The following is a 113,811-nucleotide window of genomic DNA, read 5'->3' on the forward strand; positions in this document are numbered from 1 at the left end:
GATGTACTTCAGCTCTTATCTTGGTTCTGGCATGAACCAGCTCTGTGACTTGGAGCAGAAAATACCTTTGCAGTGGAGATACAGTTGTCAAACTTATTTTAGAGCCCAGCTACCTCATCAGAAACACCAAAGTCAAACTAGGAGCATATGACACCTGCTTATTATACAAGGATGGTGGGAAACCTTCTGAGGGCCTGTTAGAACTCCCCCAAAGTTCCTCCCCAACATGTGCAGACAATAGGTTAGCTAATTATAGTGTTAGATAAAATTGCCTAGATATGGCAGGTTATGAATGCAGAATTGGGGGCAAACTGGGCAACAGGTGGTGTGGTCCTCAAGTGGGGAGCAAAGGTTCTGCTCTTTCTTGTACATCTCTGGGACCAGGCCCAAGGATGTAACCTCCCTGAGTCTGTTAGGTCATTGTCAAAATGAAACTTGTCATACATTTTCTGCCTATAATCTAGGGCCAATGAATCAAGTCAAATGACTTTTGTAAAAGCCTCCTTAGGAACTAAACCTTCAAATGTGACATGAAAGCCATCCAGTAGAGAGCTCTGTGGACAGCAACACATAAAGTACCGCTTCCAACAGGGCAGCGAAGAGCGACATCCCAGGAAACATGCTACATGACTGTTGTCACACCTTCAAAACGCACTTCACTTATGACTGCGGGGAGAAAGCACTCAATAGCATCATGATGTTCACCCGATGAGGACTTTGAGTGACAAAAAGATTCCAATGCTGCTGGAGAAATCAGAGAAATCATGCTCAAACCAGCCTCATCTGACCAGAAGCCTTTTCTTAACACACACATCATGGTGGGACCAGAGAAAAGGCTATGTGATTGGGGTTAGATAGAGGAGGCTGATGGTCATGTGCTTCCTGCATCCCGCGTGAGCACTCTTGGGAGCACTCTGGACTAGGTTGTGTCAGCAGTTGCAACAGTTCTGGGGCTCATCCAATGGAGGAGACAAAGACTGGGGTTTCTTTTAGCAAATTCTCTCAGTGGTGACATTGTCCAACACAGTTTCCTTGATAAAGGGCTCATTATCTATCTGTGTGACTTTGCTCTTGGTTTTTATGCTGGCAGTGCCAATGAGAGCAGATTTAAGCAAATCCTTTGCCCTGGCAGCTGTAGCAGCGCCCTGACAATGTGTGCCAGCGCTCCAGGCTTGGGTGTGGAATATAATCAACCCTGGGCTAAATTTCCAATTAGCTGAATCACCAAGGAACGTAATTTATTAGCTGCCTCTTCGCTGTGTTCGCCCTCCCTGTTTCTTTCTAATGCAAGCTCATTTTCAGATTAAAAAGAGGAGAGAATGCCTTGGAGTTGCTTCTGGAATTCAGCTGACATGCTTCCTGTGATCTCAGACTGTTGCTTGGGTCAAAATAAGGCCACTCTAGAACACTGGGGAAAAAATGACCTCAAAGAAAAGAAATCAATATAGTAATTGATACTTAAATGAATCATTCTGGGAGACTGCCTGTGAATGGTAGTGGGGGAAAATCTTATATCATCAAGTCTGAAATAAGTAATTAAGTTTGCGTCTCTAAGAGGTAACACGGAAATCCAATACTAAGTCAAGAAGCCCAAAGTCTAGGAGAATTGTACTTTTTGTGGAAAAGGCTTTAATTAAAAGTGTGGTAACTGTGTGCCATCCAAAAAATAGGAAGAGAGAGAACAGGCACATGTTCCTCTTCATGAGACAATCCACAGAATATGGATCCACTTCTATCAGGAGCCTGGGAGATTTTAACAGGGGGTTATAGTAAGGAGGAAATATACTACAAGAGTCTCTACCACATCTACCCGTAAACAGCAACCTTTCAATCCAGTCATGTCAGGGCCCACCTTTAATTCCATCCCTTGGGAGTCTGAGGCAGGAGGATAGCCAGTTTCAGGCAAGCCTGAGCTACATAGTAAGGCTCTTTCCAAAGCAGCAGCTGCAGAAACAGCAATCTTTCACTGAATCATTCTGCTTCTCAGTTGCCTTAGAATCAGGAAGGAATTAAGGTGAGCAAGGAGGTTTTCAGGTTCCTATACAGGCTGTGTACTAGACAAGAACATCACATCAAAGAGAACATCAGTAATGGCATGTACTTTGTAGACCTGAATATTTATTACAGCAACTTTATGGAAGACATTAGGAAACTCCCTTTATTTTAAACAAAATCAATTAATCATTGCAACTTCTGGCTGAAGGTAGAATGATTTGGGGAAAGATATCCCTTTATTTTTTTCTTATATTGGCATAACAGACTGCACATATTTGAAGGGTAAAATTTAGTGAATTTCGACAAACACCTGAGGCCAAGAATTCAGCAGCATAATATATACAATGAACAGTCATCATGCCCCAAAATGTCTGCATGCCTTTGCTTGGACTATCCATCTCTCTACACTACATCATCCAGGCAGACCAAATTGTTAGTCACGGGTTAGTGTTAGTCACGGGTTAGCTTGTTTTCTCTAACATTTTAAGTACATTTAACCATGTCCCATGTAGACCATTTATTTTGGGCCATTTTTTTTTCTCTAGGTATCATAATTTGAAATTGATCAGGTTGTGTGTATCAACAGTTTATTCCTTTCTTGTTTCATCTTCTTCCTCCTCTTTTTACTCTTCCTCCTCCTCTTTTTCCTCCCTCTGACAAGCAGAATTCCACTATGAGAGGATACCAAAGTTCGTTTACTTGCTCACCTGTTTGTTGCTGCTAGAACTGCAAATAAAACTTGTATGGACACTTACAGATCTTCTTGTGGGCCTGTGCTTTCATATCTCTTAGCCATATACCCAGGAGGGTGTAGTGAGTAGTTTGGGCTACTCTGCTTTGAGCTCCCAGTGATTCACAGGTGTGCAGCTGCCCAGGAACTTTCTTGGATCCACAGATGAAATACACACACATATTAGTTCATTTTTAACTTTCCTTATTGGCTCTGTGGCTGGGCTCTTCTAAGCCTTCCACATCTAGTGTGCCCTTATCTTTACTTCTAGCTCAACACCTCTAAATCTTTCCTCAGTTTAGTTGCCCAGTTACCTTCTGTGAAGCTCATTGGTCTTGCTGCCCAAGATGCTTTCCGGCTGCCATCCCATGGACTACTTTCCTTTTCTGTCTACAATTCCGAAGTTCTCCCCTATAGCTCTGGGTCTGTTCCATTCCATCTCTCTCCCCCAAGTATCTCCATTCTCTTCCCCAGCCCCCTCCTCTTTCCTAGAAACCTGGAAATCCAGCCTCTTTCTCCCCCCCACCTCCAGCCATTGGCCGGTGGCATCTTTATTTATTGATCAATTAGGAATGAGGACCTTTAACATTCATACTCACAGATTCCCAATTAAATCAAATCATTAGAACCACTGCTCTACAGGAGGGAAACACCTTGATATTATTGTGGATACACATTTAATTTAACTACTTAACTGTTTTCTTGTCTGTCCCATTCCATATCATCTCTGCCAGTTTCATGGGATTACACACACACACACACACACACACACACACACACACACAGCCTTCTATTTTAATATGCCTTAAACAGCACAATGGCTGAGCATTCCCTCTCCTAGGCTAACACACTCTCCACTCTGATATTTCTGAATTGTTACTTACTCTCCTGGCCATGGAGATTCTCCTCTTCCCTCACATTCCTTGCTGGAGATCCTCAAAGTCCGGCCTCTGTCTCCCTGCCCAACCATTGGCTGCCCCAGCAACTTTATTTACCGATTAGAACCAGCTGGAGGCAGGGACCTTAAGCATCTCACACACAGACAGGGAGCCCAATTAACATAAGCAATAAAGTAAATCTACAGCATGGTCAACCTTTAGAATTTTCCATCATTCTATTAAGCACATAGATGATTCCCTTTTCCATCCAACCACCATCTATTGAGAACTTGGAAAATGCAAAATAACATAACAAAATAACAAAATTACAATAAGATTAAGCATCTTTTCTACTGTAAGGGTGCAGTAGTAGCATTTATTATACCTACAGCATCACACACTCATGGCCACTGATTGCTTCAAATGAAAACATATGCACCCACCAAGCCCTTCTGCCCCCCTTCTCTAAAAACTCTCTTTCTCTCTACAAATTTTCCTAGTCGAGATATCTCATGCCGATGGAACGGTGTGCTTGTGTCTTTTTTCTCTCAGTAGGCATGATGTTTTTTAAAAGTTCATCTGTGTTTAGCAAGTTCACTGAAAAGTATTCCGACACACACACACGCACACGCACACGCACACACACGCACACGCGCACACACACGCACACGCGCACACACGTATGTGCTCTCAGTGTTACGTGGCCGTACTTATTACTCATGTGGTGATAAACATTTGGATGGTTCCCAGCTTTGAGCTATTGCTTAATGCAGCTCGTGTGGACATGATGTATATTGTCTGATGGACATCTGTGGTTCTAATTTGCACTTCCATATGGATTTTTATATGAAAGTTAGTCTTCCACCCACATATTTTCTTTGTTGAAATTTTGTTCAAAAACATTTTGACCATTTTTTTTTCAAAACTACAATTTTTATTATTCAATTGTAAAATTTTCCAATGTATTCTTATCAAGTTTGGGGTTTTAATTTTATATCATTTGGGGAGAATTTTTTTTTTAATTTTGTTAAAGTCCAACATATTTCTTTTCCTTTCCTGCAATGCAAGGTTTGTGTGTGTGTGTCCTAATATTTTAGAAAACTTTTCCAAGCCTTCCCAAAACTTTGAGAAGTTCTATTGCTTTAGCTGTTGAATGTAAGTTGATCCATTTCAAGTTTATTTTTATATGGTGAGAGGTAAGATTAAGGGTCTTTTTTCCTTGGACATACCTTCTCACAGATCCTATGACCAGTGATGGGTTACACCAGCTATAGATTAGTGGTATGTTGTCCTCATTGATCTGGCTCTGGTTTATCTGCCCCCCCAGATGTGCTTACACTGTAATATTTTAACAGTCACAGATATAGTAATCCAGCAGTCAGTCTGAAATCCCACCCTTCTGACCCTTCTCCTTTACTGAGTGCTTACAAGGTACCAAATACTCTACCATCTAATAAAGCTATAAAAATGAGAAAACATACCTGATTTTCAAGAAAAATGCCTAAAATTTGCTTGTTTTATATTTTATTTACCTAACCAATCATATAGCTTTAAAGTCTACCTTTTTATTTGAAGATGGTTTTAAGAGAAGATATTGAAAGACTTTAGTTTAAATGGCCACTGAATACTTGCTTCTGCCTCATACCTATATGGAGGCAGTCACAAGGCATGACAGCACTTGACTATGAAGCCCTGGATTTAGTTACCACTATCTTATATGTACCCATGCATGCTTGCTCATACTCACATGCACTCACAAAAGTCAAGGGCCTCTAGAGCGTGTGCCATCATCAGAGATCTGTAAGCATGGAATTATGCGCTAATTCACTCTCTAGAATACAGTGGAGAGGTTCGCTCTTTCAGAATTCACATGCAATAAGCTTTGAATAAGTTTGTATACTCTTATTACAACTAAATGGGAAATCATAGGAATGCTAGCTTTTTAAATCCAGGATGCATTAAGCATCCTGGTCAATAATTTTTCCCCCAGAATTCTGTACAATATGCATTTCACCTAGATACTCATAATAGTTGAAGATATTGAGGTAACACACAGCTTGGATTCACCCCAAGTACTTCTCAACTATTAGGCAGAGAAAAAAGGAGGAAAGAAAAGCATTGAGCAAAAGACTACGTGATCCTCAGCAGTCACTAACTCTGAGGCATCAAGTGTCAACAATGTTCCTGAAGAGCAGATGTTGAACAATCACATATTCGTATTAGCACCGGGATTCAGCACTGGGATAACCCGAACACCCTCTTATTTTAAATAAATTTAAATTTTAACTTACTTATTTTAAATTCACAAAGGTGACCATCATACTCTTGGCCTAACCCACATTTTAAAAAGACAAAATAAAAACTCTGATTTAGTTGCTACCATGTAATAATCAGGACTTTTCCTAGAAACATAGATTTCCAGTATCTTTCTGAAAGCCTGAAGGTATGAAAAACCCGGACTTACAGTCTAGGTGGCAACCATCAGTTAGCCCAGCATCAGCTGCTCTTCCTGAGATCAGATGTTTTGACTTCTGTCTACATTGCTAACGATATCTTTCCCACTTGGGTTATCCAAGGCAGTAGTTTTTAAAAGCTGTATTCACGTTGGTGTCATGTAAAGAGACTTAGAAATAATTGATGCTCATGGCTCACCTCTAGACATTGTATAGAATCAATCCACCGGTGGGATACAGAGCAGAGCTGGGATTTTGGTAAACTCTTCAGGCAATATTGTTTTATGATTAAGATTGAGGGCCACTTAGACACATCATTTAACCTGTATATGCATCGCCTGGCAATCTTGTTTAACTATAGCTTGTGATCCAGACCTGGATGGGATAGGACCTGGAATTCTGCATCTGTAACACATTCTTAATTCTGCTGGTGCAGCTGGTCTGGGGGATCTGCTATTGAGGAAGACTCCAGGACACTAGTACTCATTCGATTTGTGTTTGAAACCCTAAAATACACACTCAGGTTTCAAGCCCAGTGGAAGCACATTCTAACATCACTGTTACTACAGGTGGCTAATGGACCCAGACTACTTGTTTTCATTGTTGAGGCTATTGTCTTAATTTGTTTTGGTTACTCAAAATCTTTCTCTGTAGTGCAGGTCCTTGATTGACTTTGATTTCCAAGCCATCTCTGCCTCTCTGCAATATAAGCAATAACACTCATGTATCCCTGTTGGAAATTTCAGATCTTAGGACATTTTTTAGGCCATAACCAAAGCCAACAGTTTGACAAGTATTGGTAGAATTGTATGTGCTGTTTGTTTGTTTGCTTGTCAATTTGACATAAGGTAGAGTCTTCTGGGAAGAGGGCTTCTCAATTGATAAATAGTTTTGATTATATTGGCTGATAGGCAAAACTGTGGGATATTTATTTATTTATTTATTTATTAATAATTTATGTGGAAAGGTGCAGCCCACTGTGGGTGATGTCACCCCTGGAGAGGTGATCCTGGATTGTACAGGAAAGAAAGCTGAGGAGTCTATGCAGAGTAAGACAAGCGATGCCTCCATGACCTCTGCTTCAGTTCCTGCCTCTACTTTCCTCCATGACAGATTGTGGGTTTCCCTTGCCTCTTAAAGCTGCTTTTAGTGATGGTCTTTCTCCCATCAATAGAAAGCAAACTAGAAGACACTGTGTCTATATGACATACAAACATTTATTGGGGTTGGTTCCAGTATGTCCCAGGAGGCCCAGGGCAATCATTCTCAAGCCCCGGCATACAGCAAATGGCTTGGAGAGTTTCCTAAAACAGCTTCCTCCCCCCCCCCCCCCACTTCCCACTCCAATCTGACATTTTTGGTTTAGGGAAGACAGATAATTTATATTTCCAGTAAATTGCAAGGAGATGCTCGTAGTACTGACTATCTGGAGGTTTTGTAGAAATGAAAGGAAGGCTCGTGGCACAGGGCCCCCTTTGCCTTATCATACCAGCTTCTTGCTTTAAAACAGTTACATTTTGTGTTTGAGATAAGATTTTACTCAAGAAAAGGTTACTAAAAACCACAAGTTTAAAGCTAAGAACGTGTCATGCAAGGGTAAGTACCGGAGTTCAGATCCCTAGCGCCCAAGTAAATGCTAGGTGGGCATAGGGGCTGGACTGAAATCCCAATGTACAGGAGGCAGAGGCAGGACATTCTGGTGCAAACTGGCTGGCTGTACTATCTGATGGGGTGCTTCAGGCTCAAGTGGGAGACCATGCCTCAATCCATAAGGTGGAGAGTGAGGAAGACTCCATTGTTAAGTATACACACGCACTCACACATGCATATACATGTGAATATGTATAGATATGTCCACAGGCACCCACACATGCATACGTGTGTGAATAGGTGTAGATATGCACACTGGCCCACATACACACATACACATGTGAATATGTATACACATGCACACAGGCACCCACACACGCATACACATATGTATACATATGCCCCACACACTCCAAGTATGAATATCCACATTGTCTTGTTATTGCTTTTAATTTATAAAATCTATGGGAAATGAAAATAGAATACTATACCAGTGATGTGTGGGAAGATAATCAATTTAATACAAATGAAACAGATCATTTGTTGCCTGTGTATGGAAAAATTATTTTTCTTTCATGTGACCCCCTGACATAAGCTGTGCGTTGTGCTCAGTTATAATGAAGTATAAGCACATAATCAATTGCTGAAGACTTTTTATGAGGCGTGCGGTTGGGAATTATGCACTGTTTTACAGCTGAATAGGATCCTATGTTGAAGTCTCTTTCCAGAACTCCAGTGAGCACAAAGCGAGGACAGAGCTAGAAAAGTTTGTATTTTCAGCTTCTTCAGAGGAGAGGGAAACATTTGTGAATGTTTTATTTCTTGAGTTGTCTTAGTTTGGATTAGAGCCAAGGGCTTCTACCACAGGAAACACGGCATTGCTATCCACCAGGAGGTTCTTCGTCTCACAGACTACAAAGAATATACCCTGGTATCTCGGTTTCTAATTGCCATGGTTAAATACTCTGACTGAAGCAACTTACGGGAGAAAGCTTTTAACTCACAGTTCAGGGTAGTCTATCATCGTAAGTCAAGGCCATAGGAACTTGAATTAGTTGGTCACCTTACGCCCTCAATCAGAAAAGAGCCACCGATAATGCATGCGTGCACAGTGCCAATTTTGCTTTCTCCGTTTCTACAGTACAGAATTTCCTGCCCAGGGAGTAATTCAACTCATAATTAAGATGGATCTCCCTATACAAATTAACATAATCAATATTTATAGAGATTCTATAAAGACTAGGCTGGCTTCAACTTGAGACTATGGCCTCAGCTTCAAAGTGCTGGCATTACAGGTGTTTGTCACCACATATTGAATGGTAGGTGAATTCTTAAACGTGACATGGGCAGCAGCCTGCTTTTGTCTTTAAAAGATACCCGGAGTAACAGAACTATTAGTACCTGAATAGTGTACTGAGATCTCTGTTCTGTTAGAATGGGAGTCACCTTTAAACGTGATTACATTTGTTAAGCATAAACTGTGAATTTCATTTTTCCCCTCTGCTTCCAAAACTCAGTAATACACTACCACATTTAGAATTTGACAATAGACTAAGTACTTGGTTAAGAAAAAGTAGTATTGTTGCCGGAATAGATGCAAAAGGGAACTTTAGGGCAAAAAGGGTGGGTGGCTACAGGTCCCTGAACTACAAAATGATGACATATCTTGGGAGCAAATTTTTAAAAGTTCATGAATTCTTGAACGTTTTTATAAAGACAAAACGCGGGCTGTCATCTTTTCTTATCATGGGAAGATTGAGCCAGTATCATTTTTTTTTTTTTTCTTGAGCAGCTTCTGTAGTGCTTTCTACTCCAAAGATCTACATTTTTACATTTAAGAAACCATAGACTTCATTTGAGCTTCTCCAGCCTATCAGAAGCGTTAGAAGGTGGACTGGCTGAATGACCTACATAGGCTCTGCTTTGCAAGGACTGCCAGAGATCATCACAGAACTCTCCTTTTCCTCTAGGTCCCGCCTTGGTTCCTGGAGGCAGCCGTGCCAGGGTTTTGCAGGCGGCCGCAGGCTGCGGGCACTCGTTGCTCCAGCTCACCCTTTCACCCCTCCTTCACCCGGGAGTGCCACGCCGGGTGGCGCGGTTTTTCTGACCACTAAGGAAGCTGGGCAGGCGAGGCCAGAAATTACAGGGCCTCCCCGCTTTGGCGAGCCCTCGCATCTGCATCTTCCTGAACTCAGCCACTGTCCTGAAGCTCTTAGTGGATTCAAAAGAGGCAAGGTCTCGCAGGCATCAAGCCGGGCTCCAGGGAGGCCTGAACTTATTTCCCACCTCCCCCGACCGATCCCCATTTGAACTCCCAGCTTCGGGCCTGGGAGACGCCCCGCAGCCGAGCCAGTCCCAAGCACGCAGAGTTAGAGCGCTCCGTAGCGGAGGGCCCGCGACGTCCAGACGCCCGGGGCATCCCCGTGCGGGAGGCGGGGGCGAGGGCAAGGTCGGCAGCACGGAGTACAGCGCTTGGACCCTGGTAGCCCGCCCGGAGACTGGCAGAGGCGGAGGGCGGGGCTCGGGCACTGGGGGCGGGGTCACGGGCGCTGATTGGTGTGTATCTGGGGGCGGGGCCCAGGGGCGGGCCCGGGGTGGGGCTGTCGCCAGGCGCTGGCGCTGTGGGCTCTGGGCGAGGAGTAGCTAGCAGCTGGAGCCGAGTTGGAGGAAGCAGCGGTAGCGGCAGCAGCGAGGACGGCTGTGCAGCCACGGAACTGGGACAGCGAAGCGCCGGCAGGTCGCAGCTGGATCACAGGAGCCTGGGAGCTGTAAGCTTGAGAAGCTGCTGAAGCCCAGGCCCGGCAGAGGAAGGAAGCGAGCCGACCCGGAGGTAGGCGGCGGCGGCGGGTCTCGGTGTGCCCGGGAGGGGGAAGCGGTGCGAACGCGCACGGCCGCTGCTCTTCCTGTCACCGGCAGCCACTTCTGCTGCCGAGCCACTCAAGGGGAAGCGAGCTGGCTGCCAGCCCCTCGTCGCTAGCATCTCCCGGCTGCTGGGAAGCCTTCTTGGGCTAGTGACCAGTCTGTGTGGTCGCAGCCACCGCCTGCTTTCATTTCCTCCGTGCTATCCCGGGCCGGCTCTGCTCGTCGCCGGGCGCGTTCGGTCCCGGAGTTGCCAGCGGTCACCGGCTACCCCCCCCTCCTCCGTCACCTCAGGCTTCCGAGGGTCCCCAATCGCCCTGTAGCTTTCTGAAGCCGGGAGCGCGCGAGAAGAGCGCCTGGATCGCTGCCTTTGCGTATGCGCGCCGTACCCTCCAGGCCCGGCAGCCGCAGCCGGTGTCTCCGGCGGTGCTGGGCCATGGTGGTCCCCAGAGCTCGCCCCCAGCCCCCGCCCTCCGAAGTTTGCCTCCCTCCTCTTCCGGGGTGGGGGAAGTGCGCCTCGGGGCGGTCGGTGGCTGGGGCTCTAGCTCGGCGTCTGGCGCCCGCCGGGCTTGGGCAGGTTGCTGGAGGCATAATGAGTGGGATCCTGGCACCGCCCGGAAATCCAGCTTTTCCTAACGCGGGGCGACCCTGGAGAGACCTGCCCAGCAATAAGCTGCGGGCCAGGGAGAACCGGCCCGCGTGCAAGCCAGAGCTAAAATATCTAGGGGAATTGTCTGCAAGCCACTTCCTTCCCAAAGGCAGAAACTGCCCGGCAGATCACGAGACAAAGAGAATAGAAACGCTCTGGCCAGACACGCATGTACAGAAATGCATTTTGGTAACCAGCTTTCGCGCACAATAACGCAAGGGTGTGAGCGGAGTGCCTGTGACATGTTGAATGCTGTGTGCCGGCACTGAATTCAGGGGAATTCTGCTCCGGGCGCTAGTAATACCGGAAAGGTCTCACTTCCACCGTTAATTCTTGAAGGAGCTGCAGGCTTTATTGCTGTACTGGTGTGAATTTATGCTTTATTTGAGAGTTTCATGATTTTAGGACTTATTTTTTCCCCATCTCTTTTCCTGTCTTTTTCCTCTTTGTCAGAACAGTGTGAAATAGGAAAGGATGAAGCAGTTCCGGGTTTTGAGTGTAGCATGAGATTGTCATTTCAGTGAGATCGAGTTTCAAGTTTTAGGTGGTAGGGTTACTCACAAAGCTGATTGACCTAAGCTCCTTGTGCAAGCCTATCTTAATATTTCACTAGCTTGTGTTCCGTGTTGGGCCCTTGAAAGATGGTAAATTATGAGCAATGAAAGCTAGTAGAAGGCAAATGGGTTTATTTCTGCCTCAGAGCACATTAGGAGATTTCTAAAATAGGTATCATTAGGACTTCTACACAGGTGAGACATCCATGCATCCTCGCCCTCTGTCACTGAGCAAGGGACTGGCACCTCAAGAGCTTTTTTTTTTTCTTTCTTTTTTGTTTTGTTTTCTTTTTTTCTTTCTTTCTTTTTTTTTTTTTGACAGTTGCACTCAAGCAGATTATTTTCTTAAGCACACAAGTTGCTTAAACTTTGGAAAACATGTGTTTTGCTTATTACAAAGAAAATGATCCTGGTTTTTCTTGCACCTCCTGTGGTTCAAAGGCAGGTTTAAATGGGGGAAGCTCCCTGCCTTGCAGAAGTTCTGTGCAACACCACTGCTGGCTGCCTTTCTCTAAGTGCCTGTTGCAGGCCATGCTACTTTTCCATAGCAGTCTGTCAGCTTTTATGATTTGAAGGAAGTTGGATGGAGCTGATACTGGCTCTCAGGCTGCTGTGGGAGTTTGCTTTTTAACTTTCATCTTGCACCAGGACCTGTTCCTAGTTGCATAACAGAATTCTTGCCGTGTGCACGTTGTTATCTTCTGTTTTATTTGCATTTTGATGATAACATTCTGCCTTTTCACTTCTGGGATGTGCTGTAGTCATGTAAAAAAAAAGTATTTCACTGCCCACTGACTCGATTTATTGTTTTCTTTAGCTGTGTGTGTGTGTCTTTGGTACATTTCTAGTATAAAGTTAGTTTGGGAAAACTGAACAATTGAACACATGACAGAAATATATACTTTGACTGCTGATGGTGGGGGTTGGGGGTGTATCTTTTGGAAATGTTAATTACACCTAACCTGATCAGTGCACCCCCTGTCCTTTCTTTTATTAAATATATATTAATTGCATACAACAATGGGTTTTTTGGGACATTTCTATAAATACAGTACCATATTTTGTTCATATTCATTTCCCCATTAGCCTTTTCTTGTCTCTTTCCCCCCTCAAACTAATCTCTCAAAAGGCTTTGAATCTCAAGTTCAAGTTTATTCAACTTACACAGACTTGTACCCTTGAAAGTATTGGCTATTCCTTTAAACTAAGTTTGTTGTTTGACTGAAATTTCTTTTCTGCCCCTCTTTCTCCTAAGAAGGTCAGTGAAGTGTTGTAAAAGGCATTCACTTTGAGAAAATTATCCACATACTTGCTTGTTAAAGTTGGAGCAGTTCTGGTCCAGGTTTTATTGTGTTTGCATTTTTGACTTGCAAAATGTGTTTATTGGCTAAAGAGATAGAGAATGAGTCAGCTGGGAAAATGGTTTTATGATCAGGTAGTCTGTAGCAAGTAGTCTGTAGCAAGCTGAGCTGATGTTTGCATGCGAGCTTTTACTTTTCATCTCTCATGAATATGGTGGACACATGCAGAAGGAATTAGCTCCTATCAGTCAGGCATATTAGACAGGTCAAGCACACACACACACACACACACACACACTCACACTCACACTCACACTCACACACACCTTGCATGATGGAGGGCTTTGCTAGCTAAGGCAGGAAATGAAGCATCCTGGTGAAGCTTTGGAAACTAGAAAGTCACCTGTCAGTTGAAGGAATTATTAGTTGTATGTGTGAGTATGTATGTACTCAGACTGGAGGCTGTGTCTCATGTAGTCCACCCTAGTCTTGAACTCTTAATGTAGCAGAACTTGACTTTGCACTCTTGAGCTGTTCACCTCTACCTCCCAAACCCTGGGATTACAAGCTTATGCCACCAAACTTTTTTTTTTCAAAGACAGTATAATTGTATTTTTTTTTAAATTTTAAACATCAGTTGTGATTAACTTTTAAAGCACTCATTATTTATAGCAATTTTTAAAGCCTTATTTGTCTCCTCTCTAATGGGATTGGGGGGGGCGGAGGGGCGGAGGGGTCATGGTTTTGCCAGTACTTTTATTGAAATCACAAATCCTGGCAATTAAGGTCATTTCTTGTACACTTAAGCCAAATGAACTGAAAGATGGAGTGTGTAAAAACTTGTCTGTTTGGCTCATGCTACCCCCCACCCCCCATTTTCTGGAGAAATGTGCAATGAGTGTAGTACAAGCTTACTGAAGAAAAAAACAAATAAGACCATAAAAACGTCATTTTGTTCTGCCTCCGTTGTATACCTTAAAAGTAAATCAAATATATAACCATAAGCACCTGTAGTCAAAATAGTTCTCAGGTTAATGATCACCTGGGGGAGAATTGAAGTCACAGGAGCCTGGCCAAAGGGTCAGGAGGCTACGCCAGTGGGTGTTGTGAGTAGTTACAGGCACGGTGTCTGGCCAGCGGTGCAGCCTTTGCCCCTTGCCTTCCTCCTGGAATGCCTCCGTGATCCTGACAACTGGGCTTGTCCCAGGAGAACCCAGCTGCCTTCATTCTCTGGAGGCGTTGCATGACTGTGTTCAGTTTTTCCTCTTTGAGGGCAGCTCAGGGAGCAGCCATGAAAACCAACTGGACGACAGCACCATGACTCCCACCTTGTGCCCTGCCACCAGGCATCACTTCTGTCTCCTTCCCACGTAACGCCACCCCCTGACCTCCCCTGAACCACCTTCCACCTTGGGTCTGGAGAGAGAATTACTTGGGCTAAGTCCACAGGCAGGCTCTATCTGACTCTATTTCCAGCAGAGTTTTATTTTAGGTAGCTTCAGGCTTCTTTTAGAACTGCTTACAGCATTGAACGGCAGTGCAAGAGAAAATTCCTGGCACCTGTCTGTTTCTGTTTTAAATCTGCATTGTGCAAACGGCAGTGACACTCAATGCCAATGTTGCTAGCAGTCCTATTGTGACAAGAGTGCCTTAACTGCAGTTGACTGTCATTTCAGACACATCTTTTAACTTTGCTTGTTTTCTCATCTGCAAAATGGGGCCGAGAATTACGCTAGAGCAGTTTGTAAGAGTTCACGTCAAATTCCAAGAACTGTGCCTGGCACACGGTGAGCACTGAGTCAGGGTTAATTGTATTAAGCTTGTACTGAGAAGCGTGGTGCTACGGTGCTGCATCCTTTTGTGAGTGTAATTGCCTTTAATCCTCATAATGTCCTGGTAAGATATAGGTCTGCTTCCATTGGCCTCTCATGATGACAGAGGGAGGTTTCAGCGACTTGACTTGCCCATAGTTACATATCTAGACGTGGATCAGGGCAGCCACTGTTAGCTGCAGCTCACAATTCACCCTTTCTGCCATGAATTTAAAGGACTACCATTGCTTTCTCACAAGAAGAAGCACTTTAGGGCATCTCCCTCAGTTCACACCTCCCATGGCTCCCTTTTCAATCCCTCTCTACTGTAGTCATGCAGGGAGCCAGCCACACTGGACTCAGAGCCTCTCCTGGGTGGTGGGGATCTCTTCCTTAGCTAATAACTAACATGGCTCTTAGTCCTTGCTCTCTCCATCATGACCCTCTCAGTCTAGGACTGCTGGGGGTATGGGCTGGGGTACCTCTCTCCACTCCTCTTCTTGGTGTGCTCAGGGACACCCAGTGTCGTAACTGTGTTGCAGTCCTGTCTCTTAACTGTTTCACCTGGGTGTGTACTTACCCTTATAGGGCTTGCAGGCAAGAATTACAGCCTCCACACCCTACTTACCCACATTGGCTACCCAGCCTGAAGTGTGGCAGCAGGCAGCACATTCAGCTTAGCCTGTCGGTTTGAGAATAAATTGAGATATTGGATGCCTGTAACAGTGGGCTTAGGTTGAGCCCATCTTTCTCATCCTCCTTTAACTGAGGTTACTCAGTGTCTTCACTCGATATACAAACACATGGTGTTCACTAGGATCAGGTTAATAGTTCATAACTTCTGGGCTTTTGAAAGGTAGACAGATTTTCAGGTAACGATTTTTGTTTTACAAAAGACTATATAGTCGGAGGTGGGACATTTGTGTGAGACTTTGAGCTAGCCCATTAACTGGGGGAGGATTACGCATGGTGGTGTGGGCTGCCCATCCAGAGTCCTCTTTGTCTTCACTGTAGACATTTGTTACTGCCACCCACTGCCACACCACTAATATCATCACAGGATGGCAGTGCATGAGCAGATAAATATTATCTTGATTTTTTAAAAATGCAATTTGAAGATAAACATTATTTCTGCTTCCCAATCAGGTTTTCCAAACCTTTTCCTTTGTAAAAGGTGAATCAAGTAAGTCGGCGGGACTGGAGGGCCTTTCACAGAGTCTGTTTGGCTCTTTTCCAACATGCTACAGGTTAGAAGGTTCAAAAAGGAAGAACCTGTCTTCCAGCCATTGCACAGTAAGCAGTTGTGGATTTCTATTTGCCAAGCATCAGAACCAATTTTATTTGAGTAAATGAGAATTTCTCAGTATGTTAACCAGAGAAAGAAAATTTACTTTCAGTGAGTGGGCTTGTAGACAGGTTAAAAAGACTGGAGCAAAATAATTCCTCTTAAGGAAAATAATTCCTCTTAAGGTTGCATATGATCTTGTATAGAAATAAGTTTTGTAATTTCTTCACAGAATTCCATTATGCTTTGGGGGCTGAGGGAGTGTACCATATTCTATTAGCTTAGAGCTTAAAGTTGCCTGGGTTATCTAAAAGTAATAGTATGTTGATGATGACATAGCTAATAACCTTTACTCAGTGAATCTGGGTGGAAATAGTTCACTGGTCAGGTGTTTGTATCTAAAGAGAAGGGGAGGTATAATTTAATGAAAGGGGAAACATCTGTTCTGTCAAAACTCCGAATTGACTTCAGGAGGGTCACACGGGCACTTCCACATGCTTCAGATTGCTGGTGTTCTGTAGTCCTGGGGACAATTTGAGGAAGTCCTCTAGATGTGACAGTCCTCCTTGTGACTCTGGATAGATGCTTCACTTATCTCCCCAGGGAGGAGCTAAGTTGTTGGGAAGTGAGCAATGGGGAGAGGCCAGGAGAGTGACAAGGGCAGAGAGGCCAAGAGGGTTACAGGTGGCAGGAGCTAAGTTTGTAGGACACAGAAGGGCAGGATTCCAGAGCGATTTGCTCAGGATCTTTTTATTCACTAATTTATGGACTTCTCAGGCAAGATTGCGTTTTAAGGAAGTGCTTGGTGCCCGGTCCTGTACTTGGCAAGCATGTTGCTCAGTTATAAAGGCTTCTTTTTGTGCAGGTGTGTGGGAGCCAGACCCACTCACCTGTGTGGCTGCTCTGAAGGCAGAGCCACAAAATTCTCATGGGGGACCAGCCAGAGTAGGCAGGACGCTGCATTGTTGATATTGCTGCTGTGGGTAAGCTACCCTTTGGACATCTAAGTTCAAGGAGTCCCGAAGTAAATTATGGTGGTGTTAAAAGTGGCTGGAACTGAGTTTAGACTCTATCTCGGGTGCTGAATGTAGTCATGCCGGAGATACTTGGCTTTGTCCTCTTGTCAAGTGAGAATATCTGTAGTACCCTGGTTATCTTGGGTTGATGGAGACACAGCTCCCAGTGAAGTGTCACGTGATTCCTGTTGATAACAGCCTCATTTAAATGGGTATGGCAGGCCAGAGAAAGTGGGCAGGGTGCAGCCAGAGAGGAGGGCTTGCCTTCTCTGCCCAGCTAAGGTCTCCCTGAGCCTTGTCACCACATGATCAAGTCCCCACCCAAATAAATGACTTGTCTAGGCTCTCTCAATTTTTACTGCACTTCACCAACACTGAGTCTTTGCTCACCTTGCTAACCTTAACCCGTCTGCATTGAATTTCCTGGTCATGTTTGGGGCAAGAAGACAGGCATGCTCTCTCTCTGTGCAATCCCTGAGTCATAAGAGATCTGGGCTTTCTTTATGAGACTAAGACCCAGAGTCCTGCAGAGGTCTTAAGATTCTTCTGATAGTAGCCGAGGCAGAGCATTTGCAGAAGCCTCAAGGCCTTCTAGGGCCAGGGATTGTTTTTCTAGAATCCAGTCTGCTACAGCTATCAGACTCCTCCCAAGTTTCACCCCCTGTAGAGACTTAGCCCCAGGCACACTCAGTGGTATCTCAGGTTTAGAAAGCCCTTAAAAGGCGGGGAGCAGGGTCTGTGTATCCTGTGTGTAACACGTCCAGCTATATTGTTGTGTTGTGTGCTGGGGTTTGTTACTTGGTTGCTGGGGGCTGGAGGCATTGCATTTCCTGTTCTATTGAGAATCCCACCAAACTGGTCCTCTGGGTGGCTGAGACTGAGGAAGTGCTAGGCACCAGCTGGCAGAAAGATATCTACCCGGGCTACTGATTTAGGACTTTTCCCCTCCCCAAAAGACACACATTGCCAGAAAAAGCTAACAAAAATTTCAGGGCAGATTTGAAGGAATTAAATTATTCTTAGGCATATTGCCTGGTTTCCAAGCATTTAGGGATATGTAAATTTTCATGTTCTTTGGAGTTCTGTGTCTCTTTTGTACAGAGCACATTAGTACAAAAAATGAGATTTGCTAGTTCTACATTTTTGTGCGAATTTATGCAATGAATATTTAATTTGATTCTGGATCTTTCAAAGGAGAGGCCTTCTTCAAACGTAATATAGCTTATTTTTCTCATATGCTCCACTGGCTGCATTAATTTTTTTCCTCTGATGCCTGAAATGCAAAGTAGAGTACTATCCCAGATTAATATTCTTGCTACACAAAGATTTCCAGTGTTTGTTTTTACTTCCTTTGAATATGCAGCCCTCTTTGGAGTGTTATTGTGTAACGGTGAGAGGCTTTAGTCATGTGAAGTTGAATACTTTACACTCCTGAACGCCAACACAACAATTAATCTGTGATTAGATTTTGCTTCTTAAGATGCCTGCCCTGAAGAGTGCCTGGAATTCTCAGCCTCTCAAGTGTTGCACGCTGTAGACTTAGAAAAGTCCCCTTGACGCGCCACCCTGAGACCGTGAGGCTGGTTTTGCTTTGCTTTACTGTACAGTTGGTGAACTGAAGCCTTTAGCTTGAATTTAGTCTCTGCAATAAAGGTAACGTTGAGAAGTGACGCGGGGTACAGTGTGGAGCTCCGCTGCACGCTGTCCGTTAGCCATCCACGATGACTTAGGCTCACCAACTGCTCTGCCCTCAGTTTGCTTTGGCAATAAAAAGAAAATAGTTCTCATTACCTTGTCCTCCACCAAACCTGTTTTACATAGTACTTCCGTAGCAGCCAGCATGGCTACTTCCTTTTGTTTCTTAATTCAAGAGATGAAGTCTAGTTACAGTCCTCACTACTGGCCTGCAAGTCTGGGATCTCAGAAGGACACTGAGGGCTCCTGGATGAGCCCAGGTCTGCATGATCAGGCCTTAATTCAGTCTCCTATGCGTGGGGTTTCTGCAGGGCCCCGACCTGGGGATCCTCTGTGTCTACCTGATCTTGCTTAGTCCTGTTTCTAGGGTTTACTTTGTATCTAAGCCTTGACTTTCCTTCTCAGATTGACTGAACTGCAGTGTTTTTGTATGTATAGATCTGTACCTTCCCCCTTCTGTCTCTCTCTCTCTGTGTATGTGTGTTTTCTCATCCAACTGTAATCATTCCAACTTTATTTGCAGCTAATTACAAAACCTCAGGTATACTCCTGATTTCAGCTGGAGTTTTTGGCCTGTCACTAGCACCCCTGCAGTGATGGGCCAAAAAATTACCTCCCAAGAGCCCGTCAGGCCTCTCCACTTTACTTTGCCTAATATTGGTATGGAATTCTCAGCAACACAGGATCAAGCACTTGCTGCTCTTCCTCCAGTGAGGGTTCTTCACTTTCCACACTTTCTTCCTTCATCTTGTACTACTTCCATATGTGCCTTGATGGACCTGCTCCTGCCTTTCTTGTCTCTGTCCTCACCTTTTTCAGGAGCCCACGCCCCCATTCTCTCCCTGTGCCTGTCCCTCCTGGGCACTGATGTACACTTTCTCCACAGCACCCAGGCCCCGTGCTCACTCACATGTGGGGACTTCCATTTCCTGTTAGTGTGCATTTCAGGTGGCCCTCTTGTCTTCCCCCTCCAGGTTCACTGTTCCCTCTTTGTCTTCTGACAGATGAGACTGCCTGTGCTTCTTTCTATAATATGACATTTGTCTGTACCCAGGATCACGCCACACATTCCATTCTGTCTGCAGATTCCTGCAATTTGATGTGGTCTCTGTCTCTCTCACTTGAACCTCATGGTAATTTGTGTCAGTGTCTGTTATGGCATCTACCTAATGTTTTGGTTCCTGGTGTACTAGTCTTATCTCCGGAACATTGCCACATGCTAGCACGTCTACCCCTGTCCCGCCCAGTGTTCTTAGAAGGCAGGGACTGTCTTACTAATTGTGGTTTTATATACTGTGTCAAGTGCTAGCACACTGGCCTGTGTATGTCCTCTGCCAAATTGATTAAGTACTTGTTGAATGGGGGTAGAAATTCAAATCCACACAGATGGCCAAGTGTGACATTCATTCATAAGCCTTGTTTTTGCTTTGCTAGGTGAAGCTGAGAGTGGAGCGTGGCAGTAAAATCAGACGACAGATGGACAGTGTGACAAGAACGTCAGAGAGGATTGGGCCTCGCTGCGAGAGTCAGCCTGGAGTAAAGGTGTTGACAAGTTGCTGAGAAGGACACGTGGGAGGACGGTGGTGGTGCGCAGAGGGAGAGGCCTGTCTTCAGTCACACCATTGATGGAGGACAGATGGACAGCCGGATGGCCAGTCACCTCTCTTAAACCTTTGGATAGTGGTCCTTTGTGCTCCGCTGGACACCTGTTAGGGATTTTAGCCCGTTCTCTGAACTCACTTTCTCTCAAAACGTAAATTCAGACGGCAGTGTGCAAGCCGGCTCCTCTGTGGCAGGGCACCAGAGCTGCAGACATGAGTGCAGAAGGGTACCAGTACCGAGCACTGTATGACTACAAGAAGGAGCGTGAGGAAGACATTGACCTACACTTAGGGGACATCCTGACTGTGAATAAAGGCTCCTTAGTGGCGCTTGGATTCAGTGATGGCCAGGAAGCCCGGCCTGAAGATATTGGCTGGTTAAACGGCTACAATGAAACCACTGGGGAGAGGGGAGACTTTCCAGGAACTTATGTTGAATACATTGGAAGGAAAAGAATTTCACCCCCCACTCCCAAGCCTCGGCCCCCTCGACCTCTTCCTGTTGCTCCGGGTTCTTCAAAAACTGAAGCAGACACGGAGCAGCAAGGTCAGTGTGATGAGTGGCTGGTTACTTAATGACCTTTTGATTTTTTTTTTTTAATTGGTGAGATCTTAATCATCTTTGAGCTAGGATGGCTAAGCTTTAGGCTGACGTCATCTTGGCCAGTTGACCTGAACTGGTATATAGTGGATAAAAGTTTGGTCAGTCATTTCATGGCTACAGGTTTGCTTGTGTGTACTTGGGAGATGGTGTCTGAGAGCCTGCTTTGTGAGTATCATTAAGCTCTCTTACTGCAGTGGCCATTGAATTAACACATACGGACAATTCTTATAATTGTTCTTGCTTTGGGAAAGCAAAGGGTAGGTCTAATCTAAGCATATGTAATGTCAATGTGGCTTGCATGGAAAAATGCAGAGTCTTAAAGTGACCACAGAACTCAACAGAGAAGAAACCATTGTTTTTTTTAACCTAGAATCGGCCCCTTGGTTTCCTCTCTAGGCTTGGAGTTAGCATAAAGGAAAGGGGTTTCTCTTCCCACACGGGTAGTGCAGTGCTATTGTGGCAGAGATGGCTGTAGTCTGCCTGGCCTTTGTGAGAAGAAACTCGGGTTCACTGGGTACTTCTCTGAAATGGAAACCACCTCCATTCAAAATCCTCCGGCTGGACATAGCCCACTCTTGGGCTTGGCCATAGCGGTTTCTTGGTAGATTTCTTCTATACATTTTCTTATTTCAGAGAGCTTTGTGTTCAGTTTTGATGTCGTCTGGTCTGTGGGACACTGTTTCTCAGTAGTAAGTCTTGGGCTGCACAGGCGGTTTCTAGAAGGGATTCTGATAACACAGCATCAGGCTTTCCCAGATGAAGGAGCAACAAAGAATAAAGAGGCAGATTTCAAGGGTGAGAGCTCCCTTTTAGCACTAGGCAACAGACTGAGAACGTAATGTCTTGAGTCAAATAGCAGATCTACGATACCTGGAAAAGGATACTTGCAGAACTTTATACTATATCTAATCATAACAAATAATGTAGTTTAAAAACTATACTAAGATAAAAAGCATTTTTTTTTGCATGCAAATCAAAAAGTTTTAAATGTGTTCTGGCTCATACACTAAGTACTGTGTTTCTCCCATATTATGGTTTAGCGGACTGAAGAGAAGTCATTTTTTTTTCTCCATCAAATAACATGTTTTCTGACCTGAATTCTCATTTTTTTGTTGTTGTTTTGAAAGATATACTTACTTTTATTTTATGTTTATGTGTGTGTATCTGACTGTGTATATATGCATCATAGGCATGCAGGTGTCCATAGATGTCAGTAGGGGGCATCAAATCCCTGGAACCAGAATTACATGAAGTTATGAGTTACCATGTTGGTATTGGGTAGTGCACACAGGTCCTCTGGAAGAGCAGTAATTGTGGAATTCTTCTCCTTCTCTTCCTCCTCTTTTTCTTCCTCCTCTTCCTCTTCCTTCTTCTAACTTAGAAACAGTCAAATAGGTTCATTTAAGAAGAAAAATGACTTCATGGCACCCAAAATATAAAGGGTTGCAGAACCATAAAAAAATAGCTCAGTTAAATTAGAGATGATTCATAAGGTGGGGTTGTGGGTGCCAGGTCATAATTACTGACAAAAAAGACTTTGTGAAATAGCTTCTAAACAAAATTGCATGTGATAGCTGCCATCCGCTGTAAGTTTATTCAGCTGTCATACCCAGTCAAGGGACGGGACTAATAGGCACAGGACTTTCTTTTTGTAAGGTGCTACATGTTTATTGTGATTGCTTGCTTCTTCTTTTCAGCAGTGAGGTTTTTTAACAGGCTTTTCATTCTTCTTTTTGATATGTGGGAAAAGGGAAAAAACAAAAAAAAACAAAAAAATTCAGTAGGATTCAAGAAGAGACTCATGAAATATTGGGGGGAAAAGGGCCTGAATATAAATGAGAGATTTGAAATAGCTGAAAGGTTGGGCAAACAGTGGAGGGAGGGGGCCACCAGGATGACATTGTACTTGACATTCATTAGATACTCCAGAAACATTAGCCTCTTCCCCTCATTTAAATATGATTCATGTGACTTGTGAGGTCAGCAGCTCCGATGTAGGTACAGATGCAGCTTTCTTTTGCCCAAGTAAATATTCATTTCCAAAGCTTTTGTAGTGGAAAATCATGTGGTGGCAAGAAAAGGCCTCACCTTTTCCTCGCCTTTTTCCTCCTAGGTAATAATTTCCCCACTCTTGTCTTTTTTCCTTGGACTCCCTCCATCGAACGTGTATTCTTTTGAGTTCTTTGGTTTTCTTCTCATCCATAAGTCTACTCTTGAAGCTCTAAGAGCTGTGTGTGTTCTCTCTTCTGGGTCCCTGGACATCAGACACCCTGTTAATAGGCAGTGATGCAGGCAGAGGAACCTTGGACCAGTGTGCATGCTCACCGTGTTTCTTTTATCCTGTTGGAGATTTTCCTTAATCCCAAGCATCCCTTGTTTTCTTTCTCATGTTTGACAGGTGGTTTTAAACTCCTGGGCTCACATCATCCTCCCTCCTCTGCCTCCCAAGTACCTGTGACTATTTTTGGATACTATCGCTCCTGGAGACCACTCTGTATTTCAAAGGAAAGTTTTATTCAACTCTGGTCCAAAGTAGACTCTTATGAGTGGTTCCTCCCTGTGCAATAGAATCTACCTTTTTCTTTCTTTGTTCTGCATGCATTTCGAAAGAAGACTATGAAGTTTAGTTATGGGGTTGGAGAAACTAGCATTTGAACGGGGATGAAGCAGGCACTGTTACATAGCTAAGCCAGTGAGTGCCAAATACATAGTAAATGTCAAACAGCAGCCAAACGCAAGGCAACCTATGTGAACATCTGATGAAGCAACTCCTCCCCGGAATTGTCTTACCAATACATTTTGCATACAGTTGTCTAGAGCACCCTGGCCTGTGCATTGAATACGTTTATTTCTTGAATGATCTTGGACCGGGGTTATCACATTCATCCAGTAAACACTGACAGAGGTAGGGTGAGAGGGGTTGTCCCTATTTTGATCTAGAAAGCAAAACAGAAGATGAAATGAAGACATTTTTCTTTTCTTTTTTTCCTTCCCTCATGGCTGTGTTCTGTCCTCTCTGCTCCAGCCGTCCCTCCCTAGGCCCCTGTGTTGTGCATCCCCCTCCTTCTCCCACTGAAGCTGGCTCATGGTGAGCTATACTAGAGGAGGGTTCTCGGTTCCCTGTGAGCCAGCTGTGGAGCACAGCGGTGTAGTGTCCTGTCAAGCGAGTAAAGGCCTGTGCTCCTCCAGTGACAGCACATGTGGCTGAAATGAGCCACTTGCTCTTTGTGTCACATGCGGGTGCACAGGCTGAATGGCTCAGCCTGCTTCTGGCCACCATGCCTTATTTGCTCTTTGCTTCTTTCACCTGTGAGGCACCCCATAGCTTTGCCCGTCAGCACTGCTTGCTGGGCCTCCAGAGCGCTTATCTTCTGCCATAACCCTTGGGACAGATCGTTCTGCTGCCGAGAAAAGGGTGAAGCTGATAGGGAGTAGAAGGTGTGTCGTATCAGCAGGTGACCTGGGGCACAGATTTTATTATTTGTAGTGGCCTCCTCACCTCCTCACCCCCTTTTATGGCTTTCTCCTTGCATGAGGGCCACAGTGTTCAAAACGAGGCTTCCAGTTTTATTTCGAACCTAGTGCCCCCTTTGAGCATCTTTGGAGACAGCTTTTTCTTTGCTTTGTTCAACTGTGCAAGATGTATCTTCCACACTGAGACATACATCCATGATCTGGACCCTCTGCTTTAGCTGTTGGGTACAGACATTCTGTCTTACACACAACCTTCCTTTTTTTGGGGGGGGGGTCTCCTATCTCATCACCTATACAAGGAGATGAACTACTGTAAGCAAGGATTTAGGGCTGAGGGATACAGATGCATTCTTCTTGTGCAGAAGATGTCCGTGGAGCTGCGTTTGGCAGCTTGAACACATACTCTGTGACCCTCCAGCTGGCTATTTAATCTTGTGAGCTTCTGAGCAAGAGAGTTTGTGTAAAGCAGTTAAAAAAAAATCTGCCAACCTGAGGGGCCACTTGGGCACCCAAGTTTACATAAACCTCAGGCATGCCTCATGCACTCATGACCCCAAGCCTCCTGACAGCCTGTCACAGCTGGTTTTACATATAAAACAAAATGCAGACACTGGCCCAAACTGTTTTACATTTTGATCAAAATCCCTTCTAAACACAAGAAGAAAAGAGCCTGCGTTCTGTGTTTGTTTTCATGGTTTCCTCAGGCGTGTTATCTTTACATTTTTCACACTCGAGCTTTTGAGTGTCCCTCCATGCTTGTTACTCCTTGTCTAGAAAGTGAGGCTGCAATAAATCACATAAATTGGCTGCGCCACATGAGGTCACTGAAGCTAGAGAGAGACCTGATCCCAAATTACACACCTTGGTGGGGTGCCATGGTCTCAATACGTGACTCTCTGCAGGAGACAATAGACAGAAAGGCATTCCTGTTTGTGGGAATTATGTTTGTGAATATGCCTTTTCTTGCCTTTCTCCATCTCCTGTCCTTCTTTCAAGGGAAGCATTGACAGAAAGCTGGAGGACTGTCTCAGGCATCTGACTTTGGGTGGCGTTCACCTGGCCTGCGTTCTGTAACCTTGGTGCTCTGTGGAGAAAGCAGGACAAGGGGCAGGACCCTCGATGGGCGGGCTCTCTGCTCTCTGCTTCTAAATAGCCAGAAAAAGCTTGAGTGTTTGCCTTCTTTGTTTTCCTAGGAAAGAAAATGTGTTTCTGAAAGATGGTTAGTGTAATTGAGTAATCACAATTGTTGTTGTAGTAGTTGTTTTAGTGGTCATGGCGATAGTACTGTCCTGAGACTCAAACCTGGGACCTCAGTGTGTGTGAGGCAAGTACTATGCACCTAACACACATATGGAGCTCTTTTTCTGTTTGGGGTTTGAGATACAATTTCGCCATGTAACTGGCTGGCCTGGAACTCACTAAATAGACCAGGCCCGGCTGGCATTGAAGTCATATCTGCCTTCCTCTGCCATTGGACTGCCAGGATTAAAAGCGTCACCATGCCTGCATATAAATGTGATTCTTAATTTTGATAAAAGGAGATTAGCCTAACCATTTCTTTTGTGGTCATAGAATGTATTACTTTTAAATTATTACATATTGCCATATAGCCCTCCCTTCCACATATAAACATTTAATATTCTAATCGCCAAATGTTTGCAAGGAAGGAAAGGAATCCTGAGAACAATTTGCATATCCATACTCTTTTGTAAAAGGAACTCCAGAAGAAGAGAAAGGACTGCCTTTCCTTTACTCACTTTCAGCCCTCTTCTGAAGCAACTAGTTAGGAACTGACAGGTGAAGTCCTCAGGCAGCTGAGGCGGCTGCATGGGGCCTTCCTTTCCCTGCCCAGAGAGGAGACACACCTCCTTCTCCTGGGTATTACTCACAGGGAAAGACCAGAGCTGCTTTACGGAATCAATGGCCAAGGCGGACAGCTTGGGTTCCTTGCTTTTCTTTTTTTCTGGATTTATTTCTTTTTATTATAGATAAGAGTTCTGTGGGTAAGTGACAGTGACCTCGGCTTTCTCTGTAGGTGGCGTTACAGATGACTGCAAGCTGCCTGATGTGGGTCCTGGGAACTGAACTCTGGTCCTCTGAAAGAGCAGTCCATGCTCTTAATCGTTGAGTCATTTCTCTAGCCCCATATTTTATTTCCCTTAAGTGAAATGCAGTAATCCCTGGCTGGCACTTGGCTACCTGAGGTTAACTGCGATCCGAAAATATTACTGTGCAACAAGGCATTTGAGTGAGAGAGAGGCAGTGACCATATTTCCATGATTTTTTAAAACTACAGTATATTGTGATTATTGTAGTTTGTATTGTTTATACACTGCTCCTATCACAGATGTATATGTATAGGAAGAAAATGGTATACATAATGGTACCATTGGTATATTTAGGTGCCTACTAAGGGTCTTGGAACTACTGTATTCCTGCATATTCTATGTTAAATTTTTGGGCATTGCATTTTTTTAGGGGGAGGGTTGATGTGTGTGTGTGTGTGTGTGTGTGTGTGTGTGTGTGTTTGTAAAGTGTGTTAAGGACCACAGGCCTTACCTGTTCAGTGTGATTAAAGCCTTCCTACCTCCCTTCAAACAAGTTATTTAAGCCAAAGTCTCATGTTTTCTTCACTAATGATTGAATTAGTGTTATTTTTCTAGGTTTTCTTTGTCATAAAGATAAAACTCCATGGACTATAACTTTAGTTCTCACCAGAGTCTTTGATAAGCTTGATGTCTAGACTGGTTTCTAGGTGGATGTATGTATCTTTGTCCAAAAGATCGGATTAGTAAACATGTCTTCAGTACATTCACATTTGAGAAAATAAACATTAGAAAATTTGAAAGTCAACAACACATGGCGCCTTACATCTGCTAAGTTGTATCCCGAAAGGAGAAAATTTTGTACCTGTGGCAAATTTGCATGCCAAGTGTGTCATATCATTTGCATATTCATATTTTAGCTTGTAACGAACAAACAGAAAGTAAATGTTAGCTGTGCAGCTGGCTGTTGTTTATAGATGTATGTAATTTTCTGTTGCTAACAGATTGCCACAGGAAGAGATGTAAAATGAGTAGACGCCAGAGATGGGGTTGGCCTGGGGTCACTTGGTGTAAGAGCTGGACATAGGAACAGTGTTGCTTCATAGGCAGTACTGAATGTTTTCATGTCTTAGTTTAATTTATAGCATTTAATAGCAAAGCAGTCTTTAGGCTTTCAATAAAACAAATCTAACTAGAGACCAACAGGATGAAGTAAAATTTGCTTTTATTCCAGTAACTAGAATCCAATTGCCCCCAATTTAACAAAATAGTATCAGAATACTTTATAAAGGGTTTTTTTTTTTTTTCCTTTTTTTGGGGGCGGAGGGGGTTGGTTTGGTTTTGTTTTGGCTTTTGAGACAAAGTTTTTCTGTGTAACCCTGGCTGTCCTGGAACTCACTTTGTCAACTTGGAATTGGCTTTGTTGACTAGACAGGCCTTGAACTCAGAGATCCAGCTGTTTCTGCCTCCAGAGTGCGAGGATTATAGGAGTGAACTACCACTTATAAAGCCTTTTATTTATCATTATTAATCTATAAAGTCTTCTTACTTCTCCTTATTCTACTACTGTGGCAGTATAAACATTGTTAAGGAACAGTCTTGTAACTAAAAGTCAAATACTATGTATATTCTTAAAATGCAACTTTGTATTGGAAAGAGAAACAAGTGGCAGAACCTTTTACCTTGTGCCACTGCATAGCCTGGGCGTCATTTATAGGAATATTTTTCACTGTTTCTTGCTTAGAGATAGATGTTGGGAACCTCCTGTGTTCATCTGTCTTACCTGTTGTCAGCTATTGACATGCGTTACGCAAGGCTTAGATCATTCTGTCCTGTTACAGGTTGATGCATATTGTAGTTAGTATAGAAGACTATCTGTAATTTGTTGATCAACTCTGATATCCAGGACAGGAAGGAATATCAGCATGCTTGCAATATCAGTTCTTTCTGATAGGCTATTTAGGTCCGAAATTGCCTTGCCTCCCCAAATATTCTGTAACCATTGTAATACCAGTGCACACTAATTGTAAAACGAACAGTTCAATATTGGCTCTGTTTTTGTGTCAACCTTTAAATTTCGACTGTTAAGAACTGTTGGAGAACTAACTCCCATAACCCCCAAGGATAAGTTCTTTCCCCTCTAATAGCCCAGCAAGCAGTACTACCCTGAACTCCTGGATGTGGAGAAAAGAGAGTTTATGTGAAGGACTGACTTAGGATAACCGAGAAGAAATGCTCACAGAAGCTCAGCAGGAGATCTACTGGAAGCTTCTCCTGTGATTATAGGAGCTATTGCTAATGAAGTGTCCAGCTGACACTTTTTTGCCAATCTGTATGACACACGATCTTAAGACATAGCTCACGGTATAACAATTGCTGTGCATTTATTAGTGGGCACTTGGCAGTTACTAACCTCAGCACTGGCTCATGACTCTCCAAGGTTCATGCACTGTGTGATACAGAGTAAATGAAACGGTGTCTGTGGACTGCTGTCTCATCCTGTGCAGTCTCTGGATTCCCCTTTGTCCTCAGGGATTTCATAGATATTTGAATTACAGTCTCCAGGATCAGTAAAGGCTGATGGTTATAATGTGAAGTCAGACTTCACATCTGTAGAAGAGGTAACACATTTTCCTATTAGACAGGACTGTCCTGAAGCCAGTTCCTGTCTTTTATGGTCATTATCTTGGTCAAGCTCTCTGCTCAACAGGAAAACACCTAATACTGGTCCCAGCAAAAGGAAACTGTTTTACTTGTTTTGATAAAATGAAATTTTCAAAATTATTTAAAGCTGCAGAGAAGATACTATTTTGTGATATTAGGTATTGTCTTGAGATGTGAACTTTTAAACTATTGTGACTGCATTCAATGCTGCTGGCTTTAATTTTACCACAGTTTTTAAAAATGAGGTTTTCTTTGGTTTCCTGGTGCTGGGACTTGCACTGTGAGCCCTGTGGATGCTAAGCCAACACTCTAACACTGTACTCCACCCCAACCCTGTGTGTATATTTTAATTAAACATAAGAACATTGCTTCTTCACTCAACAATTCATTTGAACTTTTTCTATCTCTTGCTCATTTCTATCCTAACTGTAACCACATAGTTGGGTATTTGTGTCACTGTTAAACTTGATATGTATGGTTATTTATAATTTTAAAATATAACATTTAAAAACTTTATGTGTTTGTATATTAAGTACAATTTTAAAGCATTCTCTATCAATAACAAGCTTTACTAGGCTATTTTAAAGGTAGCACCAACATGAATATTTTTGAGAGAAAAATATTCATTTGAATTTTTGAATTCAAATATATTCATTTGAATTGGTATTTGAAGACCGCAGAACACTGATTTTATCAAATTTCAAGGAATGAGGTGGAACAAATGTGTTTAGAATAAATGATTACTGTTCTATACTTTCTCACAAATATATTTCCTGAAAATGATTTAGTTTTAAGTTGAATCTTAAAATTCTGTAGATATAAGTGTCTACCAGCCTCCTACTGGGCATTTTATAGCCATTTCTCATTAGCTGCTCACTCATCTTTATAAGGGTAGGTTCTTAGAACCATTTTGAGATACAGCATAAGCTAGTCTCTGACTCCATAGCCAAGGAGCCTTTGCTGAGTAGAGAGCCACATCAGGCATGGTGGCAGCCACAGCGTGGATCTTGACTTGCTGACCCCTCTGAAGTTCTGGGCAGCTGAAGTCTTCATATATATCTGTTATATCTAGCTTTGGTCATTCCATTCACCCAGCTGCCTTCATATTATATGTGATTCCGTTCTGACCAATACATCAAAGGGTTGACTTACAAAGAGAAGGATGGGGCTTCAAAAGGAAGACCATGTTTTGTGTATGTGCCTATGTATGCCCCACTCATCCCAGGACATACGTACCCGGGTCCAATAGTTCACAAGTTATATAGTCTTATAAAAATACACCACACCCACCTCTATTATTTTTGAAGACGCTAAATGCTGCTTCACATGCTTCTGAGTGTCAGTTTTTCGTATTTCAGGCTCATAGCCTTTTCATTAGAATGAAACACAGGCTGGGCCTGCCCTGCTTCAAAGCCAAAATTCTGAGGATATCCAGTCCAAGAGCTGTGTGTTTTGGCGTGAGAAGACCGGCTGCTTGGAGTCTGTACCTAGGAGAACTCTCACGTTGACTCAAATGAATCCGGAGCCTTGTTCCCTGAATTATGTCAAGGTTAGCGGCAAATGCTGCTTTAGAGGACTGAGTAAATTACTGAATTCCTGTGAATGTCAGACTCCATTTCTCAGCACAGTTGGCCACTGCCAAGTTTGTAATGTACACATTTGTGTTCTGATCCCTGACCTCCAAGGACAGGAGGGTGGATGGAAGGCTTGCATGCAGCACAGGTGAATTTTATTTCTAGGGACTTACCATGACAATGTGACACTACTGGTGAAGTCTCTGAAGCACTGGGCACCAGGAAGACTTCTTGAATACTTTGATTTTCACTTTTTTTCCCCCCTCCTTCAATTAAGTGAGAAACAAAATATTATGTCAGAAGTTCCTTGAGTTTATAAAGTCCTAACTGGTAACTGGCATAGGTTCTTGAGAGCCTCAAAGAGGACCTCTCTTCCCATCACAGTCAGAAGAGGCAAGAAAAACACACACACACTCACACACACATTCTTGACGATTCCAGGAGTCAGATCTAATTGTAAAGCCTGCCTCTTGTGAACTCAGTGAACTCAGTTTTAAAAACACAACAAGTAAGGTTTGACCTCTTAAAAGTTAGCCAGGTAGCCCCACGAGCTCCCTGTCTGTTTTGTCACTGGGGATGTTTCTCTCCTCCTCATCATCTCTCCAACCCTACCTTTCTTCAGTGAGAGGTCATATAATTCAGAAGATAACCAGTCCACGTGTGACTGCTCAAACCTATAATCCCAGTTCTCGGGACAGCGCTCGAGGATTCCAAGTTCAAGGCTAACCTGATGTGATCCTGCCTGAGAAACAAAGGAGCAAACAAAGAAATAAATTCTCTATATTAAGCTGGGAGGGGTGGCACAGTGGAGTCGGGTCTATAAAGAAGCAGAGTGCTAGAGGTGTCTGTGAAAGATACTAGCTAAGTGAAATTTCATGCATTCTAGACTATTGGTCGTTCAGAGCCTCAGTCAAACTAACATTTTTTTTATGAATTTTTTTTTTTATAGGAAAGGATTTTTTTTTTTCTTTTCAGATTAGCAAAACTATGCTGAAAGGAGAACCAGTTTGGGCATTGCCTGGGAACTGTTGGTTTCAGTCTGTCATCTGACTTTAGACTTGAACCCAGGGCCTAAGCCAGTAGAGAGGATGTCTGTGAGAGATCTTATTCATAAGTAACAGGAAAGCCCTCCCAAGCCTACAGAAAACTGTCACTTTGTACATCTAGGGGGTTGACAGGCAAGAGAGACTTCTAGAGGTGAGTGTTTCAAGCTTGCCCGCTCAGAGTGGACAGAAAACAGCTGGGTGATTCCGAGCTGAAGAGATGAGGACGGGGTAAGATGAACGGGAAGTTATTGAAAAAACTAAACATGTACCAGTCGATGCCAGCAAAAAGAAGAATGGTCAGTGTTAAAAATAAGATCTGTACTAAGCGGGATACAAGAGCAAAGAGCTTGTAGAATCCAGAGAAAAAGACTAAATGGACATGTGTGTGTGTGTGTGTGGGGGGGATAGTCAGTGATGTGGTGAGCACTTCAAATGTCTGTGAACAGGAACCCATGTCAAGTAACACACACTAACATGACTGGAACAGCTTCAGATCTGAACCCGTTCTCTGCCCTTTCCACATGATGTCACTGTAAAGCCACCTCGGGATATGTTTTAGAAAAAAAATTAGATTATAAGAATAATATTAAAGTTTTTTGCCAAAATACATAACAAGGTGTTTGTTACCAAGCAACAGACTCGCCCTCCATCTCTATCAGCCAGCGTCAGAAGCTGTTGAGTTTCAACCCAGTTTTGAGAAGCAATGGTGGGAAGCAGGGTGATGAGCTGCCTCCTTCGACTTTATGTTGGCTGCATTTACTCAGGCTCAACACAGTAGGCCTGTCATGTCACTTGGGGGTGGGGCTCAAAAGTTCCATTTTCATCCTTAAGTTCACACCCAGAGCATATGTTAAAAGTAATTTTGATTAATTTAAGAACTAATCATTAGATGTATACAGGGTGCATCTTCCAAATTTCTAGAACTACCATGGTATAACAAAAGAATATCAATGTGGATGGAAAATGCTTATGCTACATAAAAATGTTAAAGAAATATATATATGTGTGTGTATGTGTGTGTGTGTGTCTGTGTGTATATGCATCTGTGTGTACACACATACACCTGCCTCTGCACGTCGCACCCATTTCAGGTTCTCTGCTATCACCTATTTGTGTGTTAGCTACTTACTTTTCATGATAACTCTATGATGGTGACTTTATCCATACACCCATTGTAAAGCCAAAGTGTAGTTAAATATCCTAGTTACACAGCTAGTAGGGAAGTTGAGATTTGACCTCAACAGTGCTCTCAAACAGATATAGCATGCTAACAAGAGCCGGCAGATAATCATGTCATACCGTGTGACTCATCCACTCCTATTCAGCCAGGGTGTGTCCTGGAGCCGAAGACAGATGACCCCCCCCCAACCCCCGCCCCCTGCTTTCCAGTGACCTATGGTCTGCCAAGACAAAAGGAGCTAAACAAAATGGATGTTTCCTGTCTCAGGAAATAGACTCAAGAAATACTAATGTACGGAGCAGACTGAGTGTCATTTTTCCCTACATCAAAAGAATGCCAGGTCAGCAAGCTAGGAAGAGGTGGTTGATTTTAAAGACAGTTTATCCACCTTTGCATGTTGGAGCCTACTGTTGTTGTTGTTGGTGTGTGTGTGTCTATGTGTGTGTATAAGAGAGACAGAGACAGAGAGACAGAGAAATTTGAAGGCCAGAGGACAAGGTCTGGTGGCATCCTAGGAAGGCCATCTATCTCATCTATCTCCACTGAGACAGGGCCTCTCAGCGGCCCAGAGCGTAACATTTAGGCTGGCTGGCTGATGAGTAGGATCTTCCTCTCCCTTCCTCCCTAGGTCTGGGATTATGGGTGTGAGCCACCGTGACCAGCATTTTTATGTGGATTCTGGGATCAAACTCATATCTTTATCCTTAAAAGGATGGATAGCACGTTAGTGACTGAGCCTTTCCACCTCAGCCCAAACCTGTGCATCTTACAAGACTGATGAAAATATTAACTGTTAATTAACCTCTACTTGTTTCACGGCGCTCAGTGTTATATATCACATATATAAAACATAAACTTGTGTTTCTGTACAAATTGTTATGTACTTATACATAATACGTATGGAGTTATATTTACATAAATAGATCTGATAGTACAGCCTATAAGGTCATAGGAAAAGCTTTTTGGAGTTAATTGTACTAATTTGCCTTTCTAATGCAACTGCTTGCCGGTTCAAGCAGGCTGTAACTTGCTACTTCACTAGTCTGCATGTTAGGAGTTTTATGGACAGTTACATTGTAACTGTCACTTGTGGTCTAATCTTCCCCTTAAGGGAAACTTGAGAAACACTGTCAGCTTTTTCGAGTAGAGGAAGTTTAAACATATTGGCCCAGAGACTTCAAAATTGTTTAGCTTAAACTCCCATTCTTGTCAGCCCACATCTTTCCAGGCCCTCTGCGGCTGGAGTCAGCCAGCTTTGGCTCTCTTGAAGGAAAAGTTTTCACAGAATGCACCAAATGTTTACTCTTCCTTTCTTTGTCAGCTCTGGGGTCTGCTCAGCAGATCTGAGACCTGGTTGCTGATCACAACGGTTTGGTTAAATAACTGTCCTGTCATCGGTCTGTAGTTTTTAGTTGTATAATTGCTTTTGGCCAATTCCAACTTAATTCTACAACCTAGATAATACTTTTGGGTAAATTTTTGTTGTTGTTGTTTTCGAGACAGAGTTTCTCTAGGTAGCCTTGGCTGTCCCGGAACTCACTCTGTAGACTAGGCTGACTTCAAACTCATAGAGATCCCCCTGCCCCTGACTCTGCCTCCAGAGTGCTGGAATTTAAGATGTGCACTGCTATTGCCTAGCTATCACATATATATTATATATTACATATTATATATGTGCATTTATATATAATATTATATACATTTTTTTAAACTGGGAAAACAATCTTTCCCCTCTCCCTGGCCCTCTTTTTATGCTTCTCACCAGGCTCCTTCCTTCCCTCCCTTTCTTCTACTGTCCTGTGCATGGAGAGTCCACTGTGAGAGGCTGGTGTCTTTCACATACCTCACAAAAGGATAGGTAGGTTTCACAGCCATCTTTCACGACGTAGAACAATTGGTTCTACATGCCTCACCTCTCAGGCAGCCCTGCTTATCAATCTTCTGGCACATGCTGAGGCCCCGGCTCTGGTTTCCACTTAGATGATATCATGCCGTTGGATTCAGTAGTTCCTTGAGGAACCATCTTTTATCAACATTGGATACTGTGCTTAGTTCACATGTGGAAGTGTTGTGAATTTTACATCCTCCTACTTACAGTTAGTACTTTTTCCGAGTTCACTCTCACATTTCATGTGTAATTCCCTAAGAGAAGAAAAGAAGGCTAGTTGACAGTGGTTGTAAACTCTTTTGACATGAGGGTAAAAAGATTTTGTTTATAGATGACAGAAAAGGAGTTAATATTTAGCAGCTCTGGTGAAGGCAGGGTAGAACCTAAGGAATGCTGTCACCTGACCCTGGACCTCTCATCTGTGGGTGTGCACCTAGATAATTATATGGGGTTTTCCAATTTGCTAGAAAGGTTGTATTCGTGACTTGAATTTATGTTTTCATTTTCAGTTCATAATCCTAGATTCCACATTTCCGTGAGAAGTTCCCTGCTCAGACACGAAAAACTTTAGCTTCAACATGGCTGTTCACAAGTTTGCAGAAATAGTATGTGGTGGGCTACATACTGGGCACTGCGCTCTTGTGGACCTACTGTCCTGCTTGCAGGTTGTGGTGTTGGAAAAGAAACTAGAGCAGGGGCAAGCACAGCTGGTGGCCAGTCAGTCCTCACAGCAGACTTGCTTCTCTGAATGTGTGCTTCTCAGCAACACACACAAGCTTCATACCAGGCTGGAGGACAGGGACCTCTAGCCAGTCATCCACGTACATTAAGAAATAGCAGGGTCTAAGCCATAGACTTAATAAGTACAGTTTTGAATTTCTCTAATTTTTGTCTAACACTGCTTAAATCTCAGAGTAACTTACAAATACCACAGGTATGGATAGTCATGTGCTACACTGATAGATGCCGTGTGTGCCAGAACCATCTACTTGAAGTGTGTATTAAACCAGAGACCCACAGGAGATAATTTGTATACTCATTTCTTTTGAAATTTTATTTTAATTAACTTTATTATATAGGGTTACACAAGGCTATTTTCATACATGTATTCAATGTCCATGGAACAAATTTCCCAGCACCCACCACTGCCTCCCCAGATACTTGTTTTCATGAGACCCATCCATTTTTTTCAAGGTTTCTTTGTGAGATTTTGCAGGTTAAAGCAGTGACCCCATTTACTTAACCAAGGTGCTCTTAGTTCATTATTAGTTTTGGAACTTGGATTTGAAATCCTTGATAGCCATCCCAGTCTAAAAGAATATTTGTGCTTTATCTGGGAAAAGTTCAGTCTTAGAAAAAAAAAAGAACAGTTCTGAGCTTTTGGGTCAGCGTGTGAACATTTTTCATGTGACTTTAAGTTGGGTCTTGCTCAGAGAACATAGTGGTCAGACTTGGGTTCACATCTTGGGCATAATTTGCGAAAAATGAAATTTGTAGGTGCTGGGTGGTTCTGTGAAGACATGAGATGGATGGATGCAAGTGTTTATCTTTGAAGTGCTATTTCCAGAGGACACTGGGGCAAGGACGGAACGCTTTTCTTCTGCAGCATCCCGTTGTTTTCCCACGCTGGGCCCACAAGACTGAGGAGAGGGTCTGCGAGATGCCATAGCTCCGGCACACATTGTTCCCTCCTTTTTAGGAATCAGGCATTCCCAGCACTGTGATCAGGCTCAGCATCTCGCCTGTGAGGTAGGAAGTGCACCGAACCCAGGCTTGCCCCCAAAGCCAAGTGAGAGCTGAGCATTTCCCACTGTGGAAAGTCCTTCCTGAGTTTGTCACCCTTGGACTCAGCCCTCTGCGTCTGGGTCAGTTGCATGTCTATCCAGGGAAAGCCCGTGGTTTGGCAGAGAAAACTGGATCTAAGTGGGAATAAAATTTGCTGACCTCTGCCTCAGAGGGTCACATTTTTCATTTATATTTCACATGAGTCATCGTAAATTACAGTTCTTATAGATAGAGAAGAAAAGAACCTTCCTCCTTCCTCCCTCTCCAGACACCGCATAATGGAACATGCAAGTTTTCTACAGAAAGGCTGCTGCCTCTTCCTCCTCTTCTTCCTCTCCCTACTCCTCTTCTTCCTCCTCTTCCTCCTCCTCCCCCCTTCCCTTTTTTTTTTTTAACTAAACAAAATGTCAGTCTCTGAAGAGACTTGCTTCCTGCCAGAATTCCCACTGCTCTGCTGTCACAGTTTCCACAAAGGGCCAAGATGAAGGAGGGAGACCCATTTTGAACCCTGTGCTTCTGTTTTATGGGAAAGCTGCATTTCTGCCTCAGGATGGGGAGAACTGTTTAAGTTCTAAAGCTCAGTGATAGGCACGTAAAACTCACTGGACTCTAACTGTTGGAGGAGAACGTTGATTAAGGCAAGATTTGTCCCGTTGCTGTGGTCAGACATATAAAACTTTGCAAGGTTTTGTTGTTCATTTCCTGTTTAAGAAAAAAAAAAAATCACCCTGTCCTGTGAACTCCCAGGAGATGAGAGATTTTCCTCAGAGAAAATTCAGCTCTGGGAAGAGCCCTTCATAGAGGTCATAACCTACAAAATTCTTGAAGGGAAGTTTCAGTGAGAAGAGGCGGGCAGGGTTAGGAAGCCCTGAGTGCTACAATGGGGGACTGGTGTGTGAGCCCCTGCTCTGTGGAGCTGCAGCCTTCATAGGACATGCAACACACATCTGCAGAAATCTCAGGGGGAAATTTAAAAAAAAAAAAAAAAAAAAAAAAAGCAACATGAAGTTGGAGGAAGTATAGTGGAGGTGAAGAAAGGGAGGGATAGTGGAGTGGACTTGACCAATGTATATGCATGTATAACTATTAAATAAAATATTAAAAAATTAGATTTCTGTTTCCAGCATAGGGCAGGCAGGAATATCCCAGCCCAGTAGGAGTTTACAACAGTAGTTGTATCTTTCCCAAATGACTGCTGGAGAAAAGAAGTGTAAGCCATTGTCAACAGGCTGTGGAAGAGCCGTTCAGCACACTGTCTACAGAAACTTCCCTCACAGCAAGCCTAGCTCCAGCGTTCCACATAACGGGGGTGTTGAATTGATTTCAGTGACTTAGAATCAGATGCAGGTCATCTTTGGCACCCAGAGTGGACAGTCTGCAGATTGTTGCACAATCATGTGGACAAAGGACTGCTTAATTGAAAGTATATAAAATGGTTCCTTTGCTGGGCAATGGTGGGGCACACCCTTAATCCCAGCCCTCGGGAGGCAGAGGCAGGTGAATTTCTGAGTTTGAGGCCAGCCTATTCTATAGAGTGAGTCCCACCCCCCAGATAAAATGGTTTCCTAGGCTTCAGAGACAATCGAGGAACTTCAGTTTCTTTCTTTCCCCATGGCCACTTCCTGCTCCTCTGGAATTAAGCATTGAGTATTCTGGTCTCTTACAGTAAAAAGATTAAACAGCTCTAGTTTAAATTAAACCATTAATTTGGAATTTTCTGTGACTACATTCATTATATTCTCTGTTGGGATTAAGTTCCTGTGAACTCGACAGATACATAAAAGTGACAATATGTCCTTATCAAGGGAAAATAAAAGTTCTGCTAGCCAAAATCCTGAGTGGTGTTTTTAGTTCTCTGTTTATATTAAAACCTTTTAAAACTGAAATGATTTAACTTGGTTCTCTTTTTCTGGTTACCTAGAAAAAGAAAGAAATCAGAAGCATGAAGCAATTGAGTGTATTTACATAGAGACAGTCCTGAGTGATGGAAAATTTTTTTTTCAGTAGGATTTAGCAGAAAGCATGTGTTGAAAGTCTCTTACCTAAATGGGTCATAATTAAAGATGTTGGGGCTTATTTATTTTAATTAGAAATATTAAGCTCAACTCAGTGGGCTATATGGAAAATTATTTTTTCTAATTGCATATTTTATTTTACGTCAAGTAATAAATTAAATTTTTGTGGGTACCAAAAAGAATTTTAGCTCTAACCACAAGCATAACTCATGCTAAATATATTAATGTTGTGTTGATTAGCTAACTGACTGCTTTTGGATAGTTAACTCGTGAGACCTATTGTTGATGTCTTTTTAATTTTCCAGTAATAGTGGCAAAGCAATCTGCGTGCTCTGGAGAAATGTACTTGTCTGAATCGTTCAGATCAATACAAATGACCAGAACTGGAGGTAAAGAACAGTGCTTAAACTGTGTTTTCTTTAAAATTCTGTCAGATGCTATTTCATTGTGTCTCCCATAGAGTTTCTGAGAAATCCAAAGAGGCAACTTTCTCAGCCTCTTACACAATGGGGCAGAGTGGAAGGGTGAACTCACTCACAGTGCATGTTGGGATTAAACCAGGCATTTTCAGGTTGACTCTCAGACTGCTGTTTGTAGAATGAAAGACCACATCTCAGCATCCTCTGTGTATATATAGCACAGAACAACCCTTGTTACCCATCTCGTTCTCTAGCCAAAGAGAATCTGTAGAACAAAACAATTTAGACTACTTGAGTACGTCGGCCAATCCCAATTGTCTTTGACAGTTCTTTATTATAGTAAAAATGAATACATTTAGCAGTAGTAACAGTTTTCCGGGACATTTGGGAATTTGTACAAATATACTTTAGAGGGAAAAAAAAGATAAACTGTTTGGGTTTTGCATCATTTATTATGTGTGTGTCCTTGAGGTCAGGTGGAAAAAACTTTGGTGCCATGTCCCCTCATGTTGGTCTCGCTTACATGGTGAACTTGTGGATAAGCCGTCTTAGTCAATGTGAATTATTTGCTGTATGACCTAAAGATGGTGATGAACATAGCCTTGGCTTTCTCATCTGTAAAATAGGATGGCTGGCCGGGGATGAGCTGTGAGAGAGCTCTCTCCGTCACCTCAAGGCCCAGAGGACCCAAGGATCTAGAGCTCATTGTTTGATAATACTCAAAACGGAAAGGACACATTGAACACAAACACACACAAAATGTGTCTCACACTTAAGTGATACGTTTGAACCCAACAAAAGTTTGAACCTAACAAAAGTGAAAGGAATTGACATCGGCTGGCCACAGGAAATAAAGGCCAAGGGCCAATTTTTAACAGCTGACAACCGCACAAAGCAGTAGTTCATGGGAGATAGCAAACGCTTCAGTGCACTCTCAGTGGGTGTTTGAGGAAGAAACGACATTAAATGACAGCATAGTCATCATGCTTAGACCTCTTCTAAAATGCTTCCTCACCTGAGAGTTCCTCTCCTTGTCCATGGAAGGTAGACAGAACCAGCTGTGTTCTGTGGAAAAACATTTCTTCTCCACAGCTTTGTGCAGGCTTTCCCAGACACAGGCACCCTGGAATGGTTTAGTTTCTAAACATAGAGTTTTCATTTAACGTTGAACATGGAGCCTTGTTGCTTGAATGCTTTCTGGGAGTCTCCACTGTGTGGTCTCCTTCATCTGCCTTACTAGTATCTAGATTTCTTGTTTTGTTTTTCAAGACTGCTTTTTTTTTTTTTAAATAGTCCTAGGAGACTAATACTTTACACACACACACACACACACACCCCACTGACCTTTAAACTCATGATAATCCTCCTGCCTCAGCTTCTCTAGTGCTAGGATTGTCAGTGTATACAATCATGTCCAACCAAGTATTTGCACCACCTAAGTGTAAACCATTCCAGGGGTCATGGAGTTGTGTAGACTTCATGCTCCATCTTCAGAGGGCATACATAGTACTTGCAGAATCATGCCCGAAACTTTAGTTCTCTGCTTTGTCTGTTTAGCATATTTCTTTTTGAGGAAAACCTTCATTTTTCAGAGCTCCATTTTCCTTTACAAAGCTAGAGTTGTCATAGCAAAATAACTTAAAAATGTTTCGTTTTCTTGTTCACTGATTCATTATGAAATAGCTCATTGGTTTTAAAAAAGGGGCCTTGGTGGTGGTGGGGTGGGAAATGCCTGCCTGCTCTGAATCTGATTCTCCTGCCCAGTAGAGGTTGCCATCTATTGGTTGAAGAGAGAAATAAAATGAAAAGTTTGGCCCACGCTCCAGGTGGTATGATGGTCACAGCAAGGTTCTTTTGGTAAAGCTCTAGGCTAAATATATGAAAATGCATGATTCATTAGGAACCTAAAGCCCAGGATTTAGATTGATCATAGCTGGTCTCTGTAAGTCATGATAGGTGTTTAAGAAGTGGCTACATAGCTCTTTTAAATGTGTATTTCTTGAGACCACCAGAATTCCATCTTAATGAAATATTAAATGGAGTTTTAATTAGACAAATTGATGGCTGATTTTGTAACTCTGTGGTCGGTTTGGGCTTTCTTTCATTCCAGCCTCTGGAATCTGGTATTTCCTGCCCAGCTGACTGACATGAGACAGGCTCTGCAGAATGGGCAACTGGTGACTCCTGGTTCTGGGATCTGGTTAATTTGGCCATACACACTATTTAGAGGTTTAAGTAATGGCATCTATCCAGAGTTGTATAATGTCATAAGGTGCATTTGACAAAAAGGTTGGGGGGGGTGTCTTGGAAAGTATACATATATGAACTTAGATAAAAATCACTGGCATAACAATTTTTGTTACTAATAACACATCATTTTAAATCGACTTCTTATTCCTAATATCTAAACATATCTTATAAATCCTGAAATCTAAATTGTATACACATTAGTACTTTACTTGTACAACCCCTTCCCTGTGGGGTGTGTGTGTGTGTGTGTGTGTGTTGGGTAATATCCTAACCAACTATGAATAAGGCTCACATTCTAATCTTGTGGCTTTATTTCTTCCTCTCATGTCTGCTCATATTTGGAATTTTAAGCTTTTTTAAATACTATGTCCTACCCAAATCATCATTTGATGCCCTGGATTTGGGTATTCAACGTTCAGTTCGTTAATTCATGTGCCTTCCACTGTGAACTAAGTACGATGACAGCTAAAGAAAAAGGCGGTGCAAGAGAAACCAGGAAACCCATATGTTATTTGCTTCCATTTTCACATAGTACACCTATATATGTGTGAGACAAATATATAAACTGTTACAAAGCAACATATTGATGAATTGAAATGAGCGGAGTATGGTGCGAGCAAGAAGCCGCACGGGAACGGTTGGCGTGAGGCTTGGAGAAAGCAGAGTTTTTGAAGGAAGTAAGATGTTTATATTTTCTGATACAGGTCGGTGTTAGGCTCACCCAGAGTGGCTTAATTCGATGTGAAAAGAGGATAGAGGAGAAAGGGCAGCATCCTGAAAATCGCCGAGAAAAACTCAAGGCTCGGCATCTCATGGGCAAGCTGGGATGCATTGTTGAGGTCAGGCTGTGTAATTTCCTTCTGAAAAGGCCTGCCCATTTACCAGTAATGATACCTTTCTTTCACTTCTATTTTTGTCCCTTCCTTTAGGAAAAGGAATATATGCTTACTTGTTATTTAAAATTCAAAGTCATTTTCCTGTTCTGGTTGCTTTTGTTCTTAGCATTTAAGAAGACTTGAATTAGGTACATGTGAAACTTTCAGTCCCTCTTTTAAGTCTCCATTTTCCTATTATCTGGTATGTCTTTCTTTGTAAAACGCTCTCCCCTCTCATCCATCAGACCTGTATCGTGGTACCCCTCCTTGGTCTTTATCTTTTGGATTCATAAATGCAGATATACTGGGCTTTAAAATCCTACCTAGACAGATTATCCTGCCATAAAATCCAGAATTGAAGCATCCACTATTGACCTCTTTAAATTCAATTTCATTTTTAAATTATACTGGACTGGGTTGTTGGACATCATCATCATAACTAAACTGTTTCTTTAGACGACATAGGTTAATCCAGCAAGCCCTTCTAGGAATGCTGTTGCAACTGGTACCCTGTACTACCGGAGTACCATTATAAATGATTTAACCTCCTATAAAGCTGCATTTTAATAGGTGTTTATAGGCATCACTTACCAAGTATTTCAAGGGCTCTTTGAATGAAAACTGCCAAGGAAAGGAGTGTAACATTAGTGTTTTCCTCAGTTATAAACATTGCCACATAAAACAGGGTTGGTGGACTGTTGGTGAGGAAACAAATACTTGAAATGGCAACCCTCCATCTCTTACTGTTGACCTTTAGTCATTCTCAAGATAACTGGAGAGAATCCCCTGGGCACTGCTCTTCAGTCGTGTGTGTTCTGTGCTCATGCTGTGCCAGGTCCTGGTCCTGGTCCTGGTCCTGGCCTGGACACTTTGATCAAAGCTCATAACTTAATGGAGGGAAACAGAATGCATGCCATCCTGCCAGACAAGTAGTGTCCCTTGGGATTGGAGCTGGGTTGGGGGCACCTGCGTTTGAGGGTCCTCTCCCTTCCTTAGTCTCACACTTATTCCTGCCAGTGGCTGACTTTTCTTTCTGGGGCTAGACAGCTGGGGTTTGATTCCCCCAGCTGCTTGGGAAAGGAAGTGGTAAGGATCCTGTGGGGTCTATACCTCAGCCATAGGCTCCATGGGATATGTAGTGGAGATTTGTGCATTGCTGTCTTGCCATTGCTGCCCCCTCCTTCTGCCTCTTGTGTTTGGCCAGCTTTGTCAGCTGCTTGCCTGTGATGTAGGTGGCAGGGGAGGAGACTTGACGGTTTCTGTTGGTAACATACCAGTATATAAAATGGAAACTTCCATAAGTGCGTTAGATTTCTATATCCACCCATAATGTCATTGCTGTGCCCATTCGCAGTCATCAGTACAATCATTAACAGTGACTTTGGTGAAGTGACTTTGGTGTCCTTGTCGGGAACCCTAACCTTCAAGCTATATAGCCTGTCTAGGGGAAACACATGTTTTAGATCTTACACATACAATGAGCTTACAAATAAGCTTGGGAAATAGTATCCACATGTAGGCTGGAGACTTCCTGTGGCGACAGTCAGCCTGTGAGGAGAGCCTGCTTTGGGAACAGGACTGTGTTCCTCTCTTTGAGCCCCATTCCTAGGAGCAGCACCCAGAAGGGTGAAAGAGCTGCCTCGGAATCCTAAGATTCTTTATGAGATTTCAAGGTTGGGTTTATGAACATGGCTTTCTTGAAAGAAGCTGATTTGTATCCTCCCAAGACTGTGTACAAGCTACATTAATCCTGTGCTTTGTTCACGACTCCCAAGGGAAAAGGGAGGGTCAGTATGAAAGGCACCCTTTCAAAACCATCCACCTCTGCTGGGTCACTGCTCCTGCTGTGGTAGGGGTTCTTTAGTTTGTGTTTGTTTGTATTTTAAGATTATAATTACATAGTTTTTCTCTTCCCCTCTCACCCTCCTCTGTTCCCCCATTCCTTGTTCTCTTTCAAATTCATGTCTTCTTTTTCTTTAATTGCTGGTGTGTGTGTGTGTGTGTGTGTGTGTGTGTGTGTGTGTGTAAATACATAAATACAGCCTGCTCAATCTGTATAATGTTACTTTTAGGGCTGAGCATTTGGTATTGGATAACCAATCTGTGCTCTTCCCTGGGGAAGACTGTTTCTTGAGCACTCAGCATTCCTTGGTTGCCTGCAGTTCTCCCCCCCCCCCTTTATAATTGAGGCCTTGTGAGCTTTCCCCCTTCTATATGAGACACTGTCTCCTAAATAGAAGCTACAGCCATGAAGGCTCATCAACATGACTGCCTAAACGTGGCCCGAACCAATAGACATTGTTGGGTTTTGTTTTGCTGTGTAGCCCAGGCTGGCCTTGGATTTGAGATCTTCCAGCTTGTGCCTCCTGAGTGCTGGGATTACAGACTCTGTCACCAAGCCCACTTGTTATCTCTGCCACCAACTGTATTCTATAAGATAGATAATACAGTGGTTATGCTGACACTATATGACATAACCACAGCTCAAATGGTATAAACACCATTTTGAAGAGTATCTGGTTATATTTAGGTAGTCATTTTTTTTTCTACTGAGTATGTTCTTACAATCCTTTATGGCCCGTGGTCCTTTAAGTTATCACTTGCTAGGCTGTACTGAGGACTCTGAGCCAGACTTAGTGGTGCACTGTAATCCCAACTTTTTGGGAGACTGAGGCAGGAGAATTACAAGTTTAAGGCCTGGCTGGGCTGCTGAGCAAGTTTGAGACCCAGTCTGAAAATCAGTAGATAAAGAAGTAGAGAGATGGTAACTGCCATTAGGTTAGTGGTTCTCTTAGGGTTTCTATTGCTATGCTAAAACCCCATGACCAAAAGCTACTTGGTGATGAAAGGATTTATTCTAGGGATGATAGGGCAGGAACTGAAGGCAGAAACCTGGAGGCAGGAGCTGATGCATAGGCAGTAGAGGGTACTGATTACTGGCTTGCTTTTCATGTACTACTCAACCTGCTTTCTTGTAGCACCCAGAGGAGGTAATACCGGCAGTGAGCTAGGTCCTCTCTTACCTAACATCAATCAAAAAATGCACCACAAGCTTGCCCACAGGCCAATCTGGTGGAGGCATTTTCTTAACTGAGGACCCTTCTTTCAAAACTGGCTAATTGCAGTAAAACTAGCCAGCACAGTGGTGGAGTGCTTGCCTTTCATGCAGGAAGTTCTGGGTTTAATCCTAGTACCACAGAAAACAAAAAAACAAAAAAACAAACAAATAAACAAACAAAAAAATGGAGGCCCTGTGTAAGCCATGCTTGGATCAAGTTGCCTGCGAGTGGGGGCAGCTTTCAGTCCCTGTGGGTGAATCAGCCACGGACTCCTGACACTGGACCCAGCCGCAGAAGGTAGGAAACAGCTTTGTGCACAATCACAACTTCTGCTCTTTCTTTCAAATTTTCCAGACTATTTGTATTTTCTCATTTTTAGACTTTGTGTGGTTTAAAAGTCTTTCTAGATGCACAGAGAAAGGCACACAGTTGACTATGTCCCAGGAAGGGGAAAAAGAGAAACTTGGAGTTCTGAGTTGGGAGTCTCTAGAACTGTGACTCTGGCTCGGGGTTTGTGAGCCCTTCGCTGTGGTTGAGAGTGACCCACCTGGACGGATTCTGTTGGCATCTTGTGGTCCAGAGTGGGTAGCAGAGCCTTGGTTTTATCCGCAGTAGTGAGAACGATTTCAATACTTAGTGTATTAAGATGTCTATCTGCCAAATATTAGACCAGTTGGCCTCCTGTGTCTCCTCTGAAGGAGTAGTGCTGGTTAGAAGCCCTGCAAGATTAGAAAGTTTGCCCCCGGGTCCCTTCTCTGCTGTTAAGTCAAGGGTTGTATTCTAGACCCTCTGGGCCACACCTCTCCTAACATGAGGATCAGCCGAATTACAGGCTCACTTTCAGGCTGAGTAGAGTTTGCATCTGATGACAGCAAGGACCTCCCCATGTGTCTTTCATTATCCTGTTGCCCTGGGAGATGCTGTTTAAGTTGGCAGATGTCCTTACTGAAAGCAAAGCTTGTCACTGGTGAGATTACTAACCCCCCTTCCCTTCAACCTCCCCACCCCCAAAGGATCAAATGCCAAGCAGAGGAGGGAGATGTGTAGCTTTGAAAAGCGTGGCGAAGCCACCAAGTTCACCAGAAAAAGTAGGAGTAAGATGTGGTTTCAGTTTGTTTACTGGGCTTGGGATGACAATATTTCAGTAACAAACTTCAGAGGGGTTTGTGTGTCTGTGTGTGTGTGCGCGCACGCGTGCTTGTCTGCTTGCATTCAGATGTGTGTGTGTGTGTATGCCTGTGTGTATGTGTGTGTGCTGTCTGCTTGCATACAGATGTTTGCATGTGTGTGGCATGTGCTGCCTGAATTTCAAACTCCTAGAAGTTACTTAGAAGCTCTAGTTTATTTTGGTCTTCAGTTCTATACTTTGATAGTAAATTTCAAGAAACTTACTGAAAAATCAGCCTGAGATTTATGATTTCTAGGTCAGAGGTACCCAATCTTTCTTTGCAGAGAAGAACCATTTTTTTTTTTTAAACTTCCTCTGGGGCCTTGGGGCCAGGCCTGTTGGAGAAAAGACCGAGTAACTCATGCTCAGTGAGCAGCTTCACTAAGTACAACCTCACTGCCATCCAGTGGCGGTTGGCTACACAGCGCACAAGCTGACAACTAGACTCATTTTTTTTCTCCCAAAGCTTTTTTGTTTACCTCTGATGCTCAGTTTTCTATTTTTCCCCCCATATGCTACCTGCACTACTTCCTGCCTCCCCAGTGGTAGGAATTGAACCCAGAACCTACCCATGCTTGATTAACACCCTGCCACTGAGAGCTGCTCAGCCCCTGCAGGTGGTATTTGACAAGAAAGTTTGACTAATTCAGAGAACTGTAAATCTATTTACCTTGTCCCATCTTCCATAACAGTAGCTCTTGCTATCTGGCTACCCACCCTCCTCCCCCACCCAGGCATAAAGTGTGTATTTTCTCCTTGAATGTTTCTGTTGCGTTGGCTTAAGGATTAGCGCTCAGTGGTATGTCTGCTTGCCACACATACTTTAAAGCTAGTTTCCCCGGCTCCCTTTGAATTTGTACTTTGAGCTGTGGTTGACCAACATCCTAGCATGGTTCATGACACTCTGCCTGCATTTCAGTAAAGGGTGATGTGTCCCATAGGATCCAAGCTGGGCTCAGAGACGGAGCCAACTAGCAAATGGAATTATTTTGCCTTGTGAAAAGTTCCAGCCTTTTAAAACTGGGCTCTGAGAAATTGAAAAAAAAAAAAAAAAAAAAAAAGCAAATATTCTTGGGAAGAAATGGGGTTTGTGAGTACTTGGCTAAAAAGTTTAGGAAAGGAAAGACCATTTCCTCTGGCCTCAGGAGCACATTCAATGTGAAATATGACTGTTTTTAAAAGAGCCCAGTTTAAATTTATTTTGGGGTTATTTATTTGCCTTGAAAAATAAATGGGTCCAGTGCTTATAAAAAAATGTTCAGAATCCTATTTAAAATAAAGTGATATTTTGCTAAGTTAGGCAAGGTGCTCCCAGCATGTGCAATTCATTAGAAGCAGCTGGGGCTTTTAGATGTGTTTGCAAGTACGTATCATGAGCAGAGCTGTTGGAATCTGGTGCACACGCTTGGCTCGCCTTACTGGAGTCCTTTATGGTAAATGGAACACATGCATCTTGCCTACCTCAGTGGATTCATAGTCTCTCAACAGTTGATCAAGCAGGTGGGGCATCTCCTCGGCAGGAAAAACGGCTGAAACAGAAACATCTAAGTCTGCCTATGGCCACTCTAGGAGAGTAGCGTTCCCTAACCCTATGGATCACAACATTAGGTTTCACACTTTTATAAACTTTGTTTTGATTTTACATTGTGTGTGGTGTATCTGTACATATGTGTTTCATGTATATGCACATATTTATGCAGGTCTGTGTGTGTTGAGGCCAGAAGTCAATGCAAAGTGTCTTTTTCAGTCACTTTCTACACACACACACACACACACACACACACACGCTAATATTTATAATATGTAATATCATAGTGTTTGCCTGCATGTATTTATACATATGATATGCATTCCTGGTGCCTGCGGAGGCCAGAAGAAGGTCTTTGATCCCCAAGAACTGGTGTTAAAGGTAGTTGTTAGTTGGCATGTGTGTGCTGGGAACTGTACCCTCATTCTCTTCAAGTGCAGCCAGTGTTGTCAGCCACTGTCTACTCTCCAGTCCCACTACCCTAGATTTTTGTGACAGAAACTCTCTTTAGCTGGAGCTCACTGATGTGGCTAGGCTAGCTGGCCAGTTAACTCCAAGGATCCATCTGCCTTGCAAGCACCGGGATTACAGACAGGTTCTTCCAGGCTTTTAAATGTGGGTGTTGGGGATGCAAACTTGGGTCCTGTTGCTTGTGTAGCAAATATTCTTCTCAGTCATGTTTCCAGGATCTCAAGAGATGCTTAAATGTTGGCCATCTGGTCATCAGTGTGGTCAGTAAATAGGATTGTGTACTTTTGAAAGAGATATAAATTAATAACACTCAGTGTCAGAGTAAACTTCTGGGGACTCCTGTGAGGTCCCTAGTTACCTGGTACAGCTACCCGAATAAACTCAGCTAGGAGAGATCCCCACGAAGCAGTCGTTCTTCCCTATGTAAACTTTGTAGGTGGTTTTTGCTCTGTGTGGTTGCTTCCTCATCTGCTGTCGTCTCCTATCGGTTAGAATAGAAAACTGAAAGTTTACTTGAAAAGAATTTTGAGTCATGGATCTCGATTGGAAAAGGACTTTATGGGCTATCCTTCCCCACCTACACTTTCCTTCTAAAAGAAAAAATAAAATCCAAGGAGGAGGAGGATATGACATAGGATGCTGGGTTCTTCCCCAAGAGGTTGAGACATCATCAAGGTGTTTTCAGTCCAAAGGCTATTTAATATTTAACATTTAGTGAAAATTTCATTCAAGATCCTAAGGCTAGGCCTATAGAAATAGCAGTTAAATATGTAAATCATGCTTACTCTTGGGTAGAACGGACTGAGAAGTGTCTTGGTTTCCAGTTGTAACTTAGGTTTTACTGAAATTCAAGAGATGACACCTTTGGAAACATTTAAGCATTTTTAGACCCATAACTGTGTGTTGTTTTGTTTTTTTAAGTCTTAAATCTTATGGAATATGGAGGTGCAGTTGCCTCTTGCTTTTTTTTCTTGTTCCACGAGGCAAACAAAGCAGTATCTTAAATTAAATCTGAGTTTCCTGAGGTTCTGGAGTCCTATTCCTAAATTTTCCACTGGGTAACCTCCAAGGCCCTCTCTTGCCTGTGTCCCCAGTTGACACAAGTCAGGCCCTGACTCCAGGGATGGATTCGATGTGGCCCTGAGGCAGCATTTCTGGGGAGTGAGCCTTTGAGGGGAATAAATCTAGAAGGGTCTGGAACACTTTTAGCTATTGGGCTGTTACATAGCCTTTTGGAGCTTCTGAGATTTCTAAACAGATGATGAAATTTAACACTGTCTGATTTTCTAAAATTACCAGGGAAGCATCAATCCCTGCTTTTTTGTGGACTCTTTTCAGTCTACAAGAATAGGTTGTCAAAGATCATCCAGTGCCACACATGTGGAAAACTCACTTGCAAAGAAAAAGGGCAGTTTAATGTGTTCAGTAATAAACACCAAAGTCGGGGCCTTCCCAAAGACTTGGTGGTGTCCATTCTTGACCAGCAGTATTGGAACTATTTGATGACCAGGGTCAGCCTCCAGTGCAGCTCCTCTGCTTCAGCAATAGCAAAATCACTTGTTAGCTACTGCTTTGTGACCCTCATGGACCAAGAGACTCTGGTTAATGGAACTCTGCCCTGCAAAATAATCCTTGAGGAACATGAGGCCATGACTACTGATGAGGTTGAGGACCTCGAACACTCGAAAGTCTGCCGGAAGAGAACTATATTTTCATCTCAGCCTTGCTGTTAGCACAGCATGCTTTGAGCTTCCCAGGTTTACTCAGGCCCCACTGTGCTCCCTCTAAAGGGAGGAAGTCAGGATGACAGTGAAGCAGTCAGCAAAAGCAAGGATCCAGAACTCCCTGCAACACCAAATCCTATAGTCATTCATGGATACTGTAGGGGAGAGACTCATAGAAGTTTTAAAAAATGAATATATGTTGATTCAAAATAGCACAGTTCAAAGTGACTGATGTGTCCCTAGTCTGCAATAGAAACAGTTTGTACTTATTAGAATTTGGTTTTTTATTTTTACTTTAAACACTGTATATAAAAATATTTTGTAACGTTTTACATTCTACATCAATTTATGGTTTGCTTATTGTATTTGATTCAGGTCAAGTGAGTAAGGTTGTTTATCTTGATCTCCACAAACCCATGGTTGTGTGGAGCATGTTGATAATCTTAAGTAGACTGTCCCAAGATTCCTATCGGTGAGCAGTTGTTTTCAGGAAAGACTATCCTTCACATCTTTGCAATGAGAAGAATTTGGCTTGATGCTCTATGAAAATTGACCATGTCTTGTTGTCCTGGGTCATTTCCATATCGTGTTTCCTGTATTAGTATAATGGATTTTTCTTTTAGTGAGTTGAAGAGGGTGACTTTTTGTGTGAGCAAAGACAGAGTGCCTGAAGCCTTGGACTGGGGAGGATGCTCAATGAGAGAGGTGGGGGGAAGGTGGGGAAGGGGGGAGGGAGGAAGGAAAACATTGGCAAGTTAAGAAAAGGGGTTAGGAAAGTAAGGGCAGCTGTTCAACAAGCAGCTTCCCAGCAAGGCCTTATTGGATCGAAGTGCATTCACTATTTGTGCTTAGTGACTGCAGATCTCAGGGGAGGTGGTCTGTTGGGACCTATCTTGCAGTATCAGAGCATCATCAGGAATGGCCACTGTAGGGAGAGGTCAGAAGTACTTCATAGAGGCTTCTTGGACATTGCTATGCTAGGTGCCATAGGAAGCCGGGATGATGTGTAGTCTGGACCAAGGTGGGAGCAGGCCCAGATCACTACCACATCTCGGTTTTTCCTAACCTCCCTTTAGCATCTTGAGTTAAAGAAGCAAGTAACAGAATTGGGACCTTAGAGAAATACAGACAGGTGGACCCAGGAACGTTCCCTTAAACTTTACTCTTTCCGTCTAACAAAAAGATGGCTGACATGATGGAATGACCAGGAACTTGACCCCTTGGCTTCATGCAGTCATGGCATCCAGTTGGAACATTCATGTACAGGGTGTAAACCACTCTGAACGCATTACCTTTTTGCTGATGCTTTTATATATATGTTGCTTGCAAAAATATATTCTTCCTTTGTCAGATAATTTTTCCAGAGTACATTAACATTTCCAACCAATCATTTATTGTATAGTTTATTTTTTTTTAAACCAGAACTGTCATTTCTGAGGGAGACTCCATGCCTAATAAATATCTGGTCCCTGTTCTGTGTTAGCTGCGTATTCAGGCGTTCATTGCATGCGGCATCTGTTACCCAGGAAGTGACATTTCCAAGGGAGATTCCCCTGTGGAAAACATAACTTTCCTGTTCTCTTGCTGCTTTTCCCAAATCATCTTTTTTTTTTCCTTTTTAATTTGGTGGGGTTTGGTAATTTAGAATATGTGGTCCAAGATGGAAACTGTCTACAACTCTAGTTTCTGCTGTCTGCCCCCTACCCCACCTCCAACGCCTTGCAATGAAAAAGAACAAAAGCTAGTCACTTGTTTAAAGAAATCTCTCTTCTGGGCCCAAACTATTAATGGCTATTTGAATTATAAAACATCTCTCTCTTTTTTTTTTTTTTTTAAGAAGTGTTGGGTGCTGGGTTGAAGCTTCTTGGGCCACATACTTAGAAGAGTCAGGTTTTAGGACTAAGCACCAGGCAGCACTGCCACTCGTGCAGCAAGAAAACTGAGCGTAAGGCTCAGCTGTTCTCTGTCACCATTCTTAACAGGAGTGTGTAGCTCAGACTTAAGACTGTAACCACCACCCTTGAAAAATAGTTCCATGTCTCCATAAGAATTAGGTCGTTAATCTAAATGCTCTATAAATACTGAATTGATGGCAACTGTGCTATAAAAATGTATACAGTCGGATCATCTTATCAAGAAGAAACCCAGCTCTCTAAGGAGCCTGCCTCTGCCTCTAATATTGGTAGATATTTCTACCTCCACCCCTTTTTATATTGTAACTTCTGTTCATTTGTCTTTCAGCCAATATGGGACATGTTAATGACTCCTAATTTTATAAATGAAATTATTGCTGCTCATATTGTCCAGATGTGAACCTGAGCAGGCCTTGGGCTTTCTGACTGAATGGCTAAGTGATGCCAGCCTTGTCCTGGTAATTGAACCTTCTGTCATCTGCAGTTAGCAGATGACGGGCTTGAAACAGGAGGCACACAGTCAAACTTCCTGTTCGTTTCAAGGGAAGCCAGGAACAGATGGAGAAGCATCAGATGCAAGAACTTTATTAATCACACCGTTTCAGGAGAGCCCAGCTCATGTCCTGATCTCATGCTGGACACCATGACAAACTCTGGGATAGCTGGTATAGTCTCCCAGCAGGTTTTTTGCTTGTATCAAATGTTTTGAGTGTTCCCAGCTCCACTCAGCTCAGTCCAAATGCCTTCCCAGGAGGGCTGAGCCATCTTGAGTAGTTACATACCCCCAGTAAAAGTGCATACTTGTTTGACCCTGTTGGACCACTATAGTATTGTTTGTTCGTTCGTTTGTCTTAATAGTTTTTATTTTGAAATAAATACATCCCACTGGTTGATCAAAGCCACATCGAGGAAGATGGAAGACTCTTTGAAAGACCATTGCTGTCCAGTCCTAAGTCCACCAGCCTCGTGTCACATTGAGTTGCTGGCAGGTCCTTGCTCTATGCTCTATATATGGTTCAGTTGACATTGTTCCAGGTGTGACTGGGACAGGAATGACTATAGAATTTTTGGTTAATTCATTTTATGTTGTATGTTAGGGTGGTCACAGTTTACATTTTAAAGAATAAGTAAAGAGTTAATGTCAGAAAACTTGATTCCACACCTGTTTCTATTCAGAGCCTGGGTTGCAGGGCCCTGTGACTCCTTTCTGTCCTGGTCTGAAGTCCACATGGTGGCTGTGTCATGTATTCTCTGTGATTTCATCTTAGATCTGGCCTTTTCCCTTCCAAAGTGAATGGTCAGTTGGGAAAGGATAGAACTGTTCCCGAGCTGTTCTCGAAAACCCTCTTGTGATTTTTAAGAGTGAGGAAGAGTGTGTGTCGCCATGGTGGGGCCTGGTCCCATTGAGTAGCTAGCAATCAGATAGTGCCCTGCAGTAGGTGGGCTCTCTTAGGAAAAGAATATGTTCTGTAAAGCTAGACCAGCCAAGGAGAGTTCTCACTCCCTGAGTCTGTTCTCTATTCACAGAACCATTTCTAATGTTGCCATCTGGCTCTGGGCAGTCCATTTTTGAAGTACTTAGTACATGGGGAGTCCCTTGAATTGAATGCTGGCTCTGGCTGGTTCAGTTGTGTGAGACTGAACAAATTCTTCAACTTATCTGGGTCACCCGTCTGCCCACCTTCTCATAAAGTTGGGATGATGAGAGCCCTCCTCATGCATGGTGTTATAGACAATTGTATTTGGAAATTTAAGTATAACCATTCAAGTCAAGAACGTGAGCATCGTCATGCCGGCCATGATGATGACTGTCATCTCTGTACCCACAGTTCAGTGGCTCTGAGCTTAGTGAATTGTTTCTGATCTCGTGTGTGGTTTGGGGTTATTTTCCATGACCACATTTTAAAGAATATACAGTTTTCTGAAGAATTAAATGTCTGAATTGTTAAGTTCCCCCAGAGGAATGAATAAACTTAGCCCTGGAGCGAGAAGAGCAGGCTCCTCAGAGTCCTGTCACTGACTGACTGCAGTAGTTCACCGGCAGATGTGTCCTTCCTACCCTTTCTCTCAGAGCCCTATACTGCTGTTCATGCATTGCTCAGAAATCCAAAACCATCAAAGGAGGTTACCTCGACAGATGACTCAGAAGCATAGAAGAGTGAGGACTAGAAAGAGAAGCGCTCCTGGAGCCTTAACCTATGCTGTGCCAAGCACTCATGGGCAGATAGGGGTTGGGAGCTTGGTACTCACACCCCATCCTCTGAATCTGTCCCAAAGGAGACTGTTGCTCTTTCCCCAGCTGCTGTCACAGCTCCTGGAAGTCGCCTGAATGTGGTTTCTCCTGTCCCCTTTCCTCCCTCACTAACTGGCTTCATGCTACTCTGAGTTCCACAATCTTCCTTCCCCTACCTCGGCACACACAGAAGCTCCTGCAGTCACAGTCTCTGATTTGTAGCTGTCCCTGCTTTGAGAGTCACTTGAGACCACGTGCCGTGTTGTCTTCCGTGAGGTCCATGTTTGGAGGTCGCCGAGCTCTTCAGTCTCTTTATTCTAGCAGAGTGAAATTAATACTTAATTTGCAAAGCCTGCTTTAAGCCCCACACCTTAGGTTCAGAAGGAACCTACAATGGGTCATTGTAACCAGATGATGTGTCAGTGACTGCTACTACCCTCTCACTTTCTAGTGTTTTGCACACACATTTGAAGTAACCTGTGCATGTTGCTGATGCCAGCTGTCCCTTCGGGCATTGCAGATTATTGCCATAGTCTCAGTAGCGTGGCAGCTGAGAACACATTTTTAATCCACCTGAAACGTGTAAATTTAATACTTTTTGTATTTGTGTATGTTTCCTCCCCCCAGTCCAGAGTTTAAGAACTGTGGCAGGTCTTATTAATCATATTAATCTTTGATCATTACTCAGATGCACAACAAGGATCCAGAGAGAGATACTGGATGTTCAGTCCAACCATTTATTTGATGAACCTGACTCTCACTGCCCATAGAGAAACAAATCAAGCACGTTCTTCACCTTTTGGATTTTTTTTTCTTTTCTAGATATAGTGACAGTTGTACCTAAAAGAGGATCTAATCATATTTAACATAAAACTCACAGAGAGGCCACAGCTGGTTTTTAACCCCTTTCTGGTTTTCCCTAAGTGGCCTCAGTTGCAAAAGTGGCTGTTGCAAAAGCGACCAACAGGTGGAGCCCTAATGCAGTCTCGAGATGGTTTCTTTTAACTTCTCCCCCCCCCCCCCCCAGCACTATTGGAGCCAATTGAAAACATCTGTTGTTTTATTTATAGCTACAATTTCTAAGAAGCATATTCTATAGCAGTTGAAAAAGGAGTTGACAGCTCATAATTCATAAAGTTACTGGGGCTAATCTGATAGAACAAAATGTACTCCTTCCCGTGGTGAAGGTGCTCTCACTTCCTGTTGAGCCCTACAAAGAAGTGGTGGCTAAGAGAGGGGCGAGGGGGGAGGGGAGCACAGAAAGGGTCCTCTCTGAGATGCTAATGGCCGAAGCAAACACCCCGCAGCGAGGGCTTTGCCTTCCCCTCCGCCTGCACTCCTCCAGACTGAGTCACTGGTACTTTTTCATTAACAACATCTCAGGTATTTCCATTTATAGAAAATCAGCATTTTCCCACCATTTCCACTTTGCAGCCCGGAAGTTTCAGCTGCGTCCTGTCTGCAGGACGCCGAGCTTCCACTAGGAGCTAAGGTGTTGATTAAAAAGCCTCACTGGCTGCCTCCCACCTGGGTGGCCGGCATAGTTTACTCCTTTTCATTCAGCAGTTCTCTCTTCTATTGAGTTGCCCGCTTCACCCCCACAGACCTTTAAGCAGTTAGTAAGACATGCGCACTCCACAGATGTCATCTCCCTGATGGTTAGCTTGTTCTGAGAATCTTTGGCGGAACAAGGTCAGATGCAATCAATATATATTTAATATTTTGCTACAGTTCTTTCTGCAGCACTTCCTGGTATTGCAGTTAAGGAAGAAAAAAGAAAAAAAAAAAAAAAAAAAAAAAAAAAGACTAGCCTGACACAAATGACGCCATAGCTTAGCCCTGTTTCCAGCTGAGGTGTTTTTAGGAGACTGTACTGACACAGTCCATCTGGCTTCAACGGGCACATTTAACATTCTTAAAGCCATGGTCACTTCTTTAATGAAGAGGTGGGTGGTAAGTTTGTGTTCATTTATTTGATGAACATGGTGTCTTTTGATAGAGGAAAATATGTTAGCCCACCAGAATTAATTGCCCAGAACAGAAGTAGTAAAGACATACTGCTTGCTTGATTTCTTTCAGACCGTGATCCTTCACGCCATTAAGGCTGGGGTTACTTTTATCTCTAGATCGTTTCCTGTATTCTGTGGAGGTAGCATAACTTTCTGCCTGTGATTCTTTTTTTTTTTTTTTTAAGGGTTTTGTTAATGAACTCTGACTGTTACAAACTCTCATGTGTTTCTCCCATTTTATCGGGAATTTTTCATTCAATATTTTTGAGTCATTCATCTTTCTTGCCCAATCCATATGCAATTTATCTTTCTCTTGTTCTTCCTCCTCTGATATTCTAGTCACTATATATTTTGTTTTTATTATTTATTTTTACACGTATGGGTGTTTTGTCTGGGTGCCACATGCATGTACTGCCTTAGAAGTGAGAAGTCCCTGGAGCTGTTGCGTCTGGAGTTACAGCCATTGCGGTCTGCTGTGCTGGTACTAGCAATTGAACCTGAGTCCTTTGGAAGAACAGCTAATGCTCACAACCACCCGGCCATCTCTCCGGTCCCCGGTCACCATACCCTTTGCTGGACGTTTCCTCTACCTATGACTCACAAAGAACCCTTCAGATTTTGCCAAATATGATAAGTTAACCAGTTATTTTTAGCTGAATAAACCCAGTGACATTCCTGAGGAGGAATGTGCTTAGTTTAGCCTTATGAGAAAAATATTTAATAAATGCTGTCCCAAAAATATTTAGCCTGGCTGAGTGGGCTGGCCGGGGCTCAGGCCTGATAAAGGAGAGGCGATGGTGAGAAGTGGCCCACCAATCCAAGCCCGATTTGAACAAACATGCTTCTTGTCACCAAGGCCCGTACACGTTGCCAGGATCATTTATATCAATCGCATGCAAAGCTTTTTGCAGCCTCTGCTCTCACCTGGGTAACGTCCAGAATGCATCAAGTGGGCCTCCCAAGAAAGCAAGCTGGATTCATTCAAATCAGTTTGCCACTTAACTGCTGTACTGACTTTGGGCAAATAAATCACTTCACCATTTTAAATCTTCCTTTCCTCATCTATAAAATGGGGACAATTATAGAGCCTCCCAAGGTTCTTTGGGTTCTAAAAGTGAAAGTCAAAAGACTTCTCACCTGCAGTCGTGGTAACTGGCCTCCACTGCTTCTTCAGTGCCCCATTTCCACAGTCTCTCCTAACCACACATCAAAATGAAGGAGTCTTGCCCTTGGCCGGAACTTACCTTGAGACCTCAGTCAAGTTGTAACTCTCGTCATCCTCACATAATGTCACAGATGCACCAAACAACAAGGCTCTCTGCCTCTAATATCTGTGGATATGCCATTTAGGTAGGATGTCAGACCTAATCACTGAGACAGGGAGACCTCTGCCTAGCACCATCTGCCCAACACAAGTTGAGGTGCTCTGCTGAGTGCCATCGTAAAACCAACCTGTGAAACCAAGCACATAGAGGCAACAGTTGTCAGTATTCTGGCTCCTGTCGTCCTTTCCCCTCTACAGCTGGAACACTCATCTTAAAAGCCGTGGTCTGAGGTCTTGTAGCCTGGGTATCACTTGCTCAATTGGGATTGTTGATATGTTCGAGAAATCTCATACAGCAGAAATGCTTAAAGAGTTGGCTACTGACTTGCCCTAGACAAAGGTAGTTTTGTCACTTTAGGTGTGGTTGCTGATACATGAGCTCAGGTTACCAGAGAACCTTAGTAAAATCTGGTAACTTGGTAAGGACCTGGCAAGGGGCTCTTCCTAGCTTGCACATAGCCTCCTTCCATGGAAGGAAAGGGTGAATACACTGATCTCATTGTGAAGGACCACCCTTCCCTCACCCCACGCACACTTCATTTAAACTCAATAATCTTCCAGAGGCTATCTCTTGAGCATCATTGCTTTGGGTACAAAGGTGGTGCCTCAAAGGGCGTCAACATATGAATTATGGGGAACACAATACAGTCCATGGCGACTAATTCACATCCTTTACCTTGCAATGTACCAAAAAATAATTACAGACAACATTTATGGCAAAATATTAATTGTAGGGTCTAGGTGGAATATAGACAGGCATTCACGTTTTCAGTTTGTTTTTAAATGTCAGAGAAAAGCCCTGGCTCCCTGGGCTGACTAGGATGGGGTTTGGTGGTTCTTTATTGCCTCTGATTTCCATCCAGCCTTTCTTAAAACTCTCTCAGCCTTGTTCAGCTGAACCAGTTTGGTGCTTTGGCAGTTTCTCCTTCTCAAGCTCTGTCCTCCGTTGGCCAGCATTTGTTTCTGCCTGGTCAGTGGGTTGCCAGCCTAGATCAGACATCTTTCTGGCCTCTGGTGTCGCCTTGGTAACTTTCCAATCCCTTTCATTTCCTCTAATTGCATTTGGGACTTCTCAAATTCCACCTTATGACCTGGCTTCATTGTAGCATTTGTAGCACGTTTTATAAGTTTGATGGTGAGGTTTAGTATCAGATGTATATGGGAGAGATGTGAGCATTGCTGTCAGCTCTCCCTCGCCTAGTTCTGCAAGGTGCCCCTACTTCCATCTGCTATGAACAGAGGTGCCCATTGCTCCAGTGTGTGATGTTGATTACAACAAAATAGTGTGAGAATAGAGACTACATCTACTGTCTAACTTGCGGAAGGATATACATAAGAGGATGCAACTGTCGAGGCGGCTTTCCTTGAACCCACCAGTACATATTATGGCTGTGGCCTGATGGGATTGAGGATCACATGTCTTCTGTGTCACGTGGACACTGTTAAATGCAGTTACCACTGAAATTTGGGAACCTTGAAATTTTGGGAAACATCATAGGTTTCTTTTCCAAGCCAGGGACTGGTGCAGAGAAAACTGGCCCATGCTAAGCACATGCACATGCACGTGCACACGACTTAGGAGCTTATGACATGGACCAAATGACTTAATTTCTCAACATCTGTTTCTTTGTCTTTAAATCAAGAATAATAAAGACTAGACATCTTTGAACTGGCATGAAAAAACATAAGAGCGTACATGTTAAATGGTGTGGGTACATGGTGAAGTGTTTATAAAAAGATAAAGAGAGTGTGTTCTGTGGGTGTGTGGAGGGGTATGGGGAAGGGGATGTCTCAGTGGGCCCATGTAGAGGCATCTCTTCCCGTGAGGGACCAGTCACACACAGGTATAGTATAGAATAGAGTTTATTGAGGGCATGGGGAGGGGAGCCAGGAGGGTAGTAGAGGCAGAGAAGTAGAGAGGTAGAGGCTGGCCATGACCACATGGAGAGAGAGGAAGAAGCGGGGAGGGGACAAAGAGGCAAGAGGGTAAGAGAGTAAGAGAGTGAGGAGGGGGCAAGCAGCCCCTTTTATAGTGGATCAGGCCTACCTGGCAGTTGCCAGGTAACTGTGGGGAGGAGCATACCTGGCTGTTGCCAGGTAACTGTGGAGGTGGAGTTTAGACAGAATACTAACACATGGCCCCTAGCTGGTGTCATTAACCGTTGTCCTTCCTTCAAGAATTCAACAAAGAGCCAAGTGCCCACCACCACGTGTGAAATGCGGCTTTTTTTTTTTTTCCGTCTCTCTCCCCATCCCTACCTCCCCATTCTTGCTTTTATGGGTCATCTGAGTCATGCTTCAAATGAAGTCTTTCTAAGCCAACGGACCAAAGACCAACTTCCTTATAAACCACGGGCCTTTGAAATTCCTTGGACTCAACTGTAAATTATTTTCTTGGTAGGAAATGGGGAGGGTGGGGGGAGGGGCTCACTTTCTTTCCTATTTACATCCTGCTCAGCATTTTAATTTGCTGTGCACTGTAAGCTGTCATCTTTACATCAGATTCCAATTTATGTGATAAAGATCACAATTAATTAGCTTGTCTGTCAAGGATTAAGTGTAACGTTGCATTCCGTATTCTGAAGTCACTTTATGGCTTTAGTGGAGACCGTCAGAGGCAAAGCTTATACTTCCTAAGACTTCTGCCTGCTGTTTGTTTGTTTCTGAGGCCAACCTAGAAGCCAGTCTAGAAATAAGACAAAGTGGGCAGAGTCTCCCATTCTTCTCTGATGTGTGGAACAACAAAGATGAGGCGGGGGATGAACTTGGAGATGTTCAGAACTAAGGAGTATAGGAGATCTACAGGCTTCAGTTCAAATCTGTTAGCCATTTTGAAAATGTCCGTTACTAGTTACCTCAGAAAACAGTGTGGCTAAGTCTGAAGATTTCCTTTCACATCAGCTCCCTGTTTTCAGTGCCCGTCCTGCACTCTCCAAAGCAAAACCAAAAGCTTAGTAGAATTTATTACACAGTCATTCCAACTTAGTTTTTCCTTCAGATTCAGAGAACTGAAGTCAAAATAACTTAAGCAGATTAGCGTTATGGTCCTTACTGGGAGAAAACATAATAAGTTCAAAATGGTACATTATTTGAGTTTACTTCTGAGAAGATACTGAGCGTTAATTATAGAGTGAGAGGCAAGACATTAATATCTACGGAGTCAGATGCTCTCTGAGATCCCCTCCTTTGAGAAGTACTAAGACAACTGACCTAATATTATAGATAGCCTGCTCTTAAATTTTGTCATCATGAATGAATATTCAAAAATCTCTTAATGGGGTCGGGAGGATTGCTTAGTAGTTAAGAGCACTGGCTGCTCTTGCAGAGGACCCAGGTTCAGTTCCCAGCACCCACATGACAGCTTATATCTATCAATAACTATAGTTTGAGTGGGTTCAATACCCTCTTCTGGCCTCCATGGGCACCTGGCACACATGTGGTCCATGTACAGACATGCAGACAGACATTAATACATGTAAAAATGAAACCTTTTAAATCTATTAATCCTTCTGATACAAATGATTGTCTTTCTACACCCTGGGCACTTTGTCCACTGAGAATCTATTGCTCACTAATCCTTATAACTCATATAATTACTCCCATTTTACAGATGAAAAAACTCAGGTCTAAGTCAATTAACTTGTCCAAGATTACTGTCATTAAGTGGTACCCCAAGGATGGAAACCCACGTCTCTTTGTGCTTTTAATCATGTCAGCAGCACTGATGAAACCAATGTGTACCAAAATTAACAAACCCGTGGCTTATTTTTTCACTTTGTTTTTTGATTTTCTGTCTTACTCTCTTGCCCAAAGAGCACACCAGCTTTTGATGTGGCTTGCAGCCCACAAAGCTTAAGAAGTTTGAAGTCCAGGGTATTAGCTGTTATAGGTAGACAGTATGAACGTGCTTACAGCGTTTGTTTAAGAAAAGAATTGGGGTTGCTTTGATTTGTGTCCACTATTTTTTCTTTCTTTTGAAGTCACTAGAGAAGATTGGTTCAGACAGAAATAAAGCTTAGATTCAGCAAGTTGGTGGACAGTTTAACATCTTGATTTAATATCGATCCCCATTTGCATATCTCCTTTCTTTCCTGTGGATTCCATGTTACATTTTGAGTGGGAACGAGCAGTTTTTCACACACTTCCAAGCCGCTTCCATTAGGAATGAAGTACTTGGCTTGGGCAGTCTCTGCGTTTTGATGTTTCCGCTTAAACTTTCCACTCGCTCCTGCCAGGCACTAACTTAAAATGTCTTTTTTCTTTTCTTTTTATTTTTTTTTAAATGGAGAACGCCTCCAAAAGCTGCAGCTGTGTGTTGGTTTCATATTGCACTTGGTAGCGTTGGCACCACTTAGAACACATAATGTTTCTATCTCCCACACACCGCTGCTGCCCAGGAGTGTTGAGGCTTGCCCGCTTTAGTAGTTTGGGAAGGCCTTCAGTTTGGAGAGAGGTTCCCTTCTGTTCTGTGATTGGCTGTCACCAGGGCCTGCAGAAAGAGCAAACAGAAAATGCAGCCTCCAATGTAGTGTGAGTAATTTCTTCTATGACCCGGGGCTCTTGGTTCATCGGAGTTCTTGTAAGTGTGCAAGGCTAGCCTAGTCTGCCTTAGTAATTATACATGGTTTAGACTCACTCCTCTCAGACCTTTCAACTGTTCTTTCTTTGTTTTCTTTTTTCCTTGCACAACATTGACTTTTTCTGATGAAAAATGTCTTGGCTAAGTAAGAAACTGGGCTTGGGTGTGTCAGGAAATCTACAGACACTTCCAGAAGAAGCTTACAAATGATTGTGGTTCTGCAGGCCTTAGACAGTGCAGGATGGCAAGCTTCCGACCCGACGTGCCTTCTGATTCCGATCCAGAATATCTGGAAAATTGCATCGAATGGAATGTATATGTAAAATGGAGATGGTCATGCTGCTGATTTGGGTTTTTTTTTTTTTTGACAGCCCCAACCTGTATATTCTGTAGTTTGTTTGTTTTGGTTTGGTTTTTAATAGTTTTTGGCACCGTTATGGTTTATCAGACTTTGGTGCTTCATCATGGACTAATCAGGGAACAGCTAACCTGTTAGTCATTCCCAGCTACTTCCCGCTGGAGTCTCTTACAATGAAGTCTACTGACAGAAATATAGGTCTTACATATGTATTTAACGGAGTTAGAGAATAGTTGGGTTTGGAATTGCTGTGGAAAGTACCACTTGTTTTAGAGTACTGTTTAGAACTCCAGTGATGATTCCGTTGTCTACAGACGGTGATCGGAACTTCCATATGTCTGCTGTGTTATCTGAGTCTGAATATTTCAGAGAGGAAGCACGCTGAGTGGGAGACCTTATACCAAAACGTAGGACATCCTAGAATTGTTGTTGTTTTCATTGTCTTACCTTGTAAAGTTTGCCCTTTCAAGTTCCTATTGCACAATCTCGATCAGCTGTCATGAGTCATGCCTTTGCGCAACGCAACCAAGCTTCTTCGGCATTAAAAAATTCAGCTGGGCATCCCCTCAATATGGCACAAAAAGGAGAACTCTTCCTCCCCTCTCTGTGCACAGCGCTTTGAAAAGGCAGGTGTTCTCACAGCTATCTGGTAGTCACCACAGCGGTTTTTAGAGACTTCATCTAACAGCAGTATAGGTATTAGAAGCACTGTGTAGCTCAGGATATTGATTTTTGTTATTGGTTTTCTTTCTTTCTTTCTTTCTTTTTTTTCAGCTGAAGTAGAGGGAGATGGGACCTCCTCTATGTGCAGCCCTTGCCCAACTAGCAACTACTGGGTGCACATTTCAGTAATAGTCACATGAAATTTTTAATTATCATTTAATTTAGTTTTCATATTTGCCTGCGGAAATGATCGAGTTGATAAGATTTTGGAAAGAGATAAACTTTATTAAGCAATTCCGATCTCTGTGCCAGTGGTTTCCCCCCCCCCCCCCCCATTAAAAATGCTTGTGTTACATGTGAAGGGAGCAGGAGAGGGTTTGAGGATTAGCTGTTGAGTGCAGTATGGCTATGTGTCTTTGCTACTTAACCTTGGGCCTTTGTATTTGGGGCTTGTTAGCAGGAAGACCCTGTACTGAGTCCTGATGGATAGCTCTTCTCCTTATTGTCAGTTTTTCTTCTTGTCCTTATGTTCATGGACAGGATGACCTTCATTTTGTTCCATGTAGAAGGGAAGGTATTTGTGGGAGAGGATACTATTGTGAGCTGAAAGTCTGAAGCCAAGGGAAGTGGTTTATAGTTTATCAGAGAAAATGAAATGGTTTGCCCTTTGCTGCTGCTGGTGTGTGTGTGTGTTTGTGTGTTTTGTGTGTGCAAGTGTGTGGTGTGCGTGTGCACATGCATGTATTTGAGAGAGTGTGCGTATACACGTGTGTGAGTGAGTATGCGTTTTGCATGTTTGCTTTCTTCTAGCCAGGGCCTTGCTGTTAAAAGATAGCCCAGGCTATCTCTTACCTTGTGACCTTCCAGCTGTAGCCTCCCAAGTGTTGGATTGCCTTCCTGCACTCCAATATCAGTCCCGATCCTTAGTACTTACAAGGGGTTTAGTTACATTTTTTCTTAATATCATATATGTCTTATATTATTATAGCACTGAAGCCTCACTGAAACTTAATTGTGGCCATTTAGTGTTTCTAGGAGTATATGAACTGTCTGTTCTAGATAATTATAAATATCTGAACTTATGCATTAATGACAGACAAGTTACTCCTGAGATGTTGTCATTAAGATTCACAGCCTATATTTTGAAGTTTGAGAAATTTAAGGTGAAATGTTTAGCTCCCTCTTCTGGCATAGTTTTGAAAACTACTTTTACTTCACCCACCCCACCCACTTTTTGAATAAGAACATGGTCATCACTGTAATGTTGGCAGAGGGAGTCATTTGAGATTGTCATCCTATTAGATAGTTTTGTATTGTTTCCATTGGTAAAATGTACACGTGACATATGAAGACACAGTTTATGAAAGTATCACAGTCATGGTTAAGAGCACTTGTTGCTCTTACAGAGGATCCAGGTTTAGTTCCCTGCACCCACATAGTGTCTCACGGACATCTGTACCTCCAGTTCCAGGGAATCTAATGCATTTTCTTTCCTCAAAAGTACCAGGCACACAAGTGGTACATATACACCATGTACATAATATGAAATGAATCTTAGAACCAATTTTGAAGTATCTTATTTCCTACCCACGTGGTGTGTGTGTGTATAAGCAAAGGTTTTTGACAACAGTTACACAGGGGCTTAATTTGTTGTTAGGTGGCCAGTGATCATTGGTGTTGGCTTGCGGTGGTGCATGGACATTGCTAGAACTCGGTGCAAGGGTACAAAAGACTAGTAAGCTACTAGGGATTCAGATATATATATATATATATAATCAGTTATGTACCATGGTAACGGACTATCTCAAGATTTTATCTAGTCCCACCTACCTGAGCAACAGTTCTTTCATACTAACCTAGAAGCCAGACTTGGTTTCAGATTTTCTGGACTCCCCTGGTTGTGTTCAGGGCATGGGGCAGAAGCATCTTTTTATTCTCCCTGAACATGCAAACTGCAGTCTAGCCTGGAGCCCCTCCACCTAGACCCAACCTGTACTCTGAGGTGCCCTAACATAGGGCAGTCTGTCCTAGAAACGATGCCCTAGAGGGGAGAACATCAGAAGCCTTTGTTAGGGGATTTGGGGATTCTCATGGACATTTAGAGAGCTCTCTCTGGAAGGAAGCAACAGGTATGTCTCTGGGGCCCCAGCAGTGTGCAGCATGGTGTAGGAATCCCTTTAGTTGAGTTTCCTATGGTTGGGAGTAATTGAATTACTTGTATTTAAATATTCTTCATTGTGGTTGAATGTGCTTGACTGCCTTGCATGAAATCTAATGTTGGGAATGTCTCTCTTTCAGCGTTGACCTTTCCTGATTTGGCTGAGCAGTTTGCCCCTCCTGACGTTGCCCCGCCTCTCCTTATAAAGCTCCTGGAAGCCATTGAGAAGAAAGGTAACCAGACTGCTAGAGGAAGTCAGTTCATAATGAGTTTTATTTCATGACTGATGTAATTTATAAGTATCTCTGGGCCATTCGTTATATGACCGTCCTACTAACTGCTGTGTCTAGAGGTTGTACTCTAGGAAGAAATTATCTTGGCTGATAATTTTTAACTCTAGGTCAGTGAGTGGTTCTCAACCTTCCTAATGCTGAGACCGTTTAATACAGTTCCTCATGTTGTAGTAAAACCCCCCCCCAACCATAAAATTATTTTTGTTGCCTCTTCATGACTGTAGTTTTGCCGGTGTTATAAATCACATTATATATATCTGTGTTTTGCTATGGTCTTAGCCAACAGCCACCAAACGGGTCGTGATCTACAGGTTAAGAACCTCTGCTCAAAATCCAATATGTGCTTACCATGTGGGAGCTGTTTGATTCTTCATAATTTAATAAAGATGATTAACCTGATTTTTAATAGTCCACTGGATTTGCCAAAATTATTGACATACCAAATAAAATTAATTGTTGAGGTTGGCTTCCAAGAATATTTAATACACATCTAGACTAGATACCGGATGGAAATTGGAATGTCCCTCTGGCAGCAGGCTCACAGGTTCTCCTGAGAGCTGTGTTTCGCATACACGATCTGTTTTGTGTCCTAGGACTGGAATGTTCGACTCTATACAGAACACAGAGCTCCAGCAACCCTGCAGAATTAAGACAGCTTCTTGATTGTGGTGAGTGTCACAAAACTATCGTAAGTGAGGATAAAGTTTCTAGTTTTGATGATGTACCCCACCCCCATTCATAGAGCACTGGGAAATCTCAAAGGAATTCTCCAATCACATGCAGGCATTCCTTCTACCCCATTACATTAGCAGTGCATGCCTTTGCCATAGGGCTTCTGAGTTGGTGTTGGAGTCTAAACTCTATAAACCCATTTCCGTACACACAAGCCCCTGGGTTGAGCAGGAATTGCAGAAACAAGTCTTTTTGGCATTTACCTGATTCTATGTCTCTGTTCCTGAGCTTTGCTCGTCAGTCACATCTCCTTCATTTGGGTCAGCCAAAAAGATTCTAAGTCTGTGTCATTTAACGGACATCTCCTGGTGTCCTCTTACCCCTCCCTGACTCTCTCTGTCTTTCCCTCCCACCTGGCTTGCTGGCTGTCTTGCTCACTGGCTTACTTTTTCACACCCTGTACACATTAAGTAACATGGCATCGGGTGCTCTATTCTGTAGTGTAAAGATAATCCTGCTCTCTGCAGAGAGAAAGTACCAGGTTAGCGTGACTACCAGGTTAGTGTATTAGCCCCTTCTGTGATGTAAGATCCCCACTGTGATTGATTTAGTGATGACTAACATGATGTCATTGAATGTGGAGTTGGGAAAAAAATAGAACATTTGGTCTCCTGAAGCAGCACCAGCCAAGCCAGTTCCTCCAGGACACCATCACTTAAGAGACACTAATCCATTCTGCCAAATGGTGGCTTCTCTTTCCTTTTCCATACAGGGTAAAATAGTACAACCCAGCAGGCGTTTTTTTCTCATGCCAACTTTCTCTCTCTCTCTCTCTCTCTCTCTCTCTCTCTCTCTCTCTCTCTCTCTCTCTCTCCCTCCCTCCCTTCACCCCTTCACAGTGTTCTGACCCTTCCTGTTTCTTTCTTGTAGCTTTCTACGTCACATCACTTACCCAAGTTTGTCTATTTAAATGAAAGAGTTGCATTTGCTGCTGTTCTTGTTCTGGGCAAGGTTCCTTCAAAACTATGCTCCCGTGGGCATTCCCACGTGACCCTCACAAGGTAACCCTGGGATTAGGCAACACAGGGAATTTCTACAAAAGGTGTTTCTTAGAGGAAAGAGCGAGACTAGATGTTTATCAGTGCGTGCTTTCACTTGAAGCAAACCCAAGCAAGCATCTGAACTCCTGTCCCTTGTGTGCTTTGAGCTCAGCTGATCACACACGCAGGGCAACATAACCTCCACACTCCTGTGTGTGCCCCATGCTTTTACCAACCAGGTCACTGGAAGCTGACGGGCAGCAAAGTCAAGAATGAGAGGCTTTTCTGTTTTCTATATTTCTCACAGCCTTACCAGGGTGTTAAGGAAACGCTGACTTTTGTTCTCTGCCAATTGAAACAATTACATGTTTTGGCTACAAAAAGGAGGGGGTGAGATTGAACACATGTTAAAAGTCACAGGAAATGTAAAGATACCAGAAAATAATGAAACTATGAAAGTTGTGGTCATGGTTTTAATGTTACCAATACAAAACGATCCACATTAGCTTTGGAAAAAGTTCTTTTTTTTTTTTTTTCACACTACTCATGAGATGGCTCAAACCACCAAGATTTACTCACGTCAGTAATGTATTTTTGACAGACAGCTTTCCTTCCCCATTGACATCAAAACCCACATCTAGAAAACTGGTACACTTTCCTAGCCTAAAGAGAGCAAACGTTACCCAAGCTTGAGAGCGCATCTGCCCAAAGTGTCTCCGGGTCGTAGACTTTTCAGATCCATGGGAAGCCTCAGTTTCACCTGACAAATGCTGGCTTTCAGAGACCCTTGTAAGTTTGCCATGCCAGCCAGCCGGAGGTGGGCAGTAGCCTGCTTTTTTTGTCCATTTAGAGCATTTCATGTTGACTTACTGCTGCAGGTGGTGACTCTTAAGTCTCCAGCAGCAAAAGCCCAAATTAAGCAAATTCCTTTAACTGGATTTGGTGATAGGGTGGCATAGCTGTGATTTTGATCCAGATTATTATGATTGTCGCTGCCTCCTCTCACCTTCCTCATTTTACCCTAAAACAATTTTTTGTTGTTGTTGTCTTACTTGAATTTTAATGATCTAAATTTTCTCCTGACACCTTTCGGTTTCTCTTAACCCTAGTATGGCCTCCTCAACCTGGTACTCTTGCTGTGTTCCACTGATCAAGAGTGGAGGAATGTCACCCTCACTGCAGGGCATTAGCCACAACCCTAGCCTCTATCCACCAGGTGCCAGTAGCATCCACTCCCAGTCACAACAGTCAAGAAAGGTCTCCAAATAGTGCCAGACTCTTCCTGCTCTACCCCCACGCCCTGGGAACCACTAAACCAGATAGAGATCAACTGGTGGCTGACTGGGGGTTGGGGGTGGGACTTCCCCACTGAAGGAGAGTAGTGAAGCATTGAAGAAACTGGTGACCCGTCAGTTTGGTGAAAAGTGAAGTGAGGGACCACTGCTACCTCTTGGCTGTAGCTAAGAGCTGCCTGGTGGTATTAATACAGGAGAGGAGTCACATATTGCACAAGTCAGAAACCCCAGGGCACGTGAGAAGTCATTTCACAAAGAAAACAATAAATAAAACCAAGTGTACTCAATTGTCAACGCCTGTGGATGTTTACACATGGCGAGTTTATCCCCAGACTTGTGTGGTGTGATTTCTTTTTTTCTTTTGTTTTGTTTTTTTTTCGAGACAGGGTTTCTCTTTGTAGCCCTGGCTGTCCTGGAACTTACTCTGTAGACCAGGCTGGCCTCGAACTCAGAAATCCGCCTGCCTCTGCATCCCAAGTGCTGGGATTAAAGGCGTGCGCCACCACCGCCTGTTGTGTGGTGTGATTTCATTCAAACACTGTGAAGACTCCATGGACCAAACTCCCTAGGTTCTTAAGAAGGTCCTGGGAGTGAGCACCTCCCCAAGGGCTCCAGACCTTACCTATTTGCCACAGCTCCTGAGGCCAGAAGAGGAGGGGAGAGTCACACTCTGTCCTTGAGGCTCCTTAAGTGTGATGTGACATACATAAAACATACAGACTGCTCCCCAGGTGTCCTGGGGAAGGCACTGTTCATCAGCCCCTCAGGAAGGAGCACTGAGGGGATGATGCCTGAGAGAGGAACGTGTGACTGGAACACCTTGACAGTGTACACACGTCTCCTAACAGTGCAGCGTATTTTGTCCGTGATAAGAAAATTCAGAGATACTCCTTTTCAAGGCAGAGAGACATGCCATGAGGCATACAAGGGCAGCGTCTAGAGGAGGCAGAAATTTCAGATATTCTTTGGAGTTTCTATACAGATTCCCATATAATCTTAATTGGCATTATATAATTTCACAAGTAATTGTTCAGTTTCAGGCTAGACTCCTTCTGCAAAGGCCCAGTATGGCCTGTGCACACTTGTTAGGTTGTGCTGTGTTGTCTGGTTAGCTCTCTAGGATGTTTCAGTGGTGCAGCCTGTTTTCCTCTTAGGTCCTAACTTTTACAGTTATTTCTTGACCTGGCCTTTGTGTATTTATACTAGGCTGTGGTGTCATGATCACATACATCTGGCTACTTAGTGGGACAAGGTTTGTTTAATGGAACAGTGTGCCTGAAGACTTTTTTTTTGTACCTCAGTCTCAGCCCAGATTCCCATAGCTTCTGAGTTTGTGGGTCATTTTCCATAAAGGGATGGATAACCTCATGTGGTGGTCATAAAGAAGTTGGCAACAATAACATACAGCATTCACACTCTTCACTGTGTGTGCGGTCTATGCTGTCAGGCTACATGCTCCTCAGCTCAGATTCTACACTATTGCATGTTATGCGTTATGTACACACACAGATTCCTGCTCCGTAGAAACAGTATGATCGAACTTTAGAAGACTTTGATGTGAATTTTTCTACAATCATCAACATGTATATCTTTAGGATGTTTGTATACATTTAGAGACACACACATACACCTATATGCACATACACAAATATTAGCATGTCTTTGGATTGAATTATATAACAGTGTTTGATTGTAGAAATTGTTTTTTGAGTTTTCTTTCTAAAAAAGTTTAAAAAAAAAATTGGGTTGGAATCTTTAGGGAAGAATTTCCAGAAATATTTGGAATATTCATATAATTCCGTCATTTTGCATCGTGCAGTTATACAGAGCAACACCTCAGCATTAACAGTTTTTAAACAAACATTGATTACCTCCAGAAGCACTGAGGATACTCTGTAGCTTAAAGCATCAAACACTCAGCTAAGATTTACTTTTGTATAAGAATCAACACAGAAATCTCTCATTAGTATGCAAATTAGCTTTTACCTTTAATCAATGGCAAAAGTTAGTGTGTTCCTAGCAATCCTTGTAAAATAAGCTGCCTTATAATTTCATAAAGCATAAATTGCTTTGTGTGCCTGTTTTATATACCGAACTATCTTGGATCATATAAAAATTTCTTGGGTACAAAGAGATCACGAATGGGAAAGTTTTTTGTTTTTTTTGTTTGTTTGATTGGTTGGGCTTTTTTTTTTTTTATTTGTTTGTTTTTTATTGAATGAGGAAAGTTTAAGGAGCTTGGTTTACACTATCATCTTTAGTTTGGGAATAGCCCAAATACTGTCTTCTCCTTATGTAAAAACATCTTAAAGTGACTCTGGTATTGTCTCATCTCCTAGACACTGCCTGAACCAGCCACAACCTGGGTTACATAATATCTTTATATTATCTTGCTTCGTATATCTCCTTGGCAGCAGAACCCCTAGTGCCTCAGTGAAGACAGAAGAGTGTATAATGTCAGGTCCTCCTTTTGAGCACACTGTTCCCCAGATAACCCTTCCCACGTTGCTTTGCATTGCCAAATGCCTCTCTTTGAGGGGTGCCCCTGCTTTCTGTTGGCCACGTTTCCTTTCTCTTCCCAAGGACTGAGCTACATATACCTCACATGTGCAGAAAAGTGTTTTTGGTTACTGTTACCACTTTGCTGAATGGGTTGACCTCCTAACTAGCTGATGGATTTATTAGAGAAATTTGTTCCTTTTCTCTTTCTTCAGGGCTAGTTTGATGCTCCCGGGTTAGATAGTAACAGCATTAGGGAGGCATTCTGAGACTGTTCAGATTGTTCTATAGGTAATCTGGAAATTGTTTGCCTTTCTGAGACTATTCAAATTGTTCTATAGGTAATCTGGAAAATGTTTGCTAAAAGCGTTTAGTATCTAGATGTCTAGTTGATCACTCTGTTAGGGTTAAATTTCATTCAGCATTTATCAGTTAAGATTTGGGAAAACCTGGGACTTCTCATCTTCCTGTTGTGGCTTGAGGAGACATTGGCCGTATTGTATGTTTAGCCATTTCCAGGCCAGAGACTCCTCAGACAGACCAGAACCACTCCAGAAAACTGTGAATAAACTGTATCTCTCACACAGCCTTGCAGTCTGGAAATCTAAGATGATGAAGGTTTCCATTGAAACCTTTTTTCTTGGCTCTCTAACCGCTGCCTCTCAGTGTGCCTTTCCTCTCTGTTCATGCACTCCCTGTGTCTGTGACTTTGTCTTTTCTTATAATGATGCCAGTTAGGGTCTACTCTAACAACCTCATTTCACATAATCACCCCTTACAGGATCCCTCTCCAAACACTGCTCTTTATGCAACACTGGGGCTTTGACTTTTAGCATAGGCATGGGGAGGATGCCACCATATCAGTGGAGATAATATCAGTAATTGATATTAACATATCAATAACAGTGGCGTTATTATTATTTGGTATTATTATTATTATTATTATTATTTGGTGTTTTAGCACCCAAGAAATATGGTACTAGCATAATAGCTAAAGGCTGGGTGCAAGACAGAACTCCATGAAGAAAAGCTGTTCTGTCCAAAATCCAGGAATGACCCTTTGAGAAACAGTCGTCAGTATGCCATGGCTTCTGTTTTCCCGCATTGCTCCCTTCCCTGTGTCTCATCTAAGTCCCACACTTGGAAAACTGGCCCAACAGAAGTCTGACTGCCTCAAATATTTCTTAAATTGTTTCTCTCCTAGATGCCGCTTCAGTGGATTTGGAAGTGATCGATGTACACGTTCTAGCAGATGCTTTCAAACGCTATCTCTCGGACTTACCAAACCCTGTCATTCCAGTAGCTGTTTACAATGAGATGATGTCTTTAGCCCAAGGTTGGTTCTCTCTTCTCAGAACTCTCAGGATGCATACTGAGATGTAGGCACACTTGACACTCTGGGAGACACTACGATGTATAAGGAGAAGGCACTGAGAAAATACTAAACTGTCCCCCATGACTCACGCCACCCCAGGTCTCCTCCTTTATCACACAGCGTCTGATAGAAGAAACTCAGATTTGTGTTTGCTCAAAAGCCTGCCCATGTGTTAAACTGGCTAACTGTTGACTTTTGATCAGTCTCTGCAAAGACCACTGTAGCTGTGCAGGGCACAGCCGTCCAAGTACTAGCACCAGATTCAGAGACCCAGAACTAGAATGCATGGTGAGGAATATTCTTGCCCTCTTCCCTGAACACCCAGAACAAAATGTATTGAGGGTGGAGCACTCAGCATCAGGAGCCGAGGCTCTGTTCAGTGCTTTGGGGACAGGAAATTGTGGTCCGTGACCTTCAAAGTTTAACCTGTGATACTTATCTGATGATCCGAGGAAGTAGCCAATCACACTTGGTGCTGCCTGATGATGGAGGCCAGGCTTCTGAGAGCACACCCAGAACAGTTTGTGGTTTTTTTTTTTCCTACAAGAAGAGTTTCTTGTATTTCATTTGACCTGAGAGCTTTACTTTCTCACAATGCATCTCTTAATAAGAAGGACAAATGTCCTAGGTACCTTTCCTGAAGATTTCTATATGGGCCACCTCCTATAGCTAAGGGAGAGAGAAGAAATAGAGCGTTGGCTCGTTGGCACCGGCACCTAGCCTTACTCTGTTTCCTGTTTTGTTTTGAACTTGCAGAAGTACAAAGTTCTGAAGACTACATCCAGCTGTTGAAGAAACTCATTAGGTCGTCAACTATACCTCATCAGTATTGGCTTACGCTTCAGTATCTGCTCAAGCATTTCTGCAAGCTCTCCCAAGCCTCCAGCAAAAACCTTCTGAATGCAAGAGTCCTCTCTGAAATTTTCAGCCCCGTGCTTTTCAGATTCCCAGCAGCCAGGTAAATGAAGGATGAGGAGGTTTGGGGGAATTGGGTGGGAGCGGTGATGAGTGGCCCTAAACTGGTGGCCCACAGATGCACATTTTATGCAGACTTACTTCACACACGTCAATAGGATGTAGATGAATGAAAACAGAATTACTTTTAGAAATGATGGTTTTCACACAACACTCTCTGTTGCAGCTCGGATAATACTGAACACCTCATAAAAACGATAGAGATTTTAATCTCAACGGAATGGAATGAGAGACAGCCAGCACCAGGTAAGGCTTTGCAACATTTGACATTCACTTCCGGCTCAGCTCTTTTGGACCTTCTGTCTCCTCGGAATTAACATAGGTCTCTGGTATAACTGCAATCCATAGTAATATGCTAATTTATGGTTCATGGAAAAATAACAATGGTGGTATTTGTGAAATGTCAGGTGTCGGGTTTTGCAGGTTTTAAGCTATCTTGGTTTTACTCTTTTTATTTAATTTACTATTTTGATATAAAGTCTCACCTTGTAGTCCAGGCTGGCCTTGAACTCACTTTGTAGCAGAGAATGGCCTTGACCTCAAGATTCCTTCCTGCCTCCATCTTTTTGTCTTGGTGAGAATAGAGAGAGCCCCGACCCTTACACTTCTTAGGCTTCAGACTGCTGAATAAATTTATGGAGTTCGTTTTAGCTGTTGGCATTTTGTTGTTGTTGTTTTTCTGAATCTTACAAAGTGGGGGGATTTATAATTACTATATAATTTAAAGTATTTTGGAGTGTGTGTTTTGGAAGTGACTGTGCCAAGAAATGTCTGTCAAAATAAACATTTTCAGTAACGCAGGCAGTATGAAAGCACTGTTCTGCTGGGGCTGTTTAGACCAAGCCGCATGCCTTTCTGAAAGCAGGTGGGCCTGAGCCATTTAACAGAGCGGGAGGTGTAGACTCACCTGGAACAGTGGCTCCTCATTTAGAGAGTTCAAACAACCTTTGATCTAGTACAGGGCTGGTCATGTAGATTACTAGTCAGCCCTTGCAGGGAAGCATAGCTGCGGGGCCAAGAGTGCCCAGGCTTTTAAATGAAGCACCCTGTTTCTACTATTTGTGATGGGTAACTCATGCAGATTAGGATAGCTGTGTGAGCAGCCACTGGGTCTGGAGCATCCTGCTGTGCTTTTCTGTCATTGCATGGCCAGCTGTGGTTCTTTGCATCTGGATGAGACTGCTTGAGAGAGGCCAGGGTTTGGGCTCAAAACATATGGATGAGCACCCAGGATGCAGGACCTGCAAAGAGGTTCTGTGGTTTGGCCCAATACCTAGAGGGACAGAGATCATGAATGCATGGTATATTCCAAAGGTTCAAAATCACAGTAAACAGCATTTAGCTGCCCATAGCTATAGACATCAAGGAACCTCAGCCTAGCCTGGGATTTGAGGCCAAGGGCATCACCCCATGTGATACTGAGTTTACTGGATAGTGGATTCAGGAGCACTGGGTTATGCTCAGGAGCTGCTTTTGACCTTAATGGGCAAGAAAGAGCGTGGGGGCATGGATGTGGCTGTGAACCTAGAGATTGCTTGCCCTAACACTAACCACACAGGCTAGGAAGGAAGAGGGGCACCAAGAATAGTCAGGCCCTGAGCCAAAGGGCTGAGCTGCAACTGCTCACTTCCTCCTGCTTGCCTTTAGCAAGAGGTGGAGAGGAGGCCTAGCAGAGCTTTGTTTCCCTGAAGGGCTTGGGATGGTGAGGGGTGAGGGGTGAGGGTTTGGGGGTAGGTTGGGGGAGGAGTCAGTCTTCACCTGGTCTTAGTGATGCTCTCTAGCCTCATGGGGGAATATACCTGGAAGCCCAAAGCCAGACAGGACTTTTACAAATGAATTGATTACCAAGGGCTTACATATCTGGGGGGGAGGCAGTAGGGGGGGGTCACCACTGTAGTTTACTATAAATGGATTAAGTGTCCTTTGTAAGGCTGACTTACAAAAGTAAGCATGTATCATCAGCAGCCATTTTCATAATGCTGCCTGATACATAGAAGAGTACTACAGTGCCCCTGCATCAGAAGTTGGTATACTAATTTCAAAGGAGGATTAGTTCCGTCAGCTCTGCTGAGGAATGACAGAGATTTGAACATACTGGATTGTCCCAGTCCTTGTGCGTCCTCTTCAAAAAAAAAAAAAAAAAAAAAAAAAAAAGAAGAAGAAGAAGAAGAAAATAATTAAATCCTAGTAATTCTTAAGCCCTATGTGAGCCATTTCCACTTCATATGGTATTTCTCAGCCACGCTGAGTAGTGTATAGGCCCTGTGGGACCAGATGGATGCTTCAGTGTCTCTCACCTGTGAAAACATTTCACTCTCCATCTGCAAGAGGGTAAAGGAAGGTGCCTTCTTCCTGAATCACCTTTGGGCTCTAGGATAGCTCCAGCGCAGTGATTGGTGGTGTATTCCCCAGACAAGGGTTGGGGTTGGGGGGTGGCCCCAGAGAGAATGTAATGCCTTCTTCCTAAAGGGCCTCATGGCCAGCCCAGCATGCAAGAGTCCCCTGAGGGCTTTGGAAGCTCACCTTCAGTGCATCGCAAATGAATGCTCATAAACCAGTCACTTACAGAAACTGCTGCTCAGAACAGAAAGGAGTTGTTGAATGATCTTTAAGTGGGGACTACAAGGAAGTGTTTGTTACGGGGTAGATAGGTATCTTCTCTGGGCTGTTACCAGGTAGTACTTGGAATGATAAGCCTGATGTGTGAGGTGCAATATCAGCTTAAATAAGGCTAAGACATAGTGTCTAAGTGCTAGCTGGGAATACACTTCTTCCAAGAGAAACAGAGCTTTAGAGGTGCTGTTGGTGACTTTTTAGGGTAATTGGATAAGTAGATAAGTTCATGGAGAGAGTGTAGCCTGAAAAGGGCCTTGAAGAACAGGCCCAGTTTTAACCGGAGAAAAGGAAAATAGCATTTGATTTGCAGGCAGCCAGCAAATCCAGGTGTTGCAGGCTGTGCTCCTTAGGGTGTGTATACTCTGTGTTGCAGGCTGTGCTCCGTAGGGTGTGTATACTGTCTAGAACACTTGTACATTGCCACATTTTAAGTGACAGTGTTATAAGGCATCACTGGGGCTACGAAGAAACAGAGCTAAGAGGTTCCCTCTATGCTGCCCGGCCAGTGTATGCCACACCTGGATCTGCCCAGAAGCTACCTTTGGGTCCAGCCTGTCCCACCTGCAGATCATCCATGCCTATGTTGTTGGAACCAGTATGAATCATGGGCCTGTTTTCAGTGTCTAGTGAAAAGGCCTTCTGGAGTTCTCAGAATGTAGTGAGCTAACAGTGCAAGACCCATAGGCCATGTGCAGCAGAGGGTCCCAGTGCTGTGTGGGCAGCTGTGTGGACCAAGCTCCATGGGGGTGTATGGTGGAAGAAAAGTTGAGCCTTCCTCCCTCGGTGGTTAGGATTGAACAAGCTGTGTGTCTTGGTGGGTGGAGTGGCCTGGGTGTCAGTGCCACTCCCTCTGTCACCTTGCCAGTGTGCCTTTGCACAGTGCACAGAGTGTACAGATGTACACAGTGTTCCCAATGCCATCCACTTTATCTGTGTCCCAGTCAGTCCCAGTCAGTCCCAGTCCGTCCCAGTGTGCTTTCTGTGCAGGTTCTTAGCATGGCCCATTCACTGTGTGTTCTTCAGCCCCTGTTCCCTTATCTTTAACTGCCCTGTGGGTTTTTGTTGTTGTTGTTGTTCGTTGTTTGCTTTTTTACTGTTAGTTTAATTGGTTCAGCTACATTTCTAAAAGGCAAAGGCTATTTCTCATTTTGATTCATTCCAATTAGCGATCTGGGCACAGCCTACTAATTCTCCATATATACACATACACTGATCAATGGTTTCAAAGGAATCTTGCAGCCAGCTGATCCCCTGCATCCGGCTGCCTTTTGAGGTGAAGATTCCTTGGTTTATGGAAGGAGGCAAGAGACGTAGACGGTAATGGGGACTTTAGCTTGACATGTATCCCTGTGGTCGAGAAGTCTTCATTATATCTGAAGCTGAGAAGCAGGTTTTCTGGAATTCCTTACGGTCCTCAGACATGGGGAGCTAAGCTGATCTCTAACAGGGCAAGCATAGTAGGAACAGGTCCAGTGAATACCACCCGTGTTTTGGATTTCATGGATATATTCAGAAATATTAATGTAGCATAATTGGAGTCTAATGCTGCACCCTCAAGCCTGGAGACGGAAAGAAGTGACTCCTTCTCTCCCTGCCCTCCTACACCTGTCAAGGTTAATCATTAACTGCCGGTGCATTGCGCAACATCCCTCCCAAAGAGGTTAATTCAGGAATCTTGTTTTAAATGCCCTGGGCTGGGTTCTCAGCTGTAGAGGTAACCAAACACCAAGACTGAGGGAAATAACCTTCAGAGTTTTACTTTTCCCTGATTTGTTTTTTTCTCCCATTGGGTTTAAAATATGGTCTGACGTGAGAGACTTGTCTCTAAGTTAAGGATCAAGGCTTTGAAAAAGATGTAGGCCCGGCAGTGGTGGCGCTCGCCTTTAATCCCAGCACTTGGGAGGCAGAGGCAGGCGGATTTCTGAGTTCGAGGCCAGCGTGGTCTACAGAGTGAGTTCCAGGACAGCCAGGGTTACACAGAGAAACCCTGTCTTGAAAAACCGGAAGAAAAAAAAAAAAAGGTGTAGACTCCAAGAGGGGTAGAGGGGTAGAGACAAACGCGGAGAGCCCGATTCCATCTCAAGATCCCCAAGTGCATTGTGAGCGCTGCCCTGGGCTCGATAGGCAATGTCTTTACTTTTGTTTTCAAGATACAGCTTTTTCTGACGGACACCACGAGGTGGGGGCGGGGTGGGGGGAGTTCCTCTGTCTGCTAGACAGTGGGCGTGGGCGTGCCTTTGCAGAAAGCCTGTAGCCAGTGTCTGGATTTTTTTTTCCTTTTTGGTATGTAAACCTGGGTTTGTTTATTAACTGGAAAGGGTGTTTTTCCTTAATGTGGGTTTATTGAGCTCACCGGACATGGAGTCATGAATTAACCCCATGCTGGGGGCCTACTTTCTAAGATGTCTTACGGTGGAATTATGAAGGAACATGTTCCTTTTACCCTGGGTAACTTTGGATAATTTATTTTTCCCTCCTGCTGCCTATTTTCCCTGTTTTTTGCTCGTTGACAGTGGTGCACGCACGTCTCTGAGAAGCAAGCTTTGCAGGTCTTGGGTGAAGGCCTGAGAGGTCTTGTTCAGAGCAGAAAGCATGTCACAGAACTTGGTAACACATGTCAATGATCATGAGAGTTTCCTAGCTAGCTGAAATCTAGAAAGTAGAGTCCTGGCCTGTCTTTGCCTCTGAAGCGAGTTGTACAAAACTCTGAGGAAAGGGGAGCTCACTGGCTTGAAGCATCCAGAAGGTGAAGCGAGCCTTCAGGTATGTGTGTGCGATGGGTCTCAGCAGCCCCAGATAAATAGGGCACCAAGAAAGTACAAGTTTTCTTACTAGCCAAATGGAAATTAATTCCTAGATATTGTGACATCAGTGCCTTGGTTTAGTAGTGAATTATGTATGTTTATCAGCTATTTATAATTATGTTTTATTAATTTGTGGGGCTTTTTGGATACAGAGAAGGTCAAACTGGAAGTTGATGGTTTTCTCTTAAGCGGGAGTGATTTACTCGGTTCTGCCAGCAGAGGGCTCCCTCCTTAAACTAATAAAGAGCATGCATCGTTATCAGCGGGGAGAGTCTGCTCACAGTTGCTGTTAAAGTTCATAATAGAGTCTCTGTGGTAGGCGCTTGGACATATCGTGAGGAATTTTCTTGAAGTGTGTCCATGGCTATTTGGAGTCTTTTCTGGTATATACTGCTTTACAGTAGATACTTTTGTTCTGAGACAAAATAGACTGTCAGATTTACATTTTAATCTTCTAGAAGGTTCTTAGGTTGGTCCAGACAGGTATGCATAAGAAGCCAATATGTCTGATGTTTCTTCCAGAGCAACTCTTTTGAAAGCAGGGTAATGCATGGAAATAAGAAGGCAGCTTTATTTTTCTTAAGCTAAAAGAAGAAAAACAGAGTTTTGTTATAGGTGTGGAGGTTTGTTTTGTTTTTTGTTTGTTTTGGTTTTTGTTTTTTTCTTCAGCATGGCCTAAAAGAAAGTAAATTCCATTTGTTAGTTTTTACTTTCCGTGACCAGGGAAAACAAAAAATAGGGGCAGTGGGCTGAAGCCCCCACCCCCAATAGTATGAAGGAATTGCCAAGTATGATTTCTAAATTACTGTCTTGTTGAGGTATGGGGTTTTTGTGATTTCTTTTCGTTAATGGTTCAAAAGATTGAAGCGGGGGCTTTTGTGCAGATGCCGTGGGAATGTTTCCTAGGAAAAAAAACCTTGATTTTTTTCTGTCCAGCCAGCAATCCTAAACCCAGTTAGCTGCAACTTTCTCAAATAAAAGAATAGATTGCCCAAGAAGGGAAAGCATGTCCTTCTCTGTCCCTTTGCCGCGCCTAGCCAGCAGTTAACCCAGTGCAGACACACCTCTTAGATAGTCCGATTAGAAAGTCCTAGGGCCATTTGAAGGTGAGCTGAAGTTGACCCCTTAAAGATCTGGGCTCGCATGGAGGAATGCCCTCACTGGGGTACCAGCCTGCCTGCGCTTCGCTGTGTGAAGGGCTTTCCTGTTACACCTGCGGGGCAGACTGTGCCAGTGCGTGGGAGGAGGAGGACACGAGAGCGAAGCACCCTGTCCTGAGCTGTTCCGAGAGGTTCAGGCCTTCACAAACGCGGCTTTGATTCTATTTTTTGCTGAACTAGGTGGATTACTTCCTGTGCTGCTCCACTGCGGCCCACTTGAGCCCCCGGAGCGGGGGCTGCCAGCGCATTACGGGCCACCATGGCCACCAGGGAGGACTATTTTCAGCACCCCCTTACAATGCCCTTCTCATTTCCCGGGCGAAAATGAGCAAGTTAGTCTTGCCTCGGCCACTTGTCAGCCTGATGACAACTTTGACTTTGACTTGGGTGCCCCTCCCCCTCCCCAAATCCCTAGCTCAGCAAATATTTGAACCTGCCCGAGTTAATCATGAAGCCGCGATCTTTATCTGAGCGAGACGTGCGAGCGCCCGCCGGGGCTCCTTCCCCGGTGCAGTAGCGCGACCCAGGGGGGCTCTGCTCGAGCCGGGGACTTGCTGCCGGGGCGGGGCGCGGGGCGGAGGGACCCGCTGCAGCCTAGCCCTGGGGAGCCGGCAGCCGGGCTGAGAGTCGCGCGCCCCCGCCTGCCTTGCGCGCTCTCCTCCAGCTACGTTCCTCACTGCCGGTACCGGGCGGGCGGGGGAGTCTCGGGACCGGGGCCACTTGGTAGAAGAACAGCTTCTTTGGATTTTTTTTTTCTCGGTGGGATACTGGCAATTCAAAGCGAAACCGTTGAAATGCATAACCTGCAAAGTAAGTCATTTTTCATTTATGCACTTCTCTGCATCGGGCTCTTTATCTGCAAGCCGTGCTCTCTAGTTTGGCTGGGCGGGCGGGTGTGTGTGAGCTCTGGGAGTGTGTGCGCCTGGGTGAGTGCTGCCTGGGGAGAGCAGATGAGCGATTAGGGGAGACACTCCCTTCTGTCCTCCAGGGGGGGACACTGCTGAGAAGAGATGGGGTTTAGGTTTGGAGTTTAGAAAGTACTGGGCAGGAAGTTGGGGCCAAGCCAGGGCTTGCAGAGACCATGGAAAATCACCTGTCTCTCAGACCTGCTCTTTGGGTCCCCTTGCCACAGGGCAGTGGCAGTCTACAACTAGGCTGACTTTACTGAGTGCTGCACACAGTCCCTGTGGGCTAACCCTTGGGCCATACCGCCCAGCGGACTTGTCTCTTTACTTTCGGGAGAAGACTCAACGTTTTTATTCAACTACCTTTTTTTAAAGTCTTATTTAAGGACATACTTCCCTACCGTTTTTTTTTTTTTTTTTTTTTTTTGACTTTGAGTTTAGACTTGTTTAAACTATGGGTTTATAGTTTATGGGCAAATAGAGAAGTCTGAGCTGGGAGGGACAGGTTGAATCTCCAGTAATACAGAAATGCCCTATAGAGGGGCGGAAGTGGACAGCAGCCAGAGAGTGGAACGCCTTGCTCTACTTTTAATCGTGTGCGATTCCAAATGGGATAGAAATCTAAAGTGGCCCCGCGTTCTATAGATCGTCCCCCAGGTGAATAGCATTCACAGCCACAAAGCCCACTCTTTTAAAGGAAGCCACATTTACAATGGAGCATCACCCCTCTCCCCGTAATCATGTACATGTCAAGAGGCTCTGGCTCCCGGGGATAGTGTACTTCAGGCTCCAGTTGTAGTGACAGAATGGCATGCAGAATGATTTAAAGAACCATCGTTACATTCGTAGGGAAGTTGATTCCTTTATATTGAATACTACTAAGAAGGAATATTTGTCCGTTCCCCCCTCCCCCCAGTAAGGCTCTGAGCTAAAGAGAGAAGGGGGAGGGCAGAGAGAGATTACATCACCTTCCTTAAAGCAGCTAGCAGTGAGATAGGTTCCTGGCTGAAACACTTGGCAGAGATCACCTGTACTCTGCATTCTGATATATGGCCTCTTTCTTTCTTTTCCTTTTTTTTTTTTTTTTTTTTTTTTTTCAGAAACATCCTGTTGCCCAGTGTCGTTAGGCAGTAACATTGAAATTTACCAATACCATTACGTTTACCATTTCTACAAAATAATAAAGAGCTTCATTCCTGTGCAGAATTTTCATGATTATCCTATAAAGTCTTGTTCTGACCTTGGGATAGCTGGCAGAGGCATTTTGTCTGAGTACTGTCTCTGAGCCTCTGAGCTTCTCTTTTTAATGTGGTGCGTCTATGGTAGTGTTTAAAATCCAAGCTCTCCGTGGATTGTGGAAGACTGGATTTAAATATCCAGAGTGTTTGCATCCTTTCTGCTTCTAATATATGGGTGACATCTAAGGACTGTAATAGAGACCTTAAGGATTTTATTTTGATGCCTTTGTAAGATTTTTATACCGAGGAATAGCCAGGCTATCTCTCAGCCCAGATGCAGAAGGGGACGGAGCTGGGAGCTGGGTTATCAGCTTTTGTCAATCTGCCAACAGTGGAATGTACCATGCTGCCGAGTAATAAAAAGGGAATTAGAGAGCACACTGCTGGAAGAGAGCAGGCAAATTAAACACCTTTGGAGCCGATGAGCCTGCAGACGCCGCAGCTGTGTGACATGTAGGTTCTCAGAGAGAGGCTGGGGCTGTGTGAAGCTGGCATCCAGGAGAACTGACGAAGCAGGAGTGGTCTGGTGACATTTTTCTGACTTGATTGGCTGGGGCGTGTGATGTAATAGGTTACAGTGCGGCCCCGTATAGGTTTTAAAATGAATTCCAAGACACCATTACAAAGAAAGCCGGACTCTTTTCTTATAACTGAGCACAGCCAAGGAAACTCTCGCACAAATGTACACTACGGTTTGGACTATGGAAGACCTGGACTTAGAGTGTGCCAAGACAGATATAAACTGTGGCACAGACTTGATGTTTTATATAGAAATGGATCCACCAGGTAATACTGCAGTATTAACGGAGAGAGCTAGTTAATTCTGTGACTTTAATTTTTTTTTTTTTTTTTTTGAAAGCTGCTGTAACAAATCCTCTTGAGGTTGCTATTTTTACTGATTTGTTTCACGGTTTAAAATGAGTTTGATTAGAACTTTAAAATTAAACAGATTCTTTGCCTGCCTGTAGCAGCAAGCGGCTCAGGCTGTGTTCGGTAAATGGTTCTTGCTGGGTAGATGGGAACTGGTTTCTACTTTTTCTGCTGCTGTCTTTTGTTAATTGTGATCCTTAGCAAGTTGGGCTATATTGTTGTATGTTGTTCCTTTCATTAAGAGGATGTGTCCTTTGTGCTGCTTTTCTCTGCTGGCTCTGGACTCTGGTACTCTGATGACACCGGGTGCTTTAGAAAGCATGGGAGATGTAGCAGTGACTCAAACTGGTTTCTCTTGCTATTGTGGGGACTTTCTTGCTCTCTGTCATGCTGAGATACTACAATGGGAAAAGAAGTTGTCTTTCCTCCCCATTTGTCAAATAGTCTTGCCATACACCTTACATTAAAGCAGTTACAGTGCTTTCAAAGTTAATGGGTTTGGATTTAGCTAAAATCTTAGGCTCACTGGTTGTTCCCTCTGGGGTCAGCCCTTCCTACCAAAGGCAACTCAGAAATGCTGAGGGGCTTCTTGTCACCCTGTGCATACTGATTTGATGTTGAAGAAGGGGATAAGGTTTTTAACTGGACCTAACATGAAGAGCACAGTGTCCCCCAGCAGAATAGTAACATGAAGACTAAGGAGATTTAGGTCACAGATGAGTTTCTTAAAGTGGCTTTGGCAGAGCCGTGCCTGAAGTATCAACATAGAAAAACCCAGTTCTTCAAACAGACGTGCTGTAAACGAGGGCTGTTTTAAAATGTGCCGGCTGTGCCATGCAGGACACAGTACTCAAATGTGTCTGTCATAATTAGGGAGGAGGAGGAACGAAGCCCCACTCCTGTTATTTCTGCTTCTCAGATGGTTCTGGTTTCTTACTTTAGACGGAGCTGCTAGGGCGCACAACTTTAGTACAGCTAAAATCTAGAGGTAGAGAACGTCCACTCTGGATTGGCTATGAAATTTTCTCCCATAGCCAGCCCCATTTATTTCTTAACCTCCAGGTCTGTCCGTCTTCTGTCTGTCTGTCTGGTCTGTGTCATCTCCCCATCCTCACCCCCTGTCAGTCACTACTACTTTTTTCCTTTTCAGTTTTCATTTTAAATCATATTTTGAGATTTCTTTCAAACACAAGTATCTTCCATGGTACATGAAATTATGAATTCCTGGTATCCATTCCCCCACCCCCTCTCTCCACTTCCCCCCATTGTAAACATCCTTTATTAAATTCAATTGCCTTTTATCTGAAAATAGAATTGGATTTTTATACGTTTTAATTAAAATAGAATTATACCACTCTCCCCACTTTCTTTTTTCTCTTTCTTTCTTTCTTTCTTTTTTTTTTTTTTTTTTTTTTTTTGCTGTTTTTGTAATGAAAAGATGCACACATAATTTTAAATGTACACTTGGAGTTTGGATTGTAAATAACCTTTTTTTTTTTTTTTTTTTTTTTTTTTGTCTCCTCCTCTTCCCCGCAGCACTGCCCCCTAAACCACCCAAGCCCACTACTGTAGCCAACAACAGCATGAACAACAATATGTCCTTGCAGGATGCTGAATGGTACTGGGGAGATATCTCAAGGTAAGACCACAGAGCTCCTCGCTCTCACCAGCTGCAGGGAGGTTTCGAGTAAGAACAGAAAGCACCAGCTTGCTCAGTTCCATTTTTAGGATGTCCTCCAACATAAGCATGAAGCATAGTTGGTTCTCTTCCAAAGACGACAAGAAAAGTCACTGAGCACTGGAGCACTGTGGGTGCTGGGTGGCACAGGACATTGAATACCCAGGAAGCTTCCCTATTGCCAGAGATGCCAGGGACGCTCGGGGTAACAGGGCACTGCCTGCTTTCTCTCTAATGGGCAGGGCTTCAGGAATAAAGGGCTTTGCTCCTTCAGCTCTTAGAATGCTTAGTGAGGAAGCTACCAGAACCTTTTTTGTGGATCCTGATTTTCTGTGCTGATTTGTCAGAAATGGGTTTAAAAAAAAAAAAAAACAACACAACTTTTGTATTTACAATAGTGTAAATGGTTGTATATATATATAAGTGTATGTATTGTACACTTGTTTTCAATGGGATGAATTTGTAATGCTTTTGTATAAGCAAAGAAGGAAGTATTAGTGACCTTTGAAAATGTATACAATACTGCCATGTAAATCTACAAAGGAAGCAGAATTTAAAGATATGGAACCTGTGGGTTTTCTGCTTAGTGTCTGTTAAGGATGTATCCCAGTGGTAAAGCAATTCCCAGCGCAGGAGGGGGGAAAGTGTGTGTGTGTGTGTGTGTGTGTGTGTGTGTGTGTGTGTGTGTGTATGTGTGTGTGTCTTTGAAAGTGTGTGGTTATGCAAAGTTGAAAAGTAAGTATGGTCTTACACTGTGTTCATTGTAGGGAAGAAGTGAATGAAAAACTCCGAGATACTGCTGATGGGACCTTTTTGGTACGAGACGCATCTACTAAAATGCATGGCGACTATACTCTTACACTAAGGTGAGTCAGGAGGTCAGCTGTAATTGCAGTGTCTCAGTTGTCATGAAAACATTCCTTCATTAGATTGCTTTTTTTCCTCCTTAAATTAGCATATAAAGTAATGGGTTTCATTATAGGATTTTTCAAACACACTTGATTCATCGCTCTCTTCCACTGCCTCCTCCCTCTCCCCTGAGAGCCCTCCTTCTGCATCAGAAAACGTTAATAATCATTATTTTTGTATTGTATTTACAGGAAAGGAGGAAATAACAAATTAATCAAAATCTTTCACCGAGATGGAAAATATGGCTTCTCTGATCCATTAACCTTCAACTCTGTGGTTGAATTAATAAACCACTACCGGAATGAGTCTTTAGCGCAGTACAATCCCAAGCTGGATGTGAAGTTACTCTATCCAGTGTCTAAATACCAGCAGGTAATTCACACAGAGCTCCTCAGACTGCAGTAACACGGGGCCAAGAGACTCTCCAACATAGAAAATGATTGGAAGTTGGGTTTTGACAAACTTACGCTGACCAGAATTTTATAATGGCTAAATCAGATACCACATTGAATATGTTATTAAGGATTGTTATTTGAATAAATACCTTATCAACTAAATTCTCTTTTCCCTGCTTGTATATTCTTCCAGGATCAAGTTGTCAAAGAAGATAATATTGAAGCTGTTGGGAAAAAATTACATGAATATAATACTCAATTTCAAGAAAAAAGTCGGGAATATGATAGATTATATGAGGAATACACCCGTACATCCCAGGTGAGTTTAAGATATTTTGGACTAACACAAGTTATATTCAAAAGAATTAAGTGTCTCTGACCCTTTTCAACGTAACCCCTGCTTATAAAGTCCTACATTAGGCTTGCTTCTAACTGGCAGGGTTATTATGACCTTTCAGTTGATGCAATGTAATTCCTGCCTGGATACTTCTACCTAGACTGGACATTGATAATAACTGCTAATGTCAGTTTGTCCAAGCTCTGGAATGGAAAGTTCAGATCCATCTCTCCTGCTGTGAGAAGTAGCCATGTTGATTAGTAGAGAAAGCAGCATGGATGCCATAAAATAAAATGGCTTTTAAAAGCCTGACCAGCTTGTACTTACATACTTAGGAATGCATGCTGCATGCACACACGCACGCACGCACAACATAAATTTGCAGGAGCAAGGAGGGGAATATGGGAGGGTGAAAGAGAAGGAGTAAAATGATGCAATTATAATCTCAGAAGAATAAAACATAACTTTAAAAAGTAAAAGTAGACAGAAAATTCTCCACAAGGAACATGTTTCTTAATCATTTGACAAGTTTATAAATCCATGACCAGCCCTGCTAACAGCGTACACCGCTGACCTTGCCTATGTCCTGCTCCTGTAGGCTAAGCCATACCATACTGCTGTTTGTGTAGCATTGACGTTGTATCAGGCTCAAGCCATTTAGAGGTGATTTGGAGTCGATGAGAAAATTGCTCCGGCTCTGTGTGGCCATTACATCACTTTAGTAAGGGACGTAAGCATCTGGCTGTTAGTGGCCAAGAGGGCTCTGGTGCCCATGGGTGACTGTGCTGACTAGCAGCTCATTCGCCTTGCATCACTAGCCAGCTCGTCTCTTACAGTGAAGAAGTCGTATTCCGAAAGCGATGACATTGCCTTATGAAACTTGTGTTGCAGGAAATTCAAATGAAAAGAACGGCTATTGAAGCATTTAATGAAACCATAAAAATATTTGAAGAACAGTGCCAAACCCAGGAGCGGTACAGCAAAGAGTACATAGAGAAGTTTAAACGCGAAGGCAACGAGAAAGAAATTCAAAGGTAGATGAACCATGAGAGGCTCCCATTTTCCTTGTGACAAAAAGTAGCAAAAATTGTGTAAGCCTGGTCACACTGAAGATCTCGCTTCCTGTAACTTGAGCAACTTTCAAGTGACATAAACGAAGTTCTGGGGATCTTGCTCGGCATATGTAGGTATTCACTGACCTGTCTCTCCTGCCTGCAGGATTATGCATAATCATGACAAGCTGAAGTCTCGTATCAGTGAGATCATTGACAGTAGGAGGAGACTGGAGGAAGACTTGAAGAAGCAGGCCGCCGAGTATCGAGAGATCGACAAACGCATGAACAGTATTAAGCCGGACCTCATTCAGCTGAGAAAGACAAGAGACCAATACTTGATGTAAGTGCTGAAAACAGAGCCAGAAGACATGACAGTAGCTAAATTCAAGGAGGGGTTCTCAGTGTCCTTAATTTGCAAAAACTCTTTCAGGTGGCTGACGCAGAAAGGTGTTCGGCAGAAGAAGTTGAACGAGTGGCTGGGAAACGAGAACACGGAAGAGTAAGTAGCTGCTGACCACAGGGGACTCTGGGACACATCCCACGCAAAAATGTAGAAACTCAGTGGCAGGATCCAGAGCTTTACAAAGAGAGACTTGAGTCCAGGAAGATTGGGTTTTTGGTTTTGTTTGTTTTTTTAACCCCCAGTTGTGTAAATTGACCCTTTGTGTCCATAATGATGTCTCTGAACATCAGAAAAATCTCCACATATTTTTGGAACAATGAGAGAAAACCAACAATTATGTTTAGTATATTTTGAAGGTTAGGTTTGAATTATTTTTCTAACTGGCAGCCTTCTTAATATTGTCCCTGCCCTCTGCCCAGGTATCTAAGGGTGACTGTGGTCTTGCAAGTGGAGCTAGTAGTAACTTTCTGCTAACCATTCACCATGGGGGTTGATGACAAAGCCAAAGAGAGAGGACAGAGAGAGGCTGAGTCATGTGATCCGGCTCCGGGGCAGGAGGAGCTCGTAACTCTGAGTCACACACCTTCCCTCTGCCCATGCAGCCAATACTCACTGGTAGAAGATGATGAGGATTTGCCCCACCACGATGAGAAGACGTGGAATGTCGGGAGCAGCAACCGAAACAAAGCTGAGAACCTCCTGCGAGGGAAGCGAGATGGTACTTTCCTTGTCCGGGAGAGCAGTAAGCAGGGCTGCTACGCCTGCTCTGTAGTGTAAGTAGTTCAAGACAACTCCCTAGTGATGTTTCAGTCATCTATCTATTCATCGGCGATTAGAATTTCAAAATGTTCTAACCTTAGCATATCGCATGGTTAGGCTAGCCAGATGAATCTGTTAAGAACACCTAACAGAGACACCTGCTGCCATTTAATGGGACAGCTGGGACAAGTGAATTAATTCCTAGATGTCTTTAGGTTTTTTTTTTGTTTTTTTTTTTTTGTTTTTTTTTGTCTTAAATATAAACAGAAATGGCTGTACCTGCTCACTGTCTGTGCCCCTCTAAAAGTCAATATAGTTAGAATACATGGTCATGTTTTGTCAGAACATTACCTGAAATAGATAAAGCACTCCTTTAGGGACGACCTGAACAAGGGCCAAGACTCCATTATGATCATTCAGAGATACACCCAGAAGTAGGCACGTTTCTATCTTGTAGTCTGGATTCTTTTTACTTCTTAATACTATGGAGGAGTACTTTGAAGAGTAAGACCAGAAGGCAGAACATGGTGTCTGCAATCCTAGCACTCAGAGGCGTAGGCCAGAGGACGCTGAGCAATTGAGGTCAGCATAGGCTGCAACATGGAGACCCCAAGTCAACTGAAAGAACAATGCAAGGAAGGTTGGGAGTGACTACCGTCATAGGGATGGAAAAATAACTATCCTCTTATATGGAAAGACACTAAAAGAACCTTCTATGACCTACCACTGCTTCACTTAAGAACTATCTATCCCTTTAAGAAACACAGAGCTTTTGAGTTAGGATGAGAGAATAGGAGAATGCAGAATAAATGCCAAGATGGAGTCTTAACATCTCAAGGAGAGCCTAAGAGAGACCTGTTGATTAGAACTGGAGGGAGGGAAGCTAGCCTGTGGTCTCATGGAGACAGCAATAACAGTACCTGAGCGGTTGGAAGCCGCCATTTGTCACATGCTTGCTACATAGCACATCCCCACATCTCGCACGCACTCCTGTCTCAGAGGAACCCTACTCCATGCGTACATGTTAAACCTCTCCTTGAATTAAACCATTTAGCAGTCCAGTGAAGCGGGATCAGATGGTTAGTCCTGGTGTGTGTCACTTACCCAGTACAAAGGGCACTAATAGTTAACTGGGGCTTTGGTTCCCCTGAGGGAAGCAGACCCATTCACTGTGCCCCTCCGAGAGGATGGCTCTGTTAAAAATACCCTGCAGCATTCTAGATTGTCTGAGACCAGCTCAGGAGACTTTTCTTTTGTTCCCTTCCCCTTTCCAGGGTCGATGGTGAAGTCAAGCATTGCGTCATCAACAAGACTGCCACCGGCTATGGCTTTGCCGAGCCCTACAACCTGTACAGCTCTCTGAAGGAGCTGGTGCTACATTACCAACACACCTCCCTCGTGCAGCACAATGACTCCCTCAATGTCACACTAGCATACCCAGTATATGCACAACAGAGGCGATGAAGCGCTGCCCTCGGATCCAGTTCCTCACCTTCAAGCCACCCAAGGCCTCTGGGAAGCAAAGGGCTCCTCTCCAGCCCGACCTGTGAACTGAGCTGCAGAAATGAAGCCGGCTGTCTGCACGTGGGACTAGAGCTTTCTTGGACAAAAAGAAGTCGGGGAAGACACACAGCCTAGGGCTGTTGGATGACCAGACGTTTCTAACCTTATCCTCTTTCTTTTCTTAATTTAAAGCCACAACCCACAGAGAAAAAGAAATGCAAAAAATCTCTCCGTGCAGGGACAAAGAGGCCTTTAACCATGGTGCTTGTTAACGCTTTCTGAAGCTTTACCAGCTACAAGTTGGGACTTTGGAGACCAGAAGGTAGACAGGGCCGAAGAGCCTGTGCCTGGGGCCGCTTGGTCCAGCCTGGGTGTCGCTGGGTGTGGTGAACCCAGACACATCACACTGTGGATTATTTTCCTTTTTAAAGAACGAACGATATGTATCAGAGAGCCACGTCTGCTCACACAGGACACTTTGAGAACGTCGATGCAGTATGTTCGGAGGAAAAAAAAAAACACCAGAAAACGTTTTGTTTAAACTTGTCAAATCAACAACCAACAACCCACCAACAGAAAAGGGAGTGTGGACAAGGGGACTTACAATGACATTCAGTATATAAAATATGTACATAATACTGGGTGACTAACTATCAAATAGATGGATTTGTATCAATACCAAATAGCTTCTGCTTTGTTTTGCTGAAGGCTAAATGTGCAGCGCTATGCAATTCTTGATTTTTATTTTGTTGTTACCAGTTTCAAATACACCTTCAGAATAAGCTTCCCTCACCCCAGTTTTTGTTGCTTGAAAATATTGTCCCTGATTTTTGTTAATATTTGTTTTTGTTATTACTTTTTTTTTTTTTTTAAAGAAATGTACAGGATGCCAGAGAAGAAAATGGCTTAAGAATTAAAACTATGAAATATTTTACAGTTTTTCTTGTACAGAATACTTGGCTGTTAGCCCAAGGTTAAAAAGTTCATAACAGGTTTTTTTTTTTTTTTTTTGGACTAAATGTTGGGCAGGGCCCTGATAAGCTTCAAAGCTGCTTTATTCAATAAAAAAGAAAAAGAAAATGATATATGATATGACAAAGTATTGCTGAGTCCAACAGTATTAAGACTCTTGAAATACGGTACCTGGCGATGTTTGTTTCCTAGTGAATTGTGAACTTCTTGAATCTGGAGGGAGGGGGAGGCGGTCATGGATTGTAACAGGCGGGTAAGGAGAGTGGGGAGTGAGGTGGTGTGCACTTTCTTGGGATTCCAGAGAAGGGAAGGAGTGAGGCTGTTTGTCTCCCATCTTTCCCCATCTGAGTTTGGTAGTCATTACCAGTTAACAGCAGCTCCAGACCCTACTGTATGTAACTCCAACCCAGCGCAGCCGGTCAGCATCTCAGTTTTCCTAAAGGGAGTGCTGAGTCTGTTCTGTGGGGTTCCTGGAACGAGCCCCTTTTCCTTGCTGTAACACACTGGTCTCAAGGTTGAATCCCTGCATTTAGAAAATGTGTTCTTTTCTCTCGGTAGCATTAGATTGGTCATGGCAGCCAGGCAACCAACCATTCATTTCCGCAAAAGCATGGTCTGGAAAGCAATACTTCTAGTCAGATGCTTGTTATTTCCCTTGCTGTCTGTTCAGTTCAGTTTAGACAGGAAGGCAAGTAGACCCAAGTGGGTGGTCGCCGTGCTTTGTGGAGACTGTAAAATGCAAAGGACAGGTCTTCTCATTAGCATAATTGTGCATGCTGTATATACATCACAGTGCAGAAAGGGGGCAGTTGGTGACATCCCCACCTCAGTGTACATGTGCAAAAGCTGGTGTGTTCATGGGGAATTGTCACATGCTGGATGAGTAGAGGTTGATGGTAGTCACCATCACAGCCCAGGTAGATTCACGAGCCATCTGCAGTTTCTCTTTCTCCATGTCGGATGCACCTACAGCTCTGTATCTCTTTCCTTCATAGACTAAGGTGAAGGTATTTGAGGGGTCTTGTGATGTTCTTGTTTCAATCTTGGTATTGGCAGCCCGGTGGCTGGGTTAACAGTCTGTAGAATGTATTCTTTTTCTTCCTATGAAGCCACTACTCATCCTCAAAAGTAAAAGTCAGTCAGCCAGGCTGTCAGCCGGCAAACTTGACCCGACCACCTCCAATTGTTTCCCTGGCTTTACTCCAGGCTGTGCAACGTCCAGCATTCTGCCATGCCACGTACGACTGAAGAGTTAGTACTTGTTTGTAAGCTAGGTTTGTGGTTGGATTTTGCTTTCTTTCCTTTCCCCTTTTTCTTTTTGTAGCACATCATGTATGTTATCAAATACAAATAACTTTAATTTTAAAAATGGATCTGAGATTCCTTTGTTACAAGTTCTGTTGAAGTGTTTTTTTTTTTTTTCCTTCAACACTCTCTGCAAGATGACTTGCAATTTAGGCAGTTGCCTCAATTTCTCATCTCACCGACGTGAGTACAACAGAGTTTTCATTTGTCAGAAGGCAGGGCTCATTGAGTTATATCACACCTGTCCTGCTGAATGCATTTTTGGTGACAGGTTAGTATGCTCACCAACTCCGTCCTTAGAGAAGTTTGACCATTAAGCTTCTGTGGATTCCATCCAGGCCATCTTCTGCTAGCATCGAGTGACTCATGAGTGCAGGCAGCTATGGCACGGCTGAGATGTGAGCACCCCCACATCAGGTTTTCTCACCAACTGTCACATCCTAGAGATAGCTAGACACTAAGCTGCTGAGAGGCTGAGCTAGACTATAGAAGTGGGAGGGTTGGGACCTGGTGTTCCACACCAGAGTGATCATAACCACGTGATAAGGCAGCAAGATTATTTCACATTTGACAACTTCACGGCCCTGGCTATATGTATATATGTATAATGTGCATGGACTGTTTCAGTACACCTCTCAGCCACGCAGATCCACAGTCGAGTTCAAGTACATAACAAGCAGATGTCCAGTACAGGTCTTGTATGTGTGTGTGTGTGTGTGTGTGTGTGTGTGTGTGTGTGTGTGTGTGTTTCTTTGCTCTAGCTTTGTTTTGTTATAAAGGTAAAAACTGTTGGCAAGTGAAGTGAGAAGTCCATCATTTGACATTTCCCTGTTTTTAGAAGCTGCTCCCTCTCAGGGAGCAGGTCTGGATGACTTGCTTACCTGACGGATCCCTGTTTTCAGTGTTGTCAAGTCAGAGTGTGTTTCTGTGAGCTGTCATTGTGGAGAGCCAATGCTTTGTCATATATCTGGTTATGAACTATAACTTGTTTGGGACGTTCTACTGATGTTCTTTATTGGGAGAAAGTTCCTGCTGGTTTTCCCAGCTGTGCTTTCGCAATGCATGGTATCCAAGTCGGGTGGACAGTGGGCTTTGTTGTCTGTTGGAATTTAGGGTCATTTAAGAAAGGGGCAGTTAAAAAGCACAATGCCTCACATGGAACAAAGTTCCAAAATGCCAATTTTTTCTATTTTTTACAACAATCTATAGCTATATAAAATAACTAGTCCTAGGAGTAGGGAGGGGGTCGAATTGGCTCAATTGGAAAGACTCTCCTACTTCACACTGAACTTGTCACCATGAGATAGCATTGGCTGCCCAGGATGCTGCTATTTAAGGGGGGAAAAAAGCAAAACAAACGAAAAAAAAAAAAAAAAAACCCTCATTTATATGTGTGTATTTTTTAAAGCTACACTCTGTTCAATGTTTTTACAAATCTGTTTATATGACATTGACAAACTAAAGTTGGTCTTTTGACGAGAGGGAGGATGTCATGGTCGGTTGTCATTTTGCCTTTACAAGGTAACTGGGGTGGGGGGGAGGGAGTGCGCCTCCTTGACATTTTGTTCAAGTTATTCAGTGAAGCTATGTATTGTTTTCAGTTGCTTAATGCATTGTATTAGGTCCTCAAACAGAATAAAGGTTGTTTTGAAACTTAAACGTTTCCATTTGAAGTTTTTAGTTTTCACCAGAGACGCTTCTAAACTTCCCACCGACCTATTTGTTTCACTCCTCTGACTCCGGTCAGTTGAATGTGCTCAGTGTTATTTATATAGCATCTTAATGTGTTGGTGGTAGAAAATAAATACCTCTAGGCAATTTCATTTCAAGGCATGTTGCTATTCAAAAAGCCTCATTCGCCTCCATCTTCCCTGTCTGTCCTCCACCCAGCCTTGACAGTTATCTACTAGAACTTTTGAGTTTTTGATGGCTTCTGGTTTTGTCTCTTGTACACTGGATTATTTAAATTCATGGTACAAGAACAGGATGCAATGATGTGACCCGAGGATATAAACAGGGCCATTTAGTCCCCAAATACCAGTGCGCATTGCATTACCCAGTCAAGAAGCAGCGCTTACTATGAAATTCATTCCCCACCGACATTTCCTGCTGGTTGAACCCATGACCAACGGTACTATGTATGTATGATGTGTGTAGGCCACACATTTTATGTGTCAGCGCACTGAAGTTGCTAGATAGGAAGACACTGCCAGGTGGTAGTAGCTCACACCTTTAATCCCAGCACTCTGGAAGCAGAGGGAGACAGATCTCTGAGCTCGGAGCCAGCTTGCTCTACGGAAGGAGCAGGAGTTCCAGGATAGTTAGGGCTACACAGAGAAACCCTGTCTCTTAAAAAACAAAACAAAAAACAGTGATTATCCCCCACCACACACACACAAAACACAGAAGAGAAGACATGGGCTCGGTGTAAGAGAGAGGACCTACACTTACTTCTATGCCAACAATGTCTGGTGCCGTGGTAAGCATGGCATTGGCTCTCAGGTGTCACAAAACTCATTCCCTGCATCTTAGACCCTCTGGTTTCCCTGAGTGAGTCTCCACCATGTCTGCAATTCCTGCGATGTGGATTTTCTCCTTCAGATGTGAGTGATAACCATGTGCACTTAGCTCCCAGACAAGGCTCTGGTCGCACCAAAGTCTTCTGAGTGTCTGCAGCCTCATGCTGCTTCTAACCCTCTGTTTTCCAAATACACCCCTTTTGGGTTTCTAACCTTTTCATTGGCTGAGTAATTCTACTTACTTAATTCTGTCTGTAAGTAACACTATGCAGTACCTAGATGCAGGGATAATTTTATTATGTGAACATAAGGCATGTTTCCATACACCTAGCTGGCATAGCCTATTATACTAAACCTGGGCTGTGTGCCTCTGGGCTCCCAGGCCCCAAATGAATGACTATGAGTAGATCAAGCATAAGAGCAAATGGTCAATCCAGGCATATAACCAAGCTATCTGGGGCTGCAGCTGGTATAGCATAGCAAACTTCTACAGAGAATGTTTTATAATTAAAAGTGCACTTTAAGATACATCAACTACAGTAGCCAATGAGAGTTGTTGATTGTCAGGTCTCAGGTACTACCCACGCTACTTTTTACACATGGTCGCACTGTAGGTTTGTCAGCTTCAGACTTTGCACGATCATGTGATAAGTTGTGGTGATGTCACAACTGTGTGTGACACACACTATTCTTAGGGGAGCCCCGCATCAGTTGAAGTGTGGCACATGGCTCTACTCTTCTCAAGACTGGCCTCTGACACACCAAGTAATTATTATTATTATCTATTAAATTCTTCCAATGTTTTATCAATACCAATCCCCCAATATATGAGAAGATATTAACCCCCATTCTATAGACAGGAAAATGCCTAGGTGTGATATGACTTATTCAAGGTCTTGCAACATGTTAGAACACAGAGTGAGAAGATCATCTCACTAAAAGCCAAGGCACATCCCCCAGCCCCTCCTTGGATAGAATCTTCAGACTTCCCATGGGAAAAAAAATGCACAGAGCCGTTCAAAGAGGGGTCACCAGTAGTTCCTCCTGCTAAGGGCTGAGCCATGTGACACAGCTGATACTCAGAACATGGTGCCCAATGACGAATGGCCTGAAAAGACTTTATCTTGCACAGATCATCATCCGGGTCAGTTGGGACCTTGTTGATACTCTAACTCCCAGACCTCATCTCTCACTTGGTGACTCAGAGTAGAGCTGTCCCTCTGCTCCCACAACTCCTGCAGCCTCTCTTCATGGATACAAAGGGTTAAAATGGTTGCTTTATTTCAGAGTACTTCTGGCATTTCAACAAAGCGTATTTCCATTAATGCGTGCTAGAAACGTTACTTTATGGTACAATGTGCGCTCGTGGCACAGCCTCCAGATAGGGGAATTTAATTAAGAGTGAGGGGGACTGTCGTCCTGGTGGTTCTAACCAACCGCAAGAACCTGGCTAACTCATATAGCCATCCAGGCCTCCTGCGGAAAGAAAGTCTGATTCTGGAGGCTCTTGAGCCTCATTGTAGGATACAGAGAGGGATTTGGGTGAACTGAGAGAAACGGGTGCAGCCCCCAACACTCTATTTACAATCTGGCTACAATTACAGCCCACAAGCATGGCTAGTGACTGCAGGGCTGAGGTAGATCTGAATATGTCAGTTTCTTGCACTGTCAGCAAGGTGGCTTGGGGACAGCATTGCAGAGCTGGAGTCTAGTACTCTTGCAGACGTCTTAAAAGCTATCCTTTTAGTGAACCCAAACTGGCAACTGAGTTCTCTATGGTATAGATGGAAATATATTTTCAAGATAATTTTTTACCATTTCCTGACAACAGGAGGGACAGGGAGGAGGTGGCCTGCAAAATCCTGTAGGGCAGTGAGTCTCACCCTTCCTAATGCTGTGATTCTTTAATACCTCATGTTATGGTCACCCCTAATCACAACATTATTTTTGTTACTACTACATAACTGTAATTTTGCTATGGTTATAAATTGTAAATGTCTGTATGCAGGAAGATCTTTGGTGACCGTTTTGAAAGGGTCATTAAACCCCCAAAGGGTTGTAAGCCACAGGTTGAAAATAACTGCTCTTGGGTAGTGTAGGCAATGAGAAGTATCATCTTTTAAGACATGATTGCTAAGCCCAGTTTTTCAAACAAAAAGTAGTTTTCTTGACCTGTTTCTGAAAACATCTCTAGAAATGATAATCTTGTGAAACCTTTAGAGTATATGAAATAGATTGATTCCTATCCAAAGTTCAGATCTCAAAAAAAAAAAAAAAAAAAAAAAAAAAAAATCCCACTTTGTATTCTATAGCTGGGTATCACGGTCATAAATCAGCTCAACAGAAAACCACTGCGATACTTTCAAAAGGGCAGGGGAGGGAGGGTAAATGAGGAGCCACCAGCATATGCTCGTTTATCTGCATTTGGCTCTCCAGAAGAAAATGAAAGAATCCCTTTCTCTCTACAGCATTCAATCACGGCAATCTGAGCATGACCTCAGGCTTAACTTGTTGTTAAATAAATAAATAAATAAATAAATAAATAAATAATACTCCAAGCCTAGACATAGATAAAGATCTGGCCTGTAATATAAAGACAGGACACTGAACCTCCAGGACCACCACTCACCACGTTAAGGACAGAGTGCCACAAGAGCTTCATCTATCACCAGGATGGCTCATTAAAATTATGGCTGTGACTGGAAAATACACCATCCGTCCTATGTCTAGCCCACTGGAACCAATTTATTTATGGAGCTTTCATTTCAGGGCTCACTGATTTACTACTGTCCAAGCCCTTGTGAACCAAAAACTATGGAGAACTTTATCACAATGGAGAAAATGGTCATTTCATCTCATGTTTATTGTCATCTACAGAGAAGCTGTGCCAAGTGGCTCATAGCTTTAAAGAGTTGCTAAAGGCCACGATGCCACTTCAGAAGGCTGACACTACACAGTTCAGCTCTAGGCTGGCCAACTGTCCTGTCTACCCAGGGACATTGCCAGGCCTTCTTCCTTGGTTCTTTTACCTTGGCGTATTGCAAGTGATCTCCCTCACCTCCTCTGGGCTCATGAGTTTAAGAGTTTGACTGTGCTTATTATCCAGTCAACAGAACTTCATGGAGAGGGCTCCATCCAGTGATGATGAAAGAAAATGGTTGCCTTCAAAGAGGTTAGTCTTCTACTAGAGGCAAACTAAAATGGCTTCCTTCTATTGTTTGAAGATTTGTAATAGAAATAAACAGTTAGCTTCAAGGTGGCTCCAGAGAGAAGCAAAGCTTTACAGAGCAGAACACACTTCATATGTCACTCACTGAAGGGAAATGGGCCTACAGACTCCTTGTGGTGGCTTTGCCCAGTCCGTACTGTTGAGACACCTCTATATGTTCCCCAGTATCCTTCAGGTAATGCCTCATGTTTCAAATGCTGTCGAGAGCACTGTCTCCGTTGTGAGTGGTGTGGTTTGAGTGTGAACTATCTTTTGTAGGTTCTTATTTGAAGAGTACCCTGATGGAGGTACTGTTTTAGAAGGCTGTGGAATATTTAGGAAGTTTGAGCCTTACTGGAGGATATTGGCTTACTGGGGAATGGGCTTTGATATTTTGTTTTTACCAGGTTCCATATTTTAGTCTCCTCTCTGCTTCATGACTACAGATGTTATATGACCAGCTGCCTTACAATCCTGCTTCCATGCCTTCCTCTCATGAAAGACTGCATCCCATCAAACTATAAACCCCATCTTTAAGTTGCATCTTGTCAATTATTTGGTCATAGCAACAAGAAAAGTAACTAATGTAGTGAACTCTCTCCTAGAAGCAGATGTCGCCATATGAGGCTCCCATGTTGCACGGGGTTTGGATGGCTGACAACACATAGCTCAGCTCCAGGTTAACCACTGTCTTTCATACCCAAGGATAGTTGCCAGGTCTTCATTGTCTCTTTTACCTTGGCATGTTACAAGTGATCTGCATCCAATTCCACATGCTTCTTTTATTCTGGAAGAGAAATCCTCAACTCTAGCTCCACAACAGAGCCACTCAAGAACATATTTTGTAGGACACATCTGAGTTCTTAGTATATGGGGGGAGGCAAAAGCCAAACAAGATGCCACACAGAATACACCTGGCATATGAATGAAATCTCATAGACAGATGCCAATAAATATCTTCATTGGTAACATTTGCCTATCTAATAGAACTATTCTCCCCAGGGATATATCTCTCACTTTTAATTTACTGTATCTCTTACCAAAGGGTTGAATATATAGTAGATTAATAAAAATATATTTATTTGATTTTTAAACTATATGTATTATGTAAAATACTTACAATTACTCATACCTACATCTATAATATTTTGTTTGTATTGGATGTTAGGCATGCAGTCTTGGATTTATCATAAGCCAACACACTAATAATCACTGATCTGTACATGGTTGGATATCTATTAGTTATTCTGAAAAATACATCTAATTATTAAACATGAGCATACGAGAAGAGTTTTAAAAAGCATTTAGCATATAATAGACACAAAACGAACAAATGAAAAGAGAGGAAGAGAGGAAAAAGCTATTGATAATAAAAAGATAGGAAAATTTCCAATAATTGAAGGGAAATGTAGCCTCTATCAGCCAAGACAAAGTAAAAACTAGTAAGACCACATAATGGCTTCATAGAAGGTTCCTCCAATAGAAGGAACTTGTTAGCACATCAGGAGATAAACATTTCCCGTTACCTCAGGAGTCTGGCAAGAGGTCTCTGTAAATGATAGTGATGATTGAATAATACTTTTTTTTTTTTCAGATAAATTCCCATTATGTTGCTTTCTTATCCAACTTATCCAGAAGCTGATTATAGTTCTAGAAAGCTTTAGTGACTAGACTTGAAAATCTGCTTGAGATTTACTGTATACCTTTCCCAGCACTCTTTGGACCACATCTGCCTTACCCTGCCTGAGAAAACCATTCTGCAAAGTATATAGAAAGAAAGAACAGCAAAATCAGGGCCCTCTGCTTGAATGCTGTACTCCCATAGGTCAAAGGCTCAGTAGTAAATTTCATGCCAATTGATATTAGTTTTGTGGTGTACATACAAAAATTGGTGCAACTTTTCTTGATGCTGTGGGGTCTGTGCTCCATACTTTCCTACTAGACATTAATGTGCCCTAAAGTCCAACCTCATGGGTCACTATAGTTCATTTTTCTCCCAGAAAATCCATGTCAGGCTTAATTACTTTGACTTCCTTTGATGGATGACAGCACTGAGGATCAAACCCACCTGTTAAGCAAGTGGTCCTCCACTGGGCTTCATCCCCAGTTTTACCCACCCATTTAATTCCTTATCTTGGTGTTTTACTGCTGGGAAGTATAAAGGAGAATTTAGCTACACTGCTTTGGCACCCACCAGTACTCCTGAGACTCCTAAACCTTCCCTTGCTACCCTAGGCACAAGTGGGGAAGTAGCCAATAGCCATATAAGAATATGAATTCTTACGTATCTGGTTGGCTTTCTCTCCTGCAGCTCTCATGTCCCATCCTTCTCCCCCAAATCATGGCAATTACCTTTCTTCCTTCTAATTCCTAACCCATACAACCCCAAAGTTCCTGCCTTAGCCTACCTGCCCAGCCATTGACCATTGGCTCTTTACTGATTGGTCAAAGACCACTAGGGAAAAAGGATCTTCAGTGTTTCGACATGCAGATCCCTGATTTAGGGGGCTGGATTAATTCAAAGCATTGGAACCAATCCCAAACAGGGAAGAGACACCATGCTCAAGGCAACTCTTGTAAAAGAAAACATTTGATTGGGGGCTTGCTTACAGTTTCAGAGGTTTAGTCCATTCTCTTTCATCATAGGAACCATGGCAGCATGCAGGCAGGCATGGTGTGGTGCTGGAGAAGGAGCTGAGAGCTACTTTCTGATCCACAGGCTGAGAGAAAGGCCTGGGACTAACATGGGCTTTGAAAGTTCAATGCCTCAGTGACACATTTTCTCCAACAAGTGTAGACACCTATTCTAACAAGCCACACCTCCTAATCCTTCCCAAGTAGTGCCACTTCCTAATGAATAAGCATTCAAATATATGAGACTATTGGGACCATTCCTATTCAAATTACCATACTCATCTCCCAATAATAGATTTCAATGAAACATTTTAGTAATATTCATGAACTTTGGAATTCAAGAGTTTTTGAAGGCAAGAAATTTTATCAGCATATGGAATTTTTGAGAAATGACTACAAATACTGTGAGCATAGGACAGAATGCAAGGAAAGCATTTGAAGAAATCTCTGGGAAGTAAGATATCTAAATGCTTACCAGAGTCTCATATTATCTCTCCATCTTCTACCCAACTTAAAGAGATGGCAGTATGAGGGAAGAGTAGGCTAGCAGAGAAATTCTAGAAAATATTCAAGCATCAGGCTTACAAGAGGCAGAACTGAAGGTAGGTAACCACAGAGATGCTACTGCTCCTGTTCTCTGTACCATGTTCAGGCATCTATTACTGACAAACAGGGCAGGGAGAAAGACCACAGTGCCTACTATAGCTGTTCTTGGTTGTCAACTTCGCAACATTGGGAACTAACTAATCAAATGACTAGTCACACTAGTGAAGGACTTTTTCTTAATTAAATCATTTTAACTGGGAAGACTCACTAATAATCTGGATTCTTTGAAGTGAAAAGATAAACCTTTAACCTACATCTTTTGAGGAAAGAAGATCCACCTTTAATTTGGACTATGTCTTCTGTTGGACGCCTATATAAAGGACATGGAAAAAGGAAGCTCCCACTCTTTGCCTGCTTAGTCTCATACTTGCTAGTAAGTCCATTCCTTCACTGACATTAGAGCCTACTTCTTAGAGATTCTAGTGTATACTGAAAGCCAAAGCCAGCCAAGACATCCAATTTTGTGGACTGAACAACTACTGGAGTTTTGAACCTTCCATTCATAGATAACCATTTTTGGACTAATTGGATCATAGCCTATAAAAATCATCTTATTAGTCATATATCTATATCTATCTATATATAAATAGATATAGATAGATATAGATATATAGATCCTTTAGTAGAATTATATAACCTTATTTTTCATAATCTTTTGCTTTCCCATTGAGATTTGCACATTTGATATATCGGGTTTCTCTACTACTTTTATGGGGTGGCCTTGGAGGTGTTTTTTTTCCTGAAAATGTATATAAGGTATTGATTTGTTTTACAATTTTGGCTTTGTTTCTAGCCAGGCACCACAGCATAGTTTGCCTGTAGCTTCTTTAGCTGTCATGAATGATTTGGGCAAAGTATATACAATGGAAATATATATATATATATATATATATATATATATATATATATATATATATATATAGAGAGAGAGAGAGAGAGAGATTCTATAATGAACCAAATAAAACCTTTCTCCTTAAGTCCATTTTGTCAAGCCTCAGAGCATAAACTTACCTTGGTCAGACAATATGTAAAAACAGGAACAATGGGGGAATGAGGTGGCCATAGAAATTATATTTCTATCACCTGCCTCAGTGGTAGTGTCCAGTGTTCTCTTGTTCTATTACCCTGACTAATATAGTAGCCATTGATGTCCCACCCATAGGACTGTTTTGAGGATCCTGGATCAACTGTGTCGCTGGCTGTTACCAAGCCTTAGGCACACATGTCTTGGAGAAACAAGTACAATTTTATATAGCTCTGGCAAAGATCCAGATCTTGGCTGGACACTACCACTGAGGCAGGTAATAGAAATATAATTTCTATGGCCACCTCATTCCCCCATTGTTCCTGTTTTTACATATTGTCTGACCAAGGTAAGTTTATGCTCTGAGGCTTGACAAAATGGACTTAAGGAGAAAGGTTTTATTTGGCTCATAATTTCAGGTTAAAGTCCATGATAGCACAGTGGCAGGAACTTGAGAGTCATAGTTATACTATATGCACAATAAAGAACACAGAGAAATGAATTAACACATCTATACTAGTGCTTAGCTTACTTTCTCTTCTCGTACATGATCTAGGAGCCCCTACTCAGGGGATGTTACTACCCACAGTAGATGGACTTTCCTAATCAAGACAATCCTCCATAGAGACATGCCCATGGGGCAACCAAGTCTAGACAATCCCTCATAGAAACTTCCTTTGCAGGTGATTCTACACTGCATTGATTTGATAATTAAAACTAACCTCACAGGAAGAGAGGGCCACATAGCAAGTGCTACAATTCCTATCTCACCTGTCCCTGTGTTGCCTTGTATGCTTCTGTGACTGACTGGTCAGGAGGCAAGTGTCTCAGATCCACTCATCACTGCTAAGTTTGCCAGTTCCAGGGGGTCCTTCACATGATTGGCTAGCATTGACTGTCATCATCACATGATTGGCTGGCATTGACTGTCATCATTTCATGATTGGAGGGGCATAATTTTTCTTGTAGGGGTAGCCAAACAGTGAATGGCCCAAACCAACTGTTGTCTCCACTACAACTCTTTCAGGGATTACAGCGGTGATGAGTTTGATGTTTCCATTGTATATACTTTGCCCAAATCATTCATGACAGCTAAAGAAGCTACAGGCAAACTATGCTGTGGTGCCTGGCTAGAAACAAAGCCAAAATTGTAAAACAAATCAATACCTTATATACATTTTCAGGAAAAAAAACACCTCCAAGGCCACCCCATAAAAGTAGTAGAGAAACCCGATATATCAAATGTGCAAATCTCAATGTGAAAGCAAAAGATTATGAAAAATAAGGTTATATAATTCTACTAAAGGATCACAGTAGCTCTCTAGTGATGGATCCCAAAGAAATTAATGTGGGGAATATGTATGACAGACAATTCAAAGGGATGACAGTGGAGAAGCTCAACAGTACCTGAGAGTATACATATAAACAGTTAAATGAAATTAAGATGATTCAGAATAAAAATAAACCACATAGAGTTTTTAAAAAATGATATAACAGAAAATAGACATTTAAAAACAACTTAGTGAATCAGCTAAGAAATACAGTCAAAATCTTCAACAGTGGACTAGATTAAACAGAAAAAAATCTGAAGTCAAATCTAGGCATTTTGTAATGTGCCAGTCAAACAGAATAAACAAGTAAACAAGCAAATAAATGAAATTAAGAAAGACAGAAAATAAGAGGAGGGAAAAGATAAGAGCATTCAAGGCTTTTAAGGTTCTACTAAAGGAATAGACATCTCCATCTGAATACTCAAAGATGACTATAGCAAGGTTAATAGCATAGAAAACTTACTTAGAAATAGTTGAAAACTTTTTCAGTCTTAGGAAATGTGTAATCATGTATAGGAAGCATATGGACATGATCAGAGAAGACTTTCACTTCGACATGTTATAGTCAAGCAGTTAGGGTAAAAAGAAAGTTTCTAGAATCTTAATATTTTAAGGCTATGCCCATTATATTGATAGCAGCTTTCTTAGCAGAAACCCTAAAGGCCCAGGGGAAGTGGAATTAGTATTCCAAGTAACTGCCAACCAAGAATGCTATATCCAGCAAGAAAGGCTGTCCTTCAGAATGAAGGTGAAGAAAATCCTTCTGAGACAAGCAAACACAAAAGATGCTTAAGAGAGTCCCATATCCAAAGGCGAAATAAAGACTCCAGTCACCAGGAAAACACACAAAAGTGTAAATCGCCACTGGCAAGCAGGTACCCAAGAAGTGAGAAAGTCAAACTATGAAACAAAGAAGGAGAGAGAGAGAGAGAGAGAGAGAGAGAGAGAGAGAGAGAGAGAGAGAGAATATGAATAAAACTCATCTGAAATAGCCAAGTGAGAATAGGCAAAACGACACCTTTAGTTGTCCTCATGAATTTGACCATGAATGAGCAAACCTTTCGCTTCAAAGAGCTTGTGCAACTTCTCTGAGCATGGTCACTGCTTAATATGTTTTCCAGTTTCATCCATTTTTCTGCAAATTTCACAATTTTTCTTTTTTTTTTCTGTATCTTTTCTGAATATAATGGAACAAAATTGAGAGGTCACCAATGAGAGAAAATGTTAGGGCAATTATACAAATACATAGAGATTGAACAAGATACTTTTACATAAAAGGTGGCTCATGAAAACAATCAGAGGAGAAATTCAATTAAAATGTTTTTTCTTTTCTTTTTTTTTTTTCTTTTTGAATGATAATATAACATGCTCCAACCTGAAATACAGCAAAAGCTGAACCGAGAAAGTGGCATGTTTAGAGCAGTAAGTGCCCGGGGTTAAAATAAATAAGCAGACCTCAAGTAAACAATCTCAACAATGCACATCAGGGGTTTTAAAAAACAGGAACAAACCAATCCCTAAACTAGAAGTAACAGTCAAAGCAAAAATAAGTGAAATGAAGACTGATAGATGTTTCAGTGGCTAATGGCGTTTATGGTGTAAGCCTGGTGACCTAAATTCAACATCTGAAACTGATGTAAAGGTGGAAGGAGAGAACGGAGTCCACAAGGCTGTCATCTACCCTCCACACATACATGATGGTATGCACATACCCTGCCCCTCACCAAACATACATCATACATACAAACGTACATACACACATACAACAATTAACAAAAATGTTAAAAGACATATGTGAAATAGACACACAAAAAAAGTCACAAAGCATCAATTGGTTTTTTGTGTGTGTGAATATGAAAATCAACAACCTTTACCTAGACTAACCAAGGGGGGAAAATAGAAAAGCCTCAAAATTAAATTGAAGATGGAAAAGGAAACATAATTATTAGTGTCACTAAACATAAAGGATCATTTGAATTATGAAAAACCCTATTTTAACTGATTAGAAAACCTAGAGGATGGTATCAGTTTTTAGATGCCTATGCTGTAGCAAAAAACAAATTCTGAAGGGATTTAAGATAACTTAATGGACCAATAACCAGTAACAGGTAATAAGATAAAATTAGTAATAGAATATCTCACAATAGAAAGTCTGGGACTGAAGGATGGATTCACTGCTAGCTTTACCCTTCCTGAATTATTCCAAGGAACTAAAAGGTAAGGAAGTATCTCTAGTTCCAGCATTACTCTATTACTAATATAGACAACAGCAAAAGAGAATCATAGACCATCATTCCTAATGTAGATAGATGCAAAAACTTTCAACAAATTACTAGCAAATAGAATTTAGTACAGCAATAAGATCACTCGCTATGATCAGGTTGAATCCATCTTAAGGATAGTTTCATGTATTAAAATCAATAAAGATAATACACCACATCAGAAGAATGAAGGATAAAATAATCATATGATCAGCTGGCAAGGGTCCCAGAAATAAACCTACCCTTCTACAGACAATTGGTTTTCAACAAAGGCATCAAAAACATATGTTGCAGAAAGGGCAGCCTCCTTAATAAATGATGCAAAGAAAATTCAATATCTACATGCAGAGGACTGAAACCTGATCCCCCGTCTGTCACTGGGTAGAAGAATTAACTCAAGAGAGTTCAAAGACCCAAATAGAAGAGCTGAAACTGAAACTGGCTAAAGAAAAAGTACAATAATCTTCTGGGTAGAGTCCTGTGAGCAAAGGAACCAAGCAACAACTAACAAGAAAAATTTGCATCAAACTAAATAGTTTCTGTAACAGAAAATGAAGGGGAAAAAAAAAAAAAAAAAACAAAACAAGAGACACCCTACAGAATCTGTAGGGAATATTTACCAGCTATTCATCTTGTAGAGGGTTAATAGCCACAATATTTAAGAAACTCAAACTACTTAAAAGAATAACAACAACAATAATTTGCCACCCAGAAGTATATGAAAAACTGTTCAGCATCTTTAGTCACAAGGGAAATATAAATTGAAACTATGATAAAATCCCATTTTCCTGCAGTTAGAAGAACTATCATCCAAAAAGAAGTGGCTGAGGAGATAAAGAAGTGGCAGAGCATTTGCCTCATATGTGAGAAGCTCTGGTGCATGTTCATGTGTGTGCAAACGCACACACATATACACACATACACTGCTAGTAAGGATGCAGGGGAGTCTGTATTTTTGGTGGAAATATAAACTAGTATAGCCACTAAAAAGGGCCATATAGAGGTTCCAAAAAATATCACCCCTTACCAATAAAACATTCAGGAATAAACCTCACTATAAGACCTCTACAAACAATCTACAGATTGAATAAATCTCCATCAAAATTTCAATGACATTCTGTTAGAGCTAGATGAACTCTCCCAAAATTCTGATGGGGATGCTAAAGGTCCCACCAAGCTAAATAATCTTGAACAGAAGGAGCAATGCTGGGAATAACCGCAACATTGAATTTCAAATTATACTGCAAAGCTATAGTAACGAAACAAGCATGGCACTGGCATAAAAATAGACGTGTGACCAATGGAATCGAATAAAAGACACAAATAGAGCCACATGGATAGAACCACTTGACTTTCAACTAAGATGCCAGAAACATTCATTGGAGAAACAATAGATTCTTCAACAAGTGGAACTGGAAAACCACAAGAAAAGAAATGAAACAAGATTCCCTTTCATCCTGTACAAAACATCAGTTAGAAATGGATCAAGGTCTTAATTTAAGACCTGTACCTTTGAAATTAATAGAGGGAATACTTCCAGATGGAGCAAAGACTTTTTTTTAATTGAATATTTGTTTTATTTACATTTTGGATGTTATCCGCTTTCCAGGTCTCCTCTCCAGAAACCCCCCTCACCCTGCCTCTATGAGGGTGCTCTCACACCCACCCACTTACCCACCCCCTGCCTTTCTGCCCTGGCATTCCCCTACATTGGGGCATCGAATCCCCACAGGACCAAGGGCTGCTCTTCCCACTGATGTCCAACAAGGCTATCCTCTGCTACATACATGGCTGGAGCGATGGGTCCCTCCATGTGCACTATTTGGTTGTTGGTCCAGTCCCTGGGAGCTCCAGGGGTCTGGTTGGTTGACACTGTTGTTCCCCCCATGGGGCTACAAACCCACTCAGCAAGCAAGGATGTTTTGAAAAGGTCTCTTATAGCCCAGAAATTCATAGCAAGAATCACAAATAACATCAAATTAAAAGCTTTCTATACAGCCAAGAAAATAAGAATGGAGAGGTAACCTACAGAACAAGAGAAAATCTTGGCCGTCTGTATGTCTAACAAAAATGTGTGTGTGTGTGTGTGTGTGTGTGTGTGTATCACTCAATTCAAATTATCTATACAATAAATACAAGCAAATGAATTGGATAGACTGGTCTTAAAGGAGGTACAAATGGCCTATTAACATATGAAAAGTGTTGAGCAATCTTCAGCCATCAGGGAAATGCAAATCAGAGCAACCCTGAAACTTCAGCTCACCTCAGCAGAATGGTTATCACCTACATAGCAAATGACAACAAATGCTGGCAAAGATAGAGGGGAAGTGAATCCTTACACACTGCTAGTGGGAATGCAATGAGTGCAGCCTCTATGAAGATCAGTATGGAAGAGCTTAATAAACTGAAAGCTGAACTGACATAAAAACTAACTCTATACCACTTGTGGGCTTGTGGGTATAGTTCTGAAGACCAAGTCAGCATTCTCTAGAGACACCTTCCCATCCATATATTGTGGTGGCACTGTTCACAGTTGCTGAAGTTTTTAATCAGCCAAGATGTGTATCAACAGATGAGTGGATAAAGATGAGACTGTATACATACATAAAGAAGTTTTACTCGGCCATATAAAAGAATGGGATTATACCATTTGCCAGGAAATGAATGAATTGGAAGTTATATGTTAAGAAAAATAAGCCAAGCTCAAATATCTCGTATTTTAAAATCTAGACTTAATATGTGTGTACATATATTTAAATATATATATAAGATGTGAGTTAAGGTACTACTTAGAGTAGGGAGTAGGATAATGAGAGATAAATATTAATAATTTACAGTACTATACATGAAAAAATGTTATAATTGTATCTACTACTTTATATGTTAATTTAAAATGTAATTTAATCAAACTAAAATTAGATCTTCAAATGATCCCTCTATCTTATTTCTGAATTATATATATTTATATATGTATATTTCTGAATTTATATATATAATTCTGTATACACACACATAAACACACATGTGTGGTTATTGTAGAATATTCACAATCACTAAGTCATGGATATCAATGGATGAGTGGATCAAGTAAATGTTCTATATATACATAACAATATTATCTATTCATAAGCAACAAAATGCTGTCATTTAAGCAAAATAGATAGAATTGGTGGCTTATCATAAATGGAATAAGTGAGACAGAAAGGCAAACATTACATGTTCTGCCTTATGTGGAAGCTAAAGAATGGTTTCTAGAAGGGGAGAGAAGGATAGAAAAAGGTCTTTGATCAGTACATGCTGTATTCATGTATGAAAATACTACACTGAACCCCATTCAATTCTTAAAAAAGAGAAAATGGAGGGAGGGAGGGAGGGAGGGAGGGAGGGAGGGGGAGAGGAAGAGAGAGAGAGAGAGAGAGAGAGAGAGAGAGAGAGAGAGAGAGAGAGAGAGAGAGAGAGAGCCAAGATAAGTAAATAATCAGAAGACCTCAGGTATAGACTGGAGAGACTTAGGGCATGCACAGCTAAAGTTCCAGAACAAAGCAGAACAGGCAAAGAAACACCAGGGGGCCAATCCCGAGGTGATGCAGGGCCGAACTGACCTATATGAGGGCCACCATAAATAAAGTACAAGGCCTGGGGCTCAGAGAGAGAGCAGCTCAGCGATAGAATGTGAGCTCAGTATCACCTAGACTAGAGGAAAAATAAGGGTGACAAGAAGAGGAGCCTCTGATTGTTTGGTTCATTTTCTAGGATTCAAACAAAGCATGCATTTTGTATGTAACCAAGCAGTTACAGTAGTGGAGTAAAATGTTTTAAGAAAAATGTTAATATTGCTGAGTATTTTAAGTTCTTAATATTATTTAATATTTTAAATATTTTAAAAAATGATCTGATGAAAAGTTTTGTTCATAGCACCTATTGTGACAGCATTGATATGACAAACCAAACAGTTACATTTGAGGGCTAGAGAGGTTTATGACATGTAATGCCTAAGAATGATCACCTGTTATGAAGAAAACCACTCAAGAAAAATAATCAAATAATCAACCAATAATGATTATTGATTATTTTGTTGTCTGGCATCTAATTTCTTGAGTTCTTTGTATATATTCGATATTAGCCCTCTATCGGATCTAGGATTGGTAATGATCTTTTCCCAATCTGTTGGTTGCCGATTTGTCCTATTGACAGTGTCCTTTGCCTTACAGAAGCTTTGCAATTTTATGAGGTCCCATTTGTCAATTCTTGATCTTAGAGCATAAGCCATTGGTGTTCTATTCAGAAACTTTGCCCCTGTGCCTAAGTATTCGAGGGTCTTCCCCATCTTCTCTTCTATTAGTTTCAGTGTATCTGGTTTTATGTGAAGGTCCTTTATCCACTTGGACTTGAGCTTTGTACAAGGGGATAAGGATGGATTAATTTGCATTCTTTTATGTATGTGGGTGCCCTTGCATTTGGGGCATAGATGTTCAGAATTGAGAGTTCATCTTGGTACATTTTTCCTTTTATGAGTATAAAGATTTCTTCCTTATCTTTTTTGATTATGTTTGGTTGAAAATCAATTTTATTTGATATTAGAATTGCTACTCCAGCTTGTTTCTTGGGACTATTTGCTTGGAAGATTGTTTTCCATCCTTTTACTCTGAGGTAGTGTCTGTCTTTGTCACAGAGGTGTGTTTCCTGTATGCAGCAAAATTCTGGGTCTTGTTTATTTATCCAGTCTGCTAACCTATGTCTTTTTATTGGAGAATTGAGTCCATTGACATTAAGAGATATTAAGGAAAAATGATTGTTGCTTCCTGTCACTTTTGTTATTGGAGGTGGAATTATGTTTGTGTAACTATCTTCTTTTGGGGTTGTTGGAAGATTACTTTCTTGATTTTTTTTTTTTTTGTGTGTGTTGTAATTTCCCTCCTTGTGTTGGAGTTTTCCATCCATTATCCTTTGAAGGACTGGATTTCTGGGAAGGTATTGTGTAAATTTGGTTTTGTCATGGAATATCTTCGTTTCTCCATAAATATTGATTGAGAGTTTTTCTGGGTATAGTAGTCTGGGCTGGCATTTGTATTCTCTTAGGGTCTGTATAATATCAGTCCAGGATCTTCTGGCTTTTATGGTCTCTAGTGAGAAGTCTGGTGTAATTCTTATAGGTCTGCCTTTATATGTTACTTTACATTTTCCCTTACTGCTTTTAGTATTTTTCTTTGTTTTGTATATTTGATGTTTTGATTATTATGTGACAGGAGGTATTTCTTTTCTGGTCTAGTCTATTTGGGGTTCTGTAGGCTTCTTGTATATTTAAGGACATCTCTTTCTTTAGGTTAGGGAAGTTTTCCTCTATAATTTTGTTAGAGATATTTACTGGCCCTTTAAGTTGGGAGTCTTTACCCTCTCTATACCTATTATCCTTAGGTTTGGCCTTCTCATTGTGTCCTGGATTTCCTGGATGTTTTGGGTTAGGAGCTTTTTGCATTTCACATTTTCTTTGACAGTTGTGTCAATGTTTTCCATGGTATCTTCTGCACATGAGATTCTTTCTTCTATCTCTTGTATTCTGTTGGTGATGCTTGCATCTATGACTCCTGGTCTTTTTCTTAGGTTTTCTATCTCCAGGGTAGTCTCCCTTTGAGATTTCTTTAGTTTTTTTCTACTTCCATCTTTAGATTCTGGACAGTTTTGTTTAATTCCTTCACCTGTTTGGTTGTGTTTTCTTGCAATTCTTTAAGGGATTTTTGTGATTCCTCTTTAAGTGTTTCTATCTATTTACCTGTGTTCTCCTCAAATTCTTTGAGAGTGTTATTTATGACCTTCTTAAAGTCCTCTAACATCATCATGTGGAGTGATTTTAATTCTGTATCCTGCTTTTCTGGTGTGATGTGGTGTTCAGGGCTTGCTATGGTGGGAGAACTAGGTTCTGGTGATGCCAAGTAACTTTGGTTTCTGTTGTTTATGTTCTTGTGCTTACCTTTCGCCATTTGGTTAACTCTAGTGCTACCCTCAGTCACTGGTTCTGACTGGAGACTGTCTTTCCAGTTATCTTGCTTGTGTCAGAACTCCTTAGGGTCCAGATATCTCTGTGATCCTTTGATCCTGAGCTCCAGCTGCTCTGAGTGAAGTATCTCCTCTAGGATGTTTCAGGGTAAAGTGTCTTCATGAGAGCAGACCAGCTAGGTGTTCACTGCTCTGAGTGCAGTGGTTCCTCTAGAATGTCTCAGGATATGGTGTCTGCTGCTCTGAGTTCCTTGGCACCTCTAGGTTGTCTCTGGGTATGGTGTCCCCTTCTCTGAGGTCGGTGGCCACTCTAGGATGTCTCATGATAAGGTTTCCACAAGGGTGCGACCCACTGGGTATCTGCTCCAGCCACCAGATCTGGATAGGGGGCAGAAGGGGAGTGGTTTTCCACAGGGGTGGGGTTTGGGTGCCTGGGGGTGGGTCCTGCGAGCTTCCTGCTTCCAGCTGTGTCTCTGGGTCATAGGGCGGTGCACGAATGACCTTACCTGCCTTTCTAAGGACACTAGCCTCTCTGGGATGTCTCAAGATATGGTTTCCACAAGGGTTAAGACCCGCTGGGTGTCTGCTCCCAAGACTGGGATCCGGAGAGGGGCAGAAAAGGAGGGCTATTGTGATATTCTATGAGAGGAGATGGTTGTTCCATTTGAGAGATGGACCAACTGATCCTCTGGCTAAGCACATGTCTTATGATGATGTGTAAAAATGAACAACAACAAAATAGTGGAAATCACCCATATGCACATTATTGAACACTTACTATGTACCAAACATGGTGCTTTGTGTTAGATTGTTGAGTATTTAGTACCAATTTGTAAATGTTGAAGCTGAGTCCTGAAAAGCTTATACAAGGTAGAAAGGGCTCACAGTCACACAGTCTTTGATGAACCTAGGAAGGACTCAAGCTCAGTCTGTCTGATGGTAAAGCCCCTGCTCTGCTGCAGGACACCGAGCTACACCCCACTATACAAATTACCCTAGCCATGTGCTACCTCTTAGGGAGTGGGGACCTGCAAAACCCTTGCCTTTAGAGATGCAAACTCAGGACAGCCTGTGTATTGCATTCTTGTTACCTTCCCTCTCTTACATCCCCATCTGTTAAGCAGTTCCTCTGACTCCTCTCTGGTCCATTCTTGCCTCTCCAGCTCTCAAAGTCACTTCAAACTGCATTCCCTTTCCAGTACTCTTCTTTCATTTTTGCTTTCCATGGGAGACTTTTGCCTCATGCTCACAAGATGACTGCTCCACCCAAGCCGTCACGTTCACATGGAAGGAAGGAAGGAAAGAAGCAGGAGGAGCAGCAGTGTCCATGGGCCCTTCTGGCATTCACCGCTCTTCTCTGGAAGAGAAGAACTTCTCAACCCAGCCCGCCCAGAGATGACTTTATAGCATGCAGTGGCCAGGACTACACATGATAGACAGTGATAGACAGTGTAGCCCAGAAAGACAGTTCTTTTCAGTTAGAAAACAAAACCAAACTATAGTTAGAGGTAGTCAGGGAGAAAGAAGTTACCTTCAGAATGGCCATCGAATCTGTGCTATTCCATCATTAGAGAATCTTACAGACTCTTAGTCAAAGACTCTGTCCCCAAATGGACACTCGATGGGGAGAATAGGAGAGGCCACAGTGATTTTCCAATGTTATGGGTATCTTGTTGGCACTATAAAAAAGTCCTGTAGTATCTCATGCGCTAAGTATAAAATTATCACTGTAGACATATAAGCAGGGTTCATT

General features: G+C 42.7%; 1 protein-coding gene across 4 annotated transcripts; it reads left to right on the forward strand.

Annotated features, from left to right (window-relative positions):
* The first annotated feature begins 10,258 nt into the window (after positions 1-10,258).
* On the forward strand, positions 10,259-94,140 carry Pik3r1 (phosphoinositide-3-kinase regulatory subunit 1). Of its 4 annotated transcripts, XM_076916274.1 has the most exons (17): positions 10,259-10,476; positions 20,251-20,964; positions 38,998-39,081; positions 65,564-65,656; positions 66,310-66,384; positions 72,427-72,558; positions 73,354-73,555; positions 73,739-73,818; positions 84,702-84,804; positions 85,611-85,709; positions 85,944-86,124; positions 86,341-86,466; positions 87,376-87,518; positions 87,703-87,879; positions 87,970-88,038; positions 88,545-88,715; positions 89,976-93,812. In XM_076916274.1, exons 2-17 carry the CDS (start codon positions 20,631-20,633, stop codon positions 90,163-90,165), a joined length of 2,259 nt encoding a protein of 752 aa, XP_076772389.1. In that variant the 5' UTR covers positions 10,259-10,476; positions 20,251-20,630; the 3' UTR covers positions 90,166-93,812. The 4 variants fall into 4 exon arrangements, with proteins under 4 accessions (XP_076772389.1, XP_034379203.1, XP_034379205.1 ...); XM_034523312.2 differs by lacking the exon at positions 38,998-39,081 and having other exon boundaries at positions 89,976-94,140; XM_034523314.2 differs by lacking the exons at positions 10,259-10,476; positions 20,251-20,964; positions 38,998-39,081; ... (3 more) ...; positions 73,354-73,555; positions 73,739-73,818 and adding an exon at positions 80,650-80,962.
* Positions 94,141-113,811: the final 19,671 nt, after the last annotated feature.

This window comes from Arvicanthis niloticus, chromosome 19 (genome assembly GCF_011762505.2).
Source record: "Arvicanthis niloticus isolate mArvNil1 chromosome 19, mArvNil1.pat.X, whole genome shotgun sequence".
Classification (NCBI taxonomy): domain Eukaryota; kingdom Metazoa; phylum Chordata; class Mammalia; order Rodentia; family Muridae; genus Arvicanthis; species Arvicanthis niloticus.

Coding starts and splice junctions, on each gene's coding strand:
- Pik3r1 (XM_076916274.1), top strand. CDS start 20,631: ATGAGTGCAGAAGGGTACCAGTACCGAGCACTGTATGACTACAAGAAG. Junction 66,385..72,426: donor AAGACAGCTTCTTGATTGTG/GTGAGTGTCACA, acceptor TTTCTCTCCTAG/ATGCCGCTTCAGTGGATTTG. Junction 84,805..85,610: donor TACTGGGGAGATATCTCAAG/GTAAGACCACAG, acceptor TGTTCATTGTAG/GGAAGAAGTGAATGAAAAAC.